The sequence below is a fragment of the Narcine bancroftii genome, chromosome 4 (assembly GCF_036971445.1).
Source record: "Narcine bancroftii isolate sNarBan1 chromosome 4, sNarBan1.hap1, whole genome shotgun sequence".
In the NCBI taxonomy this organism is placed as follows: domain Eukaryota; kingdom Metazoa; phylum Chordata; class Chondrichthyes; order Torpediniformes; family Narcinidae; genus Narcine; species Narcine bancroftii.
Genome location: NC_091472.1, coordinates 317,566,682 through 317,688,577, shown reverse-complemented (window position 1 = coordinate 317,688,577; position 121,896 = coordinate 317,566,682). Strand labels below are relative to the sequence as shown.

General features: G+C 50.6%; 1 protein-coding gene and 2 pseudogenes across 2 annotated transcripts; 2 read left to right on the top strand and 1 right to left on the bottom strand.

Moving 5' to 3' along the window:
* Window positions 1-1,079: 1,079 nt before the first annotated feature.
* LOC138762312 (insulin-like growth factor-binding protein 2) lies at window positions 1,080-50,715 on the top strand. Of its 2 annotated transcripts, XM_069936065.1 has the most exons (5): window positions 1,080-1,473; window positions 28,286-28,491; window positions 31,586-31,726; window positions 34,242-34,449; window positions 50,434-50,523. In XM_069936065.1, the coding sequence occupies exons 1-4, from the start codon at window positions 1,110-1,112 to the stop codon at window positions 34,404-34,406; spliced, it is 876 nt and encodes a 291-aa protein (XP_069792166.1). In that variant the 5' UTR covers window positions 1,080-1,109; the 3' UTR covers window positions 34,407-34,449; window positions 50,434-50,523. The 2 variants fall into 2 exon arrangements, with proteins under 2 accessions (XP_069792166.1, XP_069792167.1); XM_069936066.1 differs by lacking the exon at window positions 34,242-34,449 and having other exon boundaries at window positions 50,434-50,715.
* On the top strand, window positions 13,232-14,617 carry LOC138762311 (zinc finger MYND domain-containing protein 10-like; annotated as a pseudogene).
* A 1,021-nt stretch (window positions 50,716-51,736) lies between the features above and the next one.
* On the bottom strand, window positions 51,737-66,114 carry LOC138762310 (insulin-like growth factor-binding protein 5; annotated as a pseudogene).
* Window positions 66,115-121,896: the final 55,782 nt, after the last annotated feature.

Below are 121,896 nucleotides of genomic sequence, written 5' to 3'. Positions count from 1 at the left end.
GTGGGCGCAGGAGCCCTTCCCTCCAACCATTAATATGCACAGGAATCCAATGGAGCCCTTTCCTGCAATCATGAACAGGCACAGGGACCCAGTGAAACCCTTTCCTTCAATCAGTAACTTGCTCAGGGACCTACCAGAACCCATTCCGTCAATCAGTAACTTGCTCAAGGCCCCTGCCGAGCCCATTCCTGCAATCAGACACTTGCTCAGGGACCCAGCAGAGTCCATTCCTTCAATCCGTAACTTGCCCATGGACCCTGCAAAGCTCATTCCTTCAATCCGTAATTTGCTCAGGGACCCAGCAGAGACCATTCCTTCAATCCGTAACTTGCTCAGGGACTCTGCCGAGCCCATTCCTTCAATCCGTAACTTGCTCATGGACCCTGCAGAGCTCATTCCTTCAATCCGTAACTTGCTCAGGGACCCTGCAGAGCCCATTCCTTCAATCCGTAACTTGCTCAGGGACCCTGCAGAGCCCATTCCTTCAATCCGTAACTTGCTCAGGGACCCAGCAGAGCCCATTCCTTCAATCTGTAACTTGCTCAGGGACCCAGCAGAACCCATTCCTTCAATCGGTAAGTTGCTCAGGAACCCAGCAGAGCCCTTTCCTTTGCTCATGAATGGGCACAAGAACCCTGCGGAGTCCTTGCCTCCAACCCTTAATGGGTGCAGGGACCCAGAGGAGCCCTACAACAACCCATGGTTGCAGGGGAGCAGTGGGACCCTTTCCACCAGCTAGTTCTGGACATGGGGACCCAGCAGAGGCCTTTGCTTCAATTGTTCTTGGGCACTGGGACAGAGAGGAACCCTTTCCACCCTTGAGGGATGGAGGGACCCAGCGGAGCCCTTTCCTCGACCTCGAAGGTGTGCAGCAACCCGGCGGATCCCTTCCGACACCCCTCCATGGGCGCAAGGAACGGGCGGAGTCCCGGTCGCCAAGAACCCACGGGCGCAGGGATCCAGCGGAGCCTTCCCCCCCCCCTACCCTTCACGGGCGCAGGGACCCAGCGGAGCCTTCCCCCCCCCCTACCCTTCACGGGCGCAGGGACCCAGCGGAGCCCTTTCGGGCTGCCGGCCGCCGCCGCCGCGGACGGGTTGTGCGCCAGACGATGGACGCCGCCGGGCTGGTGGGAGCGGCGCTGCTGCTGCTGCTGCTCGCGGTGGGGGGGCCGGGGGCGGCGGGGGCGCTGGGGGCGCCGCCGTTCCGCTGCCCCCCGTGTAGCAGCGAGCAGCGGGCGGCGTGTCCGGAGCCGGCCGGCTGCAGCGAGGCGGTGCGGGAGCCGGGCTGCGGCTGCTGCTGGAGCTGTGCCCGGGGCGCGGGCGAGGCGTGCGGGGTCTACACGCCCCGGTGCGGGGCCGGGCTGCGCTGCTACCCCCGCCGGGGCACCGACTTCCCGCTGCACGCCCTGGTGCGCGGCCGCGGGCTCTGCTCCAAGCGCCGGGACCTGGACTACGGCCGCTCCCGGGACGCAGGTAAAGGGGCCGGTCTCAAACCTCCCCTCTCGCCCCCTCCCCCCCCTCCCCCCCTCCCCCCCTCCCCCCCCTCTCCCCCCTCTCCCCTCCCCCCCTTTCCCCCTCCCCCCTTTCCCCTCCCCTCCCCCCCTCCCCTTCCCCCCTCTCCCCTTCCCCCCTCTCCCCTTCCCCCCTCTCCCCTTCCCCCCTCCCCCTTCCCCCCTCCCCCCTCCCCCTTCCCCCTCCCCCTCCCCCCTTTCCCCCTCCCCCCTTTCCCCCTCCCCCCTTTCCCCCTCCCCCCTTTCCCCCTCCCCCCTTTCCCCCTCCCCCTCCCCCCCTTTCCCCTCCCCCCCTTCCCCCCCTCCACTTCCCCCCTCTCCCCTCTCCCCCTCTCCCCTCTCCCCCCCTCCCCTCCCCCCTTCCCCCCTCTCCCCTTCCCCCCTCCCCCCCATCCCCCCTCCCCTCCCCCTCTCCCATCCCCCCTCCCCTCCCCCTCTCCCCTCCCCCTCCCCTCCCCCCTCCCCTCCCCCCTCTCCCCTCCTCCCTCCCCCTTCCCCCCTCTCCCCTCCTCCCCTCCCCTCCCCCCCCTCCCCCTCCCCCCTCCCCCTCCCCCTCCCCTCTCCCCTCCCCCCTCCCCTCCCCCCCCTTCCCCTCCCTTCCCCCTCTCCCCTCCCCTCCCCCCTCCCCTTCCCCCCTCCCTCCCCCCTCCCTCCCCCCCTCCCTCCCCCCTCCCTCCCCCTCCCCTCCCCCTCCCCTCCCCCCTCTCCCCTTCCCCCCTCTCCCCTTCCCCCCTCTCCCCTTCCCCCCTCTCCCCTTCCCCCCTCTCCCCTTCCCCCCTCTCCCCTTCCCCCCTCTCCCCTTCCCCCCTCTCCCCTTCCCCCCTCTCCCCTTCCCCCCTCTCCCCTTCCCCCCTCTCCCCTTCCCCCCTCTCCCCTTCCCCCCTCTCCCCTTCCCCCCTCTCCCCTTCCCCCCTCTCCCCTTCCCCCCTCTCCCCTTCCCCCCTCTCCCCTTCCCCCCTCTCCCCTTCCCCCCTCTCCCCTTCCCCCCTCTCCCCTTCCCCCCTCTCCCCTTCCCCCCTCTCCCCTTCCCCCCTCTCCCCTTCCCCCCTCTCCCCTTCCCCCCTCTCCCCTTCCCCCCTCTCCCCTTCCCCCCTCTCCCCTTCCCCCCTCTCCCCTTCCCCCCTCTCCCCTTCCCCCCTCTCCCCTTCCCCCCTCTCCCCTCCCCCCTCTCCCCCTCCCCCCTCTCCCCCTCCCCCCTCTCCCCCTCCCCCCTCCCCTCCCCCCTCTCCCCCTCCCCTCCTCTCCCCCTCCCTCTCCTCTCCCCCTCCCTCTCCTCTCCCCCTCCCTCTCCTCTCCCCCTCCCTCTCCTCTCCCCCTCCCTCTCCTCTCCCCCTCCCTCTCCTCTCCCCCTCCCTCTCCTCTCCCCCTCCCTCTCCTCTCCCCCTCCCCCCCCAACCCCCCTTCCTCCCCTCTCTCCTCCACACCAGTCCACCTTTTCCCCACCACTAGGTCCATACCTGCATACCTCCTCCCTGGTCCAAATCACCCCCCCCCTCACCTTAGCTCAAAATCCCCCTCCCCCTGTCCAAAACTCCCCCACTTCCTGGACCAAATCACTCCCCTGGTCCTTCCCCACCCCTCCAAAAAAATCTGGTCCTACCCCTCCCCCACCCTCACATTCAAGCCTTCCCCCTACCCCCCTCAGATCTGTCCTACCCACACCCCACCTCACAGTCTGAGGTCCAAACCTAGCCCCCCCCCCCCCATTCCTTGAAGGGTTCAAGCCTGAGAAGTTGGTTGTAACTCTGGCCAGCTGAGTTTCTGCAGTTTTGTGTTTTGACTTTGAATGGGATGGATTAGCTCACCTTGGATCCCATGTGATTTAAACTTGTCCAATAGTCAGGGTCCCATCACCCATCCCTGCAGAACACACCAGTCATCGGCTCCCAATCATCAGGACCAACTTGAAAACAAAACTTAGACGTACATCCAGCTCGGTAACAGGCCATTTCATCCCATGAGCTCATGCTGCCCAATTTACACCCGATTGGCCTACAACCCCTGCTACATTTTTGGAGGGTGGAAGGTAACCAGAGCCCCCAGAAGATACCCACACAGTCATGGGGAGAATGTACAAGCTCCTTACAGATAGCGCGGGATTCAAATCCCGGTCGCTGGCACCATTAACAGTGTTGCACGAACCACTCTGCTGAGAAGGGAAGGGGGGAAAGCGGAGAGCTCTTGTAATTGAGGATTCACTGATTAAGGGAGCAGATAGGAGATTCGGTTGGTGAGATTGGGGCTCCTGGATGGTATGTGGCCTCTCAGGTGCCAGGGTCAAGGATGTCTCTGATCAAGTACACAGCATTCTGGAGGGGGAGGATGAGCAGCCAGATGTTGTGATCCACGTGGGGACCAAAGACAGAGACAGGAGTGGGGATAAGGTCCTGAAGAGGGACTCTAGGGAGTTAGGGAAGAAGTTAAAAAGCAGGACCTCGGGGGTGGTGATCTCAGGATTCCTGCCTGTGCCATGTGCCAAAGAGGGGTGGAACAGGGAGTTGTGACAGATGAATGTGTGGCTGAAGAGTTGGTGCAGGAGGCAGGGGTTCAGATTTTTGGATCATTGGGATCTCTTCTGGGGAAGGTCTGATCTGTACAAAAAAGGATGGGCTGGAGGGGGACGAATATCCTGGCGGGGAGGTTCACGAGAGGTGTTGGGGAGGGATTAAACTAGTTTGGCAGGGTGAATCAGATTGAGAGAGCAGAGATTAAGGTAGGAGGACACCTAGATATGAAGGGAGGGAGGAACCAGAATGTTAATGATTGGGGAAGGGGAGGTGATCAAAGGAGTGAATGTGCAGGATGTCCTCCCAAGGGATATTGGGAATTTGGTTCGGAGGAAGAAGGATGTGTACAGTAAGGAAGATGAGGTGCTTGAGGAGGAATATAAAGTGTAAAAAAAAATTAAGAAATTAGAAAGGCTCGGCCAGTGGTTCTCAACCTTTTTCTTTCCACTCACATCCCATTTTAACTAATCCCTAGGCCATTGGTGCTCTGATGAGTAAGGGATTGCTGAAGGTGGGATGTGAGTGAGAAGAAAAGGTTGAGAATCACTGCTCAAAACCCGATGGTTACTGAAATAGTTTGCTTGAGAAAAATTGTCATTGGCCTATTTCCTTTGGAGTTCTGAAACCGTGCACAGAACGAGTCAATGAGGGACGATTAAAACAGTGGTTTTCAATTTTTTTCTTTCCACCCACATCCAACCTTAAGCAATCCCTTAGTCATCACAGAGCACCGATGGCAGAGGGATTACTTAAAGTGGGATGTGAGTGGAAAGAAAAACATTGGGAACCACTGGGCTGAAAGGAGAGATGAGGCTGCTTTGACAGGCAAGGTAAAAATAAATCCAAAAGGTTTCTACAGGTACATTAAAAGTAAAAGAATAGTGAGGGATAAAATTGAGTCCCTTGAGGATTATAGGGGTCAGTTCAGTGAGGAGTCAGAGGAGATGGGGGAAATTTTAAATGATTTTTTTTCAGTATTCACCAAGGAAAAGAATATTGAGGCAGGTGAAGTGGGGAAATCTGGTAGTGAGGACACGGAAAATATACAGATTAATGAAGAGGCTATTTTAAAGAATAAGGATGGATAAATCTTCGTGTCCTGAAAAGATATTCCCTAGGACCCTAAGGGAGGTTAGTGAACAGATAGCGGGGGCTCTGACAGAAATATTTAAAATGTCACTGACCACGAGGGAGGTGCCGGAGGACTGGAGGCTCATGTGGTTCCACTGTTTAAAAAAGGTTCCAAAAGTAAGCCTGGTAATTATAGGCCTGTGAGTCTGACATCAGTGGTGGGTAAACTAATGGAGAGTGTTGTTAGAGATGGAATAATCAATTATTTGGATAGACAGGGACTGATTAGGATTAGTCAACACGGTTTTGTACGTGGTAGGTCATGTTTTTCGAGGAGGTTACTCAGAAGGTTGATGAGGTGAAGGGTGTAGATGTTGTCTATATGGACTTTAGCAAATCTTGGACAAGGTTCTGCATAAGAGGTTAGTAAGGAAGGTGGAAGCATTAGGTATTAATGATGAAGTAGTGAAATGGATTCAACAATGGTTGGATGGGAGATGCCGGAGAGTAGTGGTGGAATTGGAGGCCAGTGTCGAGTGGATTTGCCTTAAGGATTGGTACTGGGTCCACTGCTGTTTGTCATATATATTAATGATCTAGAATCGATGATAGGGTGGTAAATTGGATTAGTTAGTATGTAGATGATATGAAGATTGGTGGTGTTGTGGACAGTGAGCAAGATTATTAAAGTTTGCAGTGGAATATAGGCCAGTTAGAAGAGTGGGCTGGAAGATGACAGATGGATTTTAATACTGATAAGTGTGAGGTGCTACATTTTGGTCGGAATAATCAGTAAAAGTCATACACGTGAAACAGTAGACAATTGAGGAGTGCAGTAGAAGAAATGGATTTAGGAATTCTGGTACATAATTCCCTGAAAGTGGAGTTGCGTGTAGACAGGGTGGTGAAGAAAGCTTTTGGTATGTTGGCTTGAAAAATCAGAGCGTTGAGTACAGGAGTCGGGATGTTATGTTGAAATTGTATAAGGCATTGGTGAAGCCAAATTTGGAATATTGTGTGCAGTTTTGGTCATTGAATTACAGGAAGGATATAAACGGTATAGAGAGAATGCAGAGGAGGTTTATGAGAATGTTACCGGGGTTTGAGTTACAGGGAATGGTTGAACAGACTGGGACTTTATTCCCTGGAGCGTAGAAGATTGAGAGGTGATTTGAGAGAGGTATTTAAAATGATAAGGGGGACAGATAGAGTCAATGTGGACAGGATTTTTCCATTGTGGGGGAGATTCAAACAAGAGGACATGGATTGAGATTGAAGGGGGAACAATTTAGGGGAAACATAAGGAGGAATTTCTTATCTCAGAGGGTGGTGGGGGTATGGAATGAGCTTCCAGCCAAAGTGGTCGATGCAGGCTCGATTTTAATAATTAAGGACGAGAGAGGTGTGGAGGGGGCTGGGTATGGGACTAGGTGGGAGAAGGTGTTTGGCATGGAGTAGAAGGGCTGAACTAACCTGTTTCTGTCATTGTTGCATGGTTCTATCTCTGCTCCTTTACACCAACCAGCGTGGTTACTTAATCTGGATCTCATCAGTTCTTTTAAACCTGACTGTTTCACACGGAAGAGGGGCCATAAACTTTGAAGGGGGTCGGTTATAACAGATAAAAGGTTGGGAATGGCTGCTCAAGCCTTCCCTATCCAGGTAGCGGTTGAAATGTCATTTGAAAGTTGCATTTCTACCTGCCTCTCCCACTTCCTCTGGCATCTGGTTCCACAGACCCACCTCTCCCTCCTTTGGGCGAATTTTAAATTTAAATATGTTTTGAAGGGTGGGAGGAAACCGCAGTCCCTGGGGAAACCCCACACAGACATGGGGAAAACATACAAACTCCTTACAGATTGTGTGGGATTCAAACCCCGGTTCTGATTTCTGGCGCTGTAATGGCATTGTGCTAACCACGAAGCAAACTGTGCAGCCCAAAAAGGATTTAAATGAGGTTCGATCTCCCACTGACCACTGCTGCCCAATCCCTGCCTTTCCCAGCGCAGGTTAATTCCATCCTTTCTGATCGTTTCCTGACAGCAGGCTTGGAACTACCTGGCCCTTCCCTGCAGACCTGGAAAATCTGGCACGTCAGCTGAAGAGTTGTACGTCTCTGTCAGGACCCCAGCAATCTCCTCTCTCAGCTCCATGGCAGCCTGCGATGCACCCCACCAGCTCCAGACATTCGTCCACCATCAAGACATCTGACGCGTATGACAACACGTTCTAGAATTTCACCGTGCCCCTCCCTGAACCTTTCAACACCAGGATCTCGCTGCCTGTTGAATATAGATGAGAGGGGCATTGAGTCTCAGCCCTGCACACAGACCACCGCTCTACTCCCTAGTGGTTTTCACTCTTTCTCTGCTCACCCCAACCCATTTACCATAAGGCTGCCCATGGACTAAGATAGGGCATGTCCTTTTTGCTCTGTGGGATCCTGCTGTGTTTTAGTAGCTGTGGCGCTCGGGGAGATGTTCCCTTGCAGGTGTGCTGCACCACTGCACATGAGGCTGCGGTCTGCACCGGCTGCATCCCATCAGCCGTTCACCCTGGCCACTCCACTCCAACTCCTAGCACGAGGACAAGGGCAGCAGGTGAAGGCACACCACCACCTGCAGGCTCCCCATCCTAATTTGGACAAATATCACTGTTCCTTCATCACTGGCACTAAGTCATGAACTCCCTCCTCACCAGCACTATGTGGCCTTCTAGAACGACATAGAATGTTCCAGCACAGTGCAGGCCTTCAACCCACGCTGTTGTGCTGACCTATGTAAACCTACTCCACAACAATTGAACCCTTCTTCCCTCATACCCCAAACCCTCGACTTTCTTCCATCCATGTGCCTGTCTAAGTCTTTTAAATGGCCCTATTGTTCCAGCCTCCAGCACCACCCCTGGCGATGCACTCCAGGCCCCCTCAATTCTCTGTGTTAAATAGAGTCATCTGTCATCTCCTCCATACTTTCCTCAGCTTAAACATGTCCTCTAGTTAATTGCTGCTGTTGCACTGGGAAAAAGGTGCAGGTTGGCCACCCTATCGAAGCCCCTCGTAATCCTGTAGACCTCCAATAAGTCACCTCTCACCCTTCATCACTCAACCCTGCAGTAGTTTGTGGAGTGAGCTTCCCCCCCCCCCCCCCCCCGCCCCCACCCTCCACTTCTGAAGGGTCATTATGGATGTAGCATAAATGCTGGACTTTCCGGTGACACCATCTCAGTCCCCCAAATGGGTATCAAAGTGGTGGAGACTATGAGCTGAGCTGTAGCACACGGGCAACTGGATAACTGTCCCGCGATGGGTCTGTTTGGGTGGTGGAGGCATGGGAGGGGATTCTGAGAGATGGGATCCACTCACCTTTGGAAAGGCAAGGCTTGATTAGGGATTGTCACCGTGGTTTTTTGTGTGGGAGATCATGTCTCACAAATCTGTTTGGCGAGGTGGTCAAGAGGCTTGGCCGGGGCAGCAGGCATTGTTTATATGAACGATGGTGAGGGTCCATGTGATGGGCTGGTGTGGAAGGTTAGATCGCATGGGAACTGTGGCGAGCTGGTCAATGGGAACAGAGTTGGGTTGATGGTAGGAGACGGAGGGTGACGGTGGAGGGTTGTTACTCAGAGTGGAGGTCTCCAAGTAGTGGCATGCCGCAGGGGTCAGCACTGGGTCACTTGTTTGTCAGCTACATTGACGATGTGGGAGGGAATGTAATTAGTGTGGTTAGTAAGGTTGGTGGTGTGGTGGACAGAGAAGAAGGTTCTCTGAGATCACAACAGGATTTAGATGTCCTGGGGAAGTAGGCCAAGGAACTTGTTCAAGTGTGAGGGGTTGCACTCTGGTGGGTTAAACCAGGGTAAGACGACCACAGTGACCCTGACGAACAAAGACACCTCAGGGGAAAGGGGGTCTTGAGGAGGAATGCATCACATTAACTTTCTGAAACAGCATGTTACCGAACTTCAAGGAAGCATGCTGTCTTAGATCTGGTTCTGTGCAACAAGACCGGTCTTGTATTTGGGGATCCTCTCGGTAAGAGTGAATGCAGTAGTGTGATCTAAAACCAGCGAACTATGCCTTACCAAGAGAGTCTGCAACAGGATGAAGAAGGAATTGGCCAGAGTAGACTGGGAACACGGGCGCTGTGATGGGACAGCTGAGGAACTTGGGAAGACTTTCAGAGATTTTTCACTGTTCTCCACTTTGCCCTCTGTTCTCCTGCACTTCTCAGTGCCCCCTACTCTTTGCCATTTGTGACCTACCTTGGTTTGCCCTCCCAAAGTACAACACCTCCCACTTATCTGGATTGGACTCCCATCATGTTTCCAGCTGGTTCAGATCCCTCTGCAAGTTTTGAAAACCTTCCTCATTCTCCACATCGCCTCCAATCTTGGTGTCATTTAGATTATTGATATAGGTGACAACCAAAAGGAAGAACTAGCAAGACACCTGGATAGAAATTCCCAAACCAGGCTGTGCTATGTCCAGCCAATGTACTTTTCCTGGTGCACCTGCTGACAGGCCATATCTAAACGTAGAACGTTCCAGATCAATACAGACCCTTCAGCCCGTGATGTTGTACCGACCTATGTAAACCTACTTAACAACAATCTAGCCCCTCTGTCCCTCACACCCATAACCTAATTTTTGTTACATCCATGTACCTGTACAAGAGTCTTTTAAATACCCTTATTGAACTGGCCTCCTTCAACACCCCAGCAACTCATTCCACTCTGTTTATAAAAAACACCTCTGACGTCTCCCCTAAACTTTCCTCCCCTCGCCTTAAACCAGTGGTTCTCAGCCTTTTCCTCCATTTACATACCCCCTCAAGTAATCCCTATTAACCACAGAGCCCCTTGGCACAGAATTCCCCAGATATGTGAGGGGGGGGGGGTGAGGTTGAGACCCACTGCCTTAAGCGTATGTTCTCTGGTATTTGCTAAAAAGGAGCTGGCAATTCCGCCTATCTAAAACCCTCATAATGTTAATTTTTAATTTAGACCCACAGCACAGTAAACGGGCCATTTTGGCCCACAAGTCCATGCTGCCCAGTGACAGCCGGTTTGTTTTGAACTGTGGGAGCAAACCGGAGGCCCCAGGGAAAACCCTCGCAGACACAGGGAGAACGTACAATCTCCTTACAGACAGCGCGGGATTCAGACCCTGGTCCGGTCCCAATCGCTGGCGCTGTAACAGCGTTGCGCTAATTGCGACGCCCACCGTGCTGCCCCTGTGGATCAATAATCTTGTATGAGTGCGTAAAGTGATGAGGGGGACTGTAGAGTAAGAGGGATCTAGTCCCTTTAAACGGAGGATACAGAAACAAGGGTCTAAAGTGGATGGTAGTGGATTTGAAGGAGCATTGGGGCCTGGAATGGAGATGAAGGGAAAAATCCTTCTGGTTGAGATAGAGCTCCCCAACCCACCCACTCCTTCCCACACGGTCTGCAGCCCTGAGGGTGTGCTCGAGGGGCCATGACCTGCAGGGCTGCAGACCGTGTGGGAAGGAGTGGGTGGGTTGGGGAGCTCTATCTCAACCAGAGTGGTTCTGATGTAAACCTGCCATCATTCTTTCTTTACCTGCATTCCACAGCTCCTGACTTTGGACCTGAGTGAGCTAGACAAACAAACAGGGCTCTCACTGTCTGCAGGCCAGATTAATTCTGTCCACTAAAGTACTCCCTTCTCATTAATCTCCCTCCAATCCTTGTTGAGGGAGCCTGGAGGGACCACGGGTGATACGGCCTCTCTGGAGTTGTGGCTGATGCCTCGCTTCACAGACAGGGGCTGACCAGGTGCTGGGTCACTTCTTCCTGACCTTGCCCCAATCATGCCTCTGGTCCCCTGCTGCCCAGACTCGACCCAAGCCTCTCAATGCCCTCCTCGACATTGCTGCAAATAGTACAGGGCTCGGAGCAGGAGGCAGTGATACTGTTGCCTGATAGACCCAACTCAGCACGTGGACCAGAGTCCAAGGTCGCTCGGCCAAAAGCTCTTGATGCATTGAAGGCGAGTGCCACCTTCGGTATCTGCGTTCACTGACCTCCACACCTGACCTACTGGCAGTGGTCCTGTGTTGCAATGGGGGCAGGTTGGTTGTCATAGAGTCTGATACCATGGAAACAGGTACTTTTCCCTCCATGTGCCACCACCCCTCCACCCCATGCAAGCCCGCGCCAACCATCGTCCGTGGCATCTGTCCCCCCCATGCACACACCAACTAGCAGCACCCTTCGTCTTAATCCCACCCTCCCTGCCCAGGTGATTTCTGCCACTCACAACCTGATCTCACCACCAGACACATCTTCCCCTCTTCCCAAAACGTTCAAATCTGCATCCGATGCTCCCACTGTGGTCTCTTCCACATCGGAGAGACTGGACACAGACTGGAGATCACTTTGTTGAGCACTTTTGCTCTGTCCACGTCAATGACAGGGATCTCCCTGTAACCATCCATCTGAATTCTGTGCCCACTCCCACGCTGATGAGTCTGTCCAAGGCCTCGTGCACTGTTAAACCAAGAACACCTGTAAATTGGAGGAAAAACACCTCCTATCCCGTCTGGGCCCTCTCCATCCAGATGGCATTAACTGACGTCTCCGGTTTCTGCCGGCCCACTCCCCGTTCTCCCTCCCTTCCCCATCCCTCCACTCCCTTCCCTCTCCATTCACTGAGCTATCCCCTCCCCCTCCCCTGCTTGCTGCTGTGCCCTCCCTCCCTTCTCCACCTATTACCCCCCCCCTGCCTGTAGGCCTGTGCTTCTCCCCCCACCATTTTGTTTGGGCACCTGCCTGCATTTTGCTCACGACGGGCTCAAGCTGAACTTGGTTCTGTATCTTTATCTTTGCTTTATAAAGTTCCCACTGTGTGACCTGCTGAGTTTCTTCTAGCGTCGTCGTTTTACTTCAAACACAGTGTCTGCAGATGTTCGTGTTTTACACTAATTTTAAAAAAATCTTGGGTGAGGTGAAAAGAAAACAAAGCTTTTATTTCCATCTGCTGTGGCCCCAGGGGGCCGAAGGGGCCCTGTTGAAAATAGCTGTGTACAGTACAGGCCCTTCGGCCCCTAATGTTGTGCTGACCTATATAAATCTACTCCACAACAATCTAACCCCTCACACCTAGAACTCTCTATTTTTCTTCTATCTCTGTACCTCTCTGAGAGTCTTTTGAATGTCCCTAATGTTCCAGCCTCCACCCCAACCCCCACCCCAGGTAAGGCATTCCAGGCCCCACAACCTTCTGTGTAACATAAACATACCCTTGATGTCTTTCTAGGATTTTGCCCAGATCCAAGAAAGGGAAAGTTGTAGGGAAAGGTTAAACAGGTTAAGACTTTATTGCCTGGAGTGAAGAAGCCTGGGGGGAGATTTAGAACATAGAACACTTCAGCACCATGCAGGCATTTCTACCCTCAATCTTGTGCCAACCCACATATTCCTTAAAAATAAAAAGTACTAAACCCTCCCTACCCCATAATCCTGTATTTTGCCATCATCCATGTGTCTGTCTAAGAGTCTCTTAAATGCCCCTAATGTTCCACCCTCCACCACCAACCCCAGCAAGGCATTCCAGGCCCCCACAACTCTCTGTGTAAAAAAAAAACAAAAAAAAACCAACTTACTCCTGACGTCTCCCCTAAACTTCCCTCCCTTCACTTTGTACACGTCCTCTGGTATTTGCTGATCCTGCCCTGGGAAACAGGTGCTGGCCGTCCACCCTATCTATGCCTCTTAGAATCTTGTCGACCTCTATCAAGTCTCCTCTCATCCTTCTACGCTCGAAAGGGAAAAGTCCCAGCTCTGCGAACCTTGTCTTATAAGACTTGATTCCCAACCCAGGCAACATCCTGGTAAATCTCCTCTGCCCCCTCTCCGTGGATGGAGATATTTAAAATTATGAGGGGGACAGACAGAGTAAATGTAGGTCGGCTTTTTTCACTGAGGGTGGGTGAGATACAAACCAGAGGACATGGGTTAAGGGTGAAAGGGGAAAGTCTAGAGGGAACATGAGGGGGAACTCCTTCACACAGAGTGATGGGGGTGTGGAACGAGCTGCCAGTGAAATGAATGTGGGCTCAATTTTCACATGAAGGTCTCTCGCGGCTGTTGAACATAGTGGGGTGATGGCGTGGGGTGATGGCGGCCGAGTTGACCGGCTTGGGGAAGGCGTTGTTGCTATCGGTGGAAGCTGCCAGTTACGCCGAGAGCCTGTAGGAGTTCCCGTTGAGAGATATTGGCAGTCCGAGGTGGTTCAGACAGCATGGATATATTGAGAAGCTGAACATGCAGGCCATCATTAATGCTGACCAGGATGAATTTGTCAAGGAACACATTTACTCTCTAGGGAAGGTCCCCACCCTGATTCATGAACTCATAGCTGTAGAGGTTTGGAAACAGAAGGTATTTCCTGTATTGTGTCAGCTCCAGGATTTCAATCCAAAGAGCACAATTCCCATATATATTGTGGTCCATCATGAAGCAACAATTGTTAACCTCCTAGAAACTATATCATAAGGATGTGTGTGAGTCTGCTGAGGAGGTAGTGCTGGACCTTGTTGATTACTGTCAACGAAAGGTGACACTGTTTGCTGCACAGAGTGAAAGCTGAGTAAGTCAGGAATGTAGGCAGCTTCCAGCAACAGCCCTGGCGGAAATGGCAGAAGCAAAGCCATGAGTTGGAATTTGCTATCTCAATGAAGGCTCTTTCCATTCTTTGCTATATAACTGATCACATTGACAGCTTGCCACTTAGTGTCCCGACATGTCTGCTGAACACCCACAATGTGCTTGTTCACCTGTTGGAACATTGTCCCTGGAGTCGATACAATTTCAAAGGTGAATTACAGAAATGTGCTGATGGAAAGTGGTACACAGTGCCTCTTGAAGATCAACTGAAAATAACAAAGCTGGATGGACAGGTCTGGATCGCATTATACAACCTCCCGAATGCCAGCAGAGATACGACTTCAACGATTTGAACAAAACACAGTTGCTCAAGCTTCAAGGATTCCTGACTGAAGTTCTCATTGACCAGCTCCCCAACCTCCTGGAATTACCATGCTTCCTAGGCCATCTTGCCATGGTAGATCCTCCGATACCAAAGAAGAATCTCATTTTAGAACAGGTTCCTGATAATCAGAGATAGGATCATTCGTGAGAGTTTGAACAAATGGAAAGCTATTGCCAAGCATCTCGTGAAAACAGCATTTAATCCCTCTGAGTAGGACTTGCTTGAACAGGCACACAGATTGGCAGAAACTTATAACCTGGATGTGATGGAGAATCTAATTCCAGAGCACCCAAAATGTGGATTTTGTGGAGGAGGGGAGGCGAAACGGTGTTCCCGATGCCAGGTTGAATGGTACTGTGCAAGAGATTGTCTGGTGAAACACTGGTCGAAACACAAGAAAGCCTGTGATCTGATGGCTGGTGCTGGGAAAATCTAACTGCGGTATTGGAAGTCATTCAGTAGGAACCAAACCAATGAGGGGTGATTGCAATTGCTTCAAAATGGGAATTGAATAGAACCAATCCCAATCACAGCTATCAGGCATTTCCACTGCCTATGCAGCAGGACACATCATCTGAAAATTTCCCATTTGTTCAGGAAAGATTAGCTAGCAATGGGTTTGTACAACAATTTGTGAGGCAGACCACTAACCTCAGCTGCAGAATCCGAATCTCATCAGTCTCTATGAATATGGATTTGAAAGGGTGTCTTTAATGCATAAGTTGAGTTTGTTTTTTGGCAAATTTATTCCACCAACTTCAAGCAAGGAAAGTGATTCTCTGAAAAATACAGTATTTCTCTCATCTTTTAAAAAAAATTAACATGAAGAATTTGGACAGATACATAGATGGGAGGGGTATGGAGGGTTAAGGATCAGGTGCAGGTCGGTGGGTCTAGGCAAAAAAAAAAGACAGATTGGAAGGACCGAAGGGGCCTGTTTCTGTGTGTAGTGTTCCATGGCTCCAACATCCTAGTAAATCTCTGCACTCTTTCAATCTTACTGATAACTTTCCTGTAGTTCGGTGACCAAAGCTGCACACCATACTCCAAATTTGGCCTCACCAGTGTCTTACACAATTTTACCACTCCTGGACTCAATACTTTGATTTATGATGGCCAAGATACCAAAATCTCTCTTTACAACCCTGTCCACCTGTGATGCCACTTTCAGGGAATCATGTCTCTGTATTCCCAGATCCCTCTGTTCTACCGCACTCCTCTGTGCTCAACTATTTATGAAGGCCCAAGATGCATAAAGCTCTCGTTACAACCCTGTCCACCTAGTCCACCAACTAATTACCGGGGCTTCAGCTGGGATTTATTCAGGAATCGTGGGAAAATATAGTAGGATTGGGCAGCTTCAACACGGACACCTCGGAGGGAAAATTGTTTTTGGAAGTGTGAGTTTTTTTGGAAGGATGTGAGAGGATGTGTTTGGACCAAAAGGCATCTGATAAGATGCCACCAAGGCTTTTAAGATCAGAATGCATGGTATTGAAGTGACGTCCTGGCATAGACGGAGAATTGATTTATGGGTGGTGAACAGTGGGAGTGTCGGCATCGGTGGGAAGGTTGTGAATGGGTTTGTTTTGGGGGGGGCAAGGTTTTCAATAATAAGAAAAAAAATAAAGGCTTATGAGGTGGGGAGGGTTTAGTTTGTTTTTAAAAGTATACGTAGGTCAGCACAACATCAAGGGCCTGTATTGTGCTGTGTAAAGTTGGGTGGTCATTTGGTCTGTGAGGGGGTGGTCAGGGGGATATATAGATAGGTTAGATGGAGGGGCGGACAGAATATAAAATGGAACAATGTCAACTTGTCTCCAAGTTGGAAAAAGTAGAAAAGGTCATTTTTTGTTAATGTGGTGAGAATGTGAGAGGTGTTGAGGGACCTGGGTGTCCAGTGACACCAGAAACAAGTGACTGGAAGTGAAAGGATATGTTATTTTCAGAGGGCAGAGGTTTCTTGCTCCAGTTACCCCACGCTCTGGTCAGACTGCCTTTGGGGTGACTGGCTGGTTGCAGGAAGACTGCGTGAGATGCCCAGAACTGAGGTTCCCAGTCTCTGACCATCCAGAATAGAGCAAAGCAGACTTCTCTCCACCCATTTCTTCATTGGGATGTAGAGGAAACCCACGCGGTCTGTGGGAGAGCATGCAAACTCCACGTAGACAGCACTCAATGTCATGATTGGCCTGCCTCTCTCGAGCTGTGAGACAGCAGCACTATCTGGTGTGCCTCTGTAATGTAACGGGAATCGGCTTTCCTGCCTCTATCACCTCCTCCTTCGCAAGAATCAAATCAAACGTTGCTTGAAAATGACTGCCAAGGTCAAGTTTATTGTCAAATGATATCTGGTACAATGAGAAGGTTCTTTAAGCCCAGCAAGACGAAACTAACCTGCCTACAGCAGTACAAGGTCGAAAACGAGAAAGTAAAGGCAGCCTGCCAGCAATGTGGGTTCGAATCTGGCACTGTCTGGAAGGAGTTTGTACCTTCTCGCCAGGACTGCGCTGTGCTCCACTCTCCTCCTACATTCCAAAGACGTACGGGGTTAGTTGGGCACATGGATATATTTGAGCAGTGAGGGAGTTATGGACTCCCCCCTACCCGGGGCGAAGACTGCGGCCATTCCCCTGGCCCTGACAAAGAAAGCTGGGAATGCCCAAAGCGTTGATACTACCGTCGGTGGGACATGTCCCTCACTCATGGTTTGAGATTAGGCCCTGTATTTTCTGTGTCCACCATGATCCAGCTGTGTTAGAATGTGTGAGAGGGAAGGGGGGGGGGGGGTGGAAGAATGACCTTCTGCTATTCCTTTGGGAGATTTGACATGGATGAATCACCTCCACCTGCCTCTGTTTAGCTTCTGCTTCTGAAAGGCCTGGTTCGGGTGCTGAACCACAGGCTTCAGCCCCATCTGGTGTAAGGCTGCTTCTCTGAGATGTTGTGGAGTGCCAAGGAGACATGCAGTATGCAGTACAGAATTTGGAGTTTTCTCCGCTGGATGTGGAACTGGAACAGAATGTTCCTCTCTGGGTTTTATTATTGTGCAAACATAAATTATCAGTAATCAATTTGAAATGGCCCTAGGGAGACCTTCTGGCAGTTAGGAGCTCCAGCAGTGCTGAGGGAATGGAGCTCCTGCCAGTGATGTCCCTCTGACCTGCAACGCAATCTGTTCTGAGAAGTGGCAAGAGGGAGCTGCAAAAGTAAACAGGAATGGGCAAAAACACACACAGATGCTGGAGGAACTCAGCCGGTCTCGCAGCGCCCACACGAGGTAAAGATGCATCACCAACGTTTTGGGCCTGAGCCCTTCCTCAAGGTATAAGCACAAAGTAGGCAGGGTCTGAATTAAAGGCTGGGGAGAGAAAGGGGAAGAATGGAAGGGGCGAGGAGTCCAGATCCACAGACAGAAGGAGCTCATTGGATCTGATAGAGGAGAAGTGAGAATTGATGTTGCCTTTGTGAAAGGAGGCAGAGGGGAAAGGGGTGGGTGGGGGGGGAGAGAGAGACAGAACCAGCGGGAACAAGATGGGGAAGGAGTTGGAGGGGAGGCTCTCAGTAGAAACAGGAGGAGTTGATGTTAATGCCATCCTGTCGGAGGAGGGGGCCCAGTCGGAGGAGGGGGCCCAGTCGGAGGAGGGGGCCCAGTCGGAGGAGGGGGCCCAGTCGGAGGAGGGGGCCCAGTCGGAGGAGGGGGCCCAGTCGGAGGAGGGGGCCCAGTCGGAGGAGGGGGGGCGTTGTTCCTCCAATTTGTGGGTGGTCTCAGTCTGGCTGTGCACGAGACCATGGGGAATTGAAATGGGCGGCCAATGGGAAATCCACACTATTGCAGTGGACAGAACCAAGATGCTCTTCAAACCGATCTCTCAGTCTCCGATGTAGAGGAGACCACAGCGGGAGAGCCAGATACAGTAGACGACCCCCGCAGATCCACAAGTAATTGTTGGTTCACTTGGGAGGACTGTTTGGGGCCCCGAATGCTGGTGAGGGATGGGTAGATCAGAGAGTTCTCCTTGGATCATGATTTTAAGGTTGTTAACTTGCTAAGCGGGGACAGTGGACGTGGTGCATTTGGACTTCCAGAAAGCTTTGATAATGTGCCACAAATAATATGTCTTGTAGCTCTGAGTTCAGGTTGTTGGAACACTTCTGTCACAGGTCACGGGTGAAAGTGCGCTTCAGCCAGTTTGAGAACATGACTCTTGTGCAGAATGACCCTGAAACTGTTGAGTGGCCTGGATGTGGAGGCACATTGCTGATCACCTCACAACTCCAGCGTGAGGTCTGTGACCAGTTGTGGTCCTCAGGGATCTGTTCTGGGACTCCCTCCTCTTTGTGAATTTTCTGAATGTGGAAGTGGAAGGGTGGGTTAGTAAATTTACGGATGACAAGAGGGTTGGAGGTATTGTGGATATTCTGGAGGGCTGCCAGAGGGACATTGATATGATGCAGAGATGTGGCAGGTGGAGTTTAATCCAGAAAAGTGTGAAGTGGTTCATGTCAGTTGGTCCAATTTGAAGGCAGAATCCAATGTTAATGGGAGAACTCTGACCAGTGCGGATGAACGGAGAGATCTCGGGGACAGAGTCCACAGGGACTCAAAGCTATTGTACAGGTTGATGGTGTCATTAAGAAGGTGTGTGGCAGGGGTGGCCAACCTTTTAAATTTTAATTTAGACATACAGCACGGTAAAAGTCCATGCCACCCGATTAACCTAAAGCCCCCGGTACGTACCATAGGATCAGGTTCAAGACCTCTATCATGTAAATTGGCAGCTAATGCAAGACCTTGGTTCAACCCCATTTGGAATATTGGTTTCAGTTCTGGTCACCTCATTACAGGGATGATGTGGAGAGGGTGCAGAGGAGATTTACCAGGATGCTGCCTGGATCGGAAAGCATGATTTATGAGGAGAGGCTGAGTGAACTTGGTCATTTATGCTTGACTCGATCAGAGAATGAGTAGTGATGGAGGTGAGACACTGATCGTGTGGTCAGCCAGAGGCTTTTTCCCCAGGGCTGACATGGCTAACATGAGGGGGCATAGTTTTAAGGGGCTTGGGAGTAAAGTACAGTGGGGGGGATGTAAGGTGAGTTTTCACACAGAGATGGGTGGGAGCATGGAATGCGCTGCCATCAAAGGCAGGTGGAGGCTGGGACAATAGGATCATTTAATTCACTAAGCTAAGAAGAAGAGGGTTGTGCAGTGGGGAAATTCCAGGGAGTTGTTGTATTGGGTCAGCACAACACTGGGCTGAAGGGCCTGCATTGTGCTGTAGATTCTATGTTCTCTCTTCAGTGATATTGATGCTATCCGGTTAGAGACTGGCGAGATGGAATATGAAGTGGTGTTCCTCCAATTTGTTGGTGACCTTGATTCGGCAGTGCTCGAGACCATGGACAGACATGTTGGCATGACTGTGGGGTGTGGAATTAAAGTGGGTGGTCGCTGGGACGTCCCCGCTGTTGCAGCAGAGAGAGTGAACGTGCTCCACTAAGCAATCTCCCAGTTTGCATCCAGTCTCCCCGATGTAGAGGCTGCATCGGGATAACCCCTGCAGGACGTGTGGTTTCACTTCTTGGTCGTTCTGGTCACTGCACCTAGAGGAGCGATGGGATTAAACTGGAGAGGGTGCAGATCAGATGTCACCTGGACAGGAGAGTTTGAGTTGAGAGGGACTTAACAAGTTGGGACTGTTTTACCAAGAGTGTAGGAGGTTGATAAGCGACCTTGTAAATGTTTACAACCCACTGACAGATGGTGACCTGAGGGACAGATCAGGTGAATGCTCACAGTCGTTTCCCCAGCGTAGGAAAGTCTAGATCTAGAGGTCACAGCTTCAAAGTGAGGGGGGAAAGATTTAAAATGAACCTAAGGGGCACCTTCATCACACAGAGGGTGGTGGGTGTGTAGAACAAGCTGCTGGAGAAGGTGGTTATAACGTTTACATGGATAAGGAAGGTTTAGAGGGGTATGGACCAAATACAGTGGCTAATTGTTTCTCAGACTAGAGGCCTGGGACTGGTGTGCTCCAGGACTAATGTTTGTCGTCTATATCGATGATCTGGATGATAATGTGGTGAAGTGGATCAACAAGTTTGCAGACGACACTAAGATTGGAGACGTTGTGGACAGTGAGGAAGGTTTTTAAAGGTTGCAGAGGGATCTGGTCCAGCTGGTAAAATGGGCCGAAAAATGGCCGATGGAGTTTAATGCAGACAAGTGTGAGGTGTTGCATTTTGGAAGGACAAACTAAATGGTCGGGCACTGAGGAGTGCGGTAGAACAGAGGGATCTAGGAATACAGAGACATAATTCCCTGAAAGTGGCATCACAGGTGGACAGGGTCATAAAGAGAGATTTTGGCATCTTGGCCTTCATAAATCAAAATGTTGAGTCCAGGAGTTGGGATGTGATGGTGAGGTTGTGTAAGAAGTTGGTGAGGCCAAATTTGGAGGATTGCGTGCAGTTTTGGTCACCGAACTACAGGAAGGATATCAATAAGATTGAAAGAGTGCAGAGAAGATTGACTAAGATGTTCTTGGACTTCAGGAACTGAGTTAAAGGGAAAGGTTAAACAGGTTAGGACTTTATCCCCTGGAGCGTAGAAGAATGAGGGGAGATTTGATCAAGGTATTTAAAATTATGAGGGGGAGAGACAGAGTAAATGTAGGTCGGGTTTTTCCACTGAGAGTCGGTAAGATACAAACCAGAGGACATGGGCTAAGGGTGAAAGGGGAAAAGTTTAGGGGGAACATGAGGGGGAACTTCCTCACACAGAGAGTGGTGGGTGTGGAATGAGCTGCCAGCTGAAGTGGTGAATATGGGCTCAATTTTAACATTTAAGAAGAATTTGGACAGGGACATGGATGGGAGGGATTTGGAGGGATATGGGCTGGATGCAGGTCAGTGGGACTAGGCATAAAAATGGATCAGCACAGACTTGAAGGGCCTGTTTCTATGCTGTAGTGTTCTATGTTTTTCAATGAGACAAGCTCAGGAAGGCACCTTGATGAGGTTGGAGGAGTTGGGCTGAAGGATCTGTTTTCATGTAACTCGATGGCTGTTCTCTGCAGGAGAGTCTGTCGAATCATCTCTGAGATTGCAGTGGAGCTGACACACTCATCTTTCCATGCCCCCCACCCCCCCCCCCCCGACCCCGTAAATTGCCACCAAGAATTTGCTTTTCTTGTAATGCCCAGATGTAGGATAACAATGCAGACATAAACATGCTGGAGAAACTCAGCAGGTCACACAGTGTTCAAAGGAAGCAAAGACCAAGCTGCGTCTCAGGCCTGGGCCCTTTGACAGGTGTGAAGGACAGTGGGCAGGGAGATCCGGTGCTCTTATAGTGGGCAGGGAGATCTGGTGCTCTTACAGTGGGCAGGGAGATCCAGTTCTCTTACAGTGGGCAGGGAGATCCACTGCTCTTACAGTGGGCAGGGAGATCCCGTTCTCTTACAGCGGGCAGGGAGATCCAGTTCTCTTACAGCGGGCAGGGAGATCCAGTTCTCTTACAGCGGGCAGGGAGATCCAGTTCTCTTACAGCGGGCAGGGAGATCCAGTTCTCTTACAGCGGGCAGGGAGATCCAGTTCTCTTACAGCGGGGAGGGAGATCAGTTCTCTTACAGCGGGCAGGGAGATCCAGTTCTCTTACAGCGGACAGGGAGATCCAGTTCTCTTACAGCGGGCAGGGAGATCCAGTTCTCTTACAGCGGGCAGGGAGATCCAGTTCTCTTACAGCGGGCAGGGAGATCCAGTTCTCTTACAGCGGGCAGGGAGATCCAGTTCTCTTACAGCGGGCAGGGAGATCCAGTTCTCTTACAGCGGGCAGGGAGATCCAGTTCTCTTACAGCGGGCAGGGAGATCCAGTTCTCTTACAGCGGGCAGGGAGATCCAGTTCTCTTACAGCGGGCAGGGGGTTCCAGTTCTCTTACAGCGGGCAGGGAGATGCAGTTCTCTTACAGCGGGCAGGGAGATGCAGTTCTCTTACAGCGGGCAGGGAGATCCAGTTCTCTTACAGCGGGCAGGGAGATGCAGTTCTCTTACAGCGGGCAGGGAGATCTAGTTCTTTTACAGCGGGCAGGTAGATCCAGTTCTCTTACAGCGGGCAGGGAGATCCAGTTCTCCTACAGCGGGCAGGGAGATCCGGTTCTCCTACAGCGGGCAGGGAGATCCGGTTCTCCTACAGCGGGCAGGGAGATCCGGTTCTCCTACAGCGGGCAGGGAGATCCGGTTCTCCTACAGCGGGCAGTGAGATCCGGTTCTCCTACAGCGGGCAGGGAGATCCGGTTCTCCTACAGCGGGCAGGGAGATCCGGTGCTCTTACAGCGGGCAGGGAGATCCGGTGCTCTTACAGCGGGCAGGGAGATCCGGTGCTCTTACAGCGGGCAGGGAGATCCGGTGCTCTTACAGCGGGCAGGGAGATCCGGTGCTCTTACAGCGGGCAGGGGACAGATTGGGGAATTCCTGTGCACCCACAGTGGTCTGGGGACAGATTGGGGAATTCCTGTGCACCCACAGTGGCCAGGGGACAGATCGAGGAGCTGCTGTGCACCCACAGTGGGCAGGGGACAGATCGAGGAGCTGCTGTGCACCCACAGTGGGCAGGGGACAGATCGGGGAATTCCTGTGCACCCACAGTGGCCAGGGGACAGATCGAGGAGCTGCTGTACACCCACAGTGGGCAGGGGACAGATCGAGGGGCTGCTGTGCAGCCCCCAGTGGGCAGGGAGCTTATGTGCATCAGTGTGAACAGGTCCCTATCCAACAGGGCTGTGTGTACCTAGGGACCTGGTGTCATTGCAGCCCAGGAGCAGCATCTCCTGTTTCCAGGATTGTTTTCAGTCTTGGCCTTTGTGTGGAAAAGGCATTGGATAAAGGCAGTGGGGAATGTTTTCCTTGCACAGAGGGAACGATAGGTCAGAAGTCTGGACACAGATCTGTTTCACATTTGTTCTGAGGCATTTTTTCCCGTTACATTTCCTAGAACTCTGCAGCTTTCTGACTTAGGTTACAAGTGTTGCCAGAGCAGCTTTCCACTCTGTGTCTCCTCTCCTGATGTTTAAGGATTGGTGGGGACGCTTCCCTCTGTTCCAGCTCCACGGCCAGGGAACCAGCCCTATCCTCTCCTGCTCTGTCACCTCCCAGAGCCCGTTGGGTGGGGACCAGGGATATGCCTCTTGAGAGGGGGTGGGCGGCCCAGTGGGTCTGTGGGTGGTGCTGCAGTCTCACTGCTCCGAACAGCTGGGATGGATCCCCATCTCCAGCGCTGTCTATGTGGAGGTTGCATGCTCTTCCTCTGACTGCATGGGTTTTTTCCCCCAGGGTAGGGAGTGGGGGCTCTGGTTTCCTCCTGCATCCCAAAGTCAGTCCCCAGTGTGTGGGTGAGGGGGCGATCCTGGAGGGAGTTGGTGGGAGAATAGAATAGGATCGGAGGTTGTAATGAGCATGTATAGATGGGCTCATTCCCTGTGGTATAAATCTGTCATCCTCCGAGCAACAATTACGTAGTGAAACACGAAAGTCTGTAAAAGCTGTGATTGTCGTAAAATCACATCAAAATGCTGGAGGTCTCAGCCGGTCTTTTCAGTGTCCATAAAAAGCAAAGATGTTTCGGTCCTGAGCCCTTCAAGGAATAAGCAGAATTGCTTGTCAGTGTGGATGTTGCTGGCAAGGCCAGTGTGAAGTGTTCACCTCTGGTTGACCCTGAATTAAAAGTCTATGGATCCAGGGTTGCACAGAGGCCAGGCTGGGTATGGACGCCAAGTTTCCTGCACCCTGGTGGGTGTCCCTCATGGAATGGAGAACAGGCCCACGTGTCTGTGCTGAACCCTATGTACGAATCAAAATAAAACACGGCTGCCTCCATCTCCTCCATATTCACAGCTCTGTCTGGAAGCCTCTTTCACACCGTTGTATCTGTTTCCACCAGGCAGCCCATTCCACTCACCCACCACCTGACGTACAGTAAAAGTCCGAAATCTGGATCACCCGAAGATCCGAACTTATCAAACTCTTGGCTTTTGCACGTGTGTACGTGCGCATTACTTAAGTGCCACAGGTGTACTGCCCGAGAATCCCAAAATATGGACCGACCCATTCCCCAGGCAGTCTGGAGTTTAGGACTTTTACTCTAGGGCCATTCTACCCCACACACCTCCTTTAAACCTCCGCCCCCCACCCCCATCTTAAATGCGTCTTCTCCAGTGTGTGTATTTGGGGGAAAAAAGATTTGGACTGACCAGACTATCATGATTTTATAAACCTCCATCAGGTCTCTGGTGTTCCAGAGAAAACTATGCAAGTTGTCCGATCTCTCCCTGTAACTCGTTCCCTCTAAACCTGGCCACATCCTGGTGAACCTCTTCTGTCCCATTTCCAAATGGGGCAACCAGAATTGCACACAGTATACCATGGGAGGACTAACCAAAGTTCTATATCGCTGCAGTGTGACCTCCTTTCCATTGTACTCAACGGCCCACCCCAGAACAGCAAGCATACCCCACGCCTTCACCACCCAGCACGATTAGCACATTGCTGTTACAGCGTCACCGATCGGGACTAGTGTTTGAATCTGGTGCTGCCTCCCCATGTCTGTGGGTTTTCCCCAGGGGCACTGGTTTCCTCCCTCTGGGTGTTGTAGGTTGATTGTAATTAGGCTGTACTGGCTCATGGCCCAGGATGGCCTGTTTCTGCACTTTATGTATGTCTACCTGCGTGGCCTCTCTTAGTGAACTATATCCCTCTGCACAGTAATGTTTTTAATAGTCCTACCATTATCAGTACACTTCCCCTTTACATTAGTCCTCCCAGATTAAACTCCCATCTGCAAGTTCTCTGCCCAGCCCTGATTCTTTACTGGCCTGTCTCACTCAGACTAACCTGCGCAAAATGGTTGAAGCTCTGGACCAGAGGGACTGACCAGCAAAATAGTGCTGGGGTAAAGATGGCAGAATGGGCTCCTGCTCTGTTATCCGATGAACTACCTGGTGCAGCACAGGAGGAGGGCGGAGCAGGGGACTGAGGGATCCCTCCAGAAAGGGGAATGGGAGGAGGGTCCAGAGCTCAAGAGCAAGGCCATTAGTGGACGATAGAGGCTGGAGTTGGAGGGCCAAGACCGGAGAGGTCATGCTGTGTGGTGCGACCTGAGTGGTTGTTTGGGTTCCTCAGGGAGGGTGGGAAGGGGGGATGAGAAGAGAAGGACCTTAGGAACGAGTGCAGGAGTCAGTCAGCTGGCTCTGCCGTTCTATAAGATCATGGGCATGGCCTCCAGTCGACACACCTGCCTGTTGCCCATCACCCTTAATTCCCGTACCTTGCAAAAAGTTCTCAGTGTTTTAAATACATTTAATGAGACAGCCTCCACTGCTTCCCTGGGTTGTGAATTCCACAGATTCACCATTCTCTGGGAGAAGCAGTTCCTTCTTTAAATGTAGACTCGCAGCACGGTAACAGGCCCTTTCAGCCCACGAGCCCGTCCTGCCCAATTACACCAATCTTCAACCCCTGGTACGTTAACCTCTGCTCCGCAGCACTCCCCCGGACCCCTCTGCTCCGCAGCACTCCCCCGGACCCCTCTGCTCCGCAGCACTCCCCCGGACCCCTCTGCTCCGCAGCACTCCCCCGGACCCCTCTGCTCCGCAGCACTCCCCCGGACCCCTCTGCTCCGCAGCACTCCCCCGGACCCCTCTGCTCCGCAGCACTCCCCCGGACCCCTCTGCTCCGCAGCACTCCCCCGGACCCCTCTGCTCCGCAGCACTCCCCCGGACCCCTCTGCTCCGCAGCACTCCCCCGGACCCCTCTGCTCCGCAGCACTCCCCCGGACCCCTCTGCTCCGCAGCACTCCCCCGGACCCCTCTGCTCCGCAGCACTCCCCCGGACCCCTCTGCTCCGCAGCACTCCCCCGGACCCCTCTGCTCCGCAGCACTCCCCCGGACCCCTCTGCTCCGCAGCACTCCCCCGGACCCCTCTGCTCCGCAGCACTCCCCCGGACCCCTCTGCTCCGCAGCACTCCCCCGGACCCCTCTGCTCCGCAGCACTCCCCCGGACCCCTCTGCTCCGCAGCACTCCCCCGGACCCCTCTGCTCCGCAGCACTCCCCCGGACCCCTCTGCTCCGCAGCACTCCCCCGGACCCCTCTGCTCCGCAGCACTCCCCCGGACCCCTCTGCTCCGCAGCACTCCCCCGGACCCCTCTGCTCCGCAGCACTCCCCCGGACCCCTCTGCTCCGCAGCACTCCCCCGGACCCCTCTGCTCCGCAGCACTCCCCCGGACCCCTCTGCTCCGCAGCACTCCCCCGGACCCCTCTGCTCCGCAGCACTCCCCCGGACCCCTCTGCTCCGCAGCACTCCCCCGGACTCCTCCGCTCTCCAACACTCCCCCAGATCCCGACCATTCCCAGTGAATGTCCTTCCCACATTACACCTGCCAAAAAGCAACTCCTCACATTTCTCTGTATTATATCGACCATTCCTCTCCCCACCTGCACAACCGATCGAGATCCTGCTGCGAACATCAGCCACCGTCTTCTCTCTACAATAACGGACACGTTAGTGTCATCCACAAATACTCATCATGTCATGGACATTTTCATCGGAGTCATTGATGATCATTGGGCCCAGCACCCAACCCTGTGGCACACCACTAGTCTCAGGCCTGCAGTCCAAGAACCAACCCTCAACCATCACCCTCTGCTCTCTCCCATGAAGCCAATGCTCTATCCCCTGGGAGGTTATGAAGGGGACTGAGGAACATTAGAGGTGAGGGACTTTCCCAGAGCCAAATGATGGCCTTGTGCCAAAGTGTGGAACCTTGGGGTTGAGTGATGATAGGCCTGGAGAGATTCCAGACTCTTCTGCAGCGTGGCCAGACTTGGGAGCTGTGATGGGAGGGCAGGCTGGAGGTATCTGTGCTGTTAGCCAAGAAGGGGTTGGAGGGAAAGATTAGTGTTTACTTTTGGCAGTAGGAAGCTGTTTTTAATTTGGCAGAAGAATTCCTGGAAATAACCTGGTCCTAAAAATTGATTTTACAAACTGATTTATTGCTTGTAACTTCCAGAGCCCCATCGCTGGAGCAAAACAGTGTGGAAGCTGCCATGAAGCTGGTTTCCTTGGGTAGGAGTTGCTCCAACGAGTTGACAGATTTACAGCTGTGGACACAACAGTTGTAGTTGTCAAAGCCCCTTTCCTTCAGGGTCGGGAGAGCAGCACGGGGGTGAGGGGCCAGTCTCCCTGGACAGAAACCTTCCCTCTTGGATACCTGTTGGGAGGGTGTTAACGTCACCTGCCCTGACACCTCAACAATTGTGACCTTCACAGTGGATAAGGAGTGAGGCCATTCTGTCCATGGTCTCTGCTGGTTTATGGGGCAATCCCATTCGCTCACTCTTGGCCATGTACCTATCCAGAGTATATGCATGGGACTCTCTCAAGGGTGTCACAGCGGGGAGACCCAATCCGTGCTGGGACCCGCAGCACAGGTCCAGAGGTCAACATCTGCCCTTCAGCCTGGGGCCGAATCAGCATCACCCCTGATCTTGGTCAGAGACATTCCATGGGATCCTGCTGTGTAAAAATGGGAGGCTGATTGTGCACCCATTATATGCCTGGGTGTCTGTTCAATGATGTCCCACACCACCAGTGGCCACAATGTGGATGGGACCCTCACTGACCTCAAGAGCACTGGTGTGAGTCTCCTTGGGAGAGGCAGTACTTTGGGGGGGGGGAGGGGGTCCACATTGGATGGGGGCAGTTCTGAGAGCGGTCACTGGGGAGGGGTGGTACTGAGGGGGTCTCTGGCAAGGGGCAGTACTGAGGGGGGCACACGGGGGCAGTGGGGGCTTACTGGGATGGGCGGTACTGGGTCAGGTCCACTGGGAGGGGTGGTTCTGAGGGTGCAGTACTGAGGGGGTCACTGGGGGAGGGGTGGTTCTGAGGGGGGGTCACAATGGGAGAGGCAGTGGGGGTCTCTGGGAGAGGCAGTGGGGGGGTCACTGGGAGGGCAGTACTGAGGGGGGGTCACTGGGAGTGGAAATACTTAGGGGGCCCTGACCTGAAACAAATCAAGGAGGGGTCAGCCAGATCTAGTGACCCAGAAATGACCACTGCTTGGTCCTCCGGCTGAGTGCCCCTGCATTGCGTGCTCTAACCATTCTCTCCCGTCGCCTTCCGTCAGGTGGAGAGAGCAGTGATGTGCGCCCCAGCTCCGAGTTCAGTGACAACCATTTAAACTACCCGAACGTCAGTGTCGTTGGCCGCAAGCCCACACGCAGCGGCCTGAAGACCACCGCGGTCATCCGGGAACGCAACAGCGCCCAGTGGCGCTCGATGGACCGAGGGAGCAAGGGGAATGACGAGTCCCGGAGAGCACGGCCACCGCCGGTAAATCCCCGATTCACGGCCACCATCTCCCATGCTAGCATTCAGTGATATAGGTCATGGTACCAGCAGATCAGTTAGACATCCCACATGTAGTAGAAGTAAAAGGCTGGGTGTGGTGTTACAGAGAGAGATGAATTAGCACTGGTGAGACCCCACTTGGAGTATTGTGAGCTGTTTGTGAAAGGATGTGCCGACATTGGAGAGGGTCCAGAGGAGGTTCACCAGGATGATTCCAGGAATGAACATAGTACACTACAGCACAGTGCAGGCCATTTGGCCTGTGATGTTGTCCCGACACATGTATTCTTAAAAAAAAAATACAAAACCCTCCCATCCATGTGTCTGTCTAAGAGTCTGTTAAATGCCCTTAATCTTCCAGCCTCCACCACCACCCCCGGCAAGCCATTCCAGGCCCCCACAACTCTTCCTTCACTTTGTACACGTGTCCTCTGATGTTTGCTGATCCTGCCCTGGCAAACAGGCACTGGCCACCCACCCTATCGATGCCTCTCATAAGGGTTAACATACGAGGAGAGTTTGACAGCTCTTGGCCTGGACTTGTTTGTGTTTAGGAGATATTGGGGGGGGGGGATTCTTATTGAAACATTTTGAATGTTGAAAGGCGTGGACAAAGTGGATGTAGAAATATTGTTCCCCACGGTGGGAGAGTCTGGGTACAATTTCAGGAGGGCATCTGCTTAGAATGGAGATATGGAGGAATTTCTTCAGCCAGAGGGAGGTGAATCTGTGGAATTTGTTGTCGTAGGTGGTTGTGAATCCGGGTCTTTGGGTGTATTTAAGGCAGAGATTGATAGGTTCTTGATGAGCCAGGGCATCAAAGGTTATGGAGTGGGGCTGAGTGGGGAGATGGACCAGCTCGTGATGGTGGGGGAGTCTTGATGGGCTGAATGTCCAATTTCTGTTCCCAAGTCTGGTCCTTATTGCAAGGATCTGCTGTGTGTGATCCCACACGTGAATCTTCCTGGCGGGAGGGGATGAAGAGATTGTGGCCGAGATTGGATGAGTCTTTAAATGCTGGCAGCTTTTCCAAGGCAGCGGGAGGTGGTGGTGGTGTGAGTGTGTGTGTGAGATGGCCTCCTGCAGCCTGTAGCTGTTCTCCCCAGCTCACTGCCAAGCGTCGCCTCGTCTGCAGACCTGGGGACTTTTATCCTGTGTACCATGTCCCAATCATCGAGGCAGACGAGGGGTAACAGTGCAGTGCGTACTGCCCAAGACCATTCTGCTCGCTGCTGTCTGTCATCGAGCCCACTTTCTGCCCATGCTGCTACTGACCCTCGCTGTGCGGACCTTGGCTGAGATAACCTCCTTCCTGAAAACACCTCTGAATCATCGAAGAGTTCTCCAGCTCGGAAACAGGCCCTTCATCCCAACTTGTCCATGCTGACCAGGCGAGTCCCACTGGGTGTAGCGGTTAATGCTAATCCGGTACTGTCTGTAAGGAGTTTGTATGTTTTCCCCCATCTGCAGGTGCTCCGGTTTCCTCCCTCTCTCCAAAACATAAAGGGGTGGCAGGTTAATTGGGGTGTAATTGGGCAGCATGGGTTTAAATGACTGGAATTGGCTTCTACTGCGCTGTAAATAAAAATTTTTAAAAAAAATTTCCCTGCTTTCAGCCCTCATTCCCTACCTTTCACATCCATGGACCTGTCTAAATGCCTTGAATGTTGTGATTGTTCCTCCATCTACCTTCACACCCCCTCTATCAACCTTCTCTGCCATTTTATCTGCTGTTGAACTAAGGAGACTTGTGTTTGACGAGTCTGCGTTGACCATCCTTTCCAAACCCAGCTGAGTTCCAAGGGCGTCTCAGCCCAACTCGAGGGCTGCACGGTTAGCGCAATGCTGTTGTGTTCGGGCCTGGGGTTCCAATCCCGCTCTATCTGTAAGAAGTTTGTATGTGGGTTTTCCCTGGTTCCTCCCACTGTTCAAAATGTACTAGGGGGTGTAATTTGGCAGCATGGGCTCGTGGGCCAAAAGAGCCTGTTTCCGCGCTGTAGGTTTACATTAATATTAAATGGGAGGAGAAAGAGGCAGGGATTGAGTAGAGCAATTCCATGCCCAGGGAGCTGAGGACGTCTGTCAGTGATGGGGCGTTGACCTGGAGGTACCGGGAGGGCTCGTGGCTGGAGAAGGTTACACAGGTAGAGATGAGATGATGAAGGGATCAGAGTTAAAATGTTGATTGGGAACAGGCCCTTCAACACCCCTCGTCAAGATGACAGCAGGGGTATGTTTTCTCCACAGGAAGAGGTGGGGGCCTGGAATACATGGTGTGGGGTGGTGGAGGCTGGTATAATAGGGACATTAAATCTTAAACAGGCACATGGATGTAAGAAAATTAAAGAGTTTTGGGTGGGAGGGAAGGGTTAGATTGTTGTGGAGTCGGTTTACATAGATGGGCTGAAAGGCCCATACTGTGTGGAATATTCTGTGCACGTAGATCAATTCTAAACTGCAGTAATCCCACTTGCCTGCATTCGGACCAATCCCTCCACTCCTTGCCGATCCATGTACCTGTCCAAATGTTGTGATTCACCCTGGCTCGTCCTCTCCCCCCGGCAGCTCATTCCACACAGGTTCCTTTCATTGGTATGTGGTGATACATTCAGCATGGAACATACGTGATATCCTTCAGCTCTTGAAGGATTAACAGTTCAACAGTGAACAAGTCGGTTCTCCCCAGCATATGGAGATGAGAAACGTATGCATTTGCTAGCTGTTTTCACATCACCTCCCAGCCCTCCCACTCACTGCTGGTTGAGAGGGGAGGGAGTTGAGTTTTGGTGGGATGTGTATATAGGAATGGGCCCCATACTCCCATATTAGGAGTGGAAAGGAGTGAGAGCCAGGGACAGGTAACTAGGTTTTAAGAGGACCCCTCCACCTGTCTGTGTTGACTGGGGGAGGGGGGAGTTGGTCCAGAAGGAGCAGCTGGAGTGAGGACTCCAGCAGCAGGTGATCTGGGTGGCTCACTACGACCCCTGATGGAAGCTGTGAGCAAAGGGACACAGACCCCTGGGGTCATTATGGGCCTGTTCTCCGATGCATTCATTCCATCTCCCCATGTCCCCAGACCACGTGCCAGCTGGAACTGGATCAGGTGTTGGAGAGGATAGCGTCTCTGCATCTCCCAGATGAGCGCGGGCCCCTGGAACATCTGTACGCTCTCTACATCCCGAACTGTGACCGCCACGGACTCTACAACCTCAAGCAGGTAAACCAGTCAGCGAGCGTCGCTCAGCTCCTGTCTCCGTGTCCTCTCTTTTTCAGATCTATCTCTGGGGGTCTCTCCTTACCTCATTTCCCCCTCCCTCAAACCCCCTTCACCCATTTTCAATGCCCTTCCAGTTCCATCCACCTACAACCCACACATTTCTTGATTGGCCAATATCCCTCTAAACCCATCCTTATCCACGTATGCTTCAAAATGTTCTCAGTACCTGCCTCAACCTCCTCCTCTGGCAGCCCATCCACACACCCACCACCCTCAGTGAAGAAATGTTACCCCTCAGGTTCCTGTTAAATCTACCCCCCCCCCCCCCCCCCCCTTCACCACCACCACCAACCTTAAACCCATGTCCCTCTGGTCACCGATAGACACTCGTGTTCCCCAGATCTATGGCTTCTAGTGATCTTGTCCTCCTCTGTGAGATCTCCCCTCACCCTCCTGCCCTCCAAGGAATAAAGCCCTTTCCGGCTCCACCTCTCCCTGTAGCTCAGGCCCCTGAGTCCTGGCAACGTCCTCGTAAATCTTCTCTGCACTTTCACCAGCTTGACAACTTTTCCTGCTGCCCAGTGACCAGAACTGAACACAGTGCTCCAGATGGGGCCTCTCAGCGTCATACTTCCAAGTGTCAATCCATATCTTCAGCTCATCCACCTTCATTACAAGGCTCCTTGCATTAAAATATCTGCATTTTAGAGATTTATGCCCCTATATGTACCAACAGCTTTCTTAATATCCTTTGGAATCAACCTTGATCCATCTTCGTATAGAGCATCCCCTTTTTCTATTACCTATCCATCAAATAGTTTATCTTTACAAGTTTCTGTTCGACTGCACACTTTAGCATTTTGGTCTATCTATATATTGTACAAAGTGTGTGACTGGCCCAAACTCGTCATCAGAATCTGGGTCTGACCCCGGGAGTGTGTGATAGGACGGTGAGGAGGGAGCTTCACTCTGTGTCTGACCCAGGGTCTGTGTGATGGGATGGTGTGGAGGGAGCTTCACATTGTGTCTGACCCTGGGAGTGTGTGATGGGACAGTACGGAGGGAGCTTCACTCTGTGTCTGACCCTGGGAGTGAGTTATGGGACAGTGTGGAGGGAGCTTCACTCTGGGTCTGACCTCGAGAGTGTGTGATGGGACGGTGTTGAGGTGGCTTCACTCTGGGTCTGACCTCGAGAGTGTGTGATGGGACGGTGTGGATGGAGCTGCACTCTGTGTCTGACCCCGGGATTGTGTGATGGGACGGTGTGGAGGGAGCTTCACTCTGTGTCTGAGCCCGGGAGTGTGTAATGGGACAGTGCGGAGGGAGCTTCTCTCTGTGTCTGACCCTGGGAGTGTGTGATGGGACAGTGCGGAGGGAGCTTCACACTGTGTCTGACCCTGGGAGTGTGTGATGGGATGGTGTGGAGGGAGCTTCTCTCTGTGTCTGACCCCGGGATTGTGTGATGGGACGGTGTGAAGGGAGCTTCTCTCTGTGTCTGGCCCCGGGATTGTGTGATGGGACGGTGTAGAGAGAGCTTCTCTCTGTGTCTGACCCCGGGATTGTGTGATGGGACGGTGTGGAGGGAGCTTCACTCTGTGTCTGACCCTGGGAGTGAGTTATGGGACAGTGTGGAGGGAGCTTCACTCTGGGTCTGACTTCGAGAGTGTGTGATGGGACGGTGTTGAGGTGGCTTCACTCTGGGTCTGACCTCGAGAGTGTGTGATGGGATGGTGTGGATGGAGCTTCTCTCTGTGTCTGACCCCGGGATTGTGTGATGGGACGGTGTGGAGGGAGCTTCACTCTGTGTCTGACCCTGGTAGTGTGTGATGGGATGGTGCGGAGGGAGCTTCTCTCTGTGTCTGACCCCGGGATTGTGTGATGGGACGGTGTGGAGGGTGCTTCACTCTGTGTTTGACTCCGGGAGTGTGTGATGGGACGGTGTGGAGGGAGCTTCACTCTGTGTCTGACCCTAGGAGTGAGTTATGGGACAGTGTGGAGGGAACTTCACTCTGTGTCTGACTCCGGGAGTGTGTGATGGGACGGTGTGGAGGGAGCTTCACTCTGTGTCTGACTCCGGGAGTGTGTGATGGGACAGTGTGGAGGGAGCTTCACTCTGTGTCTGACTCCGGGATTGTGTGATGGGACAGTGTGGAGGGAGCTTGTCTCTGGGTCTGACTCCGGGAGTGTGTGATGGGACAGTGTGGAGGGAGCTTGTCTCTGGGTCTGACTCCGGGAGTGTGTGATGGGACAGTGTGGAGGGAGCTTGTCTCTGGGTCTGACTCCGGGAGTGTGTGATGGGACAGTGTGGAGGGAGCTTGTCTCTGGGTCTGACCCCTGCTCTGTAAGGGTTTGCTGGTGTTGCATTGATTTGATGGTTGGGGGTGGGGGGCTTGACCCCTGGTCTGACCCGGGAGTGCAGGAAGGGGGCTTGTCCCTGGGTCTGACCCCTGCTTTAGAAGGGTGTGCTGGTGTTGTATTGATGGTGACTTGTTGCTTTGTCCTTCACTGTCCCCAGTGTAAGACATCGTTGAACGGGCAGCGTGGAGAGTGCTGGTGTGTGAACCCTCATACAGGAAAGGTCATCCCAGGGTCACCCACGGTGCGCGGGGACCCTGAGTGCCATCGCTGCTGCTTGCTGCCACAGAACAACGCGAACCTCCCACTCCCACATGCGTCCTGAACAAAGACTCCTGCATCGGGGGTGCAGGGGAGTGGGGTGCAGGGTATGAAGAGGGAGGGATTATGGGGAAGAAAGTTGAGGAGTGGGTGTGGTAGGTTGGGGGGGGTTAGGGGAAGAGTCATAAGAATAGGGTGGTTGCAGGTAGTGGGGTAGGGGTACAGGACAGCCCTCCCCATGAGCGCAGGTTTTGAGTTGAGCCCAGGGACTCTGACATCAGGGTCCTGAATCCAGAGAGTTGTGTGGGAGGAGCTGACGCCATCCTATGCAAAATGAACTGTCAGGGAACAATGCCTACACCAGTGCATGGGTGACATCAAGCAACAGATGCCCTGGAGCACGGGCAGTCCTTGCTCTGTACGCATTGGTGTGTTTTCACATTTTGGAACAGTGTGGATATTGTGTGTGGAATATTGTAATGATGCAGGTCAACCTCCCAGACGGTGCAGGTCCTGAAGCAGTGGAACCTCCCAGACGGTGCAGATCATGAAGCAGGGGAACCTCCCAGACGGTACAGGTCCTGATGCAAGGGAACCTCCCAGACAGGTCAGGTCCTGACGCAGGGGAACCTCCCAGACGGTGCAGGCCCTGACGCAGGGGAACCTCCCAGACGGTGTAGGCCCTGACGTAGCGGAACCTCCCAGACGGTGCAGGCCCTGACGTAGGGGAACCTCCCAGACGGTGCAGGCCCTGACGCAGGGGAACCTCCCAGACGGTGCAGGCCCTGATGCAGGGGAACCTCCCACACGGTGCAGATCCTGATGCAGGGGAACCTCCCACATGGTGCAGATCCTGATGCAGGGGAACCTCCCACGGTGCAGATCATGATGCAGGGGAACCTCCCACACGGTGCAGGCCCTACAGCACATGCAGTAGAAGTTGTTGGAGCTGTATCTGGTCTTTCTCCAGACACTGACTCCTCCACGTCCCATGCCCGTGTTTGCATGGTAAAGAGGAAGGTGCCAAAAGGCAGGCCCCCTCCACCTACTGGGTGTTGTACGAAGGATTTGTGCTGAAACCAGTGTCCGGGGAGAGGCTGGGGTAGTGGGGAGCATCTTGCTGCTCTCCCTCTCAGCTCTCCTGCTGAACGTCTGCGTCCACCATGGCTCCTTCTGGTCTGGCGCTGTCCCACCACACTCAGACCGAGGGCCCTCAGATGAGTGACTAGCTGCTGGCAAGTCGTGTGGGCTGGTAATTAGTGGCTGAAGCCAGGGCTGTGAGAGTGGCTCCCCGAAGGGCAGAAGCAGGACAATCGAACACCAACCTCCCAGGTTGCGACCACAGCAAGGCTGCCCAGCACTGGGTCTCCCTACCCCAGATTGGGGATGGGCGGGTGGAGAGTGGCAGGGTAAACTTGGGGCAGCGGCCATGGGTGGTGTGGGAGGGTTAGGGTTAGGGTTGGGGAGGGGGAAATCACACAGAGGTTAGGAAATCACCTCAAAACAGACCGGAGTCCTCTGGTTAATGCTGGTGGGTGGAGAGGAGGGGGTAGTAGAGGGAATGTTGCAGAGGAAGGAGGGTCAGAGAGGAGGGAGCAGAGGGAAGGGAGGAAGGCAGAGAGGCCAGGTCTGGAGGGGGGGGATGCAGAGAGGGGGCAGAGCTGGGGGGATGGAAGGGAGTAGTGAGCAGGAGGAAGGCAGGGGTTGCAAAGGGGGGCGAGGAGGGGAGAGGGGTGGAGGAGTGCATAGAGGGGAGGGGCCAAAGGAGGAAGCAGGGGGAATGCAGAGTTGGGTGGGGGACAGAGAGAGAAAACAGGGTCAGAGAGTTGAAGTGAAGGGGGTGGTCTGGGGGAAGGGGCCAGAGAGAGCAGGGTCCAAGGGAGGGAGGTTGAGGGGCAGAGAAGTGGGGTGGTGGGGTGGGGGGGGGGAGGAGCCTGCCAGTGCTAAGCCATGCTCGTCACAGCCAAGTCCTGGCTTCCTGCCATCCTGTTGTATTGGGTGTGGGGAGGACAAGGCCTAAAGCCACCAGTGGTGTTACTAGGAGAGCCATTGTGGAGCTAGGGTGGGCTGATGGGCTGAATGATCTCCATGGATTTTGACACTGTTGAGCTGCTGCCCTTGGAGAGTCCCGAGACTGGAGTAACAGCCATTGTGAGAGGTCATGGATGGGCTGGAGATGTGTGTGTGTACATGATACAAACCAGAGGACGTGGATTAAGGTGAAAGGAGAAAGGTTTAGGGGGGACATAAGGGGGATCTTTTTCACAAAGAGAGTGGTGGGGGTGTGGAACGAGCTGCCAGCTGAAGTGGTGAATGTGGGGTCCGTTTTAACATTTAAGAAGAATTTGGACGGGTACATAGATGGGAGGCAGAAGGATGGTTTAGCACAGACTAGAAGGGCCAAAAGGCCTGTTTCTATAGTCTTCTATGGTTCTATCTTTCTTTGGCTTGGCTTCGCGGATAAAGATTTATGGAGGGGTAATGTCCACGTCAGCTGCAGGCTCATTTGTGGCTGACAAGTCCGATGCGGGACAGGCAGACACGGTTGCAAGGGAAAATTGGTTGGTTGGGGTTGGGTGTTGGGGTTTTCCTCCTTTTTCTTTTGTCAGTGAGGTGGGCTCTGTGGTCTTCTTCAAAGGAGGTTGCTGCCCGCCGAACTGTGAGGCGCCAAGATGCACGGTTTGAGGCGAGATCAGCCCACTGGCGGTGGTCAATGTGGCAGGCACCAAGAGATTTCTTTAGGCAGTCCTTGTACCTCTTCTTTGGTGCACCTCTGTCTCGGTGGCCAGTGGAGAGCTCGCCATATAACACGATCTTGGGAAGGCGATGATCCTCCATTCTGGAGACGTGACCTACCCAGCGCAGTTGGATCTTCAGCAGCGTGGATTCGATGCTGTCGGTCTCTGCCATCTCGAGTACTTCGATGTTGGTGATGAAGTCGTTCCAGTGAATGTTGAGGATGGAGCGGAGACAACGCTGGTGGAAGCGTTCTAGGAGCCGTAGGTGATGCTGGTAGAGGACCCATGATTCGGAGCCGAACAGGAGTGTGGGTATGACAACGGCTCTGTATACGCTGATCTTTGTGAGGTTTTTCAGGTGGTTGTTTTTCCAGACTCTTTTGTGTAGTCTTCCAAAGGCGCTATTTGCCTTGGCGAGTCTGTTGTCTATCTCGTTGTCGATCCTTGCATCCGATGAAATGGTGCAGCCGAGATAGGTAAACTGGTTGACCGTTTTGAGTTCAGTGTGCCCGATGGAGATGTGGGGGGGGCTGGTAGTCATGGTGGGGAGCTGGCTGATGGAGAACCTCAGTTTTTCTATGGTTCTATAGTCATGTGTATGGGGTACGTCAGCGTGAGTGCACCCAAGTGTGTACGTGTGCCTTTAGTATGTACTCACATGCTAGTGTGTCTGTGTTAGTGTATGTGCACACACGTGTCTATGTGTGTGTACATGCCTCACTGCCTTCCAGAATACTTGTTTCTCTGTGTACGTTATGTGGAGCACATCACACACAGTTTATAGCAAAGTCAATGACCCCATTGAAATGAATCTCCCTTCCTCTCACCCCACTCAGTCACTCCTCTCGCCCAGTGCTCAGGGTCACTGATGTTAATCCCCCTCTCCCCCAGGGGTCACTGGCATTAATTACCCCTTGTTCAGTCGCCCCCTCTCCCCCAGGGGTCACTGACATTAATTACCCCTCGTTCAGTCGCCCCCTCTCCCCCAGGGGTCACTGACATTAATTACCCCTTCAGTCGCCCCCTCTCACCCTGGCGTCACTGACATTAATCTCCCCTCCCTCAGTCACCCCCTCTCCCCCCCAGCATCACTGACATTAATCCCCCCTCCCTCAGTCGCCCCCTCTCCCCCCAGCGTCACTGACATTAATCTCCCCAATTTCAGTCGCCCCCTCTCCCCCCCCGGCGTCACTGACATTAATCCCCCCTCCTTCAGTCGCCCCCTCTTCCCCCCGGCGTCACTGACATTAATCCCCCCTCCCTCCGTTGCCCCTCACCCCTGGGGTCACTCATATTCTCCCCTCGCTCAGTCATCTCTCTCCCCCCAGTATGACTGACATTAATCCCCCCCTCCATCAGTGACCCCTCTCCCCTGGGGTCACTGACATTAATCCCCCCTCCCTCAATCGCCCCCTCTCCCCCCTGGCGTCACTGACATTAATCCCCCCTCCCTCAGTTCCCCCTCACCCCCGGGGTCACTCATATTAATCTCCCCTCGCTCAGTCATCTCTCTCCCCCCCAGTATGACTGACATTAATCCCCCCCCCTCCATCAGTGACCCCTCTCCCCTGGGGTCACTGACATTAATCCCCCCCTCCCTCAGTGACCCCTCTCCCCTGGGGTCACTGACATTAATTTTTTTTTAAGTTTAGACAAACAGCGTTAACAGGCCGTTTTGGCCCATGAGCCCCTGCCACCCAATTAACCTGCAACTCCCGGTACGTTTTGAAGGGTAGGAGAAACCTGGAGCCCTTGGGTAAAACCCACACAGACACAGGGAGAACATGCAAACTCCTTATAGACAGTGCCAAATTCTAACCTGATCCCATTTGGTGCTGTATAGGCATTGCACTAACTGTGTTGCCCCCTCACACCGCACTCAGTGACCCCGCTCGCCCAGCACTCAGGGCCTTTATGTTAATCCACCTCCCTCACACCACGCTCAGGGCCATTGATGTTAATCCCCGTCCCTCACACTGCACTCAGTTATCCACCCCCCCACACACTGTGTTCAGGGCCATTGATGTTAATTCCCCTCCCTCACACCGCACTCAGTGACCCCTCTAATTCTACCTCGCAGAACTTAGCGAATGTCTGCCTTGAACTTGTGTTTTCTGTTGGATTGTTAGGAGTCCGTTGTGAATCAGTCACCGTTATAGTCAGAATTTGCCACGGGGAATGATGCTGAACATCTGTTCGAGGCTGGGACCATTGTTTGTTGTTTATATCAATGATCTGGATGATAATGTGAATTGGATCAGCAAGTTTGCAGATGACACTAAGATTGGAGGCGATATGGACAATGAGGAAGATTTTCAAAGCTTGCGGAGGGATCTGGACCAACTGGGAGACTGTGCCAGTAAATGGATGATGGAATTAATGCAGACAAGTGTGAGGTGTTGCATTTTGGAAGGACAAACTAAGAAAGGACGTACACGGTGAATGGTCGGGCGCTGAGGAGTGCGGTAGAACAGAGGGATCTGGGAAGACAGATACTTAATTCCCTGAAAGTGACGTCACAGCTGGACAGGGTTGTAAAGAGAGCTTTTGGCATCTTGGCCTTCAGAAATCAAAGTATTGAGCCCAGGAGTTGGGATGGTAAAGTTGTATAAGACATTGGTGAGGCCAAATTTGGAGGATTGTGTGCAGATTTGGTCACCGAACTACAGGAAGGATATCAATAAGATAGAAAGAGTGCAGCGAAGATTGACTAGGATGTTTCTGGGACTTGAACTGGGGTTACAGGGAAAAGTGAAGGGCTCAGGCCCAAAACATTGATTCTGTATCTTTATCTTTGCTGTATAAAGGGCTTGACCTGCTGAGTTTCTCCAGCGTCGTGTTTTTACTTCAACCAAGGGGTCTGCAGGCGTTCGTGGTGTACTACAAAAGTTTAAACAGGTTAGGACTTTATTCCCTAGAAGAATGAGGGGAGATTTGATCGAGGTATTTAAAATTATGAGGGGGGTAGACAGAGTAAATATAGGTCGGCTTTTTCAACTGAGGGTCAGTGAGATACAAACCAGAGAACATGGGTTAAGGGTGAAAGGGGAAAGTTTAGGGGGAACATGAGGGGGAACTTCTTCACACAGAGAGTGGTGGGGGTGTGGAACGAGTTGCCAGCTGAGGTGGTGAATGTGGGCTCAATTTTAACATTTAAGAAGAATTTGGACAGGTACATGGATGGGAGGGGTACGGTGGGGGGGGTGGGGGGCTATGGACTGGGCACAGGTCAGTGGGACTAGGGAGAACAATAGTTTAACAGACTAAAAGGGCTGTCGGGTCTGTAGTACTGTGAGGTAATGTTCTATTGTTTCTTCATTCTCTCTGATCTTGGTTTTATTCTGGTATCTGGATATGATGGTGTGTTACAGAGACAGGCAGGTACAAGGGCTGGACAGTGTCTTCCTGCTTACACGTCTTCATCACTTTCCAGCAGGACACAGGAGCTGGGCTAGGCCATTCCCACCAGGAATTCTGGTCTCAGTGAGGCAGATTAGTGGCTACCCCATCCACCCGTGTATCCTCATCCCCTTCCTCTTTGGCTCCTGTGGGGTCCAGGAGTTCTGACAGTCCACCTGAGGGGGTCAGATCTGTCCCCAGGATCTGTAACTGGAGCAGATCCTTCACTCCTGATGTTCCCCAAGCCAGGACCAAAGGCCGGCATTCTCAGTTCACGCTGGCCAGGCCGCTGATATTGTAATGATGGGTGCTTCCAGCCACTCACGTTCTGACTTCCCCATTCCCTCCCCTTTGACCCTGACTGTGTGATCTTTGGCCTTTACTTGATCCATTGACCCTCTGATCACCCCTCCCACCAGTTGTGGTGCCAATTACTGGGACAACGAGGCTCAGGCTCTCAGTAGCAGAGTGGACGTGTGGTGATTGGGGCCCCGGTCACAGACTGTGTTGGAACCACAGGGACTGACCATGGGGACAGAGGGGTCAGTGATTGGGCTGGGTCTGATCATGGGGACAGAGGGGTCAGTGAATGGGCTGGGTCTGACCGTGGGGACAGAGGGGTCAGTGACGGGGCTGGGTCTGACCATGGGGACGGAGGGGTCAGTGACGGGGCTGGGTCTGACTGTGGGGACAGAGGGGTCAGTGATGGCTGGGTCTGTCTGTGGGGACAAAGGGGTCAGTGACTGGGCTGGGTCTGACCATGGCAACAGAGGGGTCAGTGACTGGGCTGGGTCTGGCCATGGGGACAGAGGGGTCAGTGACTGGGCTGGGTCTGACCATGGGGACAGAGGGGTCAGTGACTGGGCTGGGTCTGACCGTGGGGACAGAGGGGTCAGTGATGGGGCTGGGTCTGACCGTGGGGACAGAGGGGTCAGTGACGGCTGGGTCTGACTGTGGGGACAGAGGGGTCAGTGATGGGGCTGGATCTGACCATGGGGACAGAGGGGTCAGTGACTGGGCTGGGTCTGACCGTGGGGACGGAGGGGTCAGTGACTGGGCTGGGTCTGACTGTGGGGACAGAGGGGTCAGTGACTGGGCTGGGTCTGACCGTGGGGACAGAGGGGTCAGTGACTGGTCTGGAAACTGACTGTGGGGACAGAGGGGTCAGTGACTGGTCTGGAAACTGACTGTGGGGACAGAGGGATCAGTGACTGGTCTGGAAACTGACTGTGGGGACAGAGGGGTCAGTGACTGGGCTGGGTCTGACCGTGGGGACAGAGGGGTCAGTGACGGGGCTGGGTCTGACCGTGGGGACAGAGGGGTCAGTGAATGGGCTGGGTCTGACCGTGGGGACAGAGGGGTCAGTGACGGGGCTGGGTCTGACCATGGGGACGGAGGGGTCAGTGACGGGGCTGGGTCTGACTGTGGGGACAGAGGGGTCAGTGATGGCTGGGTCTGACTGTGGGGACAAAGGGGTCAGTGACTGGGCTGGGTCTGACCATGGGGACAGAGGGGTCAATGACTGGGCTGGGTCTGGCCATGGGGACAGAGGGGTCAGTGACTGGGCTGGGTCTGACCATGGGGACAGAGGGGTCAGTGACTGGGCTGGGTCTGACCGTGGGGACAGAGGGGTCAGTGATGGGGCTGGGTCTGACCGTGGGGACAGAGGGGTCAGTGACGGCTGGGTCTGACTGTGGGGACAGAGGGGTCAGTGATGGGGCTGGATCTGACCGTGGGGACGGAGGGGTCAGTGACTGGGCTGGGTCTGACTGTGGGGACAGAGGGGTCAGTGACTGGGCTGGGTCTGACCGTGGGGACAGAGGGGTCAGTGACTGGTCTGGAAACTGACTGTGGGGACAGAGGGGTCAGTGACTGGTCTGGAAACTGACTGTGGGGACAGAGGGGTCAGTGACTGGTCTGGAAACTGACTGTGGGGACAGAGGGGTCAGTGACTGGGCTGGGTCTGACCGTGGGGACAGAGGGGTCAGTGACGGGGCTGGGTCTGACCGTGGGGACAGAGGGGTCAGTGACGGCTGGGTCTGACCGTGGGGACAGAGGGGTCAGTGACAGGGCTGGATCTGACCATGGGGACAGAGGGGTCAGTGACTGGGCTGGGTCTGACCGTGGGGACGGAGGGGTCAGTGACTGGGCTGGGTCTAACTGTGGGGACAGAGGGGTCAGTGACTGGGCTGGGTCTGACCGTGGGGACAGAGGGGTCAGTGACGGCTGGGTCTGACCATGGGGACAGAGGGGTCAGTGACTGGTCTGGAAACTGACTGTGGGGACAGAGGGGTCAGTGACTGGTCTGGAAACTGACTGTGGGGACAGAGGGGTCAGTGACTGGTCTGGAAACTGACTGTGGGGACAGAGGGGTCAGTGACTGGTCTGGAAACTGACTGTGGGGACAGAGGGGTCAGTGACTGGTCTGGAAACTGACTGTGGGGACAGAGGGGTCATTGACTGGTCTGGGAACTGACTGTGGGGACAGAGGGGTCATTGACCGGTGTGGGAACTGACTGTGGGGACAGAGGGGTCAGTGACTGTACTGGGACACTAAGCATGACAGTGTGAGAATGCAAGGGCCAGGACACTGCTCTCTGGATGACCAACACAAAACCATTCAGTCCATAATCTAAATCATCAATATACATTGTAAACAGAAACAGCCCCAACACCAATCCCTGCGGACACCACGAGTAATCAGAAACCAACCTGAACAGGATCTCTCTATTCCCACCCTTTGCTTCCTGTCTATCATCCAATCCTCCACTCAATCTAATATCATTCCTATAATTCCATGGGCTCTCATCTTATTAAACAGCCTCTCGTCCGGCCCCTTGTTGAAGGTCGTTTGAAAATCCAAATGCACAACATCCACAGCCTCTCTCCCTTGTCCACCCTCATTGAAATTTCCTCAAAAAATTCCAATGGGTTGGTCAGGCTGGATCTTCCCTTCATGAACCCATGCTGGCCTGGACCCATCATGTCGTACACCTTGAGGTATTCCATAACCTCATCCTTGAGGATCGACTCCAATAACTTTTCTATCTACCGATGTCAGACTAACAGGCCTATAATTTCCTTTTTTCTGCCTCCCTCCTTTCGTAAACAGCGGAACTACATTTGTGACCTTCCAGTCCTCCGGAACCATACCCAAGTTTATTGGTTTCTTGAAAATCTTGTCCAAAGCCTCCACGATCTCTAAGGCCACCTCCTCCAAAACCTGTGGGTGCACCTCATCCTGTCCGGGAGACTTATCTACCTTTAGTCCATTCAGTTTACCAACCACCATCTCTCTAGTAATCCTGACTGTACTTAATTCTATTCCCCGAGACCTCTGACTATCGGGTATGTGGCTATGGTCTTCCTCAGTGAAGACTGGTGCAAAATCCCCATTGAGTTCCTCTGCCATCTCTTTGTTACCCATTAATTTCTCCAGCTTCATTAACAATCGGTCCCAGATCTACCCATCTGTCTTTATATATTCTTTTTAAAACTCTTAGTGTCCTTTTGTACATTTCTGCCAACTTTCATAATTAATCTTTTTTTTCCTAATGACTTTCTTTGTCTCTTTCTGTAAGTTTTTAAGTTTCCCATCCTGTTTTCCCCCTAGTTTTTTTGCTTGTCTGTCCTCCCTTTTGCTTTTATTTTAGCCGTAACCTCTTTCGTTGGCCACATTTGTGCCATTTTTCCATTCCTAATTACCCTTTTCCTTGGAATATATTATCCTGCAGTTTCCTTATTTCTTGGAGAAATATCATCCTGTTCTGCACTCCATCGAGCTGTCTTCTCCAGTCCACTTGAGCCAGTTTCTTTCCCATCCCACTGTAATTCCGTCTGTTCCACTGAAATATTGACACAATCTCATGGTCAGTCACTGACCCCTCTACCTCAGCAAGGTTCTTTGGATCAACTTTACCCAACATTTTATGTCACTCAGCCGCAGTCCCTTCCCGAGACAATCCTCCATGAAGAGTCTATTCCAGTTTGCTTCTGCCACTGAGCCTGCAAAGTTTAACCTGGTTGACCTTCTCTACACTGATCCTGGGTCCCCCCAGTCGTGATGCAGTCTCCAAAGTCCTAGCCTGACTCTCGCCATTCAATACCATTCTTGGGCACACTGGTAATGTGGGTGCCTTGCATGTTAGGCTGGGTGAGTCTACTTGCCCTTCCCTGGTGCCATCTGCCTGCACCCTGGGGCTCTACATTCTCGTTCCCATTCTTCCACTTGAAGTCATTCAGATGGTTCTCAACCCAGATCCAGTCCTGGGATGTTTGGAATATAAAGGCCTTGTAAACATTTGGAAACTTGGCTGGTCCTGTTTGTTAAGTTCTGGTCGTGGGGTTTCTAATGCCCCCTCATTCCCTTCAATAAAAGGGCAAAATGTAATTGATTTTAATTTGTCTTCCAGAGCTTGTCTTGTTCCCCCCATTGTTGTATCCCCTGGAGCGATGATTTCCAGTCATGACCTTTTCCACTTGAGTTCAGGGTTGACATTCTGAATTGTCCACCGTGTTTGTTTTGGCAATTGTGATGCTTCCCTCAGGCTGCACGCACGTGTGTGTGTGCGTGCATGTGTCATGGTAAAGTGGAGCTCTTTCCTCGGGCTGTGAATGCCCCTATTCCAGCTTCCACCACCATTCCCAGCGAGGCATTCCAGCCACCCACAACTCTGTTTATTTATTTATTTTTAAAACTTACCCCTGACGTCTCCCCTAAACTTCCTTCACTTTGTACCCACGTCCTCTGGTGTTTGCTGATCCTTCCCTGGGAAACAGGTGCTGCCTGTCCACTCTATCTATGCCTCTCTGTTAAGTCCTATGCTCCAAACAGGTGGCTCTGTTGGCGTAGCGGTTATCGCAACACTGTTACAGCACCAGTGATCGGGACCGGGGATCGAATCCTGCGCTGTCTGTAAGAACTTGGTATGCTCTGCCTACGTCTGCGTGGGTTTTCCCTGGGGGCTCTGGTTTCCAATTGGGCAGTACGGACTGGTGGGCCAAAATGGGTTGTTACTGTGCTGTATGTCTAATTTAAAAAAAATAATGACTGACAGGCCCTCCAGCCCGCTGACATCTTCAAACCTACTCCATGACAATCGGACCCTTCCTACCTCACCCCCATCTACCCTCTGTTTCTTGCATCCATTTACCTGTCTGGGCAAACAGGCCATTCCCCCCCAATTCCCTCACAGGGGCAATTGCTGTTGGGCAGTGCTGGTGCTTCCCAGATACCTACTCGTCCCTTGTCAGGAAGGAGTCTGGGAGGGAGAAACGCGGTGCTTACCCTGCTGTTGGAAGCTCAACTAACACACTGCGGGCCGTGTACACATCTTTATTAAATAAATGCTTTGTCATAACAAAAGACAAAGATGAAGGGTAAGATAAATTATAGTTGAATAAATAGCACAGTTTCCACCTCATCGGAAATGTAACAAAAATATTTAGTACAAAACATTTAACAGAATATTTGCTAAAACTTTCTGCTTCAATAGATATGAGAGAAAGTCTTGTCCAGTCACAAGTTCTGGGTTACACAGGTTGTGACAATGCAGTGAAATGTTCGGCAGCTGAGGATTAAAATGTTGACGTGGGAGTGGTCACTCAGTCGGGCTTGATTCCACACCTTGCTGCTGTTCCTCCAGTCACCAGCCCCTTTCTCTGCTCCCTGCTCTACCAGGACCCTCCAGTCCCTATCACCCACGCATCAGCCCGCCATTGGCCCTGTCTTCAACGGCAAGGGGTCCACGCTGCACACAGTGGCTCTCTGGACTGACCCTAGCAGTTACTGGATCACTGGTAAGATACAAGAAGACCAGAGAGATCACTGGGTCATGAGGGCACTGGGTGTTCCAACAAACTGTATCATTGAGAGATCCAAGTCTCTGGATCACTGGGAGATCAGAGAATGGACCACAAGGAGATCTCAGTCACTGGGATGTGGGGCCTTGAGACAGTAGGACTGCAGGGCCATTTGGATTCCTGGAGATGGATGGATGCTTTATTTACAGGGAGGGGAATGGCATCTCTGACACTGCGGGACTGGGAGAAGATGGTATGGTGAGGAGGGTGGGGGATCCTTCCCCTGACAAACAGCTGCTCCCTGCCCCAGACTGATTCTCCATCTCCCCAGGGTGGGCTTTGAGCTCCATCCAATAGCATCACTCCCCCATGGTCTGAGCTGTGTCCTTCAGCCCTGCCTCATGTGCTCCATTAACCCTTCCTTTACCATCAAGGGGATCCCATCCCTCAGGTAGCAGCTCTCACTTTAATCTGAATACCCTGCCACCATCCTGCCTGAAACACAAGGACAATCCCACCCACTCTGAGCTGGTCACCACCAGTACCCAAGCCTGTTGATAACAGGTACATGGGGAAGTGGTTCAGCCTCTTGGACCTCGCTCACCTTCCATCTCAGCTCCATTCTGTCCATCACCACCACAGGAGCTGGAGACTGCTCAATCCTGCCACACCATTCCACACGTCATGAGGCTGCTCTGCCCCAGGACTCCCCATCTGAGCTTGCACCCCAACCCCTCAGTGATCCAAGCTCCTGGTTAGAGATTCACCAGCTGTCCACCCAGTCCTTCCTAATCCTGGAACCGTTCTCTGAGCGAGGCTCCCCATGGTGGATGCATTCCCCCACCCACCCTATCCTGCCTCCCCTGGGCACTTGCTCTCTCCCTCCTGTACGGCAGACCTTGTCACCTGCAGAGTGCCCTGGCGCTCAACCCACCCCCACCCCCCCACAAACCATCCATCAGGATCCAGGTACTGGGGGGTCAGCTCCCTGTCAGACATCGCCTGGGGTCAGGCCCAAGGAGCTCCTAGTGGAACAGAGAATGGGCAAGGGGCTAAATGAAGGACGGAAGGAAGTCATGAAACCCATCGAGCAGGAAGGGTGTGAGGGTCTGGTGAATGGCCACATGCTCAAAACAGCAATAATGTTGATTGTGGTTCCCCACCCATATTTCCACTTGAGCCGTGGCAGGATGGGGGTTGGTGCTGTTGCCAACCCTAGCCCCCCTGCCCCAGGGACCGGGATCTCCCGTGACTGTTCGTGAACCGTACCTCCCTCTTCTAGGGTCGCTGTTCACTGGTGAGGCTGGGGTTACCCACTGGGTCTTGTGGCTGGGGAACAGGTCCCATGCTGAGGTCACAGCCACCATGTGTTTATGGTTGGCAACTGTGGAGGGTGTTTGGACTATGTGAGATCAATCCTATACCACCCCCCACACACCCCTGAAACACAAACCACCTTCCATAATGTTTGGGATTTTTTTTTTCCTTTATTTGCCACTGTTCTCCACAGTTTTAAATTTGTAATCAAACAATTCACGTGATTTAAGTGCACGTTTGGAAATTACAGCACATTTCCTACATAGTCCCCTCATTTCAGGGCATTGTAGTATTTGGGACATGGCAATGGTATAATAAAGTAGCCATGTTTAGTACATGAAGGGGATCCCATCCCTCAGGTAGCAGCTCATCCCTTGCAGGCAATGACTGCTTGATGTCTGTGATTCATGGACATCACCAGGTGCTGAGTATCTTCTCTGGTGCTGCTCTGCCGGGCCTCGACCGCAGCCACCTGCAGTCTGGTGCTGCTCTGCCGGGCCTCGACCGAAGCCACCTGCAGTCTGGTGCTGCTCTGCCGGGCCTCGACCGCAGCCACCTGCAGTCTGGTGCTGCTCTGCCGGGCCTCGACCGCAGCCACCTGCAGTCTGGTGCTGCTCTGCCGGGCCTCGACCGCAGCCACCTGCAGTCTGGTGCTGCTCTGCCGGGCCTCGACCGCAGCCACCTGCAGTCTGGTGCTGCTCTGCCGGGCCTCGACCGCAGCCACCTGCAGTCTGGTGCTGCTCTGCCGGGCCTCGACCGCAGCCACCTGCAGTCTGGTGCTGCTCTGCCGGGCCTCGACCGAAGCCACCTGCAGTCTGGTGCTGCTCTGCCGGGCCTCGACCGCAGCCACCTGCAGTCTGGTGCTGCTCTGCCGGGCCTCGACCGCAGCCACCTGCAGTCTGGTGCTGCTCTGCCGGGCCTCGACCGCAGCCACCTGCAGTCTGGTGCTGCTCTGCCGGGCCTCGACTGCAGCCACCTGCAGCACCTGCTGATTTCGGGGGCTGGTCCCCTGAGCTTTTCTGTTCAGTAAACATAGAAGATAGGAGCAGGAGTAGGTCATTCGACCCTTCGAGCCTGCTCCGCCATTCAACGAGATCATGGCTGATCTTAAAGTTCAGTACCCCGTCCCCGCCTTCTCTCCGTAACCTTTAATACCCTTATACTGAAGAAATAGATCTAATTCCCTCTTAAATATATTTAATGAACCTGCCTCTACTGCCCTCTGTGGCAATGAATTCCACAGATTCACCACCCTCTGGGTAAAGAAATTCCTCCTCATCTCGGTCCTAAATGGTTTGCCTATTATCCTCAAACCATGGCCCCGGGTTCTGGATTTTCCCACCATTGGAAACATCCCATCTGCATCCATTCTGTCCAGTCCTGCCAGAATTTTATATGTCTCTGAGATCCCCTCTCAATCTTCTTCAGAATCCAGCGAGTACAATCCCAATTTGCGCAAGCTTTCCTCATAAGTCATTCCTGCCATTCCAGGTATCAGCCTGGTGAATCGCCTCTGCACTCCCTCCATTGCAAGAACATCCTTAGATAAGGTGACCAAAACTGCACACAATACTCCAGGTGGGGTCTCACCAAGTATCGAAGGGATGATCAATTGGCTTTCGATTGGGTGAGTGACTTGGGCCATTCAAGAATTTTCCAGTTTTTTGCCTTTGAAAAACTGTTGCTTTCGCAGTCTGTTTGGGATCATTGTCTTGCTGTTGGATGAAGTGTTGTCCAATGAGTTTGGAGGCATTTGCTCGAACTGTAGCCTCAGAATTTGCTGAAGTCGTTAGCAGTTACATCGTCAATGAAGATGAGTGGCCCCCAGTCCCTGTGGCAGCCAGACATGTCCAGGCCATAATACCCCACCACCAGGTTTCACAGATGAGGTGGGATGCTTTGGATCTTGGGCAGTTCCTTTCTGCCTCTACACTTTGGTCTTGCCATCACTCTGATACAGGTTCATCTTGGTCTCATCTGCCCACAAGACCTTTCCCCAAAATTCTGCAGGCTCTTTTACATACTTCTTGGCAAACTGTAATCTGGCCGTCCTGTTTCTGCACACTCCTGTTCGGCTCCGAATCATGGGTCTTCTACCGGCATCACCTACGGCTCCTAGAACGCTTCCACCAGCGTTGTCTCCGCTCCATCCTCAACATTCATTGGAGCGACTTCATCTCCAACGTCGAAGTACTCGAGATGGCAGAGGCCGACAGCATCGAATCCACGCTGCTGAAGATCCAACTGTGCTGGGTAGGTCACGTCTCCAGAATGGAGGACCATCGCCTTCCCAAGATTGTGTTATATGGCGAGCTCTCCACTGGCTACCGAGACAGAGGTGCACCAAAGAAGAGGTACAAGGACTGCCTAAAGAAATCTCTTGGTGCCTGCCACATTGACCACCGCCAGTGGGCTGATATCGCCTCAAACCGTGCATCTTGGCGCCTCACAGTTCGGCAGGCAGCAACCTCCTTTGAAGAAGACCGCAGAGCCCACCTCACTGACAAAAGACAAAGGAGGAAAAACCCAACCCCAACCCACCAATTTTCCCTTGCAACCGCTGCAACCGTGTCTGCCTGTCCCGCATCGGACTTGTCAGCCACAAACGAGCCTGCAGCTGACGTGGTCATTTACCCCTCCATAAATCTTCGTCTGCGAAGCCAAGCCAAAGAAGAAAAACATCTTGCTGTGTAGCCTCTGTATTTGTTCATGAAGTCTGTGGACAGTTGTCATTGACACGTCCACATTAGTGTGCTCTTGGTTCCTAATGATGTTCCAAACTGTTGATGCTAAGGTTTGGGTGGCGTCTCTTACTGTTTTATTCTCATTTTCCAGCCTCATAACGGCTTCTTTGCCTTTCAATGGCACAACTCTGGTCCTCATGTTGAAAAATGGCAACTACAGACTCCAAAGGTGATCAAAAGATTAGAGGAAGCGCAGCACCAATGAAGCAATTAAGCATATCCGCGTAAACACAAACACCTGAAGCCAAATGTCCCAAACATTACGGTGCCCTGAAATGGGGGAACCATGTATAAAACGTGCTGTAATTTCCACATGGTCAAACCAACACGTAAACAAATAACCTTGAATAAAATCTGGAATGTGCACTTTAAATCACGTGAATTGTTTGATTACAAATTTAAAACTGGACCCCAGGGGCAAATAAAGGGAAAAAGTGTCTTTGTCCCAAGCATTATGGAGGGCCCTATATTCTCCCCACATCCCAACTCCCCCCACATTCTGTCCCTCATCCACAGATTGGGGAGGGGATAACAATTTACAGTCAGTAATCAACCCAGTGACCCAACCCACACAGTCACAAGGGGAACATGCAGACTCCACACAAACAGCACCGGTGGTGGGGATTGAACCAAAGTGACTAGAGCCGTGAGGTAGCGACACTACCTGCACAGAGGGGCAGTAGCTGCCAACCTGACACTGTCTGAGCCAGGGGTGGGTGCTGCGAGGGGCCAGGGCAAGGACAGAGTACGTTGCAGATGACACACAGCTGGTCAAAGGGACTGCGGGGAGGCCAGCAGGCCACAGGGGCCCCCAGCGCGTGGCCATGGCAGCAGGGAAGGAAGGAAAGTATCCATCAGGCCCGCTGACAGGAGTCAGGCTGTACCCAGGGGGACACAAGGATGACTACCCAGAGGCTTCCGCTTCTGTGTGCAGACCCTGGCGCTTGCCACCAGGAGGCATCATAATCAGTTTGCCCTGCCCCCTGGTGCAGTAAGGTTCTGCAGTAGCACCCAAGGGTGAAGATCGGAGGGAAGATGCACTGTCAGGAATAGTAGCATACTTGCCTGAGTGGAGTTCAGCCGGCTAGCGAAGTTTCAGTTACATTGACAGGCTAGTGGGATCCTCTAGCTCTGGGGAGGTGACTGGCCCACACCCTCTCCCCCACCAACAGAGTCGGGCCAGAAGGAAGACACACAAAGCAACAGAGCCCTCGTCCCCTGATCCCAACCCCTGCCTGCACTCCCGGTCTTGTCCCCTACTTTCTCGCCCCTTGTCCTGTGCCCCCTGGTCTTGCCCCCACTCTCTTGCCCTGTGCCCTCATCCTGTTTTGCCCCCTACTCTCTCACCCCTTCCTCTTGTGCCCCCTGGTCTTTACCCCCTACCTTCAACCCCATTGCTCTCTCCCTTTCGCCCCACAGCCTGCCCTCATGCCCCCTGCCCTCTCGCCTGGATACTCCCAGCCAGTGGTCCTGCACTCGTCTACAGTACTTTCCATCAACTCACGGGGAGTTTGAGAGTTAAAAGTCTGCTTGCCTGATGACATTGGGCCTCACGTGCTAAAAATGAACAAAATCACCCAGTCTCGAGGCTTTTTGTCTCTTAAAAATCAAAATTCCATTAGCAAAAGGTTCTTTTGTGGAGAACTAAAGGGAAACAAAACCACCTGTGGTAGTCGGCCAAATCTGCCATCCCAAAAAGTAACATATCATACTAGTTTGTAAAATTATTATACCTTAGGTTTTTTGCTGCACTCATGGTCAAACTGTTTAGAGTCTTTAAGTTGACCAACAGCTCAGAAGTGCCTGGTGGGATGGTGGGCGTAGCAGAGGCTACGTGCAGGGTGCTGGTCAGTCACTCCAGGCTGTGACACTGGAAGGCGTGGTGGGTGTAATCCGAGCCAGGCAGCTTGAAGCCATACTTGTCCACGCACCAACACAGGCCTCTCCGCTTCCCCTTCGAGGGCTTGCACTAGGGCAAGAATCCAGACTCACATTAGCGCAGGACAGGGCTACCAATGCAGACCCACGCACGACACCGGGAGCAGGAACAGGGTCAGCCGCACACACGTCCTGGAGGCAGAGAGGGCCATTCAGCCCAACTCCTAACTGACAGGGATAGGAGGCCAGTCTGTCCCACAGCTGCTGGTCAGGGATGGGAGAGAGTCAGAGAGGGGGGTGAGGGGTGGGGAGACGGAGCCACTGCTGGAAATAGGATTCATACAGATGGGAAGGAGAATAGAGAGGGTGGGGACAGGGGGGTGGTTTGGGGAGAGGGTGGGGACAGGGGGTGGGGATGGGGCAAGGGTGGGGACAGGGGAAGGGGAGAGGTTGGGGACATCTGGTGGGGATGGGGAGAGGGTGGTACTGGAAGAAGAGAGGGTGGGGACAGGGGTAGGGATGGGGAGAGGGTGGGTACTGGAAGGAGAGAGGGTGGAGATGGGGAGAGGGTGGGTACTTGGTGGGGACGGGATGGGGATGGGGAGAGGGTGGGTACTGGAAGGAGAGGATGGGGACAGGGGGTGGGGATGGGGAGAGGGTGGGTACTGAAAGTAGAGAAGGTGGGGACAGGGGGTGGGTATGGGGAGAAGGTGGGGACAGGGGGTGGGGATGGGGAGAGGGTGGGGATGGGGAGAGGGTGGGGATGGGGAGAGGGTGGGGATGGGGAGAGGGTGGTACTGGAAGGAGAGTGGGTGGGGATGGGGAGAGGGTGGGTTCTGGAAGGAGAGGGTGAGTACTGGAAGGAGAGGGTGGGGACAGGGGATAGGGAGAGGGTGGTACTGGGTGGGGATGGGGAGAGAGTGGGTACTGGAAGGAGAGAGGGTGGGGACACCTGGTGGGGATGGGGAGAGGGTGGTACTGGAAGGAGAGAGGGTGGGGACAGGGGATAGGGAGAGGGTGGTACTGGGTGGGGATGGGGAGAGGGTGGGTACTGGAAGGAGAGAGGGTGGGTACTGGAAGGAGAGAGGGTGGGGACACCTGGTGGGGATGGGGAGAGGGTGGTACTGGAAGGAGAGAGGGTGGGGACTGGAAGGAGAGAGGGTGGGGGTGGGGAAAGGGGATTGTGGGGGAGAAGGGGTGGGGATGGGGAGAGGTCATGGAGAGGGTGGGGATGGGGAGAGGTCATGGAGAGGGTGGGGATGGGGGGTGGAGGTGGGGGAGAGGGTGGGGATGTGATTAGGATCTGACCCCCACACAAAGGCTTGGTACTAACCCCCACCAGAGGGTCTGTGCACTCACCTGCTTGCGTTTATAGAGTCCCTTGCGGTCACAGTTGGGGATGTACACGTCGAGGGGGCTGAGAAAGACCGCCTTGTTCAGGCTCTGGAGCACCACGTCCATCTGTCTGCGGCATGGACCCTGTGGCCAGTGGACAACCCGTTATACAGACCCAATGGGCAGTGGATACGTGGGCCTCACTCAACAACATGGCCATATGCAGAACCCACACGAGCCTCATCCCCCCAATGCTATCAGATGGGGTTTTTGCACTGGTGGTGGGGGAACACTGAGGTGGGGGCTGGTCACAATTTGATGGGGTGTGCGCAGAGAAGGGGGGTAGTTCAGTAAGGAAGGAAGCAGGGAGGGTGTTGGGGCTCATGCAGTGAGGGGGTAATGGGGTTCGTGCAGTGAGGTTTTTTTTAATGGTGTTCGGGGTTGATGGGGTTCAGGGTGACAGGATTGGGGGTGATGGAGTTCAGGGGTAATGGGGTTTTGGCAGTAAGGGAGGATGAGGTTCAGGGAATGATGGGGTTGGGGGTGATGGGATTTGGGCAGTGAGGGAGGATGGGGGGGCCTGGGGGTTCATGCTGTGAGGCAGGGAACAGAGGGAGTTGCATTTTAGTGAGGGTGACCCCAGTGGATCAGCAACCTCCTCCCTCACTTCCCACAGTAAACGAGGGTAAATCTCGTCTGGTCCTGACGTGTCTTCCCACTTCCCGCCCTGCCCCACGCCCGGACTCACCAGCTCGGACTCGTGCTTGTGACCGGTCTGATGCCGATCGTGGGCCGTGTTCTCCGAGGATGAGATGACCTTGGACACCCGCAGTCTCTTCTCCCGGTCCTTCTTCAGTGCCTCCACCTTGTGGTTGGACAGACGCGTGTGCTTCTTCACCATGGGGATGTAGACATCCTCTGGTGCTTCTGGTGTTGCCAGCTCATCAAACGCTGGAGGTCCCTTCCCTACCAACGACAGGATAGGGTCAAACATTGTCCTGATTAGACAGACCACGGCCAGATATACAACAAATCACAGATTACACCTCACTGCAGTCAAACAGTTTAAAGCTCCCTCCGCCCCTTCCCATCACACACTCCCAGGGTCAGACACAGAATCAAGCTCCCACCACACCTTCCCATAACATAATCCTGGGGTCAGGCACAGAGTGAAGCTCCCTCCACACAGTCCCATCTCACACTCCCAGGGTCCGACAGAAAGTGAAGCTTCCTTCACACTGTCCTGTCACACACTCCCGGGGTCAGATACAGAGAGAAGCTCTCTCCACACCATCCCATCACACACTCCTGGGGTCAGACACGGAGTCAAGCTCCTTCCACACCGTCCCATCACGCACTCCCAGGGTCAGACACGGAGTCAAGCTCCTTCCACACCATCCCATCACACACTCCTGGGGTCAGACACAGAGTGAAGCTCCCTCCACACCGTCCCATCACACACTCCTGGGGTCAGACACAGTGTCAAGCTCCTTCCACACGGTCCCTTCACACAGTCCCGGGGTGGGGAGAGTATGAATGTGACCAGTTGGAATGAGTTTCGACTGCTATTCATTGATGCAGACTGTTTGCATTATTGAACACTCTTGTTGACTAATCTCTGACCCCAATAACGGGAACTGTTTGGCATTGGGAAGTTGGGCCATTCCGTGTCCTCCTCTTATGATTGAAACTCGAGTGCTTGATGTTCAGTTAGAGATCCAGCTACCTCCGACTGAACTGCAAGTTCAATGGTTAAACAACTGCAAGGTCTGTTCCTGCTCTCTGTGACTGCCTCTTCCTGCCAGGCCGACTGCTTCAAACTCTCCTGGTTTCCAGACCCTCTCTTCTCTCACACCTTTCACTTTCTGTTGAAAATTCTGAGTTCAATAAGTGGCCAGGACCAGACGAGATTTACCCACGGTTACTGTGGGAAGCGAGAGAGGAGGTTCTTGAACCATTGGTGATGATCTTCACCTTGTGACTGGGGACAGGAGAAGTACCGGAGGATTGGAGGGTTGTAAATGTTCCCCTGATCTGCAAAGGGCTGGAGATAACCAAGGAAATTACAGTCCCATGAATCTCCCTTCAGTGTTGGAGACAATCCTGAGACACACGATTTACAAGCATATACAGACGTATAATCGGGTTAGGTATAGTCGTCATGGCTTTGTCAGGGGAAGGTTGCATCCCATGAGCCTGACTGAATTCTTTGAGGATGTGACAAAGCAGATTGATGAGGGTAGAGTAGTGGATGTGGTGCTTATGGGTTTCAGTGAGGCATTTGATCTGGTTCCCCATGCAAGGCTCATTCAAAAAATAGGGAGGCCTGGGATCCAAGGAGGCCTTGGTGTCTGGGTACAGAGAAGGCAGAGAGTGGTCATAGGTGGTTCATATCCTGCATGGAGGTCGGTGACCAGTGGTGGTCACAGGGATCTGTTCTGGGACCCCTCCTCTTGGTGGTTTTTATAAATGACCTGGATTGTGCAATGGAAGGGTAGAAGGGTGGGTTGGTAAGTCTGCGGATGACACGAGGGTTGTGGGTGTCGTGGATAGTCTGGTGGGCTGCCAGATGTTACAGAGGGTCACTGATAGGATGCAGAGCTGGGCTGGGATGTGGCAGATGGAGTTTAATCCAGAAAAGCGTGAAGTGGTTCATGTCAGGAGGACAAATTTGAAGGCGGAATCCAATGCTAATGGGAAGATGCTGAGCAGTGTGAACGGACTGAGAGATCTTGGGGTCCACGACCATGGGGACTCAAAGCTGCTGCGTTGGGGACAGAGAAGGTTTTCAAAGGTTGTAGAGGGATCTGGACCAACTGGGAAAATGGGCTGTAAAATGGCAGATGGAATTTAATGCAGACAAGTGTGAGCTGTGACATTTTGGAAGGACAAACCAAGAAAGGACAGACACAGTAAATGGTCGGGCACTGAGGAGTGCGGTAGAACAGAGGGATCTGGGAATACAGATACATAATTCCCTGAAAGTTGCGTCACAGGCGGACAGGGTTGTAAGATTATGGCATCTTGGCCTTCATAAATCAAAGTATTGAGTACAGGAGTTGGAATGTTATGGTGAAGTTGTACAAGACATTGGTGAGGCCAAATTTGGAGGATTGTGTGCAGTTTTGGTCACCGAACTACAGGAAAGATATCAATAGGATAGAAAGAGTTCAGAGATGATTTTCTAGGATGTTGCCCGGACTTCAGGAACTGAGTTACAGGGAAAGGTTAAACAGGTTAGGACTTTATTCCCTGGAGCAGAGAAGAATGAGGGGAAATTTGATCGAGGTATTTAAAATTATGAGGGGGGACAGACAGAGTAAATGTAGATTGGCTTTTTCCACTGAGGGTGGGTGAGATACAAACCAGAGCACATAGGTTAAGGGTGAAAGGGGAAAAGTTTAGGGGCAACATGAGAAGGAACTTCTTCACACAGAGAGTGGTGGGGGTGGAACGAGCTGCCAGCTGAGGTGATGAATGTGGGCTCAGTTTTAACATTTAAGAAGAATTTGGACAGGTACATGGATGGGAGGGCTATGGAGGGATATGGTCTGGGTGCAGGTCAGCGGGACTGGCCAAAAAAAAAAAGGTCCATCACAGACTAGAAGGGTCAAATGTTTTTTTCTGTGCTGTAATGTTCTATGGTTCTATGGACACAGAAGGAATAGACTATTCAGCTCATTGAGCACACCATTGAATAATGAGCTGATCCATTTCCCCACTCATCCCCACTGCTTGACCTTCTCCCCATAACCTTTGATGCCCTGGCTAATCAAAAAACTGATGAATCTCTGCCTTAAATACACCCAATGACCTGGCCTCCACGACCGTCCGTGGCAACAAATTCCACAGATACCCGCCCTCTGGCTGAAGAAATTTCCCCACATTTCTGTTCTAAGTGGACACCCTTCAATCCTGAAGTTGTGACCTATTGTCTCAGACTCTCCCACCTGGGGAATAACCTTTCTCATCTCACTTAACCTCAGTGAAAAACTCTTTTTGTTTACTCGATCTGTACCTATCATCGAAAGATTAGAAGAGCCTCTTCTTCCACTCCCTGAATGCTCCAGAAGATTTTGCAATTGCAAATTTTGGCGATATAATGAATCTGGAGTCCAGACCAATCTGAAGCAACTTCAGTAGATGGATGGAAGGAGTGGGAACAGGGCTGGCCCAACATCTCACAGTAAGTGAGGGGGCTGTGTCTCCCTGCAAATCCCAACCTGTTTAATTTTTCCTTGTAACTCAACTCCTCAAGTCTGTGTAACATCCTAGTAAATCTTCTCTGCTCTCTTTCAATCTTATTGATTCCTTCCTGTCGTTAGGTGACTAGAACTGCACACAATCCTCCAAATTTGGCCTCACCAATGTCTTAAACAAATTCAACATAACATTCCAACTCCTGGACTCAATACTTTGATTTATTGAAGGCCACTACGTCAAAATCTCTCTTTACGACCCTACCCACCTGTGATGCCACTTTCAGGGAATTATGTATCTCTATTCCCAAATCCCTCTGTTCTACCGCACTCCTCAGTGCCCGACCATTTACTGTGTATGTCCTTTCTTGGTCTGTCCTTCCAAAATGCAACACCTCACACTTGTCTGCATTAAATTCCATCGGCCATTTTCCCAGCTGGTCCAAATCCTTTTGCAACTTTTGAAAACCTTCCTCACTGTCCACAACGCCTCCAATCTTAGTGTCATCTGCAAACTTGCTGATCCAGTTCACCACATTATCATCAAGATCACTGATACAAACAACAAACAACAATGGTCCCAACACCGATCCCTGAAGCACCACTAGTCACAGGCCTCCATTCTGAGAAGCATCATCCACCACTACCCTCTGCCTTCTCCCACACGGCCAATTTCAAATTCAGTTTACAACCCCTCCATGGACACCTCGTCTCTGAACCTTCTGAACTAACCTCTCATGTGGGACCTTGTCAAAGGACTCACTAAAGTTCATGTAGACAACATCCACAGCCTTTCCTTCATCAATCTTCTTAGTAACCTCCTCAAAAAACTCATTAAAAAGATTCATTAAACACGACCTGTCACTCAAAGCCCTGCTGACTGTCGTTAATCAGCCCTTGGCTGTCCAAATACTTGTATACCCGATCTCTCAGAACACCCTCCAGTAATTTACCTACTACTGACGTCAGGATCACTGTCCTATAATTACCTGGATTACTTTTGGAACCTTTTTTAAACAACGGAACAACATGAGCTACCCTCCAATCCTCCAGCACCCCACCCGTGGATAAGAATGTTTTAAATATTTCTGCCAGAGCCCCTGTAATTTCTACACTAGTCTCCAAGGTCAGAGGGAATATCATATCCTGTCCAGGGTATTTATCCACCTTTATTCACTGTAAGGCAGCGTACCTCCTCGTCGTTAATCTCCACATGTTCCATGACCCTTCTGCTAGTTTCCCTTCCTTCCTTATTCACTCTGCCAGTTTTCTGTGTAAATATTGATGCAAAAAAAACTGTTTGCGATCTCCCCAATCTCGTGAGGCTCCACACATAGACGACCACTCTGATCCTCTCTAGGGCACCAATGTTGTCCTTTACTATCCTTTTACCCTTAACATACTTGTAGAAACCCTGTGGCTTTACCTTCAAGTTATCTTCCAAAGCCCCCTCATTTCCTTCTTAAGTATTTAATTACATTTTCTCTACTCTTCTAGTACCTCACTTGCTCCCTGTTGCCTGTACCTGTTATTCACCTCCCACTTCTTCACCAGATCACCAATATCCCCTGAAAACCAAGGTTCCCTCTGCCTGTCAACTTTGCCTTTAATCCTGACAGGAACAGGCAAACACTGCCCTCTCACCATTTCACCTTTGAAGGCCGTCCACTTACTGAACACGTCCTTGCCAGAAAACAACATCTCCCAATCCACTCTTCCTAGATCCTTTCTCATTTCCCCAAAATTGGCCTTTCTCCAATTTAGAATCTCAACTCGAGGACTAGACCCATTCTTCTCCATAATTAACTTGAAACTAATGACATTATGGTCACTGGACCCAAAATGTTCACCTACACAGACTTCTGTCACTTGATCTGTCTGGTTCACTAATAGGAGATCCAGTATCGCATCCTCTCTTGTTGGTACCTCTACATATTGATTTAGAAAACTTTCTTGAACACATTTGACAAACTCCAAGCCCTTTCACATTTTGGGAGTCTCAGTTGATAGGTGGAAATTAAAATCTCCGAATACCACAACTTTCTGTTTCTTACATCGGTCTGCTGTCTCCCAACAGATTTGCCCCTCCAATTCTCTCCAACTATTGGGCGGTCTATAATACACCCCTATCAGTATGGTCTCACCTTTCCCATTCCTCAGCTCCACCCATATGGCCTCTCATGTGTTGAGCTACATTATCTTCCCGTTTCTAGCCTAACCATCACGTGGCACAGGTAGCAATCCTGAGATCACCACTTTGGAGGTCCTGTGCTTCAACTTTGCACCCAACTCCCTAAACTCTCCTAGCAGAACCTCCTCACCCTTCCTACCCACATCATTGGTCCCTACATGGACCACCACATCTGGGTGCTCACCCTCCCTCCTGAGATTAGGGAGAACTCAATCCGAGATATCGCAGACCCTGGCACCAGGGAGGCAACAGATCATCTGGGATTCTCACTCGCTCCCATAGAACCTCATATCTGTCCCCCCAACTATCGAATCCCCTGTCACTACTGCTCCCCTCTTTTCCCTCCTTCCTTCCTTCCTCAGTTGAGGGCCCAGTCTCAGTGCCAGAGACATGACCAGAACAACCTAACCTGTCCCTGGCAGGTCGTCCCCACCAGCAGTATCCAAAACAGTATATTGTTTCTGGGAATGGCCACAGGGGTGCTCTGCTCTCTCTGTCTATTCCCCTTCCCTCTGCTGACAGGCACCCAGCTACCTCCCATTTGGGGGGAGGTGACCATCTCCCTGAAACTCCTCTCGATCATTCTCTCAAATGATTTGCAGTGCATCTCGATCCAGTTCCCAATCTAGGTTTGTCAGGGAACAGCAGCTGGATGTACCTTTTGCAGGTGTAGTTGTCACAGATAATTGTGCTGTCCCAGATCCGGACCAATCCACTGCCCCAGTTGACTGCATTACCTCCTCATTTAATTAGAGGATTAAACTTGCTCGCCTGGCCTCTTCCTCTGGCAACTCCCCCTTCCCCCATGTGGAAGACTGCCCATTAGTTCCCCTCCAAATCTTTCCCCTCTCCCCTCCTGCAGTCAGCACTCCTATTGCTTCACCTGATCCACTCTCCTCTGGTTGAGTCGAACTCCATCAGCTCCCACTCAGCTTTTGTTACTGCTGGGAGAAAAGGCCCAGGCTCTGAGCCCCTCCTTCTCCATCCCTCCCTCCAGTCCTGGTTCCACACCCTCTCCAGCTTCATGATATAAAATTTTAATTTAAACCTACAGTGTGGTAACAGGCCCTTTCGGCCCACGAGCTCGTGCTATCCAATTCACCCACAATTAGTCTACAACTCCCGGTACGTTTTGAATGGTGGGGGGGGGGGAACCAGAGCCCATGGGGAAAACAAACAAACTCCTTCCAGACAGTGCGGGATTCGAAGCCTGTTCCCGGTCGCTGTCACAGAGTTACGCTAACTGTTATGCGAACTGTGTTCCACCTCATACCCCACCCACACTTCCATAGCCCACCTGCTCCCTGCATCACTTCCCATGCCCCTCTACCCTTGCTCTCTCTGGCCTCTCCCCCTGACCCCTGCCTTCTATCTCCTTCTACCTGCACCCTCTGACCCACCCTCCATCCCTGCCTCATGCACTCTACCCCTCTTCCCTCGAACCCCTGTCCTCCATCCCCGCCACATAACCCCTGCATTTCTACCCTGCCCTCCTTCCCTCTACCTCCTGACCCATTGCCTCTGATGCCCACCCCCACCCAGCACCCTACAGAATCACATTACCATCCAGTTGTCAGTGGCAGTGGTGATATCCCCTGCCCGCTTTCTCCCTGAGTCCCACCCACCCTGACTTTGTTTCAGCGACCGCAACTGGGGCAGGAGCAGTGGGTGCTCATGGGCAGCTGTTAGTCAGGAAGCTGCCCGGACATTGCTTAGTGTGGAACCCTCAGGAACTGTGGGATGACGTGAGAGGTTAGGAGAGTGGTGGTGGGGGGTGGGGGGGGGGTCGGTGGTCACATTGCAGGGCCCCAGACACACTGTCCGAGCAGGATGGGACTCTCTGCTGTTCAGCATCACTGAACTCTCTTGATTGCAGGAACAAGTGGATGGAAACCTAACCCACCCCCCCCCCCCATCCCGACCTCATGCCCAGCACCAGGGGTGCACACACTTTGCTAGGGGCAGTACTGAGGGGATGTCACACTGTGGGAGGGGCAGTACTGAGGGGGGTCACACTGTGGGAGAGGCAGTACTGAGGGGGGGTTCACACTGTTGGGGGGCAGTACTGAGGGGGGTCACACTGTGGGAGGGGCAGTACTGAGGGGGGTCACACTGTGGGAGGGGCAGTACTGAGGGGGGTCACACTGTGGGAGGGGCAGTACTGAGGGGGGTCACACTGTGGGGGGGCAGTACTGAGGGGGGTCACTGTGGGGGGGGCAGTACTGAGGGGAGTCACACTGTGGGAGGGGTAGTACTGAGGGGGTCACACTGGGAGGGGCAGTACTGAGAGGGGTCACACTGTGGGGGGGCAGTACTGAGGGGAGTCACACTGTGGGGGGGCAGTACTGAGGGGAGTCACACTGTGGGAGGGGCAGTACTGAGGGGGTCACACTGGGAGGGGCAGTACTGAGAGGGGTCACACTGTGGGGGGGCAGTACTGAAGGGGGTCACACTGTGGGGGGGGGCAAGACTGAGGGGGTCACACTGTGGGAGGGGCAGTACTGAGGGGGTCACACTGTGGGAGGGGCAGTACTGAGGGGGTCACACTGTGGGAGGGGCAGTACTGAGGGAGGTCACACTGTGGGAGTGGCAGTACTGAGGGAGGTCACACTGTGGGAGGGGCAGTACTGAGGGGGGTCACACTGTGGGAGGGGCAGTACTGAGGGGGGTCACACTGTGGGGGGGGAAGTACTGAGGGGGGGTCACACTGTGGGGGGGCAGTACTGAGGGGGGTCACACTGTGGGAGGGGCAGTACTGAGGGGGGTCACACTGTGGGAGGGGCAGTACTGAGGGGGGTCACACTGTGGGAGGGGCAGTACTGAGGGGGGTCACACTGTGGGAGGGGCAGTACTGAGGGGGGTCACACTGTGGGAGGGGCAGTACTGAGGGGGGTCACACTGGGAGGGGCAGTACTGAGAGGGGTCACACTGAGGGAGGGGCAGTACTGAGGGAGGGGCACTACTGAGGGAGGCCACTGTGGGAGGGGCACTACTGAGGGGGGTCACAATGTGGGAGGGGCAGTACTGAGGGGATGTCACACTGTGGGAGGGGCAGTACTGAGGGGGGGTCACACTGTGGGAGGGGCAGTACTGAGGGGGGTCACACTCTGGGAGGGGCAGTACTGAGGGGGGGGGGAGTCTCATGGGTCATTACTGAGGGAGGGCCACTCTGGCAGCACTGCCCCCCCCCCCACAGTGGGACCCTCCCTTAGCAGCATCACCTCCCCATCCTCTCCTTCCACTCTGAGCCTGTGAGGGTCTCCTGTCCATTCTGTACCTTCTCCCACAGTATGTGTTCCCCATTCTATAGGGCAGCGCTGTTACAGCACCAGCATTTGGGGCCGGACCAGGGTTCAAATCCCACGCTCTCAGCAAGGAGTTTGTACCTTCTCCCCCTGTCTGCATGGGCTTCCCCCAGGGGCTCCGGTTTCCTCCCACCGTTTGAAATATAAGGGGGTGTAGGTCCAAATTCTTAAATGTTAAAAATGAGCTGCTTTCACCAGCTGAGCTGTCAGCTCATTCCACACCCCCACCCCTCTCTGTGTGAAGAAGTTCTCCCTAAACCTTTCCCCTTTCACCCTTAACTCAAGTCCTCTGGTTTGTATCTCACCCAACCTCAGTGGAAAAAGCCCATCTACATTTATTCTGTCCACCCACCAAACAGTGCTGTAAATAAAAATGTTAATTTAACACCATCTCCTCTGTCTGAAACCAGCGCCCTGCCCTCGAACCACACTGCACCTTGCCAAGGAACAGCATTCCAGGGAATCCTGCCTGGCATTTGCACCGTCAGCTGCCCCAGGCCATTCAGCATCTGGATTGGGCGCCAGCACCTGCATTGGGGCCCAGCACCTGCCATTGGGGCGCCTAGCACCTGCATTGGGGCGCCAGCACCTGCATTGGGGGCGCCAGCACCTGCATTGGGGCGCCAGCACCTGCATTGGGGCGCCAGCACCTGCATTGGGGCGCCAGCACCTGCATTGGGGCGCCAGCACCTGCATTGGGGCGCCAGCACCTGCATTGGGGCGCCAGCACCTGCATTGGGGCGCCAGCACCTGCATATTGGGGCGCCAGCACCTGCATTGGGGCGCCAGCACCTGCATTGGGGCGCCAGCACCTGCATTGGGGCGCCAGCACCTGCATTGGGGCGCCAGCACCTGCATTGGGGCGCCAGCACCTGCTTGGGGCGCCAGCACCTGCATTGGGGCGCCAGCACCTGCATTGGGGCGCCAGCACCTGCATTGGGGCGCCAGCACCTGCATTGGGGCGCCAGCATCTGAAGCACAGCTGGAGGGGTGGCACGATGGGTGGGATAGTCTGGGAAAATGCAAACTGAGAGCTGCAGCTGGAAGAAAAGTCCAAACATCTGGCAGCCGATGCACATCGGGTTGAAGGCGGTAAACAATGGGATCAGCTGCCTGTCACATCTGGACCAGGGACCGAGACCCGGGCGCTCACATGGCCCCAACACACACGAGTTACTGGCCTCCTCCCCCTGCTATTCCCATCCTCGGGAAGGTCACAGCTCCACACCTGGGACCGGGCAGTTAACCCTGGCGGCTCCCCGCTCCGCTCCCCGCCCCCCCCACCTCACCTCATGCAGACACCCCCCCCCTGCAGTGTTTCTTGCCCATTCTAATCCCCCACCCTTCCAGAGCTCTTCCCTTGCTCACACGCCTTCTCTCCCCCTCCCATCCCCTCATTCCTCGCCAGCCCCACGTCTGACCCCGACCCCGACCGCGACGTCACTGAGGTCTGAGGACAGTCGGGGAGACGCGTCTTTCGCCGCCACTTTCCGCCGTCTCCAAAAGTCCCAGATCCTGAGTTTGATACTTTTGCGCCGGAGCCCGGGGGGGGGGTGGGGGGGGGACTGCGCCGGAGCCCGGGGGGGGGACTGCGCCGGAGCCCGGGGGGGATGGGGGGGGGGACTGCGCCGGAGCCCGGGGGGGATGGGGGGGGGACTGCGCCGGAGCCCGGGGGGGGTGGGGGGGGGACTGCGCCGGAGCCCGGGGGGGATGGGGGGGGGACTGCGCCGGAGCCCGGGGGGGTGGGGGGGGGACTGCGCCGGAGCCCGGGGGGGGGGTGGGGGGGGACTGCGCCGGAGCCCGGGGGGGGTGGGGGGGGGGACTGCGCCGGAGCCCGGGGGGGGGGTGGGGGGGGGACTGCGCCGGAGCCCGGGGGGGGTGGGGGGGGACTGCGCCGGAGCCCGGGGGGGAATGGGGGGGGACTGCGCCGGAGCCCGGGGGGGATGGGGGGGGGACTGCGCCGGAGCCCGGGGGGGATGGGGGGGGGGACTGCGCCGGAGCCCGGGGGGGTGGGGGGGGGGGACTGCGCCGGAGCCCGGGGGGGGCTGGGGGGGGGACTGCGCCGGAGCCCGGTAGGGGTGGGGGGGGACTGCGCCGGAGCCCGGGGGGGGGTGGGGGGGGGACTGCGCCGGAGCCCGGAGGGTTACCCGGGGGGTTACCGGGGGCTGCGCCGGGGCCCGGGGGGGTTACCCGGGGGCTGCGCCGGGGCCCGGGGGGGTTACCCGGGGGCTGCGCCGGGGCCCGGGGGGGTTACCCGGGGGCTGCGCCGGGGCCCGGGGGGGTTACCCGGGGGCTGCGCCGGGGCCCGGGGGGTTACCCGGGGGCTGCGCCGGGGCCCGGGGGGGTTACCGGGGGCTGCGCCGGGGCCCGGGGGGGTTACCCGGGGGCTGCGCCGGGGCCCGGGGGGGTTACCCGGGGGCTGCGCCGGGGCCCGGGGGGGTTCACTCACCTGGCGTGGGCTCGGGGCTGCGCGGGGTCTTGGCCGTGCTACACACACCGCGGCCGTGGAGCAAAGCGTGTAGCGGCTTCTCCTCCTGCGGCTTCGGCAGACACTTGAGTCCGCGGCGCAAAGCTCGGTGTAAACGCCGCAGCTCCGACCCTCGTCCAGGCGCACGTCAGGCAACAGCCGCAGCCCGGCTCCTTGACCAGCTGACAGGCCGGCCGGACGGGGCCGAGCACACCGAGGTGGCCTTGTCATCGCACGGCGGGCAGTGGACCCGCGGACCCAGCGCCAGCAGCAGAAGCCCCCCGACAACAGCAGCAGAGCTGGAAGGCAGCCCACCATGTTGAGAGGTCTGGAGAACCCGCCCCCTCGCGCGGCCTCTCCACACACGGCAAAACTTCGGGAAAAGTTCCTTCAAACTCCTGCGGAAAGTTGTCAAATCGCCGCTGAAGCCCCCCCTTCCCGGAATGAAGTTGCCAGCGAGAGCAGGAACGACAAGGTGCAGAGTGTGGTCACGGAGGGGGTTTTAGGGGGGTGGGGAGGGGGGGGGGAGAGACTGCAATCTGCCGCCCAACTCCCAGCCACTCTTTTAAACCGGCTTCACGCTCTGCCCCGAGCTCTGAATAAACCCCTCCTCCCCGTCGCCTCTCCAAACAGCCGGCTCCGAGATCTGGGCTCACGCCGCCCTCCAACTCCCTGCTGGCACGGACCTTCCCTGTGGCATGAAGCAATGCACGAGGCCACTCAGCCCCTCGGACATCCCGCATCATGGGGGGCGGGGGCAGCCGAGGGGAGCGGCCCTTTGGCCGTCACCCTCTTTGGTTCCGCATGCCTTGGGGAGGATCGGATGAACGGTGGGACAGGAGTGCAGGGCCAACACCTGAGGGCCTGTGAAACCCAACACCGATTGAGACCCGCAGCTTTGAAATCCCCCATCCCTACCCTCACCCTTTGCCTGGAAGCAGGTCCAATTTCTGGCCTCAGTGTGAGGACAGGCAACCCATCTCCTCCAGCCACCTGGGAGGTGCCTCTTCACCTGACTGAAGCCTTGGATATAAATGTAGTCCTACAGCAGGGTAACAGGGTCCTTCAGACCCACTAGCATACAAACTCCTTACAGTCAGTTCCCCCCAAACTCTCACCTCACCATTTGACCCTCTCAGTCCAGTATCATCCTGTAATCTTGCCATGGAGGCTGGTCCCTCCTTCCAGAGGCTCAGGGTCCAGCATTGGACCACCGCTCAATGGATAGCGGGGGTTGGGCATTCACCCCATCATTATGGCTCTGCTCCCTGCAGATCTTTGCAACTGCACCTGCTTGTCAACCCCATGGACACGGCCTGGTGTGAGGACATGCTTGTGCCACCTGGCCACTAGGAAGGGCCTGGGGCCGAAATGCCAACTGCTGCCTCCCTGGCTTAGTTCTTTGACACTGTTGTGTGTGGTTCTCAGCCCTGAGTCAGGATCACAGTTCCCTGGGAATTCAAAAATGCACGGCCACCTGAGGAGAAATTCCTGTCTTTGCTCCCAGGCCTCAGGGTAAATGCCAACATTCCAGGACCTGACCCCCACCCTACCAATCCTCAGTGCTTTTCCAGGAGGCCCCAAGATCTCCACAGGCTTTGCAGTTTCCTCCACTAATGAGACAATCCATCACTGGTTGCACACTTGCCCAGACTAAACCACGTCCACCCCACTCACTGCACCTCTCCCTGCCCCTCTGCAACCTTCAGTGGTGGAACCTGGTGTAGAGTCGCCAAGCAATGTACAACATTATGAGAGGCACTGGGAGGTGGACAGTCAGCGCCTGTTTCCCAGGGCAGGATCAGCCAACACCAGAGGATGTGGGTACAAGTGAAGGAGGGACGTTTAGAGGAGATATCAGGGGTAAATCTATTTATACAGAGAGCTGTGAGGGCAGGAATGCCTTGCCAGGGATGGTGGTGGAGGCTGAATATTAGGGACATTTAAGAAAGTCTTCAACAGGCACCTGAATGGAAGTCAAATGTTCTCCGGTCCTCATGCATAACACGCAGACACACAACCAGATGTAACACACAAAACACACGTAGGACAAGCACTCAAATAAATAAATACTTTTGTTTTATACAAACGAGGGTCTCAGAGGGTCAGTGTGAGCTCCTCCTTTGATCAATCACCATTCTCATTGCCTGTGGGAAGAAAGATGGAGGGTTACAAGGTGAGCTGGTTTAGTCTATTTTTAAGGAATATATAGGTTGGCATGACCTCGAGGGCTGAAAGGCCTGTACTGTTCTGCATGTTCTATGCTCAAACTCTGGATCCAATTCTTATCATACTGTCAGCCAAGGTTTCAGCTCCAACCCCAGGCGTTGCCCACTCCATCCCTCTGACTGCATCCTTTCTCCGCCTGGGAATAGATGGCCTCTGTTTCCACTGTATGTTCCTATCTGTGGACCCCTCTGTGGGAGACCCGGAGACTCAGATGAATGGCAACCCTGACACAGCACAAATGAACCCCCTCGAGTGGATGAGTTGGGCAAACCCTCCTTTGTCAGTCCTTGACCAGCCCCTCAGTCACTTAGTCCTGAGAAGAGTAACCTCCCCACAGTAGAATTTCTGGGTCACCGTCTGCAACACTTCTCATGTAATGAACATTTTCCCATCCTGATGGCATGCTCTTCTCTCTTCTGCTGGTTTGTATACAGCTTTGGTTCCATGGAAGATGAATTTCACAGCCCCAGTGTGAGTGATGGAACAGCATCATTCCAAAGTGCACGATGTACAATCCACCTGTTGATTATTCCAGCAGATAAACTGCCCACCTCTCATTTCCCCACACTCCGTCTCTGCCTCTCTCATAACATGAGAAAGAGGCCATTTGGCCCACCCCTCTCTTCCCTCCCCGTCTCTCCATGTCCCTGCTTTTCTCTCTCCCTGCCTGCCAGTCTGCCCCTCTCCCCCCCCCCCCCTTCTCTCTGCTACTTGGCTCTGCCCATCTCTCTATTTCTCTCTTCCTTAGCCTTTGGCCTTGTATTCTCTCTCTCTCACTCACTCCACCCCCCTCTCTATTTCTCTCTCTCTCAGTTGCCTCCATCTTTACCTCAGTCTTTTAAAGAAGCAGCAAATGTGTTTTTGGAAGGTCAGTGAATTGAGAGTGGGTGGGAGTTGAGGCTGGTTTTGAAAATCCTTGACTATATTGAACTGTGGGGCAAGACTGAGGGTCTGGTCATTCTTTTTCACTGTTCTGCTGCTCCAAGTGTGGTTCATTTGAAGTGGAAAAGCTGCAGCCTGTTTCCCAGGGAGTCACAAACCAGAGATTTAAGGTGAGTGGGGAAAGCTGTTCACACAGGGACGGTGGGTGTGCGGAGTGAGCTGTCGGAAGTCGTGGGAGAGGCAGGGACAGTTACAATGTTGAAGAGGCATTCGGACAGACACATGCATAGTGGGGATATGGAACTAGCTTAGCTGGATTATCCTGGAGACGTCGGGCCGAACGGCCTGTTTCTGTGCTGTCAAACGGATTCGATTTCTTTTCTTCTCTGAATTCTTCACCCAAACCCTCTCTCAGGCATCTTTGCGCTTGATTCCTTCCCCTGTTCCTTTATTCATAAGGTAGTTCTGTCAGGGCTTGAAACAACTGATAGACAGGTCATCGAAACTTTCCAAGTGTAAGCTGTGGAGCTCAAGCCCATTGGCTTCGAAGCCACACATGAAATACCAGGGCTCCTGCACCCCTGGGCTTCAGAGAACGCACACTAATTTTAAATGTTGCCGAGGGATCAGGTTGGCAAAAATGTATCTTTTCAAGCAGACTTTGTCCGTCTGTCATCTGTCAGGGGGACGGTCCTGGAAAAGCTCTGGTCACCCACCAGGAGGCAGCAACATCTTGTCAAGCAAGATGGGAAAAACTTTCCCAAGAGTCAGATTCCCAACTCCCTGGATTATTCCCATGAGAGGAATCGGCTTTGAAGGTGAATTCACCACTTCATTCGAGACTCCCCAAATCTTACTGCTTCTGGATGAAATTATTCTCAGGGCAGTGTTAAATTCAAAGATACAGGCCCTCTTGGCCCACGAGTCCATCCGTGCAGCCCAACTACACCCAAATGACCTACAATCCCCGGTACATTTTGGAGGGTGGCCTGGTACACCAGGCTGCTGGTCGTTGACTTCAGCCCAGCGAAGAAAACGATCATTCCCCAGAGGATAGAGGAAAAGCTGATCTCTTCGACTCAACACCCCTCCCTGTAACTGGATTCTGGACTTCCTAACAGGAAGGTCAGTCTGTCCAGGTAGCAGAATGTCGAGTACCGTCACGCTGAACACTGGCCTAACTCAGGCTCATGACCTGTTCATGACCCTGACCCACGACGGCATTGCCAGGTCCAGTTCCAATAGAGTCATCAAGTTTGCAGAGGACACAACAGTCGCTTACCCTCATCAGCAACAAAGATGAGTTGCACGACTGGAAGAGGTGGAAAATCTTGTGGTGCTGTGTGAGAGGAACAACCTGGGTCTCAACGTGGACAAGATGAAGGATCATGGACTTCAGGAGGATCAGGAATGACCACCCTCCACTGCACATCAACAACTCTGTAGTGGAGTGACCAAGTTCCTTGGAGTTCTCTTAACTAGGGACCCGTCGTGGACACTCAACATCTCCTCACTTGTTGGGAGGGTGCAACAGCGACTGCACTTCCTGAGAAGACTGAAGTGGGCAAGGCCACCGGCCACCATCACCTCAACCTTCTACAGGAGCCCTATTGAGAGCATCCTGGCCGGCTGCATCACAGTCTGGGTACGGTTGCTGCAGAGAAATGGATCGGAGGTCAATCCACAGGACCATAAGAGTGGATCACTGGAGTCTCCCTCCCCCCCATCAACATGATCTACTGGGATTGTTGCCTGAAGAGGGTGCACAAAATTATTTTCTTCCTGCTCCCGTTGGGGATGAGATCCAGGAGGATCAGAGCTAGCACCACCAGGCTGAGGAACAGCTTCTTCCCATGGGCCAAACAACCAAAGGAACTGGTCACACTCACCCTCCGAGACCCTCATATTCACGAAACAATATTTATATAGGTGAATACTTGTCCTGCTTGTGTATTGTGTGTCTATCGGTGTGTTATGTCTGGGTGTGTGTTTGTGTGTTTTGTACCGAGGACCGGAGAACAGGGTTTTGTCGGGTGACAATAAGCTTGACTTGAAACCGGAGCACCCAGATGAAACCCACACAGACATGGGGAGAATGGACAAACTCCTTACAGACAGTGTGGGATTTGATCCTGAACCAATGGTGCTGTCAGTGTTGGGAAACCGAACGTTTATTGTCCAGCATGGACGGAGGGGGTGAGCTGCCTTTAAAAAGGCAGTGAGTTACAGAAATGTAGATGCTCAGAGAGATGTGGGTCCCGCCAGCACACAAACACCAAGCAAGGGGGCATTCAACAAGAGGCCACTCTTCCTGCACTGATCCCATTCTATGCTTCCCAAATTCCCATCAACTCCCCCTCCTCTAGACCCAATCCCTCACCCTCACACTGCGGGCAACCCACAACTGAACCGTGGGATAGAGTTGCAGAGTCACTCAGTGTGGAAACAGGCCCTTTGGCCAACATGCCCATACCATCCAAATGTCTTCCTGCCTGCCTGTGTTTAGCCCATCCCGTCCCATTCAACAGTTCCTGTCTCATCTCCCTCCTTTGGCAGCCCATTCTGTACACCCACCACCCTATGGTAAGTGAGAGGAAAGCCAGCCCTGCCACTGGTGTGGGCCCAGGCCTACTACTGACAGCTCCAAACAAACTTTCGAAGAAGACATGAGGTTGCTTTGGCCGAGAATGTGAAGGAAAACCCTAAGGGTTTCTCCAGGTATATTAAGAACAGCCAGTAAGGGATAAAGTTGGTCCCCTTGAAGATCAGAGACATCGGCTTTGTGTGGAGCCAGAAGAGATTGGGGTGATCATAAATCTTTTTTTTCCCCCAATCAGTGTTCACTCAGGAAGCAGGCACAGAGTCGTGGGAAGGAAGAAAAATAAGTAACAAGGTCATAGAACCTATACAGATTAAAGAGGGGGAAGGGCTTGCTGTCTTAAAGCAAATAGGGGTGGATAAATCCCAGGGCCTGACAGGATATTCCCTTGGACCTTGAGGGAGGCTGGTGTAGAAGTTGCAGGGACTCTGGCAGAAATATTTAAAATGTCCTTAGCCATGGGTGAGGTGCGGAGGATTGGAGGGGAGCTCACCATGTTCTGTTGTTTAAAAAAGGCTCCAAAAGTAACTGGAAATTATAGGCCGGTGAGCCTGAAGTCAGTAGTAGGTAAATTATTGGAAGGTGTTCTCAGAGATTGGACAACCAGAAAGTGATTAGGGGCAGTCAACATGGAAGATGGTAGGTCGTGTTTAACCAATCTTGTAGAGTTTTGAAGAAGTTACCAGGCAAGTATATGAAGGAAAGGCTGTGGATGTTGTGTACATGGACTTTAGAAACGCCTTTGACAAGGTCCCACGTGGGAGGTTAGTCAGGAAGGTTCAGACACGGTATTCATGGTGAAGTAGTGAACTGGATTTGACAATGGTTGGACGGGAGAAGCCAGAGAGTAGTGGTGGATGATCCTTCGCAGACTGGAGGCCTGTGACTAGTGGTGCCTCAGGGATCGGTGCTGGGACCATTGTTGTTTGTTGTCTATATCAATGATCTGGATGATAATGTGGTGAATTGGATCAGCAAGTTTGTAGATGACACTAAGATTGAAGGTGTTGCGGACAGTGAAGGTTTTCAAAGGTTACAGAGGGATCTGAACCAGCTGGAAAAATGGGCTGTAAAATAGATGGAATTTAATGCAGACAAGTGTGAGGTGTTGCATTTTGGAAGGACAAACCAAAAAAGGACGAACACGGTAAATGGTCGGGCACTGAGGAGTGCGGTAGAACAGAGGGATCTGGGAATACAGAGACATAATTCCCTGAATGTGGTGTCATAGGTGGACAGGGTTGTAAAGAGAGATTTTGGCATCTTGGCCTTCATAAATCAAAGTATTGAGTACAGGAGTTGAGGTGTTCTGGTGAAGTTGCGTAGATATTGATGAGGCTAAATTTAGAGAATTGTGTGCAGTTTTGGTCACCGAACTGCAGGAAGGATATCAATAAGATTGAAAGAGTTCAGAGAAGATGTGGCCTGAACTTCAGGAACTGAGTTACAGGTTAGGACTTTATTCCCTGGAGTGTAGAAGAATGAGGGGAGATTTGATCAAAGTATTTAAAATTAAGAGGGGATCAGATAGAGTAAATGTAGGCAGGCTTTTTCCACTGAGGGTGGGTGAGATACAAACCAGAGGACATGGCTTAAGGGTGAAAGGGGAAAGTTTAGGGGGAACATGAGGGGATCTTCTTCACACGGAGAGTGGTGGGGGTGTGGAATGAGCTGCCAGTTGAAGTGGTGAATGTGGGCTCAGTTTTAACATTTAAGGTACATGGATGGAAGGGATATGGAGGGTTATGGACTGTGTGCAGGTCACTGGGACAAGGCAGAAAATGGTTTGGCGCAGACTGGAAGGGCTGAAGGGCCTGTTTCTGTGCTCTAGTATTCTATGGTTATGTTGAAGACCACAGTCAAAATGAATTGGAAACAATGCCCCCTCCTAACAGACGACTATTTATTTATTTATTTAGACATGCATCACAGTAACAGGGCATTTCTGCCCAAGAGTCTGTGCTGCCCCAATATACACCCAATTAACCTACATCCTGGTATGTTTTGAAGGGTAGGGAAAGCTGGAGCCCCTGGGGAAAACCCACACAGACATCAGGAGAATGTACAACTCCTTACAGACAGTGTGGGATTTGAGCACTGCTCCAGATTGCAGGTGCTTTAAAGATATTGCACAAACCATTCTGCCCTGTCAACACATGGAGCATACATGGTACACACATGCTCTATTATCAATCACATTACAAAGTTACAAACTCTAGGCCTCTGTACCCCCCTCTGCAACTGGATCCTTGATTTTCTCATCAGATGACCACAGTCAGTACGAATTGGAAACAACGTCTCCACCCCACTGATCAACACAGGTGCATCCCAAGGATACGTGCTTAGCCCACTGCTCTACTCGTTATACACCCATGACTGTGTGGCCAGGCACAATTCTAATGCTACAAGCTTGCTGATGAGACCACAGTTGGCAGAATCACAAATGGCAACGAGGAAGCATTTGAGAGGGAGATAGATCAGCTCGTTGAATGGTGCAACAACGACATCAACGTCAGCAAAACCAAGGAGATGATTTGGGAACGTGACCCAGTCCTCACTGAGGGCTCAGTAGTGGAGAGGGTCAAGAACTTCAAATTCCTGAGTGTCAACATCTACGAGGATCTGTCCTGGAACCTCCAAGTTGATGCAATCACGAAGAAGGCTCGTCAGCGGCTAGACTTTGTGAGGTGTCTGAGGAGATGTCACTGAGGACTTGTAAACTTCTACAGGTCTACCGTGGAGAGCATTCTGGCTGGTTGCATCACTGCCTGGTAAGGAGGCACCAACTCTCAGGACAAGAATAAACTCCAGAGGGTTGTTAACTCAGCCTGTGACATCACAGGCACCAGATTTCACTCCATCGAGGACATCGACATGAGGCGGTGTCTTAAAAAAAAGCAGCCTCTATCCTCAAAGACCCCACCACCCAGGCCTTGCCCTCTTTACACTGCTACCATCGGGGAAAAGGTCCAGGAGCCTGAAGACGAGCACTCAGCGGCACAAGGACGGGTTCTTCCCCTCCGCCATCAAATTCCTGAATGATCAATGAACCATAGTCACGACCTGACTGACTTTTTGTAAGATGGTTTTACATGAATGTTTCCTCTGTGATACTGTTGCAAAACAAAGAATTTTGTGATTTGTTTATTTCAATAAATTCTGATTCAGATTCTGATTTCCTGCTCGTGTTATACTTGCTCGCAAGACAATCAGCTTGTCAACTCGCCAGGTGATCCAGCTGTGGATGGAAGTATGGTGATGGGCCTGAGAGGGAGGTTCACTGAGGGTAGACCTTGGCTCTTACTCAGCAAGAGTAGAACATCACAGCTCAGCCTCTGAGGAGGGAATGGCACATTTCCCCTCAGCACCAGCTGGACTGTGCTCAGCTGATGGCATTAGAAGTCAGGATTGATCTGTGGGCCGCTCTGTGTCCCTATTATTCCAGCCTCCACCTCCACCCCTAGCAATGCATTCCAGGTGCCCACCACGCTCTGTGCATAAAAATGTAGCTCTGACATCTCCTGACAAATGGCCCAGTTAGCACAGTGGTTCCAGTGCCAGCGACTGGGGTTCGACTCCCACGCTGTCTGTAAGGAGTTTGTACGTTCTCCCCGTGTCTGTGTGAGTTTTCCCCGAGGACTCCAGTTTCTTCCCACCGTTAAAGATGTACCAGGAGTTTAGGTCATTGGGTGTAATTGGGTGGCACGGGCTCGTGGGCCAGAATGGCTTGTAACCGCGGTGGATGTCTAAATTTAAAGTTAAAATTAAACTTAACCACGTCCTCTGCCTTCAAGCTTGAACCTTGCAACATTTTTCTCTCCATGGATGCTGCTGGGCCAGCATTGTCGGTTCTTAAGGTGGATTTCCAAAATCTGCTGCATTTTGGTACTTGGTTTTTAGAAATGAAACCTACTTCATTAGTAATTCGGAGCTGGCCCATTCTGACTGTTCAAAGTCATGCAAAGAACCTTCCACTCACTCTGTAGAAATCCTCCAACATCAGCTGGTCAACCTGTACAGGAGTAAAACCCCGGGAAACTCCTGCCTACACCTCCACGCCTACCTCAGCTATTCAACGAGTGTCCTAACCCCGACACACAGATGTCACTGGTTAACCCTGACCATAAGTCTATAAGGCACAGGAGCAAAAAAAAGGCCATTCAGCCCATCAAGTCTTCCCCACCATTCAATCAGCTCTGCTAATCTTGCCTTATAAGAATTATTCTCCATTCCAGGCAACATAGTGATAAATCTCCTTTTCACCCTATCCACGTCATTCCTGTAAGGAGGCGACCAGAAATGAACATCCATTTTGGGAGTCTCCAATCAGACACCATTAATATTGACCTCTTATTTCTGGTAACCCCTCCTCCAGTTTTGCTCTTTTCTTACCCCCTCCCTTCTGCTTCCCACCCCCTTCTCTTCCTTCTCCCATCAGAGGGCGATATTTGTTCACCTCTGCCCTCTCCCCTGATCAATTATCACCTTTATCCTCCCACCCACATCCACCCATCACCTCCTACCTGCTACCCTGTGCTCTTCCCTCCTCCCCACTCCCCCTCCATCTTCTCCCACATTTTAATTCAGGCGCCTTCATGATTCTCAGGACTCCTGATGAAGGGCTCAGGCCTTTCTTCCTGTGGATGTGGCATGACTTGCTGGATTTCTCCAGCACTTTCGTGTACTGCACTCAGCCCCAGATTTTTTTATGCAGTACAGTGATTGAAAGAGTGCAGAGATTTACAAGGATGTAAATGGGCTGAACAATGGCAGATGGAGTTTAATGCAGACAAGTGTGAGGTGTTGCATTTTGGAAGGACAAACCAAGAAAGGATAAATGGTTGGTGCACTGAGGATTGCAGTAGAACAGAGGGATCTGGGAATACAGGTACATAATTCCCTGAAAGTGGCAGTTTTGGTCACCGAACTACAGGAAAGATCTCAATAAGATAGAAAGAGAACAGAAAACTTTTACAAGGATGTTGCCCGGACTTCAAGAACTGAGTTACAGGGAAAGGTTAAACAGGTTAGGACTTTATTCCCTGGAGTGTAGAAGAATGAGGGGTTTAAAATAGTTTGGCAGGGGGGGTGGAAATCAGAACGTGAGTACGTAGAGTAGGGAGCAAAAACAGGAAGGAACAGAGGGAACAAAATGAAAATATAAATGGAGGAGGGAGGAAGGAAAGGTAGTTGATACAAAAGGAGTTTATGTGGAGGAGAGTCTCTCAAGTGCATGTATTTTAATGCCAGGAGCATTGTAAATAGGAGGATAGCTTAAGGCATGGATGGCCACGTGGAAATACGATATTGTGGCCATCAGTGAAATTGGTTGCAGGAAGGGCATGTTTGGTAGTTAAATATTCCAGGATGTTGTTTTAACCATGATAGAACTGGGGGGATAAAAGGAGGAGGAGTTTCATTGCATATTAGAGAGAACATTACAGCAGTGCTATGGCAGGATGGCTTGGTGGCGTCGTCCAGCGAGGTTATTTTGGTAGAATTGAGGAATGGCAGAGGCATGAGTACATTAATAGGAGTGTATTATAGACCACCAAATGGACTGAGGGAATGAGAGGAGTAGATTTGTAAGGAGATTGTGTATGTGTAATAAACACAAGGTGGTAGTTAAGGGAGATTTCAACTTTCCGCACATTAACTGGGATGCCCACACAGTAACATATGTTTGGGAACGTTTTCTGAATTAATACAGAGAAGAACTGACTCAAGAGGGGGCCGTATTGGATCTCCTATTGGGGAACGAGGTAGGTCAGGTGATGGAGGTTTCTGTTGGGGAACACTTTGGGTCTAGTGACCACAATACTATTAGTTTTGGGCTAGTAATGGAAGAGAATAGAGGTGGGCCGAAGGTTTAGATTCTTGATCGGATGAAAGCAAATTTCGAGGGAATGAGAAAAGATTTGGGTGGTGTGGATTGGGGAAAGACATTTTCAGGGAAGAATGTAGCTGATAAATGGAAGATATTCAAAGGAGAACTTCTGAGAGCACAGAGTTGGTCTGTGCCCATGAGGATTAAAGGAAAGGTTAGAAAAAGGAGGGAGTCTTGGTTTTCAAAAGATATTGGGAACTTGGTTTAGAGGAAGAGGGATGTGTACAACAGATATAAACAGCAGGGAAGGGAAGAACTGCTTGAGGAATATAAGGAGTGTAAAAATAACTTAAGGAAATGAGAATGGCTAAAAGCAGAAATGAAGCTGCTTTGGCAGGAAAATTAAAAATAAACCTAAAGGGTTTCTACAGGTACATTAAAAGGAAAAGAATAGTGAGGGATAAAATTGGACTCCTTGAAGATCAGTGGGGGGGGGGGGGGGGGGGGGAAGAAGGTCAGCTCCGTGAGAAGCCAGAAGAGATGGGTGAAATTGTAAATGTTTTTTTTTCTTCTGTATTCACTAAGGAAAAGAATATTGAGCCAGATGAAGTGAAGAAATATGGTGGGGATAACTTTGGGTCTAGTGATCACAATACTATTAATTTTGGACTAGTAATGGAAGAGAATAGAGGTGGGCTGAAGGATAATATGAGGATTAATGAGGAGGTAGTGTTGGCTATATTGAAAAAGATCAGGGTGGATAAATCTCCAAGTCCTGACAAAATATTCCCTCAGACCCTGAGGGAGGTTAGAGAACAAATAGTGGGGGCGTTGACAGAAATATTTTAAATGTCACTGGCCACGGGGGATGTGCCGGAGGACTGGAGGGTGGCTCATGTTGTTCACTGTTCAAAAAAGGATCCAAAAGTAAATCTGGTAATTATAGGCCTGTAAGTCTGATGTTGGGGGTGGGAAAATTAATGGAAAGTGTTCTTAGAGATGGTATATACAACTACTTGGAAAGACAGGGATTGATTCGGAGTCGTCAGCATGGTTTTGTACATGGTAGATCACATCCAACAAATCTTATAGAGTTTTTCGAGGAGGCTACTAAAAAGGTTGATGAGAGTAAGGTGGTGGATGTTGTCTATTTGGACTTTAGTAAGGCTTTTGATAAGGTTCCCCATAAAAGGTTAGTAAGGAAGGTGGAAGCATTGGGTATTAATGATGAAGTAGTGAAATGGATTCAACAAATGGTTGGATGGGAGATGCTGGAGAGTAGTGGCGGAAAATTGTTTGTCGAATCGGAGGCCGGTGTTGAGTGGATTTGCCTCAGGGATCGGTACTGAGTCCATTGCTGTTTGTCATATATATTAACGATCTAGATGAGAGGGTGGCAAATTGGATGAGGACATTTTCAGATGATACAAAGGTTTGCAGTGTTGTGGACAGTGAGGAAGATTATCAAAGCTCACAGGGTGATATAAGAGAGTTAGAAGAGTGGGCTGAATGATGGCAGATGGAGGTTAAATGTGAGGTGCTACATTTTGGTCGGACTAATCAAAATAGGACATGCACATTAAATGGTAGAGAATTGAGGAGTGCAGTGGAACAAAGGGATTTAGGAATCATGGTACATAATTCTCTGAAAGTTGAATCACGTGGAGAGGGTGGTGAAGAAGGCATTTAGTTTGTGGGCTTCATAAATCTGTATAGAACACAGGAGTTGGGATGTTATGTTAAAATTGTATAAGACATTGGTGAGGTCAGATTTGGAATATTGTGTGCAGTTTTGATCGGTGAATTACAGGAAGGTCACGTCACCAGAATGGAGGACCATCGCCTTCCCAAGATCATGTTCTATGGCAAGCTCTCCACTGGCCACCGAGACAGAGGTGCACCAAAGAAGAGGTACAAGGACTGCTTAAAGAAATCTCTTGGTACCTGCCACATTGACCACCGCCAGTGGGCTGATATCGCCTCCAACCATGCATCTCGGCACCTCACAGTTCGGCGGGCAGCAACCTCCTTTGAAGAAGACCGCAGAGCCCACCTCACTGACAAAAGACAAAGGAGGAAAAACCCAACACCCAACCCCAACCAACCAATTTACCATTGCAACCGCTGCAACCGTGCCTGCCTGTCCCGCATCGGACTTGTCAGTCAGCAACGAGTCTGCAGCAGATGTGGACTTTTACCCCCTCCATAAATCTTCGTCCGCGAAGCCAAGCCAAAGAAGAAATAAACAGTATAGAGAGAGTGCAGGGGAGGTTTACGAGAATGTTGTCGGGGTTTAAGGGTTTGAGTTACAGGGAAAGGTTGAACAGGCTGGGACTTTATTCCCTGGAGCGTAGAAGATTGAGGGGTGATTTGATAGAGGTATTTAAAATTATCAGGGGGGTGGATAGGGTCAATGTGGATAGGCTTTTTCCACTGAGAGTGGGGGAGATTCAAACAAGAAGGAAGGCATGGATTGAGAGTAAAAGGGGAAAAGTTTAAGAGAAACATGAGGGGGAATTTCTTCACGCAGAGGGTGGTGGGGGTACGGAATGAACTTGTGGAAGAGGTGGTAGAAGCTAAATCGATGTTATTATTCAAGGAAAGGTTGGATAGGTATATGGATGGGAGAAATGAAGAGGGTTATGGGCCTAATGTGGGTCAATGGGACTAGGTGGGAGATGTTTGGCACGGACTAATAGGGCCGAACTGGCCTGTTTCTGTGCTGTAAATGGTGATATGGTAGGGGTGGGGGTAGAGAAGGAGAGTCTAGGGAAGAGTTAGAGGAAGTTGATGAGTTGGGTCTTATTGCTGGTAATTTGTGACTGCTTTAGGTGGTTCTTTCTTGTTTGTGGGCTTTGAACACAAATTTGAAATACCTTTATTAACATATAAAATGCATTTTATTTTTATCAATGTGAATTTTTAAATGTCTCTTGATATTAGGTGTAAAAGTTTAGAAGTTTCCAGATGTAAATGGGCTCCTTGTGTTGGTTTCTCTGACTCATGATGTCCCAGAGCCTCTCGAGTATAAAACTCACTTGCTGTTCTAACCCCACACAGCACATGTGCCTGCTGTTTGCAATGGTCTCCCAGGTCGAAATCAGTGGTTAACTTCGTGACTCACTATAACCTCATTTTGTTAATACTTGTTTAAATTCTGATAATCTGCCTTTGACAAATGAGACAGATTTTCATGATTGGGTGGGAATCGTCTAGAAGTGTGGCTTCAATTATCTTGAAGTAAAACTCGAACGTCTGCGGACCCTGTGGTTGAAGTAAGAACACGATGCTGGAGAAACTCAGCAGGCCACACAGTGGACTTTATATTAGCAAAGGTAAAGATACAGAACCGAGGTTTTGGGCCTGAGCCCTTCGTCAAGGTATGAACAAAATCTAGGCAGGAGTCTATACCCTTAACCCACATCCTCTGGTTTCTGTCTCACCGACCCTCAGTGGAAAAAGCCACTGTCAACCCCTTCATAATTTTGGATACCTCTATCAAATCCCTCCTCCTTCTCAGATACTCCACTGAATAGAGTCCTAACCTGTTTAACCTTTCCCTGCAACTCAGTTCCTCAAATAATGGCCACATCGAATCATAGAACATCATAGAACAGAAACAGGCCAATTCAGCCCTTCTAGATGGTGCCAAACCATGCCCTGCATCCAGTCTATGGGCCCTCCATAATTCCCCCCCCACCACCCCATCCATGTACCTGTCCAAATTCCTCTTGAATGTTAAAATTGAGCCTGCATTCATTACCTCAGCTCATTCCACATCCCCACCACTCTCTCTGTGTGAAGAAGTTCCCCCTCATGTTCCCTCTAAACTTTCCCTTTTCACTTTTAACCCATGTCCTCTGGTTTGTATCTTACCTACCCTCAGTGGAAAAAGCCTGTCTACATTTTAAACAAAATATTTAAAAAAATTTAACAATTAACAAATTACTGTCTCCCAAAAACTCAATTCCCATCTGCCTCTCTTTAAAAGTACCCACCAACCACTTCCTCCTCCCACTCAGTCTCCCCCTCACCAACCTTCACCACCCTCACCAACCCGCATCAACCCCACCACCCTCACCATTCTCACCAACCCTCACCAACCCTCATCAACCTCACCATTCTCACCAACTTCACCAAACTCACCAGGTTTATTTGAAAGATAAGAGAGTTAGCCTATTAGGGGATATTGAGGCATCTGGAACTGTACTCACTGGAATTCATATGAATGAGGGGATATTATAGAAATACATTTAATTATGAAAGGTGCAGATAAGATGGAGATTTAGGATGGAGACGAGGAGAAACTGGGCCCCTGCTGACATTTTGCTCACTCCTTGATGAAGGGCACAGGCCCGAAACATTGGTTCGGTATTTTGACCTTTGCTATATAAAGGACACTGTTTGACCTGCTGGATTTCTCCAGCATCGTGTTTTTACTTGGACCACAGAGATTGCACATGTTTGTGTTTTATTTCTGGGGCTGGGAGATCACCCAGAGTGTTTCCAGCTCATCCTTCTCGTGGGACTCCACGCTGAAACCTGGCACACCTGTGTTCATCAATCGGAGAACTGAGTATAGGAGCAGGGGTGTACAACACGATGGTGAGACCACATTTGGAGCATTGTGTGCAGTTCGGGTCAGGCACCTGTAGGAGGGACAGGGGGGAAGATTCAGGAAAATCTAACCGGTACTGGAGAGTGAGTTTGAAGGAGACATTGGCTCATTTGGTACTTTATTCCTCAAAGCTCTAAATTGAGGTGCATTTCCTCGTGCATCCATTTGAGCCCTATAACCCCAGGGGCATCCAGCTGTGCATTGCTTGCATCCAGTCATGACCTTGTTACTCCAGGTGCATCGAGCTGTGACCCTGTAACCCCAGGGCATCCAGATGTGCATTGTCTGTAACCCCAGGTGCATCCAGCTGTGACCCGGTAACCCTGGGTAGATTCAACTGTGACTCTGTTACTCCAAGTGCATCCAACTGTGACCCAGTAACCCCAGGTAAATCCAGTTGTGACCCTGTAACTGCAGGTGCTTCCAGCTGGGTATCATTTGTAACTCCATGTACATCCAGCGGTGACCCTGTAACCCCATGTAGATCCAGCTGTGGCCCTGTAACCTCATGTAGATCCAGCTATGGCCCTGTAACTGTAGGTGCATCCAGCTGTGACCCTGCAACCCCATGTAGATCCAGCTGTGGCCCTGTAACCTCATGTAGATCCAGCTATGGCCCTGTAACTGTAGGTGCATCCAGCTGTGACCCTGCAGCCCCATGTAGATCCAGCTGTGGCCCTGTAACCTCATGTAGATCCAGCTGTGGCCCTGTAACTCTAGGTGAATCCAGCTGTGACCCTGTAACCCCATGTAGATCCAGCTGTGGCCCTGTAACCCCATGTAGATCCAGCTGTGGCCCTGTAACCTCATGTAGATCCAGCTGTGGCCCTGTAACTCTAGGTGAATCCAGCTGTGACCCTGTAACCCCATGTAGATCCAGCTGTGGCCCTGTAACCCCATGTAGATCCAGCTGTGGCCTTGTAACCTCATGTAGCTCCAGCTGTGGCCTTGTAACCTCATGTAGCTCCAGCTGTGGCCCTGTAACTCTAGGTGCATCCAGCTGAGCATCATCTGTAACCCCAGGTACATCCAGTTGTGTGCATGCTTGCTTCCTTGCTTGGGACTGGCAATGCCTTTGGCCTGAAAGATAACTTGCAGTTTGGGGATGATTTTAAAGACAGAAAGTCTGAGTTCCTCTGATTTATTAGATCCCTCCCCACCATCGAGAACATCTGCCGTCGGAGAGCAGCAGCGATCATCGAGGATCCACCCCACCCAGCACACGCTCTGTTCTCGCTGCTGCCATCAGGAAAGAGGTCTCGGTGCCACAAGACTCACACCACCAGGTTCAGGAACAGCTGCTCCCCCCCCCACCATCAGACTCCTCAACGACAAACTCAATCAGGGACCCTTACTTATGCACTTTATTGATTTGCAACTGTCTGTATTGAAGTCAGTTCTTGTTTACATGTGTACGTTGAGTCCAGTTTTTTTGCATGACCAATTACTGGTAATTCTGCTTGGCCCACAGGAAAAAGAATCTCAGGATTGTATATGATTGATGGATGTATGTTCTCTGACAATAAATCTGAAGTCTGAACCTGACAGCTGTGCGTGTAACTGCAGTGCTGGTGTTTGCACTGCCTTACCATTAATCATGGGAAAGAAGTAGCCCTGCACAGGCATGGACTTGCAGAGGGAACTTCCCTCAAATTCAGTCGGTAATTAGTGCAGCCCAGAGCAGGAAAAGCAGGATTGTTGTTGTTAACAGCACGCACAGGTTATGTTGTGGTAAACACAGCCGGCCACATACACAGAGCAGCATGGCTGGTGCACAGAGGTTACGGCTAAGGCACGGCTGGCAGCACCCGTGGTTTGAGCCGGTGTTCAGCTGCATGTATCCGTGGGAGCAGCAGGTGCAAGGGTAGAAAAAACTAAACGGCCAAAGTCTTTTTTATATGGGGAGAACATTGAAAATCCCCAGGGGCAAAGACCTCGTGCAGGAGCCTGACGATAAACGTGCAGGGTGAGTCGGTGGTGAAGAAGGCCAATGCCACGCTGGCGTTCATTTCAGGGGGAATCGAATAGAAGAGCAAGGATGTGATGTTGAGGGTTTATAAGGCCCTGGGGAGACCCCACGTGGAGATTGTGAGCAGTTTTGGCCTCCTCGTTTATGAAAGGATGGGCTGACGTTGGAGAAGGTTCAGAGGAGGTTCACAAGGATGATTCCGGGAATGAAAGGGTTATCATATGAGGAGCGTTTGATGGCTCTTGGTCTGGACTCGTTGAATGTAGGAGAATGAGGGGGGATCTCATTGAAACATTTTGAATGTGGAAAGATGTGGATAGAGTAGATGCAGAAAGATTGTTCCCACTGTGGGAGAGTGTAGGACAAGAAGGCACAACTTCAGGATTGAAGGGCATCCACATAGAGCAGAGATGTGGAGGAATTTCTTCAGCTAGAGGGTGGTGAATTTATGGAATTTGTTGCCACAGGCAGTTGTGGAGGCCGGGTCATTGGCTGTATTTAAGGCAGAGATTGATAATTTCTTGATTAGCCAGGGTATCAAAGGTAATGGGGAGAACCATAGAACATTACAGCACAGAAACAGGCCCTTTGGCCCTTCTAGTATATGCGAAACCATTTTTTTGCTTAGTCATGCACCCAGCCCATAGCCCCCCCATACTCATCCCATCCATGTCCCTGTCCAAATTCCTCTTAAATGTTAAAATTGAGCCCACATTCGCCACTTCATCTGGAAGCTTGTTCCACACCCCCACCACTCTCTGTGTGAGGAAGTTTCCCCTCGTGTTCCCCCTAAACTTTTCCCTTTTCACCCTTAACCCATGTCCTCTGGTTTGTATCTCACCCACCCTCAGTAGAAAAACCCTGTCTACATTTACTCTGTCTGTCAATCAAATATCCTCTCATTCTTCAACACTGAAGGTAATAAAGTCCTAACCTGTTTAACTTTTCCTTGTAACTCATTTCCTGAGTCCGGGCAACATCCTAGTCAATCTTCTCTGCCCTCTTTCTATCTTATTGAAAGTTTTTCTGTAGTTCAGTGACCAAAACTGCACACAATCCTCCAAATTTGGCCTCGCCAATGTCTTATACAACTTTACCATAACATCCCAACTCCTGGACTCAATACTTTGATTTATAAAGGGCTATGCGCCAAAAGCTCCCTTTATGACCCTGTCCACCTGTGATGCCACTTTCAGGAAATTATGTATCTGTATTCCCAGATCTAACTGTTCTACTGCACTCCTCAGTGCCCGACCATTTTCTGGGTATGTCCTTCCTTGGTTTGTCCTTCCAAAATGCACAGTCACACTTGATTAAATTCCATCTGCCATTTTTCAGCCCATTATCGAAACAGCAATGGTCCCAGCACCGATCCCTGAGGCACAACTTGTCACAGGCCTCCAGTCTGAGAAGCATCATCCATCACTACTCTCTGGCTTCTCCCGTTCAGCCATTATCAAATCCAGTTCACTACTTCACCATGAACACCCAGCATCTGAACCTTCCTGACTAACCTCCCATGCGAAACCTCATCCAAGCCCTCATTAAACTCCATATAGACCACATCCAGAGCCTTTCCTTCATCACCTTTCCTGGTAACATCCTCGAAAATCTCTATAAGATTGGTTAAACATGACCTGCAATGCACAAGGCCACGTTGATTATCCCTAATCAGTTTTTGGCTATCTAAATAATTGTATATCTGATCTCTTCGAACACCTTCCAATAATTTACCTGGTGATCTCAGGTTCACCAGTTTGTAATTTCCAGAGTTACTTTTGGAGCCTTTTTTAAACAACAGATCAATGTGATCTACCCTCCAATCCCCTGGCACCTCACCTGTGGCTAAGGACATTTTAAATATTTCTGCCAGAGTCCCTGCAATTTCTATGCCAGCCTCCCTTAATGTCTGAGGGAATATCCTGTCAGGCCCTGGGGATTTATCCACCCTTATTTGCTTTAAGACAGCAAGTCCTTCCTCCTCTTTAAGCTGTGTAGTTCCGTGACCTCACTGTTTGTTTTCCTTCCTTCCCACGACTCTGTGCCCGTTTACTGAGTGAACACTGATGAATAAAAACATTTCAGACCACTCCCATCTCTTTTGGGTCCATATAAACCCGACCCCTCTGATCTTCAAGGTATTCATTTATATCCCTTACTATGCTTTTGTTCTTAATATACCTTAGAAACCCTTAGGATTTTCCTTCACATTCTCTGCCAAAGCCACCTCACGTCTTCTTTTAACCTTCTTGATTTCTTTCTTGTGGTTTTTCGTGCATTTTTTATACTCTTCAAGTACATCATTTGTTCCATATTGCCTCTACCTGTTCTACACCTCTCCCTTCTTCCGAACCAGATCCCCAATATTCCTCAAAATACCTGCGAACCTTGCCTTTAATCCTGACAGGAACATACAATCTGCACTCTCAAAATTTCACCTTTGAAGATCCTCCACTTACCTCCCACGTCCTTGCCTGAAAACAACTTATCCCAATCCTCGCATTCTAGATCCTTTCTCATTCCCTCAAACTTGGCCTTTCTCCCATTTGGAATCTCAACCGAGGCCCAGACCCATCCTTCTCAATAATTAACCTGAAACTAATGGCATTACGATCACTGGACCCAAAATGTTCCCCTACACGTACTTCTGTCACCTGTCCTGTCTCATTCCCGAATATGAGACCCAATGTTGCACCCTCTCTTGTATTGATATATTGATTTAGAAAGCTGAGTGGAAAAATGGATCAGCTGATGGTTAAATGGTGGGGAAGACTTGATGGGCTGAATGGCCTATGTGTGATCCTATGTCTTCTGGTCTTATGGAAACATCTGGGATCACAGGTTCATAGCTGGATGCACCTGAGGGTTGATGGTGCTGAGCACGTTGTACGTGTGAGTGGAGCTAGTAGACCCTTCGATGCCCTTGTCAGGGTGGCACCCACTGTTTCACAGCAGCATGGCTGTGTTTTGGGGACTTGCAAAGCACATCCCCTAACACCCCTCCCCCCCCCACCAACTCCACAAAACAGCAGCTGCTAGCTCATCCCAAGAACATCACACCAGAACACAGCATGGACCATCTCACACAATGAACAATATGTTTCAACTTGTATGTGTGAGTTCTTAGATAACAAGTGGATGAAGGAAAAAGTTTTTTAAAGGTGTAAACAGCACCATGAGGCTGCAAACCTCCATTGCCGATCTGCATATTGAGTGTCAGCCCTGATTGCAGCCAAGTCTAATCAAACAGTCAGGCATTGCTAGTTGCCTTGCAACCATGATCACTCTCATTACATCTCCCTTTCTTAAATCAAAAGTAGCTTACTTTTAACAAACATATTTTCTTTGTATAACTTTACAATTTTAACTTTAACACCAAGAACTTACATTTTCATTATAATCAACATTGTTAACATTTTTAAACTTGTTTTGTGTGTTCACATTTTCTTACACTAAAACTTGAAGAGTGAATAAGATAGCTCTACTTTATTCTAGAACAGGAGTCTTTACATCTGCTCAATGAGTCTCTTAGGAGGATTCACATGTCTTGACGATCTCCTGATTGATTGTCCTTGAATCTGAGTTGTTGCCTCAGACGATGTCTTCTCAGATGTGCATTCAGGTTGTTCAATGGTCCCATTTGAAGATCTCAATGATTTCTTTGCAGAACAGCACCTTCATCTGTCTGAATGGTGTACGATTTTGGCTGGGCTTCACTACGGACAGTTCCCTTCTGAGTCCATAAATTTGTTTTGTCTTTCAGCCTTACTTGGTCACCAGTGTAGAATTCTGGTAGGTTTTTTGTTCCTCTGTCAAAGTAATACTTTTGCTTTTTTTTCTGTTGTTCTTTGAACTTCCTCACTTTCTCTCCCTCTTTTGTTTTTAGGAGGTTCTCCTGAATGGGTAAGTTTGATCTTAGCCTATGTCCCATAAGGATTTGTGCTGCTGACCTATCACGCTCGAGTGGTTTGTGCGGTATACTAGCATGCTCTGGTAGAAGTCTGTTCCCCTGACTTTTGCCTTGTTCATCAGTCTTTTCACTGTCAACAGATTTTTCCATTAGACCATTGGACTGTGGAAAATGAGAACTTGACCTGGTGTGTCTCACTCTTTGGAACTTTAAATTGCAAAACTGGGGTCCATTGTCTGTGAAGCCCTCGCTTGCCATGACGTCGGGAGAATATGGCTTTCATACCTGTTAATACAGTATCTGCAGTGGTGGTGTTCAGTCTACACACCTCTGGATACAGGGAGTAATAGTCTGTAACTACCAGATAGTCCTTCCCTTGACATTCGAATAGGTCAGCGCCTACCTTCTGGTAAGGTCTGTGAGGTGCTGGGTGTGGCTTTAGTCGTTCTGCAGAATGGCTTGCTTGATATTTCCAGCATATTGTACAGGATGTACAATGACACATTGTACAGGATGACACATATCATTGTTGATTCTTGACCAGTACATCACCTCTCGTGCTCTTTTCTTACACGTTTCAAGTCCTGCTTCATGTTGGCCCATCCATCCAAGATGTTTTTTCTCAGTGTTTCATCGTTGTTTGTTTCTGACTTTATGAGCTCCGTTTTTGCATCCGATATGGGCCGTGCACTTGTGATCGTGTCCACGAAGGCATTCACGACTTCCTCCATTTTGGTGTTTGTGGGCTCTCTCGTGTCAACAGCTCTAGACAACATGTCTGCTGTGTACATTAGCTTACCCGGAGTGGTCGCCACATTCAGTGTAGAGCGTTGCAGCCTAATCGTCATTCTTTGGATTCTAAGTGGACATTCATTTAATGGCTTTTGGAACAATGCAATCGAGGGCTTATAGTCAGTCTCTACCCTGATTGCTTGTCCTGACACAAACTGAGGAAATCTTTCACAGGTGTATGTGATGTTCAGCAGCTCCTTTTCCATTTGAGCCGATCGCGTCTCCGCGTCTGTCATTGACCTTGATGCATACGCAATGGGCTGCCAGTCATCATATTTTTGCAGAAGAACTGCACCGAGCCCACTATGTGATGTGTCTGATGATATCTTGATGGGTCTCACTGGGTCGTAAAACCTCAGAACAGGTTCCTCCGTGAGCAGTTTCTTTAGTTCGTTCCATGACTTTTCATGTTCATGATTCCACTCCCATTCAATGATCTTTTCTGTTCGTCTTCTCGATGGGGCCATCTTTTCTGGGAGGTTGGATATGAATTTACCCATATAGTTGACCATTTCATTTCACCTCTGTACATCCTTTTTGCATTTTGGCCTTGGCATGTTCACAATGGTAGGCACCTTTCTGGGATCTGGTCTGATGCCCTCACTACCAATAATATCTCCTACAAATGTTAGTTCTGTCACCCCGAGCTGGCATTTCTCTTTATTCAGCTTCAGGTTTGCTTTCCTTGTTGCTTCCAGCACTTTCCTTAGTCTCTCATCATACTCCATTCTCATGGTTCCCCAGACAGTGATGTTATCCATTGAGGTGTCAACTCTGTCCAGGTGCTCATAAACCATATGGAGAGTTTTGTGATACACTTCAGGAGCTGAGACAATTCCAAATGGGAACCTTAGGAATCTGGATCTGCCAAATGGACTATAAAACGTGCACAGTTTTGAACTTGCTTCACCCAATTTTAACTGCCAAAATCCTGATGAAGCATCTAACTTGCCGAAAAACTTTGCATTTGCAAACTGTGACATGATTTCTTCACGCATCGGAAGCTTAAAGTTTTCTCTCTTTATTGCTCTGTTTAGATCTCTTGGATCCAGGCAAATTCTAAGCTTTCCATTCTTATTGTCCACAGCGATGAGTGAACTCACCCACTCCGTTGGCTCATCTATCTTCCGAATCATGTTCAGGCACATGTGAAGCACAAATGAACTTTTCTACATGGATGTATTATTGGTGGCATGTTTATCCAGTCTGATCGTGTGTTCCCCTGGAAGGCAGCCTAGACCCTGAAATAGGACATTGGACTCTTTCATGAGTTCATCATAGACTGTCTCTCCTTCATTTTCCACCACGAGGACTCTCTTTACCTGGTTCAGTTTCTCACAGGCTGTTAAAGTACAGTATGGCCTAGAAATCCTTTGGTACCACAATGAATGCTAGCATGTGCTCTTTGTCCTTGTGTTTCACTTTGACCATGCATTCTCCTTGCACTGGTATATCGGTACCTGAATAACCTGTCACCTTCACTTTTGTTCCATACTTCTTTGCTCTGGGTCTAATCTTCTTAAAATCAGTCTCCGATATTACATTAATTTGTGCTCCAGTATCCAATTTAACTGAAATGTTTATGTCATTCATTTTTAATCTCAACATCCAGTCTCTGTTTTCTTTCTTGTTTCAGTCACAACATCTACATAGAATTCCTCGATCTCCCTTTCATCTACTGCATGAACCTTGCTTTATTGCACTTGGTTCCTACAGTAACGGGCATAATGGTTGTTTTTGTTGCACATATTATATGTTTTACCATATGCTGGACATTTTGTTGGTTGGTGTTGTGCACCGCATCGACGACATGGCTTTTGATTGACCCTTTCATTTTTGTTCGCTGACCATGCCTCTCTTTCCACTTTGGCGATTTTTGTTAAACCGTTTATGTCTGTTCTTGCTCACTGGATCCATATTGCAGCTAGTTTCACTGAACAGCTCTTTTGCTTGCAATTTTACAGTTTCTGTAGCCCTACAGAGTGCTATGGCTTTTTCCAGGTCTAGATTTTGCTCCCTTAGCAGTGTTTCCCTTAGACTATAATCTGGAATACCACACACAAGTCTGTCTTTTATCAGTGATGGTCAGTCCACCAAATTCACATGTTTGGCTTTTGTTTCTCAATTCAGTCACATACTGATCAATACTTTCTTCCATCTTCTGTACACATGTGAAAAATCTGTGCCTCTCAAATTTCATGCCAGGTTTAGGTATGCAGCATGCCTCCAACTGTTCCATTATTTTTTTCAGTTTCATTTTGTCTCCTTCAGCAGCGAATGTGAAGTGATTAGACACGTCAGGGCTTCATCACCCACGACCTGTAAGTAAACTGATGCTTTCACTTTATCACTTTTCCCGTCAGCACCGACTGCCACCAAATTGCTGTTCGAATCTGTTCCAATGTTCAGCCACAGTAAGGCATTGCTAGTTACATTGCAACCATGATCTCTCTATCATTACACAGTAACACAAGAAATAGAAGTGGAAGAGTCTGCAGACACTGGAGCAAGAAAAAGGGAACTGATGTTTCGCTACTGGTCAGTTCATCAGGAACCTAGAAAAACAGGTAGATGCCTGAATGAAGAGTAGAACATGGAACATACCAACACAGTACAAGCCCATCCAACCACAATGTTGTGCCATTCGATAGAAACTTCTACCAACCCTTCCCTCCCTCACATTCAGAACCTTCTATTTTTCTTCTCTTAGAGCCTGTCTAAGAGTCTCTTAAAGGCCCCAAATGTTCCAGCCTCCATCCCCACCCCCGGCAACGCATTCCAGGCCCCCACAACTCTCTGTGTAAAAGACTTAACGTCTCCCCAAAACTTCCCTCACTTCACTTTGTACCCACGTCCTCTGGTGTTTGCTGATCCTATCCTGGGAAACAGATGCTGGCTGTCCACCCTATCGATGCCCCTCAGAATCATGTCGACCTCTATCTAGTCTTCTCTCATCCATCTACGCTCCAAAGAGAAAAGTCCCAGCTCTGCTAACCTGGCCTCATAGAGAATGGGGAGGAAGAGAGGGGGGGAGGGAGGAAGAAAGAAGGAGGAGGAAGATAGACTAGCAGGTAAGAGAAAATAGTTAGCTACAGGTGGGAGGGTTTAACAGAAATAAGCTGTAAAGTAAGGGAAGAGGAAAGGGCATGGTAAATGAGGAAGGGAAAGAGGGAGTCGGCCTCTGTCCTGACAAGTGAAGCAACATGAATCTGCAGGGGAGGCGATAATAGAACGGGATAGAGTGAGTTTCACTCTGGGTCTCACCCCGTGACTGTGTGATGGGACACTGCATAGAACCCTCACCCCATCACTGTGAGATGGGACGCTTCACTCTGGGTCTGACACTGGGACTGTGTGATGGGTCGGTGTGGAGGGACATACACTCTGTGTTTGATCCTGGGACTGTGTGATGGGATGGTGAGGAGGGAGCTTCACTCTGTGCCTGACCAGGGAGTGTGTGATAGGACGGTGTGGAAGGACTTTCACTCTGTGTCTGACCCCGGGGGTGTGTGATGGGACTGTGTGATGGGAGCTTCACTCTCTGTCTGACCCCGGGAGTGTGTGATGGGATGTTGTGGAGGGAGCTTCACTCTGTGTATGACCACGAGAGTGTGTGATGGGATGGTGGAGTGAGCTTCACTCTGTGTCTGACCCCAGGAGTGTGTGATGGGATGGTGTGGATGGAACTTCACTCTGTGTCTGACCACGTGATTGTGCGATGGGACGGTGCGCAGGGAACTTCACTTTGGTTCTGATCCCGGGATTGTGTGATGGGACGATGTGGAGGGAGTTTCACTCTGTGTCTGACCCCGCGAGTGTGTGTGGGACGGTGTGGAGGGAGCTTCACTCCGTGTCTGAGCCATGCTCCCTGCAGCCTGAGGATGATATGCCGCGTGCAGCCAGGGAATGTACATTTTCTTTTCTGCGTGTCTACAGTAATTTGCTGTTTTGTTCTCTGTGGTTTCTTAGTGCCTGAAGGTGAGTCAATCAGAGTGAGGGAATGGGGTGTTATACATCGTGTCTCAGGGTGACACTGGTGTTGCCTGCAGCGATATTTCATGTCTGCCATGGAATGAATACAAACACGATTAAAGGGCTCATCCCAGCACGGTGCTGAGCTGCGTGGAGGGTGGAGCCACAGAATGTGCACACCATTCTTTGTCCACACAGATGTTGAAAGCCACATGATCTTGACCGGCCATTCGCAGACCTTTATCTGGCTGTGTCCCCGATATGGATTCTCCTCAAATTTATTGGCCCCCTTCCCTGTGAAGCTGTCAGGTTTTGGTTTCTTCCATACTTCTCTCTTCCCAACCAAATAAAAATGATATTTATGTTATTTGAGGTGAAAATATCCACAGGACCATAAGAGCGGCAGATAGGATCACTGGGCTTTCCCTCCATCCCCATCAACGTGATCTACTGGGATAATTGTCTGAAGAGGGCCTGCAAAATCATCGAGGGCCTCTTCCACCCCGCATACAGCATCTTTCAGCTGTTCTCGTTGGGGAAGAGATGCAGGAGGATCAGAGCCAGGACCACCAGGCTGAGGAACAGCTTCTTCCCGCGGTCAGTGAGAATAGTGAACGACCAAAGGAACTGCTCACACTGACCACCTGAGACCCTCATGTTTGTGAAACATAATTATTTATTTGTAGAGATGAAATACTTGTCCTGCATGTGTACTGTGTTATGTCTGGTTGTATATCTGTATGCTTTGTACCGAGGACCAGAGAATGCTGTTTTGTTCAGAGGATGCTCTCGATAGAGTCCCTGATTTCCCTCCTCCCACCCTCCACCACCGCCACAGATTGCAGATTCAACTTGTAGAATCAGATGACATAAACTTGACTTGATGAAAACAAGGCTGTGCCCCCAACTCCCCCCCTCTCCACGAGAATAGCTGTTCTAGATTTTATTAATGGAAGAAAATCCTTTGCTTCTGCTAGTCGGACCCCATCAGAGTATGCAAAAATTTTCAGTCAGCTGGTCGAGGCGGGTCAAGTGGATGAGGAGAGGGTGCAGAAGGAATTGAGGGGAAACTATTCCTGCTGTTAGAGGGTCAGAGAGAGGACAAAGAGGGAAGAGGGAGTAGAGGATCCCAAGGGGGGGGGGGGGAGTTATGTTTCTCCACAGTGGGGATGGGGGCAGGAGAATGGGGGATATTTCTGTGTAGTGGGGAGGGGGAGGTGAGCGGGGGGAGTGTGTTTCTGTGTAGTGGGGAGGAGGAGGTGAATGGGGGGAAGGAAAGATAAGTTTCTCTACTTCATTCAGGGTGACTGTGAGTTGGTGAGAGAAGGATAGGGAGACGGTTTCCTGGACAGGGGGAGAGGGCAGGTCTGCATGGCGGAGGTTATAAACCAGCCCTCCTCCCACCCTGTCCGTGACAGCCATTTTCATCATAATTCCCAACACATTTCTGGACCTCGGCCTGGGGCCTTCGAATCTTCACCAATTCTGCTGCTGCCCAGATCAAGTCAAGTCAAGTTTATGGTCATCTGATTGTACAAGTACAACCCGATAAAACAGCATTCTCCGATCCTCGGTATAAAACATGCAGACACACAACCAGACAGAACACACAGACAATACACATGCAGGACAAGTATTTCATCTCTACAAATAACTAAATAAATATTGTTTCATGGATATGAGAGTCTCGGAGGGTCAGTGTGAGTGATTCCTTTGGTCGTTCACCGTTCTCCCTCCCTGTGGGAAGAAGCTGTTCCTCAGCCTGGTGGTGCTGGCTCTGATCCTCCTGGATCTTTTCCCTGATGGGAGCAGCTGGAAGAGGCTGTGTGCAGGGTGGGAGGGGTCCTCAGTAATTTTGCGCACCATCTCTCAGACAATGATCCCAGTAAATCACATCAATGAGGTGGGGGAGACCCTAATGATCCTTTCTGCCGCTCTTATGATCCTGTGGATTGACCTCTGATCCATTTCTCTGCAGCAACTGTACCTCACTGTGAAACAGCCGGCCAGGATGCTCTCGATAGAGCCCCTGCTTTCCCCCCTCTCCCTCCACTACCGTCACAGATTGCAGATTCAAGCACCGCTTTGGGAGAAAAAAATTCCCCTCTGATCCCCTGCAAACCTCTAACTTCACCCCCTCGCGATAGACACCCTCACCAGAGGACCATCTCCTCTATCGTTGCCTGTGGGTCCAACTTGATCAGGTCAGCCCCTGTGTCTTGTTCACCCCAGCCCACTCACCCTATCTGTGTAACCAGTAACATCGTGGAGGTGTCCTCAGGAGCGCCATCACATCCCTTCTGTCATAGAGCAGCAGTGGCCGAATGGGTGAATGACCTCTGAGTGTTTTGTAACACTGATTGGGAGGGGAGATGTGCTGCATCTCGAGATCCCAGAACTGACTCATCAAAGTTAGACCTTACATTTGATAAGGTCACCATGAGACACTTGTCCAGAACGTCATGAGGCATGGAACCTTGGCCGTGTGGATAAAAATGGAGAGCAGAGAGTAGTAGTGGAAGGAAAGTATTCTGCCTGGAGGTCGGTGACTAGTGGAGGGGCCGTAGGGATCTGTTCTGGGACCCCTGCTCTTTGTGATTTTTATAAATGACCTGGATGAAGAGGTGGAAGGATGGGTCAGTAAGTTTGTGGATGACACGAAAGTTGGAGGAGTTGTGGATGGAACTGAAGGTTGTCAAAGGATATAAGAGAATATAGATGGGATGCAGAGTTTGGCAGAAAAGTGGCAGATGGGGTTCAATCTGGATCAGTGTGAGGTGATGCATTTTGGAAGGACAAATCAGAAGGCTGAGTACAGGGTTAATGGTCGGTTACTTAAGATTGTGGATGAACAGAAGGACCTTGGGGTCCAAATCCATACATCCCTCAAGGTCAACGCACAGGTTGATAGGATAGTTAAGAAAGTCTATTGAATGTTCATTAATAAGGGAATTGAGTTCAGGGGTCGAGAGGTCATGTTGCAACTCTACAAATCTCTGGTGAGACCACACTTGGAGTATTGTGTTCAGTTCTGGTCACCTCATTCTAGGAAGGATGTGGAAGCTGTGGAGAGGGGTCAGAGGAGATTTACCAGGATGTTGCCTGGATTGGGAAACTTATCTTTCGAGGCAAGGTTAGCAGAGCTGGGACTTTTCTTTTTGGATTGTAGAAGGATGAGAGGAGACTTGATAGAAGTTGACAAGATTATGAAAGGTATAGATAGGGAGGACGGCCAGCACCTGTTTCCCAGGGCAGGATCAGCAAACTCCAGAGGACGAGTGTATGAAGAGAAGGGAGGGAAGTTCAGGGGAGTCGTCAGGGGTAAGTATTTTAGACAGAGAGTTGTGGGGGCATGGAATGCCTTGCTGGGGATGGTGGTAGAGGCTGGAACATTAGGGGTATTGACAGGCACATGGATGGAAGAAACATAGAGGGTTATGGGGTAGGGAGGGCTTAGTACTTTTTTAAAATTAATATATGTTGGCACAACATCGAGGGCTGAAGGGCCTGTTTTTTACTGTTGAGTTCCATGTTCTATGAAACAGCCTCCAGCCCATCAAAACCATGATAACATCAATCACATCTCACTTTATTCTCCCCCCCATTCCCATGAACTCTCCCGAGATTCTCCCCCTTGTCTGTACACTCAGAGTAATTAACAGAAGCCAGTTATCTCATGGATCCCCACCTCTCTGGGATATGGGAAGATACTGGAGCCCTTGGGAGGCAGGGAATCTCATGTGGTTACAGGGAAAACATTCAAACTCCCCACAGGCAGTGCCGATGTCATGTCGAGCCTGTCGACCTGCTCCACCACTGATCCACAAAAGTGACAGGGTTTTACAAACCTTTCACTTCAAAACTTGACAGAATGGCATGGACCTGAGCTTAGTGAGGGTTCTGTTCATCTGCTGAGGTCTGGAGGAGTGGCCAAAGCAGGCGGCTTCGTCCAGGAACAGAGGGATCAGACGGGACGACCACCTGGGTCCTTCTCAACCAACAACAAAATCCTCTTTGGAGTGTGGTCACTACTGGAGGAAGTAATAATACTCAGAAATGCTGGGGAACTCAGTCCATCTTGCAGTGTCCATGTGAGGTAAAGATATGTTGCCAATGTTTGCTTTGGGCCTGAGTCCTTCCTGAATAAGCAGGAATGTGTCTCAATAAAGGTTGGGGAGCAAAAGGGGGAAGAATGGGAGGGGGAGGGGTCGAGACCAACAGACAAAAGGGGCTAATTGGATATGATGAGAGGAAAGGTGAGAACAGATGTTGGCTCTGTGAAAGGACCCAGAGGGAAAAGGGGAGGGGGGAGAGGAGAGAGAGAGAGAGAATGAACCAAAGGGATGGAGACAGGAAGACAAAAGGTGTTAATTAAAAATGATGAGGAAAGCAGACAAAATGGTCTGGACCCCTCCCCCTCCCATTCTCTCCCCTTTTTCTCCCCAGTCTTAAACATCGGTAAAATATCTTTCCCTCCTATGGACGCTGCGAGACTGGCCGAGTTCCTCCAGCAACTCTGTGGTTTTACCTGATCGAGGATACCCAAGGGCATTGTGGGAAGACCTCACGGTGTCTCTGGCAGAGATATTTACATCTTCATCGGCCACAGGTGAGGTGATGGAAGGCTGGAACATAAGTAATCTGTACCTTTGTATAAAAATGGCTGAATCAAATTTTAAAGATTTACCAACTATGTGGCTCAAACTAAAAATTCTGAGTCACGAGTTAAGGGGCAAAAGTTGAGAAGTAACGTGAGGGGAACTTCTTCACTCAGAGAGTGGTGGCCAAGTAGAATGAGCTTCCGGGAGAAGTAGTGGCGGCAGGCTCCATTTTTAAGGAAAAAAAGGGTAGGTATTTGGATGGAAGGGGAATGGAGGGTAATGGGCAGGGTACAGGTAGGTGGGACTAGAGAAGAGGACTTGCAGACTAGAAGGGCCAAGTGGCCTGTTTTTGTGCTGTAATTGTTATATGGTTATATAAAAAGCAATTTGAACAAACTAAATTTGATCTTATTTCTACATACTCGATTGAAAACCATTTGTTAAGCAGTAGAAGTCAGTTTTATATCCATGGTGATAAATCAGGAAAGCTCTTAGCTAACGAGCTGAGAGGTTTTGCAGCCAAGCAGCAAATTAAAATAATTTGAATGGAGGACAGTAAATTTACTGTGGATTATTCTGAGATAAATGATACATTCATAGATAATTTATAAACGACTTTATACCTCCTATAAATGACGCTTTCCTTATTCAAATATATCCTAATTTCAAAGTGTCATCTGCGATATCCCAAAATTCATTCTCTTTAATTCAACAAATCAAATTCTGTGGCTGTTGCTTTATGTAGTTTTAATTCCTTGATAGAACATTTTCTGTAGCTTCGCAACAAGACTTTCATAACGATGAATAACAAAGCACTTACTGTATGATAGAGATACAGAAAGGTATTTAAAGAGATACAAACACTCAAAGAAAAATTTCGCATTCTTACGCTTCCCTCACATCTTGTAGAATGCAAGAGGCAAGCGGTTAGCCTGGGTGGATATTATGACATTGTAGCGGCTACTACGGTAGAAGTACTAAATTAATGCAAACTTCTTTTATACGCCGCATGTCCCGGGTTCCACGGGACAAGGTGGGACATCACTATGAGTTTGCTGCCGATCCATGGGACCGGCAAGTTTAATTGAAGCCTTGTGAGTCTCCCGCACCTTTTGGCAGGAGACTCAGCAGATCAATGTGCCGTTCCTCGGCACTCACTATCTTTTGCCTGCAGTCCATTAGGTGAGTACTGCACCGGCGACAGTTCATGATACCACACTGTGCGCCTGCTCGGCCTGCTACCCTGCCACTACATCAACCACCACCCCCCCGGAATTGTCGCCAGAAACTAAAACACCATTTACATGTGCCTTAGGTGGACGCCCATACTGTCTGGACTGGGGGCATTGATTGGGTGCTGTAGGATCCATGTATTACATCATAATCTCTATGGTAACACTACAAACAATAGTTCTCTTAAAGAGACAGGCAGAAAATTAATTAAGAACCAAAAACACAAGGTTTTAACCTTTACACTTTTAAATTCACAACTGATAGTAAAATCTATGGAAAAGGTTGTTTAAATATTCCCATGCTTTCTTTAGATGAACAGATGAGACTAGATGAGCCTATATTCTATGAGGAAATAGTTGCTGCTATTTTGTCACCTCATTCAGGAAGAGTTCCAGGACCTTATGGGTTTCCTGTGGAGTTTTTCAAATCTTTTTCTCATCTACTTTCATCTCAGTAAATTTCGGTGAGTACGGGCCCAGAGGATCCCAAAACCCAGCAGCACTACAAATTCACCAAGACAAATGGTTACTTAAACAAAAGTAGTTTTTAATTTTCTTTAAACATAAAAAAGGATCAAACTTTATTACTATTAACTTAACCTAACTCAACCTCTTTCTAATTCTAAGCCCACGTGTATGTAATGTGTGAGTAAGTTCAGAAAAGTTCTTTGATTCACAGTCCAATCTCACTTCTCATTCCCCCAAGTTCACTGGTTGCAGGCGATTCCTATACTGTGCACAGAATGTAACATTTATGAAGTTCACCAGGCTTTGGTGGGAACAGTTAAATGGTTACCACTCAGGAAGGTTCTTGTCAGTTTTCAGAGAGAGATTCATTATTCATTGGACACACAAAAACGGACTTACTTCCATCAGTATCTTGCCGAAGAAACTTGCCCCATCAGGGTTTTCCAAATGATAACCTCTTCTTCCAGGTCACCACAGAGTTCCTTTAATTTCCCTTATTTCAGGAGAAATACTCTAGCCAGATATTTCCTCTTGTAAGGACCACAAGGGTTTTCAACAGGCTGAACTCAGAACTCGCAATCCGCCTTCAAAATGAGGTTTAAACAAGCTACAGCTTGTTGTGCTGCAGCCTCCAGAAGCCACTGCAGAAAACTCTCTCTCCCTCGCCAAAGAATCACATGTTTTTCTCTCTCTCTGCTTTTAAAAACCAGAACCTCTCTTAAAACAGCCACCAATCATATTGCTGGCTCCAAAATCAATCCCTGAAAGATCTTCTCAGTTCCCTGGGCTCTTTTTTTCTCACCTCCTTGTGAAAACCTTCAGCAAAGCAGTTTCCATTGTCTTTCGGAAGGCCCTGGGCGCAGAGTTGTTTGAGCAGAGATCTTGCATTTTACATGAGATCTGTTTTGTGAAGTGTTTGTTTCCTAAACTAAAACCCCCACAATCTATCTGTTCCAAAAGTATATCTATACATAACATAAAATATGATTTAATCCATCACAGGTGCTATCAGACTTGTTAAGGCAGGATAATCTCCCGGCAACATTTAAGGAAGTGTGTATATCACTTATTGCAAAGAAAGGTAAAGACCCAACTGAGTGTTCCTCTGACAGGCTAATTTCTTTATTAAATGTTGATGTAAACATTCTAGTTAAAAATTTGGCCCATAGATTGGAGAATATTTTACCATCAATCATCGCTGCAGACTGGGCAGGTTTTTATTAAAAACCATTATTCTCTTTTTAATAATGGTCTTGTAAACCAGGGGCTGCAAGTTCAATCCTCCCTGGGACCTCATTTCTGTGAGGGACGCTGGACAAAGTAGCGACTCTCTGTCTTCCTTCCAGTAATGGAACATTTACCTTTAATATCCATCGCTTAATCTTCTTCAGCATGATGCTGAACCAAGCCATGAAAGACCCCAACAATGAAGACGCTGTTTACATCCGGTACCGCACGGATGGCAGTCTCTTCAATCTGAGGCGCCTGCAAGCTCACACCAAGACACAAGAGAAACTTGTCCGTGAACTACTCTTTGCAGATGATGCCGCTTTAGTTGCCCATTCAGAGCCAGCTCTTCAGCGCTTGACGTCCTGCTTTGCGGAAACTGCCAAAATGTTTGGCCTGGAAGTCAGCCTGAAGAAAACTGAGGTCCTCCATCAGCCAGCTCCCCACCATGATTACCAGCCCCCCCACATCTCCATTGGGCACACAAAACTCAAAACGGTCAACCAGTTTACCTATCTCGGCTGCACCATTTCATCAGATGCAAGGATCGACAATGAGATAGACAACAGACTCGCCAAGGCAAATAGCGCCTTTGGAAGACTACACAAAAGAGTCTGGAAAAACAACCAACTGAAAAACCTCACGCTTATCTTTAAGCGTATACAGAGCCGTTGTCATACCCACACTCCTGTTCAGCTCCGAATCATGGGTCCTCTACCGGCACCACCTACGGCTCCTAGAACGCTTCCACCAGCGTTGTCTCCGCTCCACCCTCAACATCCATTGGAGCGCTTACACCCCTAACGTCGAAGTACTCGAGATGGCAGAGGTCGACAGCATCGAGTCCACGCTGCTGAAGATCCAGCTGCGCTGGATGGGTCACGTCTCCAGAATGGAGGACCATCGCCTTCCCAAGATCGTGTTATATGGCGAGCTCTCCACTGGCCACCGTGACAGAGGTGCACCAAAGAAGAGGTACAAGGACTGCCTAAAGAAATCTCTTGGTGCCTGCCACATTGACCACCGCCAGTGGGCTGATAACGCCTCAAACCGTGCATCTTGGCGCCTCACAGTTTGGCGGGCAGCAACCTCCTTTGAAGAAGACCGCAGAGCCCACCTCACTGACAAAAGGCAAAGGAGGAAAAACCCAACACCCAACCCCAACCAACCAATTTTCCCCTGCAACCGCTGCAATCGTGTCTGCCTGTCCCGCATCGGACTTGTCAGCCACAAACGAGCCTGCAGCTGACGTGGACTTTTTACCCCCTCCATAAATCTTCGTCCGCGAAGCCAAGCCAAAGAAGACATCGCTTAGTAGATATTTTGTATTTTCCTTCGAGTCTCTCCTTGTTGAAAGAGAATTCATTTGATCAAGTTGAATGTAAACCAATTTAAATATCTTGTCATTATAGTTAAAAAGAATCATAAACACTTTTTTAAAGAAAATTTCCTTACATTTGTTACAAGCCCAGAGGACCCCAAAACCCAGTAGCAATAGAAATTCACCAAGACAAATGGTTACATAAACAAAAGTTCCTTTTAATTTTCTTTAAACATGATAACAGGATCAAACTTTAACTTATTACTGTTAACTTAATTTAACCCCCTTCTAATTCTAAGCGCATATTTATGTAATGTGTATGTGTTCAGGAAAGTTCTCTGTTTCACTGTCCAATCATTCACTTCTCATTCCTCCAAGTTCACCGGTATCAGGCAATTCTTATACTGTGCACAGAATTTAACATTTATGAATCTTCACCAGGTTCTGGTGCCCAAAATTAAATGGTTACTGCTCAGAAAGGTTCTTGTTGGTTTCAGAGAGAGATTTGTTGCTCGTTGGACACAAACAAACCGATTCTCTCCAATCAGCTACTTCAGTGTCTTGCCGAAGAAACTTGCCCCATCATGGGTTTTCCTTTTGATAACCTCTTCTTCCAGGTCACCACAGAGTTCCTCTTGTTTCCCTTATTTCAGGAGAAACACTCTAGCCAGCCATTTCCTCTTGTAAGGACTGCAAGGGTTTTGAACAGGCTGAACTCAGAACTCACAACCCATCTTCAAAATGGGGGTTTTTCAACAAGCTGCCAGCTTGCCATTTTGCAGCCCCAATGGCTACTGTAGAACTGATTTCTCTCACTCTCTCTCTCCAAAAGAGAAATCACCTGTCTGATTTTCCTCTCTCTGCTTGTAAAAACTATATGACTTCTTCCAGGACTCCAAACCCAATCTTTCTTATCACTTTCTCTGAGCCTGGACTCTATTGCCCATACACAATGGATCAGTGTTCTTTATTGGTCTGTAAAGCCAACTGGAGCCTCAATGTCCAGCTTCAGCAAAGCTCTTGCATTTTAAATGAGATGCCTTTTGTGAAGTGTTAGTCTGTTTGTGAAGTGACCTACATTAAACCCCCACATTCTATCTTTTAAAGACATATTTATCCATAACCATAATATAACCTGTAACATATTATTAAAACAATTGGAGCAGTCTTTAACACAATGGTCATCCCTCTCTCTATCCCTGGTTGGTCTATTAAAATTAATATCTTACATTTATACCTTTTTTAGTCTATCCCAATTTTCATTCCTAATTTGTTTTTTGATTCACTTGATTCAATTATATCGTCCTATATATGGAGGGGTAAGCACCCTCGTCTAAACAAGGTTCGTCTTCAAAAACCTAAAAGGAATGGAGACATGGCTCCACCTAATTTTAGATTCTATCACTGGGCAGTCGACAAACATAACTTTATATTCTGGTCACAGTTTCATAATCGAGTGGACAGTCCAGCATGGGTAGCAATGCTGTGGAATTCTGCAAAAAAACATCTCCATCCCAGCACTTGGATTCTCACTTCCCTTCTCTTTAAATAAATCAATTGCTAATCCCATTGTCAGGCCTGCTATGAGAGTCTGTTGGAGTTTAGAAAACAGTTCTCAAGCCCTATTTTATCCAATCATCTTTTTCAACCTTCTTTACAAGATTCTGTTTTTCATGAATGACATAGATTGTGTTTTGAACATTTCAAAGACCTTTTCATTGATAATAGTTTTGCATCATTTGAACTGCTTTCTAAAAAGTTCAACTTACTAAATACTTACTTTTTCAGACACTTGCACTTTCGACACTTTCTTAAATCTCAGATCCCGGATTTTCCTTTGGGCACTTGATGTGAATGGTATTGATGTGATATTTAGGCCACAACATTTCTGCACAGGTTTAATATCCATTCTTTATGATAAGCTGGTGGGTTGGAGACATGCCCCTCTAGTTAAATTTAAAAATGCCTGGGAACAGGATCTAATCTTACATTAACAGATGAAGTCTGGAATCTAATTTTTAAGATGGGTAAATACGACATCCTTGTGTCCCCGTCATTATTACAATTGAAAGTTGTACATAGAGCTCATATATCTAAAGTTAAATAATCTTGTATCTATTCAGATGTAACCCCTTACTGTGATAAATGTAAGAGAGGAGAGGCTTCTTTAATTCTTCTGTTTTGGACATGTCCTAGCCTTGAAAAAAATTCTGGAGGGAGGTATTTCAAACTCGATCCTTAATTTTAAGTGTATATTTAGAGCCAAATCCTCTGATCGCTCTGTTGGGCACAACCAGAGAAGATGATACTCCTCCAACTCCAATTAAATATCATATTCTGTCTTTTGCATCTCTCCTGGTTGGACATGCAATAATGTTCAGATGGAAGGACACTGCCCCACCTCAGGGACATGAAACTTAGAAAAGATACGTTATTCAATTATTCATCCAAATATAAGGTTTCAAATGTTGAATGACTTTCATAATCTCGAGATATAATATATTTTTAAACATTTTATATTTGCCATTTTATTGTATGAATGAAGTACAAATTTTCTTTAGTCATTCACCTTGGGTTAGGGAACAGGGTTTAGAATCATACTCTATTTGGAATTTTTTTTCTCTTTTTGTTATATTTCTGAATGATGGTTATAGCTCGATGAGTTATCTAATTTGTCATTTGTTATTAAGATTATGTATTCCATAAATGGTTTGTATATATAACCACATAACAATTACACCATAGAATCAGGCCAACTTGGCCCTTCTAGTCCATGCTGAACACTTTCTCCCACCTGACCCCACCGACCTACTCTCAACCCCCAACCCTCCATTCCTTTCCCGTCCATATACATATCCACCCTCCTTAAATCCTAATATCGAGCCTACCTCCGCCACTTCATCCGGAAGCTCTTTCCACACACCCACCACTGAGTAAAGAAGTCCCCCTCTCATGTTTCCTCTAAATGTTTTCCCCCAACTCTCAGCTCATGTCCTCTCGTTTGAATCTTCTCCTTTCTTAAAGGAAAAAGCCTCTCCACATCCACTCTATCTATACCCCTAATAATTTTAAATACCTCAATCAAATCCCCTCTCAACTTCTATGGTCCAAAGAATAAAGACCCAACTTATTTAACCTTTCCCTATAACTTAGACCCTGTAACCCTGACAACCTTCTAGTAAATCTTCTCTGCACACTCTCCATTTTGTTGATATCTTTCCCTATACTTTGGTGACAAAAACTGTACTTAATGTTCCAAATTTGGCCTCACCAATGCCTTGTACAAGTTAAACATAACATCCCAGCTTCTAGACTCAATGTTCTGATTTATAGAGCCCATCACACCATAAGCTTTCTTCACCACCCTATCCACATGTGGCTTCACCTTCAGGAAAGGTGACATTAATCAAATAATGTCCCATTATTCCTAGATCCCTCTGTTCTACTGCACTCTTCACTGCCCGACCATTCACCATGTATGTCCTATTTTGATTAGCCCTACCCAAATGTAACACCTCACACTTGTCTGCATTAAACTCCATCTGCCATCTTTCAGCCCACTCTTCTAACGGCCTAAATCCCTCGTCACTATCCACAGTTCCAACTGTCTTAGTATCATCCACATACTTACTAATCCAATTTCCCACCCCATCATCCAGATCATTAATGTCTATGGCAAACGGTAACGGACCCAATACTGAACCCTGAGGCTCACCACTCGTCATCAGCTTCCAATCTGACAATTATCTACCACTGATCTCTGGCATCTCCCATTCAATCCATTTTATTACTTCAATGTTAATACCTAATGATTGAACCTTCCTAACTAACCTACCCTGGGGATCTTTATCAAAGGCCTCACTAAAGTCCATATAAATAACATCCACTGCCTTCCCCTCATCAACTTTCCTAGCAACCTCCTCAAAAAATCCAATAAGGTTTTTCAAACATGATCTTCCCCTCACAAATTCATGATGACTGTTCCTAATCAAACCCTTCCTATCCAAATATTTATATCTACCATCTCTAAGAATACTTTCCATTAATGTACCCACCACTGACGTCAAACTTACAGGTCTATAATAACTAGATTTACTCCTAGCACCTTTTTTAAAGAATGGAACTACATGAGCCGCCCTCCAATCCTCTGGAACCATCCCTGTTACTAATGGCATTTTAAATACCTCCGTCAAAGTCCCTACTATTTCTACAAACATTCATGCTTATATTTGAAATTAATAAAAATATTAAAAAAACAGCTGAAAGGGGAAACAGGACAATGACGGGCCAAGTGAGCTCAACGGGTAAGTTGCTGAGGGGGTTCCGAGGAACACCATCAACATACAGTGTGTTTTATTCTACAGTTCCTATGCACGCAAAACCATCCTTTTCACTTCTCCTTGAGACTGTACATGTGACATTAGACAGGCCACTTGAATGTGAAACAGCTGAGGTGTTACATTTCTTCAGGAAATATTGTGCCTGCATTCTGGGAAGCTCCCCAAGAGAGGGAGGAGCTTCGACAAACGGACCTTGAGAGTATATTGGTTGAAGATGAAATTTCATCCAGAGAAGCTCAGCAGGTCACAGACAACCCAGAGGAAGGAAAGGGGAGAAAACAAGTTGGCCCTGAGCCCTTCGTCTAGGTGAGAACCAAAAACAGACAGGCGTCTGAACAAAGACAGGAGGGGAGGAATGGAGGAGAGGATAGAGCCAGGGGTAGGGGGAGAAACACAGCGCAGATGGACAATTATTTGGATAGCCTGGGACTGATTAGGGACAGTCAACATGGTAGGTGGGATGTCACATTTAACCAATCTTGTAGAGTTTTTCAAGGAGGTTACCAGGAAATTAGATGAAGGAAAGGCTGTGGATGTTGTCAACATGGACTTTAATAAGGCCTTTGACAAGGACCCACATGGTAGGTTCAGATGCTGGGTATTCATGGTGAAGTGGTGAACTGGATTCGAAAATGGATGGATGGGATAAGCCAGAGAGTAGTGGTGGACGATGCTTCTCAGACTGGAGGCCTGTGACTAATGGTGCCTCAGGGATCGGTGCTGGGACCATTGCTGTTCGTGGTCTATATTAATGATCTGGATAATAATGTGGGAAACTGGATCAGCAAGTTTGAAGATGACACTAAGATTGGAGGCATTGTGGACAGTGAGGAAGGTTTTCAAAGCTTCCAGAGGGTTCTGAACCAGCTGGGAAAATGGGCTGAAAAATGGCAGATGAAATTTAATGCCGACAAGTGTGAGGTGTTGCATTTTGGAAGGACAAACTAAGAAAGGACGTGCACAGTAAATGGTCGGGCACTGAGGAGTGCGGTAGAACAGAGGGATCTGAGAATACAGATATATAATTCCCTGAAAGTGGCATCACAGGTGGACAGGGTTGTAAAGAGAGTTTTCGGCATCTTGGCCTTCATAAATCAAAGTATTGAGTTCAGGAGTTGGGATGTTCTTGTCACTGAACTACACGAAGGATATCAAGAGATAGAAAGAGTGTGGAGAGAATGATAATTGAATCATGGGGAGGGATGAGTGGATGAGGGGTACCAGAGGAAGCAGTCCTTGTGGAAAGTGCAGAGATGAGGGGAGGAGAAGATGCGTCTGATGGTGGGATCACGTCGTAGGTGGCGGAAAACACAGGATAATCTGTGGTATGTGGAGGCTGGTGGGGTGGTAGGTGAGGACAAGGGGATTCTCGTCCTTGTAGCATCTCAGGGTGGAGGGGGCCAGGGCAGATGAACGGGAAATGTGGGTAAGGGGTGAGTTAATGGCAGAAGAGGTGAAGGCATGGCCTCTGACTCAAATATACCAAAAAAACCTAACCCTCCCCATGCCGTAACCCTCTATTTTTCTTCCATCCATGTACCTGTCTAAGAGTCTCTTAAATGCCCCTAATGTTCCAGCCTCCACCCCTGGCAAAGCATCCAGGCTCTCACAACTCTCTGTGCAAAAAAACGTACCCCTGATGTCTCCCTAAACTTCCCTCCTTCTCTTTGTACACACATCCTCTAGTGTTTGCTGATCCTGCCCTGGGAAACATGTGCTGGCTGTTCACCCTATCGATGTTTCTCAGAATCTCTATTAATTCTCCTTTCTTCCTTTTTTGCTCTAAAGAAGAAAGTTCTAACCTGGCATCATAAGATATATTTTCTAAACCAAGTAACATCCTGGTCAATCTTCTCTGTCCTCTCTCCATAACTTCCACATCCTTCCTATAATGAGGTGACCAGAACTGAACACAATACTCTAAGTGTGGTCTCACCAGAGATTTGTAGAGTTGCAACATGTCCTCTCGACTCCTGAACTCAATCCCCCGACTAATGAAGCCCAACATCCCATAGACCTTCTTAACTATCCTATCAACCTGGGCGGTGACCTTGAGGGATGTATGGATTTGGACCCCAAGGTCCCTCTGTTCAGCCACACTCTTAATTAACCGACTATTAACCCTGTTCTCACCCTTCTGGTTTGTCCTTCCAAAATGCATCACTTCACATGTATCCGGATTGAATTCCATCTGCCACTTTTCTGCCCAACTCTGCATCCTGTCTATATCCTCTTGTAACCTTCAACAACCTTCAGCTCCTTCCACAACTCCTCCAACCTTCGTATCATCCGCAAACTTACTGACCCATCCTTCCGCCTCTTCATCCAGCAAGATGGCATTAATATTAGCCCTTTTTATGGTGAAACCCTGGCTCAAATTTTAAAAAAGTTGATTTTACCTTTTATGGTGACGACCTACAAGGCGTATCCTTCGGTGCCTTTATGCAGAGCGGAGTCAGGAGTTGGTTTCCAGAGCTGAAGGAGGCAGGGCGAGAGGTACAGTAGCTCCGCCTGCCACCATGACAACAGACATATGCACCGGGAAGGAAAAGTGGCCCTATATTGGAAAATGGTGACCATGGAACAGGTACAAACACTAGTGGAGATCTGTGCATGGAGTCTTACCTCAGGCAGATCTCCTCTATTAACCATATGGAGTTTTTAAAATTTGCGCTCCTGGTTTGTGAGCTGAAGGTGTCCTCCCCTTTGGAGCGCATCCAGAGACCTTCCTTTTACGAAGGAGAGGGAGTGACTTCACTCCACCTCTGAGCCTACCCCTTTAGGTGGATGGAAGGTGGAGTGAGTTCGACCAGTCAGTCCTCCTTCAGACCTTTTATGGACTAAATGAAGTGATTTAAAGGCAGAGAATTTCTGTCTTTATTATCGATTATTTTCACTACAACATGACTTCCCTGCTTTCAACTCAACTTAGTCATCTTTTCTTTCCCCTTTCCCCTTCCAGTCTTTCTAGTTCTCCCCTTACCCACCCAGCCATCCCTCCTTCTCCCCCACTCATCGCTGCTGTCCCCTCCGTCCCTTCTCCACCTATCATCTCCTGCCTTTGCCACCTCCCTTTCCACCCCTCTCTTTTTGTTTGGACGTCTGGTGACAATCCTGGCCTTGATGAAGGGCTCAAGCCTGAAATGTCAGTTCTTTATCTTTACCTTTTGCTGCATAACGGACCCAGTTTGACCTGCGGAGTTTCTCCAGCATTCTGTGATTCCGTCTCTTCATCCAGGTCATTTATAAAAATCACAAAGAGCAGGGGTCCCAGAACAGATCCCTGCGACCTCTCCACTAGTCACCAACCTCCAGGCAGAATACTTTCCTTCCACTACTACTCTCTGCTTTCTAAAAACAGGCCAATTTTTTATCCACACGGCCAAGGTTCCTCTGATCCGGAGACTCATCACTTTCTGGATGAGTCTCTCGTGGAGAACCTTGTCAAATGCCTTGCTAAAATCTACATAGACCACATCTACCACCCGAGTCTCATCAATTTCCTTTATTACCTCCTCAAAAGCCTCCTCAATTAGACTCATGAGGCACGACCTTCCCTTCACAAATCCATGCTGACTATCCTTGAGTAGAATGTACTTCTCCAAATGCTCATAGACCCTGTCCTTAAGAATCCTCTCCATTAGTTTACACCCCACTGATGTAAGACTCACCGGTCTAGAATTCCCAGGATTCTCCCTGTTACCTTTTTTGAACGAGGCGACTAAAGAGGATTCAAAGATCATAGCTACTGCCCCAGCTATCTCTTCCCTCCCCTCCCACAGCAGCCTGGGGTACATCTCATATGGTCCAGGGGACTAATGTTATTTTGGTGTGAATATACAGGTCTGCACAACATTAAAGGCCGAAGGGCTCGTACCATGCTATAACATTCTATGCTCTGTGATCTGGTACTCCTGGTGTACTCCAGGAACAGTCTTGGGGATGGGTAGTACTGACGTACTCCCGGTGTACCCCAGGAACGGTGCTGGGGTCAGATAGTACTGATGTACTCCTGGTGTACTCCAATAATGGTGCTGAGGACGGGTAAAACTCATGTACCCCTGGTGTACTCCAGGAACTGTGCTGGGGGTGGGTAGTACTGACGAACTCCTGGAGTACTCCAGGAACGGTGCTGGGAACAGATAGTACTAATGTACTGCTGGTGTACTCCAGGAATGGTGCTGGGAACGGGTAACACTGATGTACTCCCAGTGTACTCAGGAATGGTGCTGGGGACGCATAGTACTAATGTACTCCCAGTGTACTCCAGGAACAGTGCTGGAGACTGGTAGTACTGATGTGTTGCCGCTGTTTCAAATTAGAGATTCGGACTGATTGTGTGCGGTGGGCCTGTTCCTGGGGGTTGCCCTGTGAGGGTCAATGTGTTTAGGGTTGGGGGGATCATGGTGGGAGAGAATATTTGGGCTCCCCCAGCTGATTGGGACTTTGGCGTAAAACACAAAGGTCTGCAAGTGCTGTGATTGCGATAAAACTGCTGGAAGATCTCAGCGGGTCTCACAGTGTCCGTAGGAGGTCAATTTATATCACCAATGTTTCGAGCCTGAGCCCTTCCTCAAGGTGGGGATTTGGACCTCTCCGGGGCATGGGGTCAGTGTGGTCCTAGCCTGTCACTGCATGACACATCACAGGCAGGGCTGGTCGATGCTTTGCCTTCCTCACACGGGTCAGCTGCACAGCCTGGGCACTTTGCCTGCAAGCTCCTCTCCCTTTGCCGCTGGTGCTCCAGTCTCACTCCACATTTGAAAGGCCGAGTGGAGACTCTACTGTGTGAGCGAATGATCTCTTCCCAGCTCAGCTGTTGCTTGCCCTGTGCTGGGAGCTGGGCCCTCCCACTCACCCTGGCAATGACACAGCATCTCCCACCTCCCCCTCTGGCTATTATGAGGTCGGCGTGAAACACTTGACAAGGGGTTTCAGTGAAGTGTGACCAGGATAGATATGTAGCTGAATATAGCAGCCTCACAGGATCATCAGCTGGGAACACATTCCCCAGCCCTTTTGTTAGATATAAACCAAACTCCCTCAGCAAAGCTGGTTCTGTCAGCCCCCATTTCTCCACTGGACATGCTCGGCCCCTTCTCCTGTAGCAGCAGGAGGTTGTTCAGACCCCTAACCTGTGTTATAGGAACAAGGGGAGGCCCCTCTAACCTGTGATATGGTAACAGCAGGCGGCCGCTCAACCCCTCCCAACCTGTGATATAGGAACAGAGGGTGGCCATTCAGCCCCTCTAACCTGTGATATGGGAACAACATGAGACCATTCAGCCCCTCTAATCTGTGATATGAGAACAGCAGTAGGCTGTTTAGCTCCTTTAACCATTGATTTTGAGTCACAGAGATCTACCCGTCCATGCTGACCAAGCGGGCATTCTAGGCAAATTGTCTGCCGACATTTCATTCACATCTTGATCCTTCCTATCCACAAATCTATCTGAATGTCCTTTGAACACTGGAATTGTCACCACTTCCCCAGCTTCGTCAGGCAGTTCATTCTAGATACAGACCCCCTCTAAGTAAAATTGCTACCCCTCAGGTCCCACTGAAATCAATTCCCTCTCACCTTAAACATAGAATATTGCTGCACAGTACAGGCCCTTCAGCCCACAATGTTGTGCTTACCTCTATAAACGTTTTCTCCCTACTCCATAACCCCCTATTTTTCTTCCATCCATCTAAGAGTCTCTTAAATGCCCCTAATGTTCCAGCCTCCACCACAACCCCCTGACAAGGCATTCCAGGCCCCCACCTCTCTCTGTTTAAAAAACTTACCCCTGATGTCTCCCCTGAACGTCCCTCCCTTCACTTTGTACACATGTGGTGTTTGCTGATCCCGCCCTAGGAAACAAGTGCTGGCCATCCACCCTATCTCTGCCTCTCAGAACCATGTAGACCTCTATCAAGTCTCCTCTCATCCTTCTTCGCTCCAAAGAGAAACGTTCCAGCTCTGCGAACCTTGCTAAAGAGAAACGTCCCAGCTCTGTTGACCTGGCTTTGTAAGCCACGTACTCCAATCCAGGCCACGTCCTGGTGAATCTCCTCTGCCCCCTCTCCACATTCTTCCCAGGGGTGCAGTGGTAAATTGTTAGGTGCTGGAGCTCATCAAAATGGTGACAAGGAGGTTTGTGGAGACTTGAGACTGGGCTGTGGGGGCTGCCGAGAACGGGGGGTGGGGGGTCCTGCTGAGAACAGAGGAGGTGGGGTTGCTGAGAACGGGGGGCTGCCAATAACTGGGGGATAGGGTGTGGCCTTTCCCTCTGCTACTATGTCATGCCAGAGGGCTTCCGAGGCAGCCCGAAGCGCCCCAGTGCAGGACCGGCGCTCTGGTGAGCTTCAACAGCACTGCACCCCTGATCCTTCCTGTAATAAGATGACTAGAGTTTTAAATTTAAATGTTTAAATTTATTTTCGAAGGGTGGGAGGAAACCGGAGCTCCCGGGGAAAACCCATCAGACACGGGGAGAACATACAAACTCCTTACAGACAGCGTGGGATTCGAACCCTGGTCTCGATCGCTGCTCATGCCATCCTGAACACAATATTGCGAATGTGGCCTAACCAGAGTTTTATACAGTTGTGCCCTTGAATTCTTGAATCACCCCCCTAGAGGTTGACTGTGAGCATTCACTTTATCCAGGCCTCTCATGAATTATAAGATCACCCCTCAACCTCCTTCACTCCAGGGAATAAAGACCCTGCTTCTCCCCCTACAGACCCGTCGATGACCGGGTGAATCTCCTCGACACCCCTTCCAATTTCATGACATCTGTTCAGCAGCTTGATGACCAGGACTGTACAAGGGGGATATAGGAACAGCAGAAAGCCATTCAGCACTCCCCCCCCACCCCCAGCCTATGAAGATGGAGAGGCCATTCCCCCTGGAGCCTGATACATGTGACTGGAAGAGGCACAAGGTTGGTCATCCACGGTCGCTGAGAAGGATGAGATGTGGTGTGTTTCTCGGAGAGGGAGGAGTGGGATACCTGGCATCAGGGCCTTGCCATGTTTCTACAGCGAGGGATGAGATTGCGGTACTGCTGAGTTCAGGGAGCTCCTGAGCCCCAGCTCTGCAATACCCCTGCACCACCTCACATCAGCAGCTGGTCCTCGGCACCATCCAGCTGTTCATATCTGTGGCCACATCAATCTCCTGAGTCAGACACAGTGATTGGGAAAACATCTGCAAAGTGAACCTCCCTCACAGGAGAACAGAGACCTAGCAGACTGACCCTCTGGTGTAGAACCCCTCCAATGGCAGGAAGCCCTCACTCTTTCATCTGGAACGTTTATGCCTAGAACCCTGGTGTGGGATCAGTCTTACAGCCACCAATGTGTACTGGTCCCCTCATCACAGGAAGGATATACTTGTGGTAGTCGATCCTGTGTAAAGGTCGACCCCAATTTTTGACCCTGACTGCCCGCCCATCTGAGCTCCCGATGCCCCGACCACGAACCCCCACCACAGCTGCCCGTCCATCTAAGCTCCCAATCTCCTGAATGTGGACTTACCATCCGAGCTCCCAATGCTTCGAACCACGCAGGATGTGGATAGACTATTTCCGTTAAGAGTAGGAGAGATTGAAACAAGAGGACATGAGTTAAGAGTTAAGGGGCAGAGGTTTAGAGGTAACATGAGGGGGAACTTCTTTACTCAGAGAGTGGTAGCCGTGTGGAATGAGCTTCCGGGAGAAATAGTGGCGGCAGAGTCAATTTTATTATTTAAGAAAAAGCTGGACAGGTATATGGATGAGAAGAAGGTGGAGGGTTATGGTCATTGTGCAGGTAGGTGGGACTAGAGAGGAGTGTTTGGTTCGGTGCCTAGAAGGGCCTAATGGCCTGTTTCCGTGCTGTAATTGTTATGTTATGTTATGTTACTTACCATGGCCATAAGTGGCATCTGTGTAAAAGTCAACTCCCCAAATTTGACCCAAGAAATTGCCCCCCAATCCTCGACTATTACATGAAAATATAAGGTAGATGCTATAGAGAGGGCGCAGAGATTTACCAGGATGCGGTCTGGATTGGAGATCGTGTCTTATGAGGCAAGGCTGACACACTTAGAGGCTTTCTCTTTGAAGCAACGGAGGGTGAGAATCCACTTCATAGAGGTGTATAATGATCATGCAAGGTTTAACAGGAGGGGGTGCCGAGGGCGCTGGAGGCTTCCTGATCTTGTCCGAGGAGTGCATCTGGAGCTCGAGTCGCTCAAGGTGTGGACTGGACTCAGTGCGGCAGTGTGGATGAACAGCCAGCACCATTTTCCCTGAGTGACAATAGGAAACACCAGAGGACGTGGGTACAAAATAAAGGGAGGGAAGTTCAGGGGAGTCGTCAGGAGGAAGTTTTTTTTACACATTGAGTTGTGGGGGCCTGGAATGCCTGGTGGTGGTGGAGGCTGGAACATTAGGGGCATTTAAGAAACTCTTAGACAGGGTCATGGAAGGAAGGGTTGTAGAGTACATAGGTCAGCACAACCTAGTGCTGGAATGTTCTAGGTTCTCTTTGCACTTTGGAATTCAATATTTAAGATTATTTTTTTGCCATATAATGAGACAGAAAATGGAATGTTACACAAAATTTCCTTTCGTCTCCCATAAGATGGACAGATAATAAGCAGGAATTACCTGAAGCGGCTCTTACAATCAGAGAGAGAGAAGCAAAAAAAAGTCCTCCCCCTCCCCGAGTCACCAAGTATCTGTGGATTCGCCTCCAGCTCCCGTAGCCCCCACTGCCGCACAGAGTCCAGTCCACACCGTGGCGACTCGAGCTCTAGATGCACTCCTCGGACACGATCAGGAAGTCTCCAGCGCCTTCGGCACCCCCTCTCATGTCCCAGTCCCGTTACCTGACACCCCTTCTATCCAGAGTAGCATTGGCTGAGACTAGGACAGCAGGGAGAATTGGCTGAACGTCATACCTTCATTCAGGGTCAGCCTGAGCGAGCTCCCAACCATGTACCTCCAGCACCACCTTGAGTGGATGGTACATCAGATGTTGGGGATGGCAGCTCAGTCCATGTTACCCAGGTACCGCTGACAGGAGGTAGTAGGCAAGCATTGAGGGGGATATTCCTAATTAAGGTTGGAAGACCAGAAGACATTGGAGCGGAATGAAGCCATTCATCCCATCGAATCTGCCTCACCATTCCATCATGGCTAATTTATTATCCCTTTTCAACCTCATTCCCCTATCTTCTCCCCATATCCTTCATTCAACAACTTGCCTACCTCTGTCTTAAATATTCCCAATGACCGGGCCTCCATAGCCATCTGTGGCAATGAATTCCACAGATTCACCTCCCTCTAGGTGAAGAAATTCCTCCTCATCGCTGATCCAAGGGGATGTGTTTGTGTCCTGAGTCTGGTCCCAGACTCCCCCATCGCTGGAAACTCCCTCTCCACATCCGCTGTATTCAGGCCTTCCAGTATTTGATAGGTTTCACTGAGATCTCCCTTATCCTTCTAAACCCCAGCGAGTACAGTCCCTGAGCCATCAAACGCTCCTTGTTACCCTTTCATTCCAGGGATCATTCTTGTGAACATCCTCCAAACGTCTCCAACGCCCACACATCCTTAGCTCAAAACTGCTCACAATACTCCATGTGTGGTCCGACCAAGGCTTCGTGAAGCCTCAACATCACATCCCTTCTTATTTTTATCCTATTCCTCTCGAAATGAATGCCAGTGTTCCGTTTGCCTTCCTTTCCACCGATGACCTGCGTTGATCTTCAGGGAATCTTGCGCGAGGACTCCCATAGCCCTCTGAACTCGATCCCCATTTAGAAAAGAGTCCACACCTTTATTCATTCCATCAAAGTCCCATGATCGTACACTTCTCCACACTGTATTCTACACCAGTGACTAGGACTAGGAAAAGACTTTGGAAATGAGAGGAATTGGAATACTCATGCAGCGAGTGGGCAGGAAGGCTTTCCCCTCTGTCACACAACCTCACGAATGCACGGGCTTTTGCAGACAACAGATCACATTAAGGTTGTGCAGGAAGGACTGCGTATACTATGCAGTACAAAACGCAGGCTGCAATGTCTGGCACAGAGGGTGAGGAACCAGCGAGCTGCTGGGAGACAATGAGAATCCTGGGGGTGGGTGGGGGGGGGGGGTGTCCATATCAGCTGTTAGCACTGACCGTGTCTGGTGAACACATCTACAAACAACTTTGGTTAAAAATAATTTCCAACTCTAAGAGAATTCCCTTCAAAACAAACAGGATTCTGTGAATAGAGGGAGTCGCCAAACATCAGCCTGGAATTGGTGTAATTATCAGTAACAACCTATAATTGAGGTGTCATGGGACAGAGTGTGTGACCAAGAGCATGACTACTGGATGGCAACACCTTTCACGCTGCAGGCAAAACCCGAACCTGACTCAGGATGTCAAATCTGAAGTGAAGCAGACGACAGAACAGGTGAGTCAGTTGCAGGGTGGAGGGGGAGGGGGAGTGGGAGGGGGACCAGAGCCAATATCATCCTGTCCCACACATAGATATGTTGTTTCCAAGACAAATATGTCAACTCATTCTGTTCTCAATTGACTCATAATACCCACTGCCATTCATTTACCTTGAATATGACCTGTCACGCATCCTAGAGGCAAGGGTTAGAGACACACAAAGTGAAGCTCACTTCGCACCATCCCATAACACACACCCGGGATCAGACACAGGATGAAGCTCCCTCCACACATTCCCATCACACTCACCCGGGGTCAATCACTCTGTTCCCCTTCTCCCTCCCTCCGTCCGCTGCCCCTTCTTCCTCTCTCCCTCCCTCCGCTGCCTCTTCTCCTTCTCTCCCTCCCTCCGCTGCCCCTTCCCTCACTCTCCCTCCCTCCACTGACCCATCCTCTGCCATCCATTCCCCACTCTCCTACTCCACTCCACCACCCCTCTCCCCTGACCTCCCTTCCTCCCTCCACTGTCTCTACACTCTTTTTTCTTCCACCACCCTTCCCCTGCCCTCTGATAGGCCGTGTCTGTGGTTCATTGATCATTCAGGAATCTGATGGTGGAGGGGAAGAAGCTGTCCTTGTGCCGCTGAGGGCTCATCTTTAGGCTCTTGTACCTTTACCCCAATGGTAGCAGAGTGAAGAGGGCAGGGCCTGGGTGGTGGGGTCTTTGAGGATAGAGGCAGCTTTTTTAAGACACCGCCTCTTGTAGACGTCCTCGAGGGAGTGAAGTTTGGTGCCTGTGATGTTGGAGGCTGAGTTAACAACTCTCTGGAGTTTATTCTTGTCCTGAGAGTTGGTGCCTCCATACCAGGCAGTGATGCAACCAGCCAGAATGCTTGAAGATGTTGACACCCTAGAATTTGAAGTTCTCGACCCTCTCCATTGCTGAGCCCTCGACGAGGCCTGGGTTGTGTTCCCCTGACTGTCTCTGTGACTTTTGCCATGAATAACACCATGGCCAGTCTAAACATTAATGGTGGCAGGGGGACTCTTCGCAGATTCAGTCATCTCCCAGTCCTCAGGGATGGGAGATATGTAGTGAGCTTCCTGCAGGAGAACCGTACATTTCTAGGAGAGGAGTCCACGTGTCTTCTGGAGTGGTGAGGAGTGGTGTACAGAGTTGCCTCATCCTCACTATGAGTGGGCTGACCATTCTGTTGGCCCTAACCTTACAACTGGAGATATTGAAGGAACTAGTGCCAGGACCCTTGCTTCACCTCGCCTTGGTGTGCCATTGCATTTTGTGAATGTGTGTGCCCCCAGCTTGGAGGTTGACTGTTCTGTTGAGCATGTCATCTTCAGGGGTGGTGGGAACTTCAACTGCACCCTCAAGGAGAGAGACCATTCCATTCTCCAGCATGACCCAGCATCAGTATAAAAGGTAGAAGAGCTCATGGGCTCCTTTGACTTGGTAGACATCTGGTGGAGACATCCTGACTCCTGCACCTTCTCCAGGAGGTCGAGAGGAGGGGGAGGCTCTTGGATCGATGGTTTCTATTTTTCACTGGTGTACATCTTTGTGCCTTGGCTGTCTCCATGCGCCGATTTTGTGTTTGGACCACCCAGGAGGTGGGTTTCTGAGATCCAGCTGCTCGAGAGGGATCTGCTCGACTTGGAGTCCCAGCTGGGTCCAACAGGGACCTGTTCCAGTGACAGAGGATTCAGGAGAAGAAGGAAATGTTGAGAGACCTGTAGCTTGAGGGGTCCCGAGGCACGCATGTGAGGTCGCAGGTCCAGATGTTGCAAGATGTGGACCACACTTCACTTCCCAGAGACTGCTGAGTGAATGGAGGCTCCCCTGTCATTGGGAGAGCTGGCCAGTGTCCTCTACCAACTCCAGATGGGCAAGTCTCCGGGCTGGATGGGTTGATCATTTAATTCCTTGGGGCCCTCTGAGACTCTTTGAGGGGGAGACTTCACTAAATTTCTGGGGGAGACCCTGGCAACTGGCGAAATGCCCCTCTTTTGGCACAGGGCAGCTGTGGTCCTGTGCCCAAGATGGGAGATCTCCGCTCCTTGAAGAACTGGCATCTGGTCTCTCTCCTCAGTGCAGAGTACAAGGACTTTGCCCAGGTGATGGGCAATTGTTAGGGCTTTGTACTGGCTCCAGTGATCCTCCTGGATCAGTCCTGCACAGTCCTAGGACAGTCCATTCAGGACCACATCCATCTAGTCTGATCTGGGGGACTGATCTGTTGGCCGCATTTCTCTCCCTTGACCAAGAGAAGGTGTTTGACAGGCACTCTGCAGGCATTCAGACTTGGACAATATTTTGTTGCCCGAGTTTGACTGTTGTACACTGCAGTGGAGAGCCTGGTGAATGTCAATGGGATCTTGACAGTGCTCTTTTGCGTGGTGCAAACACAAACCACCTGCATCTGTGTGTCCACCTGAGCTCCACTGAGGAGACCTGGTGGATGAACAGGCAGGAGCTGCAGGTGAAAGTTGCTGGTCAGAGTTTCTCTGAGCAACTTCTTACCAGGGCACAGTGCTGGGCATAAACCAGCTGGTGACCTCTATGTTGTGGTACTGGTTGGTCACTTTGGTCCTGCCTGCTGTCTTTGTTACCATGACCCAGAGGAATTTGGTGGATTTCTTCTGGGGCAACAGGAGACACTGGGTCTCTGCTGAGGAGGGTGGTCAGTTACTGGCATGCGTTGGCAGCTCTCCACCTTCTGCGACGGCATGCACTGGCAACATTTTTTCTTTGCCAAAGGCATTGCCTCAGGAGGGCACGTGGTTCCCAGTAGCGAATGTCAACTGTGTCGTGTTGTGGGAGCTGCTTGTGTTCTATCGAGAACTAATGTGGATGTGGGGTATGGTCTCATTTCACCCTGTTGTAGTGAGTATCTGAAGGCTATGGAGCAGGGAGTGATCTCAGCGGTGGGCGGTCGAGGGAGTGGTCAAGGGGGCCGGGCGGTTGAGGGGGTGGGCAGGTTAGGTGGTGGGCGGTCAAAGGGGTGGGCATTTGAGGTGGAAGGCGGTCGAGGTGGCAGGTGGTTGAGGGAGTGGTCGAGGCGGTGGGCGGTCGAGGAGGTGGGTGGTCGAGGGGGCGGGCGGATGAGGCGGTGGGTGGTTGAGATGGCAGGCGGTCGAGGCGGTGAGCGGTCAAGGCGGCAGGCAGACCAGGCAGCGGGCGGTCGAGGCGGCGGGCCCGCTGACTTCCTGCAGCGTTTTGTGTGTTGCAGCATTGTTCCAGCATCTGCTGTCCTGCGTGTTAACCTCTATCTCATTACAACATGCAAGACTGGGTCAGCCCCGGCCGCACGTTGGCTGCTCAAAGTGTAGTGTTAACACATTGGGAATCTCGGTTGGGAATAGTGAAGCGACAGACGGAATTGGATTAATTAAAAGAACATTTATTTAATTAAATAAACCATAAACCAGCCAAGTATTAAATATGGGATTGTCAAAAGTTGTTGGATTTTTCTTTCTTAACCTGCCATTCGAGGCATGTCAGAGCATCCCAATGTCAGTCTCTGTTGACTCCCTGCCAAGTGGAAGATGATCTCAGACTTTGAACAAGAACTGACATCACCACAGTGCATTTGAGTGACTGATATATGTAGATGGTATGTCATAGATTCATAGTCACACAGCACAGATCTGGCCCTTCGGCCCCACTTGGCCATGCTGACCACGTTGGCCTTTGGGCTTGTCCAATTTGCCTGCGTTTGGTTTACATCCTGCTGGATCCTTCCTGCCGATAGATCTGTCCAAATGACCTTGGAACTGGAGAACGCAGGTTCTCTCCAGCTGCAGTCGTAGAATGCAGGGTGGACAGCAGGAGCACAGGCCAGGGGCACAGGAAACCCCTGAGTGTGTCCTGTCCACTGGTGTGTATTCACCTCTGTCCTGCAGGCAGTGATGGTTCCTCCCGTAGTGCAGTCAGGGTGAATCCCTGGCCCTGTGGGCGAGGGAGGAAGAAGTTGAGTCACGGTGATGTAGATCCCCTATTGTGGGTACGGGCCTACAGGTGTGTCCGGCTCTGCAGCTGGGCTGATGGATATCATTGTGTGGCTGCCGAGTATTCTGGACAGCTGGATGATCGGTCAGGGGACGTAGCCCAAATCCGAACTTTCAGACTGACACATCTGCACCGAAGACTAACTCACTCCATCTGCTGGCTCACAGTCCATCTCTCTACAATCCTGGCCATCCAAATGTCTGTCTAAATGCTTCTTAAATGGTGCTGTTGTTTGGACTTCCACACACGTCGGCACCCATTGCCACTCATCTCCTCCCATCATCACCCTTTGCCACCCATCGACATCCATCGACACCCAGTCACTGCAATCCATTGGCACATGGACACCCATCCACTCCCATTCACTCCCATCCACATCCTCTCAACACCCATCGGCACCATGACCCCCCCATGATGGCGCTACATTCACTGCCACCCTCTGTGGATGGACACGTGTGCCTTCATTCCTTTCTGTGGGATTTAGGGCAGCTTGCGGTCTTGCTCCTGACATATCTCTCTGAGCCACTCCAATGGCCGTGCTCGGGTTTCACCAGATTCTGCTTGCTTTGCAAGCATGTCCAAGGAGATTTGACTGTGGAAATGGTGTGGCCATTTCCAAATGAACGAAGCATCAATGACCAGACCAGCCACCTTTTGCGTCAGGCGACACAACAAATGAAGGACAGAAGGAGGTGACAGCCCCTCCAAGTCTGCTCTAAGCATGCCTGTAAGCTCGGCTCCGCCTTCCAACCTACCCCCAGTGACCTCTGTGGTGGGTCTGCACAGGAGTGGTCCTGGGTCACTTGTTACTTAATGAACTGGACAAATGGGAGGGCTACAATTCAGCAGCTGGTTGACCATCTCCAAATTACCCGGGTGGCCAATGGTGAGGAGAAGGTTCTGGGCTGTAGGAAGACATCGGCTGGTTGGGGGGGAGGGGGCGGGAACAGTTCTGCTCGTGACCCACTCACATCCCCTCCCCTCCATTGTCTGTGTACACCTCCCACCGACTCAGAAATGCAGCCAGCATATTAAACGATCCATCCCATCCCGCCCACACTCTCTTCAGCCCCTTCCTGACAGGATGAGAATTCACGAGTGCGAGATCACACACTCCCAGATTCAAGGACAATTTCTTTCCCACTGTTGTCAGGATCCTGAGTGAACCCCACACTAGTGAAATAACTCGGCCTTTGCTCCACCGATCTCATGGCAATATACTGGCATCGTGAAGAAAGCCCGTCAGCACCTCTACTTCCTCAGGAGTTTGTGGAGATTTGGTACGACACCAGAAACCCAGGCAAATTTATTTGTGCACTTTATTGATTTTGTTATTTGTTATGATATTTACACTCTGCACATTTTTAATTTTGATGACCAATAAGTAGTAATTCTGCCTCACCGCAGGGAATAGAATATCAGAGTTCTATGAAATGTCGTGTATGTACTCCGACGGTAAATTTAAATCTGAAATATGAAACTGGATCCTTGACTTTCCCATCAGACGACCACAGTCAGAATGAACTGGAAACAACGTCTCCTCCTCACTGATCATCAACACAGGCGCTGCCCAAGGACGGTCCTTAGCCCACTGCTCTACTCGTTCTACGCCCCTGACTGCGGCCAGGCACAATTCCAATACATTTGCCGATGACACCACAGTTGGTAGATTCACGGGCAGTGATGAGGACGCGTACAGGAGGGAGAGGGATCAGCTCGTTGGATGGTGTAGCGACAACA

Coding starts and splice junctions, on each gene's coding strand:
- LOC138762312 (XM_069936065.1), top strand. CDS start 1,110: ATGGACGCCGCCGGGCTGGTGGGAGCGGCGCTGCTGCTGCTGCTGCTC. Junction 1,474..28,285: donor CGGCCGCTCCCGGGACGCAG/GTAAAGGGGCCG, acceptor GCCTTCCGTCAG/GTGGAGAGAGCAGTGATGTG. Junction 31,727..34,241: donor GACTCTACAACCTCAAGCAG/GTAAACCAGTCA, acceptor CACTGTCCCCAG/TGTAAGACATCGTTGAACGG.